Below are 117,186 nucleotides of genomic sequence, written 5' to 3' on the forward strand. Positions count from 1 at the left end.
TCTCACCACAAGAGCGAGATCTTTTATCTCATTATTTTCCGCTCTAAAATCTTTTATCACGCTACAAAAGTGAGATCTTTTCTCTTTTTTATCACGCCACAAGGATGAGGTCTTTTTTCTTTTATCTCGCCACAAGAGCGAGATTTTTTATCTCATTTTTTTCCGCCTTAAAATCTTTTATCACGCCGCAAAGGTGAGGTTGTTTTTCTTTTATCTCGCCGCAAGAGCGAGGTCTTTTATTTCGCGCTAAAACTCACTTTTTATCTCAGCTTTAGACTTAAATTGAGATAAAAAAATTTAAACACTACTTTTTATCACGCTTTCATTGAAAACCGTGATCTTTGTGAATCTTCTTAGTGTGACGCATATCTATTATTGTAGTAGTGACGGAAAATTGTCGCTGCTCTGGTCTCGTTCCGATGATCGGAAACATTAACTTTGTAGAGCTCGTTGAGTAGAACAAGTATATCAAAAATCAACTTGATCGGATATTATTAAGTTCTTCGTCCGCACATTATTATCTTGAAACAAATGAATCCGAAACACTAGATAAAATCCATTGTTATTTGGTACACTTAATAATTTCAAGATAATAATTTTCGGATGAGACACTTAATAATATCCGATCAAGCTGAGTTTTGGTACACTTGTTCTGCTCGACGAGCTTTACGAAGTGAACGATTCTAATCATCAAAGCAAGACCAGAATTGTGGCGATTTCCCGTGCACAGCACGCTGCGCAGCACCGCCCCCCAATCAAAATTATTTAACCTAGTTGTTAATCAAGGTTTCACCAATTGAAAGCGCCCATGGATGAATTGAAGATGAAGACAGGTATTGTGGTTTATCGGATGAGGGTGAGAGAGAGCCTGAGAGAGAGGATGGGGATAAGGAAATGAGGGGGTAATGGGTCATGTTTGTACACGGAGACCCCTTCAACTATTACTTTTTCTCATAGAGATCCCCTAATATTTAAAATTGCCCGTACAAACTCCTTCAATTATAACCATTAACCAATCAGTACCCTTCCGTCAAAAAGACTGTTAAGATGAAGGAGTCAGCATGGACATTTTCAATTTTTTATTTCATATAGTTGAGAAGGCCTGTACTGACAGTTTTAAATGTGTGGGGGTCACCGTGAAAAAAAAGTTACAATTGAGGGGATTTCCATATACTTTCACCTACAAATGATAACATTTGCCTAGATATCCAATATTAACTAACGGACATTTAACATATGGGGTCCATTTGGGTAACGTTTATAGATGAGGTTAGTATGAATGATGTTAAATGTTAGGGGTGTATCCGTGTATATGAAAAACAGGTATAGATCGATGAGAGGGTCTCCTTATAATTTCACCTTTAAAAATATGAGCTCTTCTCCAAACTAGTCCCGAAAACAAGTTTTCAAGACCGTCAGCCAAACAAACTATTCGAAATCTAATGAGAAATCAATTTCTGCAAGATGCAACCAGATATGGGTGTGCTTTGTTTTATACATATGATGATAGGCCCACAACTCGTTCACATCTTTTGCTATGATTTTGTTTTCTCTGTCCTGCTATTATCAATCACCTTGTACTAATAAAAAACCTTTGTCTGTCTATAGAATAGTTGCCCTGTTTCTTTCTTTCGGAGGAATTCTAGCTGGGTATGGGGATAAATAAATCTGGGCTGTTGGCATATACCCTTTATACTTGTTTTTTATATGGATTATTCTAACCTCAACCCAAAAGGTGTAGGATAATAGGTAAAAAGTGTGTTGGAATCCGAGAAAAGTGTATCGATATTTGTGAAAGTGTATTAATATTCGTGAGATATGCATTGATCTCCAAACTTGTTTGAAATTATTAGCATATTATCCTCCGCCTAATGGACTGAGTTTAGCAAAACCATTTTTATATAATGAATACTTAATTGTTTTGGCTTTCCTTTAACCAATTTGAATGCTTGAATTCATATCTTGTTAATTTGCCTATCTAATATGGGAAATGATTTTGTCACTCTTTTTTTTTTTTTTAACACCATTCGCACTAAAAATACATATGCAGAGGAGTGTCATAAACAAAAAAGAGAGTAGCAAAATCAATAGCCTCTGATATATATCCAAACTTACAGATTTATATATTTCATGTTTGTAAATCTATCTCTATCTATTTTGTAGTAAACATGTGTTGAATATGAGATCTAACCTTATGTTAGATTTCCCAGAGAATTATATCCTAAAATCAATTCTCCGTAAGTGGAGTAATGGCCAGATTATATTAGCTAAGTTTGGGTGGTTTCGATGAGTGATGTGAAATAAATTCTTACATTCTCTCTCTCTCTCATGCAACCCGGATGACACGTGGAAAGCGCGAATTTAAAGGTGTCGAATGGGGCGCCTACGTGGAAGGCGCGAATTTAAAGGTGTCGAATGGGACACCTTATTGTGCTGACCCAACAGGCCAACCCCAGTAAAATAACAAAGCTCCCAAATTCCAGAACATTAGTATTTCGTGCACATGGATGTATGGAGGCAAATGCTTCCCTGTTTGTTGGGAGTTTCTAAAGTCCCATACTGTATGGAGGCATATGCTTCCCTTGTAATATCATGCAAATTAATTAATATTCACCACAAAATATATGATACAGCTTTCGTCATGAAAATTCATTACATTTTAGGGTTCACATATACAATAAGAGAATGACGCTAGCTTCACCAGGAAAATATATTACACAAACATAAGCAACTCATATTGCCATAACTATCAGAAAAAAAAAAAAAAAGATTGCACACCCCACTCATATATATTAGCAACATACACACTAATTCCAATCTTAAGTGGTTACTTCGACCACAGAAGCACAGCGCACAAAGCAAGCTAAAGATATCCTCATGATCTGTTTACTTATTTAACTTTTTTCTTTTTACGAGATTGTCGTCAGAGGTCTTTGCACACATCCCGACTAATCCCTAAACGAGATCATGAACTTAGTATGTATATATGGCATACAAACATATACCCGATCTGGTAGCATTACTTGAGATGGTGAGCCTCAATGTCTTTGGTGAGCACAATGCAAAAGTCCATGAGAGAGTTGGGATCTTCAACATCCCCTCTCAGCTTCTCGTACTCAAAGGTCCATGTCACCAAGTTGTTGCCCCCTAATTTTGTGTCCACATGAACAGTGATTATGAACGTCTTGTAAAGCTGCATGAGATCTCCTTCAACTATCTTGAACCTCACCAACTTCTTTTTCTCTTCTATTGCTTCAATAATATCCTTAGCAGTCTTCTCCTTCCCATCTGCCATGTAAGTTTTTGGTAATTATTTAGTACTCCAAAAGTATACTCTCTCCCCTCACATATCATGTGAGGCCTGCATGTGGGCCCCACATATTATGTGAGGATAGCATCGTTTCCATTTTAAGTATAAGAAAAAACATAAAAGAAATACATCTTTTTTCGTTATTTTTGTTTAATATGTGTTTTTTTTCTTTTTCTGCTAGGCTTTAATATGTGTTGTTAGATATGCAACAAGGAAACTTTAATGTCTTCCGGGAGAGCCCAACTTGATTGATACTCTATCGTCTCATATTATTATTATTATTTAAAAGTTTGTTATTTTTGATAAAAATAATGTTTTCTATTTTTGCATAATTGAATTAAAATAACTAATTGAGATATTTAATATATTTGAAAAATGTTCCAAAAATATGCACAATAGTTCGTTATTTGTATTCACAAATAGTATGATTTTCAAAGAAAGACAAATAACAGTATGGAACAGTAATACAATAAAGAAAGTTTCAAAACAATGAGATCGATTATCAATGAAATGTTCAAAAAATTAATACTTTTCGTCGATCTTACCATTCCCTATGTCTAATTAACGGTCTAAAAGGTACTTAAAAGTAGTATATGGCAATTCACATATAAAAGTTACTTTCATACCATGAGTATAATTCCATAAGATGACAGAACCAACAGTCCCCCAATCACCTTCATGCAAATCGACACTTTGAATGTTACCAGGTGACATAGTTGATATGTGATGTGGTTTGTATCGAAAGATCTCGTGGAACACATCTCCATCCGACTTGATCTCTACTTCCCTTACCATCTTCCCACTTAGATCCATCCCTTTAAAGTATTTGGAGCGACACCCTAGAAATCCCAAAAAAGTATTTTATAAACTAGGGAAAATTATTGGAAAGGCTGTAAGAGGTGAAGGAAAAACTTTGGCCTTGATGCCTTTATATGGTGGAGAGTACTTCTGACTTGGTGAGATTTAAGATGACTGTGCACTGGTGCATATTTAGCGGTATGATGGTAAAAAAAAATCGTGTTCACCTAACACACAATGACGTGCTGGGGATAGGGTACAAGAATCACCTTCGACGGACCGGTCCAATAGAGCGTAAAATTATAAGTACTCCACAATAAGAAAGTTGCGAGCACTTTGCATGTAGCAAAGTTCGAACTCAATACCTCCTAAAAGAAAAGCCTGAGCTCTCGGACCACTTAGGCTAGCACCAAGTGACTAACTCATATCTCCTCAATTAAGAGAAAGCCCATTTCCCACCACTTGGTAACCCAAGTGGCTATACTCCGAGTCATATTCAGAGTAGAGTTGGGCAACGGATACGAAACACGATAATACGATACGAACCGGACACAAAGTTAGCGGGTTATGGTTGAATATTTCTGACACGAAACACGAAAATGACACGACTTGAGAACACAAATTCTAAATGGGTTGGGTTCGGATTGAACACGTAAGACATGAAATTGACACGACCAACACGGTTACTAATCCGTGTCATCCATTAACACGACACTACACGACCCGAACACGGGCACTAATCCGTGTCACCCACTAACGGGTTAGGGTTGAACATTTCTGACTCGAAACACGAAAATGACATGACTCGAGAAACACGAATTCTAAATGGGTTGGGTTTGGGTTGGACGGTTTGTGACACGAACCCGACTGACACAACACAAATACGACCCGATAAGACCTGTTACCCAGGTCTAATTCAGAGTAGTAATTGTTACAGTTTTGATCAATTACAGAGCATGCACTATTCTTTTTTTTTCCTTTGAACGGCAAAAAAGAGATTTTATTAATCGACGGCAACGGTTACAAAGAACTCAAAAGCAAGAGCGAGAGCATCACAACGCAGGACAAGCATCCCAACGAGGTTGTCACCCATGCCCCCACGACAATGATTTGCCGCTCAAGCCTAATGAGGTTGAAGAGTTGCATGGGTGATCAAAATTAGAATATAAATCATAGAGGTTCACCTCTTGATTGAAAGAAATCTGCACTCGACTAGATGTTTTCTATTAATCTTCTTGTATCTCATTATGAAGCTCTTCAATTCCCAAATGAGTCCTTTTATGCCACAAGGTTCACTAGCTATAGCCAGGCCAGAAACTGATTGATTTGCTTTAAACTGAGGGAAAAATCCATGTTCAGAAACTTTTTTTCGTTATTTAGATGGGTGTAACGATAAATTCTTGAGGTAATTACAAGATAAATTATTGGTTTCGGTTTTGTCCTTTCGGTTTGCTCTCTTGAGTTTCGTTTTATTTCTTTTGGTTTTAGGTTGTTCTAGCTCGTTGTTGCGGATGTTTCGGTATTCTTTTTCTCTATGGTGTTTTGGAATTGATTCATTGCCTTCCTTTGGGTCTTGTTCTCAGGTGTCATTTTGTAAGTGTGCCCTTGATCCGTTAAATCTTTCTAATTTTTTTCAAAGCTTTATAAAAAAAAATTTGCTCACAAAAAAAAACAAAAGAGGTTTCTCTTTCTTTGAGTTCTACAAAACTAACAATAAATTCATGATAAGTCAATCCTGAGCAGTGAACCAGATTATCACATGATCCACACCATATAATATTTTTATTGTGTTAGGTGCTACGATCAAATCACGACTTCCGGACATGGATAAGTTTCGATTAAAGAACTTTTAGATTACTGTTTTGGGTAAATAAAAACACTGAATTATTGATATCTGGTAGAAGTATAGTAGTATTAAATTTGTTGGGAAATGTGTTATCCGATTAACATGAACTCTGACGTGTCTAAAGTTTTCGACGAAGTCTAAAATATCAATACTCTCAATTATTTAGGGCAAATTTTGAAAGCGGTCGAATTACACATTGATTTGATGGAGCACTAGATGGTTCCTTTAAAGGACATGAGAAGGGCAAATTTTGAAAGCGGTCGAATTACACATTGATTTGATGGAGCACTAGATGGTTCCTTTAAAGGACATGAGAAGAACCAATCGCTAAAAAATTTGAATCAAGTTTGATGTGATTTTTTTTTTCCTATGAATTACACATTGTTAGCGATCCATTTAAAAACGGTTCGAATTCTTTCAAAAACATGGTTTCTATATAGAATCACATGAACATAATCGTATGAGACATTTGTCTTCTTTTTCTTTTTTTTATAATGCAGGGTGTGACAGACTAGCTTGCACGCACTTTAGACTAATCTTTACAACCCCTCTTACAACCGTTTCACATGCTTATGCGTAGAGGTGAGGTGACCCCAATAGTTATAGACAATGAAAATCAAACTTGGGACCTTAGAATAGAGCAAATATCTACGTCCCAGACCAAAACCACTTGGCCAAAACCTTGGAATTATTAGACATTTGTTCTCACAATCAAGGACGCTATTTTTGTACACAAAACATTATGAATCAAATCTTGGCAAACAAGAATAATTGATCCTTCCTCTCTTGGCTAACAAGAATAACAATTATTTTAACTGCTCAATTTATTTTTTAATATGTCACGGATTATAAAATTATAGATAGTTCACAAGAAATGCGAGTGGAAAATGAACTGTAATCAAAATTGACCCGAGATGCAGTGGGCCTTGGAAGTTTTACAATTCTCAATTTTAAAGATACAAAATTATTGAGTGCTGCTAGGTGTATAGATAGAAAATTGATTGATTAATTACTAGTTGATTATTAATTTATTATATCACTTGCCCAAAAGAAAAGTTGATTAGTATACCCGGGGAGTTATTATCATAACACTATGCTCGTACTGCTTGGGATATATGACGGGTGAGCCAACGGTATTTTTTTTCAACAGAAGAAATATATTCATTTAAAGAAGTCACACGGTATTTACAGATTAACACCAAATACAGACATTTATATCAAGAAATTTATAGACATTTACTCTCTTTTTTTATAGACAAAAAATTTAGGCTTGCGATAATGCCACGAAGACCTTTTTTAGTGCCACGATGATGTCATGTTGTATTACATTTCTACCCCTAATCCTTCTCTCTCATCTCTCTCTCTCTCTCTCTCTCTCTCTCTCTCTCCCCGATGCCACCCCTGCACTTTTTCCCTCTCCCTCTCTCATTGCTACTTTTTCTACTCTCCCATTCCAATTGCTACTAGTCGATTTTTGATGAAATCTTCAATGAATTTGTGATTAATCCCGATATCATGAAATGGGGAATAAGGGATCTGACCCACCATCAAATATGGAGAGAGAGAGAGAGAGAGAGAGAGAGAGCTAATTGGGTTTTAATTTGTTTTATGCAGGCAAATGCGTTGCTGCTCTCAGAAAATTCTCTGCACGCATGCATCGTTGTGGTTCGGTGAGGGACGAATTGAATAATTTTAGGAGATTTAATAGAGCATGGATTTTGCTTTTTCCTCAACCAACATAAAGAGAGAGAAACGAATCGGACGGTGGTGGAAACTCATCCTTTGGCGGCTGTGCAAAGGTGGATCTCTTGTGTCAACGCTGATGGTGATTGACGACAAGGGAAGTAGGGATAAGATGACTGGGATGCTCTATAGACTCGGGAAAAGAAATAAGGAGACACAGAGAGAAGGAATGTGAGCAGATAAGACGAGAAAATGTTTGCTTTGCTGCCAAGGGCATAACAGTCTGTGAACAAAACATGTGGTGGCACTAACAATAAGTGTCGTCGGCACCCAAAATTTATTTAAAAAGTTGACAAATGATATATCAAGTCGGAGGAGAAGAGGGGAATCCAACCAAAGATTGAATGCAAAAACAAAACAAAACAAAACAAAAACAAATATAAAGCTCAAACCACCCAAAATCACATCTGACAGCAAGTGGGGTCAACACCCAAAACACATATTTTGACCATACCATAGAGCGGTCAAAAGCAGAGAGATCCTCGTCTGCATGTGGGCAAGGGCGGAATCAAAAATTTATTCTGCCCTAGGCTAACTCAAACTGTATATGCATGAACCAAAAAGAGGCAAACTCGTACTACTTGCGCGGCTCCACATTGACCTTTGGATGGTCACATGAACACCTTCAAAAAAATATTTTTTTTGTTCATAATACATGTAGAAATTTTACGCCAGCTTTTCTTTTGAACACCCGATACAGAAATATTTGAATACCAGCCCAAAAAATCAATCCACAAATCAATCAAATTTAAATACCCTAATTACGTTATTTTGTATTTGAACACTCACCTCAATATACTATGAACATCAATCAATCTAGATATTTTTATTTTTTTTTCATAAACTAAAAAAATTCATTGTTATCTACACTTGCCAAAAAATGTGTATTTTTTTTTTTATTATCTTAAATAACTTTTTTGAGTTCTTGTGTGGCATAGTGGACAATTTTTGTGAAATTTCTTGATTGCATTATTCATACTCGCACAAGAAACCGAGTTATTTGTGAATATATTCGTGGGTTTATATAAAGAAAATTTCTGAACACCCAATACAAAATCCTGGAGCCGCCACTGATCGTACATATATATATAAATGTTCAAAATAAATAAAAGTACAAAAAGGCATACAATATCTAATGTACCCTACGATGTTTTACAGAGTAAACATCATCTATAAAAATCATCTATAAACGTATATTATTTAAGTTGTACCCTACGATTTTTGACTGGTGGGTTGGGCTTAATCAGTGGCGTAGCCAGGAATCTATACAAGTGGGGGCACCTTTTGAACACATTTCAACCAAAAAAATTCATACCAAACAATGTTAGAATAATAAATAATTAACGTTTGTGCTGAGAATTGAAAAACCTAACCTATTTATTAAGAAAGTAACATACATAAAATTTAAAACAAACAAATTTGAATTGTCTTAGCGGATCAAGTCTAAGAGTGATTTACTACACAATATTTAGCAATCTTGCTTCCATTGTTAATAATTCTAAAGTATAAAACCCATAGCCCACGGTTTAGGCACTTTTGAACTGTGGACATTATGCATTAGAGAGTTCCAAAGAGTAAGTGGCCGCTATTATTTGCATTAGATATCTCATTTCGCAAGTGTAATGACATTATTCTAATATGTGAAATAAGATTGAGAATGAATGATATTCGAAATGTCTTAGAGTGATTAAAAGTAAATTTATGAACAGAAATCCTATTGGTACCGACGGGTACCATAGGGAAAATGTACCGACGGCCGCCGGACGGCCGTCTCCGGCCACCGGACGGCCGATCCGAGCCGTCCAAAAATTTTAAAAAATAAAATCGAGTGGGCCTACGCGAGAATCAATGGCATCCGAGGTGTGTAGGGTACTTGATCCGAGCACCCATTTTTCGTGTATATTTGTATATACGTGTATATACACGAAAAAGGGGTGCTCGGATCAAGTACTCTACACACCTCGGATGCCATTGATTCCCGCGTGAGCCCACTCGGTTTTATTTTTTAAAATTTTTGGACGGCTCGGATCGGCCGTCCGGTGGCCGGAGACGGCCGTCCGGTGGCCGTCGGTACATTTTCCCTATGGTACCGTCGGTACCAATAGCACTACTCAATATAAAATTTTAAATTTTGAATTAAAAAATAAATAAAATCAGCGGGGGCGCGTGCCCCCGCTCGTCCCTTACTCCCTCTGCCACTGGGCTAAATGGGATGGTGGGTTGGGTTGAGAACAAAAATGAGTTGGGCTAATAATATTTAGACTGAAATATTACATATAATTTTTTTTTGGGGGTCTTTTGAAGGTACACCTGGGCTACAGCCCAAGGAAGCCCTCCCATGGTTCCGCCATTGCAGGTGGGGCCAACACCCAAAATACGGTCATTCAACCATTACACATGCTGATTGCCACAAACTCCGGCGGCGACCACAACAACCGCCTTTGTCAAAACGATCCCACCGGAGCCTCCAACCAGGGCCAGCTAGGGGGTAAGCCCCGCGAGCCGGCCGGCTCGGGCAACCGCCGGCAAGGGGCAACAAAAAAAAAATGTATGTATACAAAAAAATTAGAAATCCAGCAAAAAATATATTTAGGGGTATCATCCAAAAAATTTTGTACAAATTTTTTAAAAAAAGTAAATATGTATGGTTTCCACTTACTTTAAAAAATTATGATACTTAAAAAAATTAGGAGGGCAAAGAGAGGTTTTCTATACCCGGGGTAAATAACAGATAAAAAAAATTAGGAGGGCTATTAGATAAGAAGAAAAAAAAGAAAGAAAAGGGACGCTATAGCCAAAACGGGAAGGGACAGGATTGTGCGAAACTCTTAAGAAAGAAGCAATTTGATGAGGATGTGGGACATGATGCCAATAAAAGTCTATCATCGGGAGATCGTTTAAAATTTTCTTATTTCTTCCGCACATATAGATCAAGCTCTTGCATCACTTAAGGACCGGTTTGAGCAATTTGAACTTTATGAAGCAATCATTTGGATTTTTGTTTAACGTGAAATTCAAGAGTGTTGCTGAAGAGCAATTGATGGAGCATTGCACGAAACTATAAAGTTTCTTGGAATACATCAACATGTTGATATTCACGGGAAGGAGTTATTTCAAGAACTTAGACATTTGAAAACAATATTGCCGAGAGAAGTAACAAAATCGATCAACATCCTTGATTTCATAAGGTCTTATTTTGGAAAGATAACGGTTTCCAAATGGTTTGGGTTGCTTATCGGATTTTGTTGACTATTCCGATCATAGTTGCTTCGGCTGAGAGGAGTTTTTCAAAGTTGAAGTTGATAAAAATTTATCTTCAAACTATCATGTAACAGAAGAGATTAAGTGAATTAGCTATGATATTAATTGAAAATAAGTACTTGGATAAGTTAAAGTATGATTATCTAATAATTGAAAATTTTGCTTCAAAAAATACAAGGAGAAGTTATTTTCTTTGAATAGGATCGTGTTAATCATAAAGCACTATACCCCGGGTGATGTAATTCAAGCTAAATGGACAATATAATCTTGTTTTTGTTTTTGTTCTTTTTTTTTGCTTGTATGTCATTTTTTTTTTAAATACTTAACACTAGTGGGCAACCAAGCAAAAGGCCAGGCTTGGGCAACCCAAATGTCTGGGCCGACACTGCTTCCGACAACCTTGCTGTGCTCCGAAACGGTGAGCTTCGATCTCAGATGAAGTTGAGTTTCTCTCACCCCAAACAAACAAAAACATACGTAAGGGGTAATGGGCTCTGAACTTTTGTTTATTCTGGTTGTGTTCATGTATAATGGGTAATGGGCTCTGATTTCGTGGTTTATTTACCTCATTTCAATCCCGAGCTTCTGAAATTTGTACCGTTCAAAAGCTTGACCATTGAGCGATCCTGCTTTGGCTTGACGATTGAGCTTCTTGTTTCCAGTACAAAATTGTACACAATGTACCTTTGCATCGTTCTACTTAAGTTAGTGTGAGAGCAGTAAAGACCCATAAACTTTTGCAATAAACTGTACACAATGTATCTTTGCATCGTTCTACTTAAGTTAGCGTCACTACATTTTGGACACATTCTGTAAAATATTTACTAAGTCTATGCCCCAGAATCATAAGATTCATAAATATTCTAATTTAGTAAGGTCTAACGTAGACTCGCACCCAATGCTGATGTCTGAGTCTATGTAACATATGCACTAACATAGAAACCATAAACCTACTAGTAAATTCTAATAGCCAAGACAATTTCAAAAGCGAAGGCAAAAAAGTCAGCCAAGCTACATTAAGGGCAAAGTCCACTTTGACCCACTGTAGTTATCGTCATGTGCGGATACTTCGCTCATGGTTCAAAACTGAGTACATAACGTACCTATGGTTTTGAAAATGTGCAGATAGACCCCCTGCCGTCATGTTTTCCATCCATATTAACGGACACAACATTAAAAGATCGATATACTCTCATCATGTCCCTTGAAGCAAAGTTGGATAATTAGTAAACACCCATCCCGATATCGGATTGAGGTGATTTTTTATAGGGACCATGAATGAAGTATTTGGAAAAAAATGAGCGGCTCCAATCATTTTTGCGGGACCTGAGACGGACGCAAAAGTGATCTGTACACGGCTGCTGTACAGCAAATGCTGTACCTGTAGCAGCGTTCGATCATTTGTTTGTCCGTCATTCCAAAAGAATGTTAGATCAGTAAACTTCTACTTCGCAATTAACGTGAGACTAAGCTTACCTTGCTGCAGGTATTGAGTATTTTAAGACAACGGAGCCAGCATGATGCAAGTCAAGATGAAGATGCAGTTAAAGAACAGCAAAAGAACAGCTATTTAACATTGTCCACCGACTTGTAGTTTTAAATCAAATTGGTGTTCAAAACCAAAGCCCAAATTGGAATGAAATTATTGGTAACGAAACACCAGATACTTTGAAGCCTTGGTCAGTTCGAGCCTGGCAAGAGTTTCCACATTTTGTCTTGGTGGACGTAACTAACTAGAGCATACAAGCCCCAGAGCTAGGGCTGGCTCAGTTAAGCAGAGAAGACCCAAAATGATTGCAGTAGCCTTGCTCATGATCATCCTTGGTTTGGAGCATCGTCTAGAAGAACAATAACTAAATAAGAAACAAATCCACAATACAACACCACATACCAGAGAAGCATTTGCCATGGGCACCTCGAAGGAAGTACACTGGTGAACTTGCAGCTGACAGTCATATGGATAACACAGAGGTGGCATCGATGGACCAGATTGATTGTAGTACCTAGGATTATTGGCCTGAGAAGACAGATTTGTATCGGCAATGGTGTATATGAATTGGTTGACGATATTTACAATATCATTGACGACTTGTTTACTCTGAGTGAGGGTCTGGTTTGTGGTTCTTTGGTCAACACAAGGAAGGATACTGCTTAGAGTGGTCTCTGCCTGAGAAGTATCTACCTACTCTCCCATAGCCATACAAGTGTTGGAAATGACACTGAAACACATTAAAATAACCTTCTGTCAACAAATGGAGTTAGCTTAGCTTACCCATTATCATTAAACATCTTGTTTCTTTTCGAAAGTTCAAAAAGCTAAAACAAGAAGGAAACCAAATGAAAGTTGTATTGCAAGGTATAAGTCATGAATGTGGGAGGTCAAAAATTACATGCACGTCAAAGAAATTTGATCAAGAAGAAGGCAAGTCTAGATTGGTAAACCCAAACGGTTCTGTTGGCATAATGATAGGTACCAGACCCGAAAAGGACCACTTAGTAGAAGAACCAGTATACGTTTGGAACAAAGCATATCTTCACCCCCCTTGCAATAAAATCATGGAGATAATTGCAGGAGTTGGAAGTCGGGGAAAATTGTCCCTATTCTCTTTCCAGTTTTTGCACTTCAACTAAAATTGCTATCAGAGAAGGTATATGTGAAAGCACAGTGCATGTACAATATCTTACTTCTCGAGTACTAGCAAATCCTCCAAAAGAATGAATGTTACTGCCACAAGTAACCATCCACTAACGACGAATCTGCATCAGTATGAGGTTGAATCGGACATAAAAATACGAAGAAATATCCCATTATATTATTTCTGAGAACATCAACAATATGATGGGAATGTAATAGAATTTAGAACCAAGAGAAATCTTACATAGTTGCATGTTTGTGCCCAAGAATGGATAGAACTGCGACAAAACAGAGTAAAACATATAAGAAGGAAAGAGCTAAAAAGAGTCAAAAGCAAAATTGGCACCCATGAAATGGTCAATGGATCTTCAAATGATACTTACAAAGACCAACAAGAAAGAGAAAAAGCATAAATGCATGTCATTGTCTGCAATAAAAGTTCTTTTAGTGTCATAGTTGTGAGGTCAAGCAAAGATAAATTTCATGACAATGTGAAGTATATGAACTTATACATTGCATTGAAGACTCTCTGTATTTTTCCAGAACTTCGCCTTGTTTTCTGGCTCAGCATATCTGCTGCAGCCTGCAGTATTTAAGTCTTCATTTAACTTGTCAATTTCATCTTTGACATCTGAAGGCAGGAAAACCTGAACCACATTGAGAGTTTTTGCCTGCAACAAAGACTCCGACATTTCTTAGTGTTTGCAAGTCTGACTGATTCACCATGAAATCCATCTTGTCCGAAAGACAGAAGTATACATCCAATCCTGAGTTATGAACAACAAAAGATTTGTTAGCTAGAGACCAAGAAAGAAAAGATGGGACAAAAGTTTAGAAATTTGAGTGCAATTGAAATTCCAATCGAAAGGGTAGGTTACTATTTTCTAACTCCATGTTAAGAAGAACTTGATGAGGGAAATCCGCTGACGGAAAAAAAGAGAGCGTTTTTTTTCAATTCCGAAGCCTAGCGTCTCATGAGGACACTCTATCACCTTAATCCATTATTTTGTTGAGGGCTTGGCACATATTCCGGCCCTATACTTACATATAGCAAAGAAAGGCATCCCAATTACCAGTAAAAATCAGCCTTCTTTTTAACAGGAAATAAGATCATATATTTTTTTTTAATCATGAAATAAGATCTAATTTTAGTTAACTTTTTGACACCACGGATGGGTTTGAGAGTTTTGGCCGGTTGGTGCACCGCGACGGGCTGATCATGGTTAGGCACTATTTGGATGCTTTGAGGTATGCATCGAGAATGCGAGCATCTTTGGCAATGACCCATCCAAACCTGCTTATGTCCTTTCACTGCCATGAAAATCCTACCAATCTTAAGAAGCGATGGAATTTTATTTGGCGTCATATGGTTCCATTCGTTAATTTTCAGCACACCAAAATCCAACTTTACATATGTATCAATCTTTTGATAAAGAACCACATCTATAAATTTTGGCCGGCTCATCTCCCAACAATACAATGTTTTCCAAGACATTTAATCCTCTGAGACGTCAGAAGTTTGAATAATGCACATGCTTTAGAAAATTCAACACACCGCTATTTTTTAAGCTATTGTTAAATATAAGGCAACTAAACCGTTAGAACAAAGCTTTTGCGCAAAAGGAATGACTTACGTAACTATATTTTTGACACTAACATGGACATAGGCATGCTGAAAATTAACTAATGAAACCATCTGGCGCTAAATAAAATCCCCACTACCTCTTAAGATTTGTATGTATGGTAGGATTTTCATTGTGTACGACTCATACACAATGGCATTTGGTCGAAATATATAGTGCACATGATCATTTTCAAGGCCATGAATGGACCTAAGCAGGTTTGGATGGGTCATTGTCAAAGATGCTCGCATGCATAGTTCAAAGCATCCAAATAGTGCCTAACCATGATCGGCCCATCGCGGTGCACCAACCGGCCAAAACTCTCGAAGCCATATGCTGTGTCAACAGAGTAAACTAAAATTAGATACGATGCTGAGTACCTTGATATAAACAGAAACAAAGAAAAGGTCAACCAATAATACTGAGATAATGCAATGCCACTGTTAAACCGAAACTGAAATTTCATCTGCCAAACTTTTGAATGGTAGAAAACTAATTAAAAAAAAAAAAAAGGACATTCATACATACGCAATTATATAAATTAGAAGAAAAATGTTGTAGAAACAAGTCTATAAATTATAGAGGGTAGAAACGCAATTAAACCCTGTGATCAGAACAATAATAAACGGTGAAAACACCTCAACAATTGTTGCAGGTATTGTGCAATTATATATATAAAAGTTTCAGAAAGTCTAGGGTCACCCCACGAAATGCGGTGACCGGTCCACCGCACGCCTTTTGGGGCCCACTCCGGGCTCCAAAAAAATACAGAAAAATATTTATAAATTTTAAAATAATATTTACAGGACTCTGTAAAAAATCAACTCCAGCAAATATCGGTAGGTATGTTTTTCGGAATTCGTAAGAACGAAACTGTTTAGTTTTGCAGTTTCGTCCCTACAAATTCACAAAAACATATTTACCGATATCCGTTGGAGCTGATTTTTTACAGGGTTTCGTAAAATATTATTTTAAAATTTATGAATATTTTTCTGTATTTTTTTGAGACCCGAAGTGAATCCCAAAAGATGTGCGATGGACGGTCACCGCGAATTCCATGCAGTGACCGTAGTCCTGCTCTAAAAGTTTCGGGACTTTTGAAGACTTGGAGCAGGCCATGGCCCCACTTGGCCCATTATAGGTCTTGTAGATTAGCATTTTCATCAACATGTCAAGTGTTGAATCTATAGAACTGCCAAGTTAGCACAGTTGCAAAAAGTTCAAGTCCCCCCTTCTTGGAGCCCCGCGAGGGAAGAGTTTGGGATTTCAAAGCTATGAATAGTCTCTGAGCCCTTTATTGATTAACATACTACTTACACCCGCTAATTATACAATATTGGCTCAAAAAAAATGTGTTGAATCTATAGACTACTAAAATTATCAACTAGGCCATCTAATTTATAAAAACTACACACTGTGAATTTAACCTTAAAATCATACTCCTATAAAACTTCATAATGTGGTCATGCAACATAACATTACTCTAAAATTGTCTTACCAAAGACTAAGCAGCCTTTTCTCTGCTGATCAAAATAAAATAAAATAAAAGACTAAGCAGCGAAACGACTTTATCAACATATTCATTAGAGTATAATGCAAAATCAAATTTCATAGACATACAGAAAAGCAAACGAGCAATTTAAGCATAATGCATTATGAGACTATATGCCAAGCATAACACAACCACCATGTTGTAATTAGTACTCCCTCCGTCCATTTTTTAGAGTCCAGTATTCTATTTTGGGCTGTCACTTAATAAGTGTCCATTTTGTAAAGTTCGTGGGTAAAAGTTGGTGAATTTTCTATTTTGCCCCTAAAAAGTATATTCCATTTTAAAAAATTAGTGAGTAAAAATGTAATTATGATATTTTCATAGAAGGCAAGGAAAGAAAGTGGAGGTAAAAATTGATGTGAAAGGTATAATGATTATATTTTTTTAATAAGTTGAAATTACGAAGCAGAACACTTAAAAATGGACAGAGGGAGTAACATTTTAACTCCCATATTGGTGTTAGAAATATGTAAACCCAATTTGGGTATTTTCTTGTTTTATTTTTTGGGGGGCTTTCATGTAATATCTTTATACTTTTGTACTTAGTTTGTAATAAGTTAAAAGTTGGTTCTAGAAGTACTAAAAATATCTAGTGGTTGTCTTTGTAAGGAAAAAGAAAGAAAAAAACGTGAGACAGAGAGAAAAGAGAAAAGAAGGGTTTTGTGTGCTGTGGTGTGTGCTCTGCTTTGGAGGTGAAAAGAAAGCTTTGTAAAGCTTAGATTTGTGAACGAAAGATCAGTTTTTAAGTGCCCAGATAAGTCTACTTCTTGCCCTGTTTTATTGCTAGAAAAACTGCATGTTTGTAGCTTGATAGTGTAGAAAATTTGATCTGTTACTGCTGCGTTTCTGCTGTGATTCTGCTCAGTTTGTAACTGTTTTATTGGTGATATTTGTGTGCATTTGGGCCCGTATTCCCCCAACAAATCTGGTATCGGAGCTTAAGGCTTGTTGCTTGAAATTAGGGGTTTTATTGGTGTATTTGTGCTTTGATCTGAGATGGCTGCCATGAACAACTTTCTCCAGCCCCAAATTCCTAGATTGGGGAAAGATAATTATGAGAATTGGAGTATACAAATGAAAGTGTTGTTGGGTTATCAAGATTTGTGGGATCTTGTTGAAAATGGGTTTGAACAACCCGCTTTGAAGGAGGATGAAGAGAGATTGACGGAAGGTCAAAAGGTTTTACTCAAGCAAATGAGAAATAAAGATAAGAAAGCCTTGTTTCAAATCTATCAAGCTATTGATGAGTCTAGCTTTGAGAAAATTTCCTCCGCCACCACGTCCAAAGAAGCTTGGGATATCCTCCGAAATGCAAATAGAGGTATTGACAAAACCATAAAGATGAGACTTCAAGTTTTGAGGGGTGAATTTGAATCTTTGGAAATGAAGGATAATGAGACCATTACGGAGTATTTTACTAGAACCATGGTGATTGTGAATCAAATTAGAAGATATGGTGGCAACCTTGATAATGTATGTGTGGTGGAGAAAATCTTACGATCTCTAAATGGTAAATTTGAGTATGTGGTTTCCGCCGTTGAAGAGTCAAAAGATACTTCCACCATGACGATTGATCAATTGATGGCAACACTTAAAGTTCATGAGCAAAGGTTGAACAAGAAGGCTTCAAGCTCTCTTGAGCAAACACTCCAATCGAAACTTTCTTTCAAGGATGCAAAGGAGGATAAGGGGGGACCTCTTATAGTGCAAGAGGAAGAGGAAGAGGCTATGACGGTCATGGTAGAGGCTATAATGGCCGTGGTAGAGGCTATGGAAATCGTGGAAGAGGCTTTGAAAGCCATGGAAGAGGTTATGTGAATAGAGGTAGAGGTGGAAGGAACACTAGTGGAGGTGGAAGAGGCCAAAGTTCATATGCTTCAAGAGGAAGAGGAAGAGCTAGAGGAGGTGGCGACTACAACCGTTCTTATAATCGGAATGGTTATGACAAGAGGAATGTTGAATGCTATAATTGTCACAAATTTGGGCACTATAACTATGAGTGTAGAGCAACGTCAAGCAATGAAGTTGGTGAGCAAGATAACTATGTGGAGAAAGAGTATAAAGAAGTTGGGCCTACTTTGTTGCTAGCTTACAATGGGTCCAATGGAGATCAAAGCGATGTATGGTTTCTTGATACCGGGGCAAGCAATCATGTGTGTGGCAAGAAGAGCATGTTTATTGAACTCGATGAGGCGGTGCAAGGCCATGTGACATTTGGTGACCACTCCAAAGTTTCGGTGAAAGGCAAAGGTAAGATTCTAATCAAACTCAAGAATGGTAATCATGATTTTATTTCCGATGTTTATTATGTTCCGTATATGAAAAATAATATCTTGAGTTTGGGCCAACTTTTGGAGAAAGGATATGATATTTGGATGAAGAATCTTTATCTTACTATCAAAGATGCTTGAAGAAATTTGATTGCTCATGTGAAAATGTCAAAGAATAGAACGTTTTCTTTATATATTCAACATGATGCTATGAAATGCTTTAATGCTATTGTCAAGGATAAGGCTTGGTTGTGGCACTTGAGGTTTGGACATCTTAATTTTGGTGGTTTGAAGCTTTTATCAACTAAAGATATGGTGAGAGGCTTGCCTTTTATTGATCATCCTAATGAAGTTTGTGAAGGGTGCATTCTTGGCAAACACCATCGATTGAGCTTTCCTAAAGAAGCAAGATGGCGAGCATCAAAGCCTTTGGAGCTTGTGCACACCGATGTATGTGGTCCTTTGAAACCCATGACAAATGGCAAGAATAGATACTTCCTCACTTTCATTGATGACTATAGTCGGAAGACTTGGATGTATTTTCGAAAGAGGAAGTCGGAGGTGTTTGATAAATTCAAAGAGTTTAAGACTTTTGTTGAGAAGCAAAGTGGCAACTATATCAAGATGTTAGATCCGATCATGGTGGTGAATATACTTCCGATGCCTACGGGAATTTTTGCAAAGAGCATGGTATTGTGCACCAAGTGACTCCATCCTATATGCCACAATTGAATGGAGTTGCCGAAAGGAAGAATAGAACAATCTTAGATATGGCTAGAAGCATGTTGAAAAGAAAGCGATTGCCTAGAGAATTTTGGGCCGAAGCCGTTGCATGTGCCGTTTATCTCTTGAACCATTGTCCAACTAAAAGTGTTCGCTTCAAGACACCGGAAAACGCATGGAGCTCATTCAAGCCAAGTGTTTCTCATCTTAGAGTGTTTGGGTGCATTGCATATGCAAAGATTCCGGAAGCTAGAAGAACAAAGCTTGATGACAAAGGTGAAAAATGCATTTTTCTTGGCTATGGTGATAAAACAATGAGTTATAAATTATACAATCCTCTTACCAAGAATGTGATTATGAGTAGAGATGTGATATTTGAAGAAGAAGAAATGTGGGATTGGAAGGAAAAAGAAGCCACCAATGATGTTGAACTTGTTCTTGAAGAAGAAGAGATGAAAATGCCAAATGAAGTTGAAAGAGAGCCACAATCTCCTCCCCATGGATCCCCTTCATCTTATAGAAGTGATTCTTCCTCACCATCATCATCATCATCATCGGAGGCTAGTTCAAGTGAAAGGCAGAGGAAAACTAGAAACTTGCAAGAAATTTATGAAGAAATCGAAATGGAGGAAGACAACTTGAATTTGTTTTGTTTCTTTATGGATATGGATTGTGATCCTATTAGCTTTGAAGAAGCCATTCAAGAGAAGAAATGGAAGAAAGCTATGGATGAAGAAATCAATGCAATTGAGAAGAATGGTACATGGGTGCTCACTAGTCTACCACAAGGCCACAAAGCAATTGGTGTGAAATGGGTGTATAAGACAAAGAGAAATGCAAGTGGTGACATTCAAAGATTCAAGGCAAGATTGGTTGCTAAAGGCCACAAGCCAAGAGCCGGAATTGACTATGGTGAAGTGTTTGCTCCCGTTGCTCGAATGGAGACTATTAGATTGATGATTTCTTTGGCCGCCCAACATAAATGGAAGATTTATCAACTTGATGTGAAATCAGCGTTTTTAAATGGCTTCCTTGAAGAAGAGATTTATGTGGAACAACCCTTGGGGTATGTCAAAGTTGGGCAAGAAGGCAAAGTGTATAAGTTGAAAAAAGCTCTTTATGGGCTAAAACAAGCGCCACGTGCTTGGAATGCTAGAATTGATAAATACTTTGTGGAGAATGGCTTTGAAAAATGTCCTTATGAGCATGTGTTGTACACTAAGGTGGATGCCAATGGAAATTTTTTGCTTGTGTGCCTATATGTTGATGATTTGATCTTTACCGGGAATGCTCCTAACATGTTCAAAGAGTTCAAGAATAGTATGATTCGGGAGTTTGAGATGACCGACATTGGCTTGATGTTTCACTTTCTTGGCTTTGAAGTTGAGCAAATGGAAGATGGAATTTTTATTTCGCAAAGTGGCTATGCAAAGGAAGTGCTTAAAAGATTTGGAATGGAATCTTGTAATCCGGTGAACACTCCCGTGGAAAGTGGAATAGAGCTTCGAAAGAGCACTAATGGTGGCAATGTTGATCCAACTTACTTTAAAAGTCTAGTTGGAAGTCTCCGGTATCTGACTTGCACTAGGCCGGACATACTATACGGTGTTGGGTTGATTAGTAGATACATGGAAGCACCGGACCTATCACATCTCCATGCGGCAAAGAGAATCCTTCGTTACATCAAAGGTACTCTCAATGATGGCTTGTTTTATTCTTGTGTTGATGATTTTAAGCTTGTTGGATATTCCGATAGTGATTGGGGAAGAGATTTAGATGAAAGGAAAAGTACTTCGGTATTTGCTTTCTTTATGGCAAATGCAGCTTTTACTTGGTCTTCTAAGAAACAACCCATTGTTACTTTGTCTACTTGTGAAGCGGAGTATGTGGCCGCTAACTCCGCCATTTGCCATGCTATTTGGTTGAGAAATTTGTTGGAGAACTTGGGATTTCCACAAGAAAGTCCCACGGAGGTGCATGTTGATAATAGATCGGCAATCGCGTTGGCAAAGAATCCGGTATTTCACGAAAGGAGCAAGCATATTGATACTCGTTTTCACTTCATCCGGGAGCATGTGAAGCAAAAGGAAGTGGAGCTAGTTTATTGCAAGTCCTATGATCAATTTGCCGATATTTTCACGAAGCCTTTGAAGCATGACGTGTTTGGAAGATTGAAGTTGATGCTTGGCATGAAGACTTTTGGAAATTGGGTTTAAAGGGGGATGTTAGAAATATGTAAACCCAATTTGGGTATTTTCTTGTTTTATTTTTTGGGGGGCTTTCATGTAATATCTTTATACTTTTGTACTTAGTTTGTAATAAGTTAAAAGTTGGTTCTAGAAGTACTAGAAATATCTAGTGGTGTCTTTATCTTTGTAAGGAAAAAGAGAGAAAAAAACGTGAGACAGAGAGAAAAGAGAAAAGAAGGGTTTTGTGTGCAGTGGTGTGTGCTCTGCTTTGGAGGTGAAAAGAAAGCTTTGTAAAGCTTAGATTTGTGAACGAAAGATCAGTTTTTAAGTGCCCAGATAAGTCTACTTCTTGCCCTGTTTTATTGCTAGAAAAACTGCATGTTTGTAGCTTGATAGTGTGCAGAAAATTTGATCTGTTACTGCTGCGTTTCTGCTGTGATTCTGCTCAGTTTGTAACTATTTTATTGGTGATATTTGTGTGCATTTGGGCCCTTATTCCCCCAACAATTGGTACTACTATATATAGCAGGTTGGTTTCTAAGTAAAATGTAATTATTATTATTTTTGATCGGCTACAAAGATTTTATTAGATTAAACTCGACAAAGGGTATATTGAGAAAGACCAAATACAACCTAAAATTGTGATGTAGATGGCCAAAGTAAAATCCAGTGAAGAAGTGAATGATAAGCGAAAAAAGAAGTAAAGAAAGAAATAGATACTGCAAGTACAACAATAGAGCAGCATAACAAAAGGAAGATGGGAAGAAGAGGGCCATCACTTAAGTGGAAATAGGCCTCTTCATCCAAGACAGATAACAGCTACATCAGAAATTAGGTAGCAGCATCCCATCATGATATTTCACTTCCATATCAGCAAAACAGGAACAATCCCAAGAGTTGTATAGTCCCAAGAATCAGCAAGTAAAATGTTGGCAAGCGAAAATTACTGAGCATATAAACAAATGAGACTATCATACGTACTGCATGCATGCCAATTCTAAGTTTAACATATATGTCACGAAAAATGCGGATAGGTTTAAAAAGCTCTGGGTTTCCACCTCGGACACACATAAAGGCACGGGGGATGGGTTTAAAGAGCATCTCCAACCCATTGCAAAAACTTAGAATAGATGTGACATAGTTATGGGAGATTTTTTAATTTCTCCCATTTTTTGTTCAACTTTGGTAATTTTTGGGAGAATCTTGGAAAGTCTCATCATTATTTTTAGAGATTTGGCTTATAAAATGAAAGTGTGGTCGTCAAATTTGGAGATCCAAAAGTAAATTTGAAGACCAAATTTTGTAAAAGGACGATAGATTCCTCCAAGATTCTCTCTCTCAATATGTCACATCCGTTCTTCATTTTGGAGTTCCGGAAAATACATACTAAATCTGGGTTTCACTCGCCTTCACCCCATTGGCTGTTTTAGTGGAGTAGGGGACTGATTTGAGGGGTTGTTTGGCTAAAAAAGAGTTTCTGGAAAAAACATAAATCTGGGTTTCAATCGCCTTCCCCCGTTGGCTGTTTCAGTGGCGTAGGTGTGGCGTAGGGGGATTGATTTAAATTTTTTTTGTCCGTATTCAAATTTTTCGCATTTGTTAGTTTTTCGTCAATTTTTTTTGAAATTATTGCTTCGTCATGACGAGAGAGATTAAAAAGTAAAAAATTACGATTGAAACCTAATTTTTTTGAATAAAGATAAAAAAAAAAGCCAATAAGCCAATTTTTTTGTTTTTATTCAAAACAAATTGGATTTCGATCGTAATTTTTTATTTTTAGATTCCTCTCGTTATGATGAAACAATAATCCCCAAAAAATTGACGAAAACCTAACAAATGCGAATTTTTTTTGAATAAAGACAAAAAAATAAGCCACTAGACTTATTTAGCCGAACAATCTGTAGTTTTGGGAAAGGGTTTTCACTCTCCACAAAGCATAAGACAAATAATATTAAAAATGATGAACAAAATAAAATAAGTATTTTTTTAATGAGTAAAACTACAGATTATTTAGTACTAAATATGAGAGAAATAGAGCTCACTTTTGTTTTCAGAAGGAGATTAAATTTCTTACACTACCGGTGTAAACATTTGTTTCCTCTAAATCAATAATATTGCGCTACGTTGCTATGTTTTATTGATTAGGACCACTGTTTTGCAACGTGGAGCAATGTAATTGATTTGGAGGAAACAAATCTTTACACCGACGGGATAAATAATTTATTCTCTTTGGGAAGACAATGGATGAGATGAAGGCACTACAACAAATTTTGCTTTCAATAGCGTTCGAAAAACGCTATAGAAACATATAGACAGCATTTTTAAGAACACTGTATTAGGCAATGTTATTAAAAGTCCAAGACTTTTCACAGCGTTTTTGGCATGCTGTCTATAAGTTACCTATCATAGCGTTTTTAACACGCTGTCTATAATTGACCTTTCATAGCATTTTATGCATGCTATCTTCGACCTACCTTTAATAGCATTCTTTGCCTGTTGTGTTTTATTTGCCTTCAATGGCATGTTTGGAACGCTATGTTAGGCTAGTTTTTTTGAATGTTTTAAATACCATTACACTACCATTCCATTCAACACACCAACTACATCCAAACACTCAATGATGTCAATTAAAACAAACAAGTCATCCATTGCACAATGATTCATTACATCATATTGGGAAATAGTTTCCACCCAAAATCACACAAAATAGTCAAAGTAATTATACGGTTTTCATAAAATATATACACAAATGCATCTCACTTTAAGAAAATGTGATGATGTACAAGGCAACCATCTTGTTCAAATATCCCCTATTCTTCATCTGCAAATTTTTCATACTCAAAGCATGCTTCTTTGCCGATTCATCACCTTTTTGCTCCCAATGACAAATACAGAACTGCAAGCATAAAACTGTCAAAGGAACACAATAAACATAATAATAAGAACACATAAAACCAATTTTAAAGTAATGCAATGCACAAAACACTATTCCATTACTTGAATTCAGCCCAGGTGGCAAAGAGAGTAGAAGCAAAACTAACCAAAGAAACTAATGCTAGCTCAAGTGAAACTTGTACTTTATACTCAATCTCCCGAAGGATCCTAGAGTCAAATTTCTAAACCTGAAAACAGAAGGGGTGGCTGACTCAACTAAACTGCAAGTAAAGGTTTGGCATTTACCGAAGTGTTCAACAGGACAGTCTCTGTGTAATATATAACTAAACATAAGCATTCCTCCCTCTACTCACTGGCAAGGTAATTAAACCACACCGTCCGAACGAGCAAAGAACGAGCTCATTCCGTTTTCAGCTTAGATTGGAGAAAGTTAACTTTATCATAATTCTAAATCCCCAGAACAGAGGGAGATAACTATGCACTGAGCTAAAATGAATGCCCGATAATTAGTTAACCACAGACATGACTGTACGAACTGTGTACATTGGTCAACTTTTCGTTGATAATCTTATCCTATGTCAATCCTTTCCATTTTGTCTCATACTAATTCCAGAATTGTACGGAACATGAAATGGAGTCCCTCCTTCGTAATGCCTTTTGAGAAATCGTGAAAGAAAAAGAAGTTACAACAATGGACAGAAAGTTGGGCATCTCTCAGTACATAAAAACTGACCTCAGAAGTAGCAACTTGACAGAAGAGGACGATAGAATGACAGGGTTCAAAATCTTAAATGGTACCTCTCATTTCTTGATTTCTTCCTAGAGAAGAAGCCACGCTTGAATTTCTTGACTGGAAGCATGGAGATAAGGTCTTAGGAAAGACCTCGGCTTTGAGTTCCAACTGCCTCACCCAACTCAAGTAACTCCTGCAATTGAAATACTATCTTGTCAGTATCTTTGTAACAAAATGTTTGTTACCATTAATCAACTACTATAACAGCTTTTAGTTTTAAAAGAAGTTGACTTTGTTTTAGCAAGCATTAGATTTTACCCTAACAAGGAATTTTCTGCTACTTTCCTGAATGTAACGTACTATATAATATATGATAACCCATTGAAACATGATAAGTACAAGGTTTTCATTAACCCAGTAGTAAAACACTTCAGGATAGCAAAAACATGTAAGATTTTATAAAAAATACTCAATCAAACATCCAAAATTGAACTGAATATAAAATCAAACTGTAGATAAAAAATGAGGGCTCCAAAACCCTAAACATAAGAACATATTGCTTCTAGCAACAAACCTCATAAGTCATGTTGTTAGGATCAACATTGTCTTGCCAAACAACCTGCTGCACCTACATCAAGACACAGAAAGGAAACTGCATTGATTATTTACCTTGTTATTTCTTGATACGCACCTAAGATTGCTTGATCGTGGTGCTTAAGTCCGTTAGTTAGAAGTGTTTTTAGCCTTTAATTGTCGTTTTTATTCAATATTGCTCGTAAGGTAGTTTGTTAAGTGTTTCAGGCAAAACGCCCTTAAAAGGCGTATTTTGAGTGCAAAGCCAACCCCTAAGTTAATTCAAGGATCATCGCCCGGTGGAACTGGTGCCAAAGGGACAAAAGAACGAAGGCGAGAAGCATCGGGCAAGCCAACGGCCGTCGGGTGCCAAGTTCTGGGAGGCTGGCTTGAAGAACCAGAGATAAGCTCCCCGTATCGATACGGATTTTTGACCGTATCGATACGCGTTGGTTATCTTGCCAAGCAGAGAGTCCCGTATCGATACGGGAATAATCTATATCGATACGGGATTGTTATGGGAGATTGGCCTTTTCAGCTTAACGATGTGGTATCGATACTTTGCTTAATCTGTATCGATACGGAGAGCTTTCGGCTAGATATTTTGCTACTTTTTGGGCTTTCCATTTATGGAATACTTGCCTTTAATAGCATGTTTTTAGATATTTGAGGAGAGAGAAACCCATTGTGTATAAATAGGGGTCTCCTCTCTCCCCTTTGGTATCTAGTTAATTATTAGCTTTAATTTTTCCTCCATTAATGTCTTTCAAGCTTTTCTAGTGTAATCTCTTAGAACTCAAGTAAGTAATTCTCGTTTGTTAATTTCTCATTTATTAAAGTTGTTCCTACGGACTAGATCTTTTATAATATCAAGTTTGTTTTCGTTTTTATCGGTTAAAAGTCGTGTCTCGTTTTTATGCTTTCTTTTATGCTTTAGCTATGTGTGAGTAGTCGATAGGCCAAGTCTCGGGGTAATCTTTCCCGAGTACTTAGGTGGTTATTTGGTTCTCAAATTTTCGGGCTTAAAATCTTGGTTTTCGGAATTTCATTAACCTAGCCTTTTTGGTCTAAGCGAGGCGTGTTAACTCCTTGGTATGAAGTTTAGTCAAGCGGTCTTGGCAAGCGACATATTGAGGGCTCGTGGCCCCCTACGTGTTAGATACATTAGCAAAAATAGGTTGATTTAATTCCGGTTAATCACATCTTCCGATAATGTAGTCTTTTACAGCTAAATCTTCCGGGCGTGAGCACGCGGTCGTGACTCTCGCCTGAGTTATAATTGAGAACCGGTAACGGCTTAAGTCAAGGGTTAGACGATCCCTAGACTTGCCTCCTTTAAGTTAATCGAGCGTTTTCCAGTCTTTTGCCTTGGTAATTTTCCACCGTTAGAAGCAAAACCAAGTTGGCCGTCTTAAACGCCACAATCCACCTTACAAAACCTACAATCCAATTAAGCTACATTCGAATTCTCTGTGGGTACGATCCCGGACTTCCGGATATTATGCTACTGACGACCTAGCCCTACGCTTGGGGTTTTTCTCAACCTTATTCGAAGGCGAGGTTTGAAGGCGAAGCATTTTTGGCGCCGTTGCCGGGGACTTCTTTTATAGCTTATTTGGAGGATCGACAAACCATTGTAAGTACTCCGTTTATTTTTCCTTTGTGTACTTTGAGCTCGGCTTAGCGGATACCTCTAACTGAGCCACCAATTCGACTTGAGGTTTAACGCAGCTAGTCGAGCATCAACTGCCTTTCTGCTTACTATTTATTACTGCATCTATAGCCGTGGTGGTGGCATAACCCCACGAGACTGTTTGTGAACGAGGCGGTGGCATAGCCCCTCTAGTCTGCTTAATTGGACTGTGCAGGTTGTATGCTCAATATCTATCGTAGCCCTTTATCGAATCAGCTACATCGATCTGCATCTCGCGAGCTATCACCTCCATTAAGCCCAATGGCAGATCAACCAGCAGCTCACACCTTGCGCGATTATTTAACGCCAGAAAGAGGTCCACATGTCTCCCCCATAGCCATTCCCACTTGCACTGCCGCCAATGCGTTTGCTTTCAAGCCAGAGTACCATCGGGTTATCCCAGAGTTTCGAGGGCGTGAATTGGAGGACCCCTATGCTCATATTCGAGAATTCGAGACTATCGTTAGCACTTTTGTAACTGGGCCGGGTTAGCTAGATCAAGCTCGCCTGAAGTTATTCCCCTTCTCACTCAAAGACAAGGCTAAGCAGTGGTTCCATTCTTTGAAGCCCCGCTCCTTGCCCACATGCGGGGAAGTGCAAGATGTGTTCACCATCAAGTTCTTCCCGGTCAGCCGAATCAAGCTTCTCATGGATCAAATCCAAAATTTCAAGCAAAAAGATGGGGAGGTCTTCTACAAGTATTGGGAGCGTTACAAGGATTTACTTGCAGCTGTCCCACACCACAATTTTTCCATGTATCTTGTGATTAATTACTTCTATTTGGGTTGTGACCGGGAGTCTAAGCAGCTTCTAGATACTATGGGGAGCGGTGATTTCATGGGGTAGGACCCCGACGCCGCTTGGGAATTCTTAGATGCTTTGGCCGAAAGAGCTCAAACTTGGCAATACATTGACCCAGGTGACCAAGCTATGAGAAATCAAGGACCGGGAGGCTCCGGTAAGTTTTTAGTGAATGAGCAGAACGGTCTTGAGACGCGGTTGGATGAGCTATCGTTAAAATTGGACAGAATGAAGCTAGATTCGGTCCAAGTGAAAGAAGCGAAAGAAGTGAAAGAGGTGAAAGAGGTTCGCCAAGTGGAAGAAGTTTGTGTCATACCATCCCCACCCTTCGACAGCACTATAATCAACTCCCTGAAGAAGTATGTGCACTGAATCAACGTTGGGATCCATATTCCAATGTAGGTGGACAAATTCAAGTGGTGCTCTGAACAGCACTGGAATGCAGCGGCTTCACGTGCCTCTTGAACGTAACCCTAATCTGTTAATGTAACCCTTGTCCTGCAAAACAGACAAGGAGTGAGTGCACCTTTGCCTCTCGTGGCAAAGGCCCTCCGATGCCTTTGTTAGTATTTCGTACTAGCGATCAAACCCTAATTATCAGTAGGAAAGCAATAAGAATGCAGTGTATTGCGTACCTCTTTCCTCTAGGTTTACTTCATATTTATAGATTTATGGATGCTTGCTGCCCAAGTATCCATATTGCCCTAGGTTCCCTACCTCGTATAGGAAAACTAGGATCTCTTGGATTCTCGTTCCCTTATCAGTTTATTTCCTTAATCCTTGTAGGACTCTTTCCATAACAAGCCGAACATCCCATACTTGTTGGGTATCTTTCTTAGATCCTATATTCTTGGGATCTCATCCCGTAACGGAATACCAGTGATTCTGGACACTTCTAGAATGTTCCCTCTAATAGGACTTCTCCCTTTGTTCGGCCATCTCATGGCCGAACAGGCGGCCTGGACCAGTTACTTCACATGTAACTGGTCCTAAGGAAACAATTTGGACCATATCCTTTCTAAGGAGCTCTCCTCCTGTTCGGCTCTCTCTTGCCGAACAAGTTTCTTGAACAGAGGCATCTTGTGTAATTTTCCTTGTATTCGGTCCAATAACGCCTCGTGTTATTGCACCGAGAATCGTACAACCTCTCTGGACCATCGACTTCTCATATCACTGGTCCATAATGCGTTTGACCTTTTCTTTGGCCGTGCTCGGGCTTGTTTTGTACCTGCTCGGGAATACCTCCCTACAATTGCTCCCCAGCTTTGCTCGTTTATATTTTACTCAGATGACGAGTAAAGCTCTTTTACCGAGCAAATTCATTTTGTTTCTGCACCCTATTTCATATATTGGTGCAATGTTTCATCACGTTGCTAAGAAAAAATCATCTTTTCTTGTGGCCGTCACAGGCTTTTTAGCCCTAACCTTTACACGTGTCGATCATCGTATTGCTTTACATTAAATACGAACAGACATGTTTATTGGAAAACGGAACGCTCAAACGGCGTCTGGGGTGACGTTTCACGTACGCCTCCAACTTTTAGGGTATTTTTGGGTTTTCGTCCCATTTTCAAAAACCCCAATCTCTCTCTTGGACTCCTTCTACAGGAAAAAAAACGGTTCAAGCTCTTCCCTGCCATTGAAGCTCTGTTCATCGTCTCAAGGCCTCTTCTTTTCTGCTCTTTAGGGATTCCATCGACTATTCTCGTAAGTCATCACTTCTTCTTCTTACAACTCCATTTCTCTAGTGGATTGTTTACAATCACGTTTTAGGGTTTTATCGTCCCCTTTTCTTTTTACTTCAAAGAACCTCAAAAGCTTTTCTGGTAATGGGGAGATTTCGTAGACACTGTAATACTCCTCAAACCATGGCTAGTTTCAGATCTCGATATGGGATTCCTGACAACGTAGCTACTGTTTTGGCTCCTGAGGATGCCATTCGTGAAAGCTTCAATTTCGACACCCTTCACATTCCAGTAGTGGCCGTCGTTGAAGGCGGAGTTAGGTTTCCTTTAGCCCCTTTGCTCCGCCAAGTCTTAGCGTATTACAGGCTTTCGCCAATGCAGGTTTCTGCTAATTTCTTCCGAGTAGTCATGGGCATAAATACCCTAAACCAAATGCTAGGGACTTCTCTAGGCTTGTACGATATTCACCACCTATACAGTATTTCCAGAACTGGGGACGCCCTCACTTATTATTTAAAAAGTTGGGATTCTAGGAAGAAGCTAGTCCTTGAACTCCCTGACTCTGCTCGAGGGGATGACGACGACTTTCTGATCATTACGGGCAACTTCGAACCCAGAGATGAGGACGACCAAGTGATTGGTTTCCATGCCCCTCACATTTTCGGGAGCCCACGTTAGTGCTTTCCCCTAATTTCATATGTTTTGTCCTTTTTCATAGGAAAAGCTTTTTCGTGCTTCTAATTGCTTATGCTTTGCTTTGTTTCATCATCAAATATTAACCGTGGTTATAACATCATAACCCCACAAGTTCACGTAGCTGATATCAGACGAGCACTTGCATTCAACGGCGAAGGGACATACCTTGCAGGCCGAGCAAGAGCAGCTCAAGTACTTCTCAGCTACAAAGCTTCATACGGTGGGTTTATTGATCGGCGAACCCGAGCAGCCAATAATCCTGCAGTAGCTGGTCCTTCAAGACCAGTCCCCGAACAAGAAGAGAGGCGTTCTCGGACACCTCTGATCTCTAACGAACCAATCCCTCTTGCTGAGGAAGCTTCCAGTTCCACATCCAACTCGTCTTCCAGCGGCCATACCCTCTCACCTTCAGAGATGAACCGGCCAATTGACTTGGGCAGCCTTCTCACGATTCCTGGTCGAGGTCGTGGTCGGGGCCAAAGTATTCAAGGTCGTGGTCGTTGCCAGACTCAAACGGATGCTCCTCCTGGATTTTCTCTAGAAGAGATTGAAGCCCTCCACAGAGAAAAACGTCAACGGGTGGAGGAATCCCAAGAAAGACCCCCACCATCCTCCTCATCTCCTGCTCCAGCATGGGCTCCCTCTTTCTCTCATGGGAACCGAGCTATCACTGCTCGGGACACTGTTGAAACTGAAGGGACTGCACTTGCATTGTCCCAGGCCTTTCTGTTGCCTGGGGATATGCAAAAAGAAGTTGCAATGTCTCCTGACAACCTCCTTAGCTCTTTCATGTCCCATAACGCCAAGGTAAAGTTTCTTTTGTAACCATAGCGTATATAGCGTTTGATATGTACGTTTATCACAGCTGTTGCTTGATCGTTCCAGGTGATGCAAAAAATGGTGGCCATGGCTCAAAAACTCAGCCAATCCGAGCCCCAACGTGCCAAACTGGTCAGCGAGAACAACAAGCTTCAACGCACCATCATCAGGCTTGAGAGAGAAAGAAACCTAGCCCTGGGAGAAGCTGATGGACTGAAAGGACAACTGAAGGGAGCTGAGGATAGCTTACATCAAACTCTGAAAGAATTGGAAGCGAGCCAGACGGAAGCCAAAGCTGCTTTTGAGAAGGGGTATAACGAAGGAATCAAGGTGGCCACTGAAAGCTACACAAGCCAAATGCCTGGAATTCAGGACCAAGTTTGGGTGGCCTCTTGGATAGCTTGCCTTGCCAAAGCTGAGATTCCTGAATCATCTCCTCTCTGGACCAACATTGAACTGCCCAGTGCTGCTAGTCAAGAGGAAGATATTGCAGAGGAGAGAGATGAAGAGCAGGTGGTGAATGTGTCTGAGCAACATTCATCTGAGCAACATGTTCCTGATGTTGAACCAGGTGAAGTCATGACCAATCCTGGCCAGAAGGATGTCAGTGGTGGTCAACCTGAACATACTTCGGAAGGCTCGACTGTTCCAGCAGCTCCTACGACTGCTCCTACAACTGTTCAAGATCTCACAGAAGACGAATAAATACAATCGTCATGTTTTTGACAATCTGTTTTACCACCTGTTTGAATATGTGGTTTTGTGATGTGAGAATACTGTGTTAAAAATTCGTTTAGTATTTCGTACTTGTCTTTGATTTATAAGTTTCCCGTACTTAATCGTTTGAAGTTTCACGTACTTATGCATATATTCGTATGCTTCCAAGTTTGTGCATATTCTCGTATGCTCTATGCATGTATTCGTATGCATCGCAAGGGTTTAAGTTTCTCGTACTTGAATATTTCATGGCTTAAATTCCAAACAAGTGTTCTCACACTTTAAGTTTCACGTACTTAGAACATCACACAAGTGTTTCGTACTTGCGTTCAAGTGTCACGTACTTAAAAGTTTTCGAAATCTCACAAGTTGATAAGCAGTGATTAAAGTTCCACGTACTTAAACTTGAGTTTAAGTTTCACGTACTTAAATGTTTGAAATTTACACAAGTGTTTCGAACTTGTGTTCAAGTGTCACGTACTTAAATGGATATCCTATACCCTGCTCCCCAATACGAATGAGGAAAATTATTTTCGTAATTTGTATTTAAAACAAATACCAAAAAAAAAGCAGTTTATACTAAAAAAGTAACTTTCATTCATAAACTGTAAAACTCAAGAGGGCGTTACTCGTACCCCTTGTAGCTAAAATAACAAAACTAGAACACAAGAGAGTTTTATTCGTAACTCTCACACAATAACGATGTGCAAAAAGAAAAATTTATTCATATAAAAAACTTTCTCAGATTATGGACATTCCAAGGTCTTGGCACTGGGTTCCCGTTCAAGTCCGCCAATCGATAAGCCCCAATGCCCGCGATTTCTGTAACTCGATGTGGGCCTTCCCAATTCGTCCCTAGCTTTCCCTCATTAGCCACTTTAGTATTGCCGAGCACTTTTCGTAGCACAAGGTCTCCAACACCAAACTCTCGTGGGTGTACATTCTTGTTATAACTTTTGATGAGCTGCTCTTGGTATGAGGCCAAGTGCACCAGGGCCCGCTCTCGTCGTTCCTCGGCAAAGTCTAACTCAATCTCCAAGGTTCTGTCATTTCCTCCACTTTCAACCAAAGTGGTCCTGTTGGTCGGCAGACCTATTTCCAATGGAATAACAGCCTCTGTTCCATATGCTAATGAATAGGGGGTCTCTCCCGTAGACCTCCTAGGCGTTGTTCGGTATGCCCATAGAACCAATGGCAATTCATCGGGCCATTTTCCCTTTGCCTTATCCAAACGTTTCTTAATCCCATCAAGGATTGTTTTGTTTGAAGCCTCTGCTTGTCCGTTGCTTTGAGGGTAGGCTGGAGTTGAGTAATAATTTCTTATCCCATACTGGGCACAGAAAGTTTTGAATTTCTTCTGAAATTGTGATCCATTGTCTGTAATCAACGAATAAGGTACCCCAAAGCGAGTTATGATGCTTTTCCACACGAACCTTTCTATCATAGGTTCAGTGATCTTGGCCAATGGCTCAGCCTCAATCCACTTAGTGAAGTAATCTGTTGCAACTAATAGGAATTTTCGATTTCCAGTTGCTTTGTGTAGTGGACCTACTATGTCCATTCCCCATTGAGCAAACGGCCAGGGACTTGTCAGCGGCACCAGGTCCTCGGCTGGTGTTCGAATCATTGGTGAAAATTTTTGACACTTCTCACAAATTTTTACGTACACCTTAGCATCTTTTTGCATGTACGGCCACCAATACCATTGGGTGATTGCTCGGTGGGCTATGGACCGACCACCAGCATGGCTTCCACAAGTTCCCTCATGAATTTCGTGGAGGAACTTTTGCACCATCTCAGGATGCACACAAAGCAAGTAGGGTCCTGTAAAAGACTTCCTATATAGTTTTCCTTCTGGGGATAACCAGAACCGAGCAGATTTGGTCCTAATTTTATGAGCCTCCTTTTTGTCTAAAGGGAGTGTTTCATCTCGTAAAAACTTCACTATTGGGTCCATCCAACTTGGTCCTTGGTTCACGTCCAAGACCATCTCCATACCTCTCCCAATGCTCGGCTCAGTCAGGTACTCCACGGCTATTTTTCTTTTAAACTCAGATGGTACTGCTGCGGCTAACCATGCCAATGAATCTGCATGAGCATTCTTTCCAGAACTTATCTGCTCAATATACACCTTTTCGAAGGTATCAAGCAGATCTCTGGTCACCTGTACATATGCCGCCATCTTCTCGCTCCGTGTTTCATATTGCCCGGACAGCTGATGAACTACAAGCTGCGAATCACAATATACCCTAACATGTTCGGCTCTTAGGGTTTTTGCACTTCTCAAACCAGCTAAAAGTGCCTCGTACTCCGCCACGTTATTGGATGCATTGAACCCAAGCCGAACTGATAGCTCCAACATTGATCCTTCAGGGGGAAAAGAACTACCCCTATACCTGATCCGGTATTGCAAGCTGACCCATCAACGAACAGCTTCCATTCCAAGGGATCTTGTTCGGCTAATGCTTGTTTCTTCGTTACAGGAGACTTTGCTTCACACTCCTTTCTCGTAGGAGGCAAAGGTGCAACCGCAGGTGAGAATTCTGCCACAAAATCTGCCAACACTTGGCCTTTGATTGCTGTGCGCGGCTGATAGTTGATGTCATATTGGCTCAACTCAATGGACCAAGTCGAGATCCTTCCCGAGAAGTCTGCCTTTCGGAGCAGTGATTTTAATGGAAACTCAGTGTAAACTGTAGGGGGATGAAAACAATTGATGCTTCGGATCAGCTGGATTGCAACGGCTTATTCGTGCCTCTTCACCGGAACCCTAGCTCGACGTCTGAACCCTAATCTGCAAAATAGATAGGGGGTGAGTGCACCTTTGCCTCTCGTGGCAAAGGCCCTCCGATGCCTTTGTTAGTATCCCGTACTAGCAGTTAAACCCTAATTATCAGTAGGAAAGCAATAAGAATGCAATGTATTGCGTACCTTTTACCTCTAGGTTTACCTCATATTTATAGATTTATGGATGCTTGCTGTCCAAGCATCCTTGTTGCCATAGGATTCCTAACTCGTATAGGAAACCCAGGATATCAAGGAGTCTCGTTTCCTTTATCAATTTATGGAAAAGAGTCCTTTTAGGATTCTTTTCCATTAAGAGCCGAACATCCCATACTCGTTGGGTATTTTTATCAGATCCTATATTCTTGGGATCTTTATCCCTTTATGGGACATGACTACTCTGGAACCTTCTAGAGTATTCCCTCTGCTCCTACTTCTGATTGGAGCTCCTTCTTTGTTCGACTGTCTCATGGCCGAACAGACTACCTGAACCAGGGACTTCACATGTAACTTGGTCCAAACGTAATCAAAATGTCTCCTATCTGCCGAACAGATAGTTTACACCAGTGACTTGTCATGTCATTGGCCTTTATTCAGCCGAACAGATTACATGGACCAAGGACTTCACATGTCATTGTTCCATATCGCTGTTCTTTATACTGCCCGGCGATAAGTCCAGTCGTATTTACTGCGTGTTCCCAAACATCACGTGTTCGGTAACTAAATGTGTCTGCTCGGGAATACCTCCTTACAATTGCTCCCCAGCTTCATGTATTTACCACTGTTCGGGGGCAATATATGATGCTTAGAAACAGAATTCTATCTAGACCAAACTCTTTTGATCCCGTGCAGTCATAATCTCAATATCTTATTGATGCCTTTTGGCGCCTCTGTCATTATACCATCTCGAGGTAATGACTCCACGTGGCACGTTTCATATGCCTAGCATTAACTTCGAACTGACGTTCTATGAAACGGCATCAGAATGGTTTCTGCTTTCCGTTACTTTTACCTGTAACGGCGTGAGAGGAGACGTTTCGTCTCCGTCTCTCACCTTTAAACCGCTGAAAGGGCTCTTTTTGGTTTTTTATCCAAAACATTCGAACTTTCAGTCCTAAGCTTTCCGCCATCGCTGCCACCTGCAAATTCGATTGCATTCCAAGAAATCGTCACGGTATCGTTGTAAGACTCTCGTTCTAACTCCATTTCTTCTGCTTAGGTTCTTTATCTGAGATCTCTATTCTCGATTTCGTGAGTCATTTTCTAGGGTTTCAGTTGCACCCTTTTTCAGTCTTTCTTCTTTCCTGAGTATACCCATGGCTGACGATGGTGAGAATCCCTTGAGACCCAGTAAATTTAGGAAATTATGTGAAACCCCTACTGCCATGGCGGCATTTAGGAAGGAATATAACGTTCCAGAGAACGTTGGTCTCGAACTCGCCCCCCTGGGCGCAGATAGAGACGGAGGTTCCTGGGATCGAATGTGTATCCCCATTGTTGCTATCGTCGAAGGCGGAGTTCGATTTCCCCTTCACCCATTACTCCGCCAAATCCTAAACTGGTATCGTCTTACCCCCATGCAAATATCAACAAATGTTTTTAGGTTGATAATGGGTGTAATAGCTTTGAATAGGATTCTGGGGACCCAGTTAGGAATTTGGGATATTCAGTGGTGGTACAGCATTGTACTAAACCCTGAATACAACACCTATTACTTCAAAGTTAGAAGGGCAGACAAGCGTCTCGTGCTAAACCTGCCAGACTCTGCTCGGGATCATGAAATCGATTTCCTTTACGTCACTGGAGCCTTTGAGCCACTAGGAGAGGACGGACAGGTGGTGGGTCTCCACTGCCCCCATATATGGGGATACCCACGTATGCTCCTTATTTTTCATCTTTGCTATTTGTTTATTTGCTGCTTTCTCGTAGCTTTTCATTGTGTCTAATGTTTGATTTAATAACTCTGATTGTGCAGCTGAAAACGTCAACAAACGTCCAAGACGAGAGCCTAGTTACGTCCGAACAGAGGACATCAACAAAATCCTTAAATATAAAGGCGAACCTGGTACCCGAACAGCTGGTCGGGGTCGAGACGCTGATATACTGCTTGGATACGACCCTTCATACAGAGGGGTCATTGACAGAAGACTTGCCTACCCCAGCACTAGTGCCGCGTCTACATCCACTGCTCCCCAACCACACAGTTCAAGGCTTCAAGCTGGTGTAACTCTTGCCGGTCAGTCAGACGATATTGTTATCCCTGACGGTATTCCTCAAACGCGTGTGGTACTTAGGAGATCAGGTCGCAGGCAACTCATTGCCGAACAACAACCCGTTCCTCACCAAATTACCAGTCAGTCGTCCTCATCCGGTTATTCTCGATCACCCCCAACCTCAGGTACGATGACGCACCAACCTATTAACCTCAGTTCTTTACTCACTGTCTCCTCTCGGGGACGTGGTGCTACCAATAGGGTAGCATCAACTGGCGCCCCTCCTCCACGATCTCGTCGTAATAGGGGGGGATCTGCACGGTCATCATCTTCTCCTCGGGATGTTGATACCGCTACAGAGGCCATTGACCTTCATCGGGACAAACGCCCAAGAGTGGATAATCAAGATGGTTCTGCCACACAAGCAGATACCGAAACTCAACTCCCTGTGTCACCAACTGCTCAAGTGCTGCCCCAAACATGGACTCATTCATTCCCTAGGGGTGACCGTCCTGTTCACGTTGGGGACAGTGCTGGTTCATCAGAAACAGCACTTGCCCTAGCTCAAGGGTTGCTGCTCCCTGTGGATATGCAGAAGGAATCTGGATCTACACCTGACCGGCTAGTATCCACTGGTCTCGTCAGTGGAATTAAGGTAATGTGACTCAATCTTTTCATATAAGTCTTAATGTATATTTCGTATACCACATATCAAATACTGCTACACTTGTCACTTACCACTCGGTGTTGTTGCTAGTTCATTCAAAAAATGGTAACCCTGGGGCAAAAGTACCAAGAAGCTGAGGCCGAACAAATCAGATTGCTAAATGACAACACTCGACTTCTTCGGACAGTTGCTCGTCTTGAAAGAGAAAGAGACAAAGCCAAGGCGGATTTTAATGGTGCTAAGGGCAAGCTGCAAATTGCCGAAGAGAGCCTAAACCAGGCCTTATCTGAGATTGACAGCACCAAGAAAGCATCATATGAAGACGGCTACCAGAAGGGCTATAACGCCACAACTGCTAGTTATGTGGAACAGATGCCAGCTATACAGGACCAGGTTTGGATTGCCTGCTGGGAAACCTGTCTGACAAAACTAGGAGTTGCTGAGGATTCACCCTTTTGGGTTGACAACGAGCTGCCTAGCACCCGTATTCAGAACATCGAAGACATTCCAGAGCCAGAAGGACATCCAGAGGAAGACTTTGAACGGCAAATTGAAGAATTTGCCAATGCTGAGGAAGATAACCCCACGGATGTGGACCCCACTGAAGCTCCTGCTCGGGATGTACCTATTGAGCCCATTAACTTGGAAGAGAATGTAGTCGAGGGTGGTGCTGACACTGAGATCAACACTGATACTTCAGAGGTCCAGAATGTGGATTGATTTGGTAAGTACATGAACTGTTTTGATTGCTGGTCCTGCGTGACCATAAGCATATTTTGGCCCTGTGAGGCACCAGTACAGTTAAATACTTTGTTAACACAGGTATTCGGCCCTTCGTGGCATAACTTTAATGTTTTGCTCGGCTTCCCTGTTTGCTGCATCTGTTCGGATGCAATTAAGTATTTCGTACTGTTAACCATCATTCGTTTTGCATAAGTATTTCGTACTTACACATGATTTCCTGTTCTGAAGTTTAAGTTTCACGTACTTTAAAAACATTTGTTTCCCAGTATCTCGTACTGTCTTTTTAGTACATACAAGTGTATTCATACTTGTATTCGTTATGTTTCACGTACTCATACAAAAACCTTTAAGTATCACGTACTTAGAACTACTTGTGTGTTGGATAACGTTTAAGTTTTCTCGTACTTTAAAAATCCATACAAGTGTTTCATACTTGTTAAGTATCACGTACTCACATAAAAACGCCTAAGTATCACGTACTTAGAACATCACACAAGTGTTTGTGTTTAAGTTTCACATACTTGAAATTCTATACAAGTGTTTCGTACTTGTATTCGTTAAGTATCACGTACTTAAAAATGTATAAAACTTTTAAGTTTCACATACTCAAAAGGTATACCCTGCTCCCCAATACGAATGAGGGAAATTAAATTCGCAGTTCGTATTAAAAACAAATACCACAACAGTTATACTAAGAAGCGATTGTATTCATAATCTGCAAAACTCAAGAGGGCGTTTATTCGTACCCCTTGCAACTAAAATAGTCAAAACTAGAACAAGGGAATTATATTCGTAATTCCCACACAATCACGTAATGCAAATTTAAAACAGATTTTAATACTTCTAAACAAAGAACTTTCGTAGATTATGAATATTCCAAGGCCTTGGAATTGGATCACTATCCAAATCTGCCAATCGATAGGCTCCTATGCCTACAATCTCAGTTACTCTATATGGGCCCTCCCAGTTGGCCCCCAGCTTGCCTTCGTTGGCCACCTTGGTGTTGCCGAGCACTTTTCGTAGCACGAGGTCCCCAACACCAAATTCTCGAGGATGAACATGCTTGTTGTAGCTTTTCATCAGCTGTTCTTGGTAGGAAGCAAGATGAACCAAGGCTTTTTCCCTCCTCTCCTCGGCGAGGTCAAGCTCGATTTCAAGAGCCCTATCATTGCCTCCACTTTCAACCAAAACTGTCCTGTTGGTCGGCAGGCCTACCTCCAGAGGTATGACAACCTCTGTTCCATAAGCCAATGAATAGGGGGTCTCTCCCGTAGACCTCCTAGGCATTGTTCGATGAGCCCACAAGACCAATGACAACTCGTCTGGCCATTTTCCTTTAGCTTTGTCAAGTCTTTTCTTGATTCCATCAAGGATAGTTTTATTAGACGCCTCTGCTTGCCCATTACTCTGAGGGTAGGCTGGGGTGGAATAAAAATTTCTTATTCCGTATTGGGCACAAAAAGCCTTGAATTTCTTCTGGAATTGGGATCCATTGTCTGTAATCAATGAATAAGGGACCCCAAAACGAGTGATGATGCTTTTCCACACGAACCTTTCTATCATAGGTTCAGTGATTTTGGCCAATGGTTCTGCCTCAATCCACTTTGTAAAATAATCAGTTGCTACAAGCAGGAATTTTTGATTCCCAGTTGCTTTGTGCAATGGACCCACGATATCCATCCCCCATTGAGCAAAAGGCCAGGGACTTGTTAAAGGTACCAGATCTTCGGCGGGTGTTAGAATCATTGGTGAGAATTTTTGACACTTCTCACAAATCTTTACATACACTTTTGCATCTTCTTGCATGTGTGGCCACCAGTAGCCTTGAGTAATTGCTCGGTGGGCAATGGATCTCCCTCCAGCATGGCTCCCACATGTTCCCTCGTGGATCTCATGAAGGAACTTCTGTACCATCTCAGGATGTACGCATAGCAAATAGGGACCTGTAAAAGATTTTTTATACAACTTACCCTCTGGGGACAGCCAAAACCTAGCAGATTTGACTCTTATTTTGTGGGCCTCCTTTTTATCAGAAGGGAGTATCTCGTCTCGTAAGAACTCCATTATTGGGTCCATCCAACTTGGTCCTTGGTTCACGTCCAAGACCAGGTCTACATTCCTCCCAATGCTCGGCTCATTTAGGTATTCTACTGCCACCCTTCTTTTGAACTCTGTTGGTACTGCTGCAGCTAACCATGCTAAAGAATCTGCATGAGCATTCTGTCCAGAACTTATTTGCTCAATATATACCCTCTCGAAGGTATCAAGCAAGTCTTTTGCTGCCTGCACGTAGGCTACCATCTTTTCATTCCGAGTCTCGTACTCGACGGACAGTTGATTCACAACAAGCTGGGAATCACAATACACCCTGACCCGTTCTGCTTTAAGGGTCTTCGCACTTCTTAACCCAGCCAAGAGTGCTTCATATTCAGCCACATTATTCGATGCACTGAATCCAAGCCGAACAGAGAGTTCAATTAGAACTCCTTGAGGAGGAAAGAGGACAACTCCAATTCCGGAACCAGTATTACATGCTGATCCATCAACGAATAACTTCCATTCTTTGGGATCCTGTTCGGCTACGGGTTGATCCTTCAAGGATGATGTTTTAGCTGCCTGTTCCTTTCTCGTAGGAGGCAAGGGAGCAACAGTGGGGGAAAACTCTGCCACAAAATCAGCCAACACTTGGCCTTTAATTGCTGTGCATGGCTGATACTCGAGATCATATTGACTTAACTCTACGGACCATGTCGAGATCCGTCCCGAGAAATCTGCCTTTCGAAGCAGTGATTTTAATGGATACTCAGTATAAACCACAACCTTATGGCTTTGGAAGTAGTGTGGCAATTTCCTGGTTGCTGTCCTAAGTGCCAGGACAAGTTTTTCTAAAGGCAGATATCTCGTCTCTGCATCCAACAATGTCTTGCTAACATAATAGATGGGGATTTGTTCGATCCCCAAGTCCCTCAACAAGACTGCACTTACTGCATGCTCGGAAACAGCTAAGTACAGAATTAAAGACTCACCAGGCTGTGGAGTTGACAACAGTGGGGGCTCGGCCAGGTACTTCTTCAGGTCCTGGAAAGCTTGTTCACATTCTGCTCCCCATTCAAATCCCTCCCTTTTTTTCAATAACTGAAAAAAGGGTCTGCATTTGTCGCTTGACCTGCTGATGAATCTGTTAAGTGCTGCTGCCATCCCATTCAGCCTCTGGACTTCCTTGGTAGTTTTGGGACTCTGTAGTCTTTGTAAGGCATCAATCTGATCGGGATTTGCTTCTATCCCTCTCAAAGTTACCAAATGGCCCAGGAATTTTCCTGAGCCAACTCCAAACGCACACTTCGAGGCGTTGAGTTTTAATTTATACTTCCTCAGGATTTCGAACACTTCCTTCAGATCAGAAATATGCCCTCCCTTTTCTCGACTCTTTACCACCATATCATCTATGTAAACTTCCAAAGTCTTCCCGATGAGCTTCTTGAACATAATGGTTGCAAGTCTTTGGTATGTAGCCCCAGCATTCCTCAGTCCAAAGGGCATAACACTGTAACAGTATAACCCTCGTGGTGTGATGAACGAAGTCTTCTCCTGATCAGGTTCAAACATAGCAATCTGATGATATCCTCGATATGCATCGAGAAAACTCATTCGCTCGTAACCAGAGGTTGCATCAACCAATTGGTCGATCCTAGGCAAAGGAAAACTGTCCTTAGGACATGCTTTGTTCAGGTCTGTGAAGTCCACACAGACACGCCACTTCCCATTCTTCTTCTTTACCACAACAGTGTTGGATAACCACTCTGGGTAATAGACTTCATGTATTGCCTTGGCCTCCAATAAACGATCGACCTCTTCGATCACAGCATCTACATGCTGTACGGCTGCCCTTCGTTTCTTCTGAATGATCGGCTTATGCAGAGGATCAATGTTTAAATGGTGACAGATCACATCTGCATCCACCCCAGGCATTTCCTCAGGTACCCATGCAAAAACATCAATATATTCTTTCAGAAATCTTATCGACTCAGCCTTTTCGTTTGCTGGTAATGATTCCCCAATCAAAAAATATCTTTCAGGATCAATCTCGTTGATCTGAATCTTCTCCAGGCCCTCAACCACTTTTTCAGCCGGGCTTCTTCCAACATCCTCGATGGTTGGTTGGTCTGGTACTTCTAATGTGTGAACATGGTGGACCTTTGGGGCTTTTTTGATGATGGAGATCAAACACTGTTGAGCCACTTTCTGATTGCCTTTAAGGACTTCAATCCCATTTGAACCTGGGAATTTTACCATCTGGTGATAAGTCGAGGAGACTGCTCTCATTTTGTGTAACCACGTCCTCCCTATAATCGCGTTATAGGAAGATGGGACATCGACTACCAAAAAGTCCGTTCTCAACACTACTGATCCGGTCCGAACAGGTAACGTCACCTTTCCAAGGGGCCAGGCTGCTCCTGCACCGAACCCAATAAGAGGTGTTGTAGACTGTTCTAAGTCTGATTGGGCCAGCCCCATCTTTTTGAATGCATCATAGTACAATACCTCTGTACAACTGCCCGAGTCCACTAGAATTCTTTCGATGTCGTATTCCCCAACTCGTAGGGTTACGACCAATGCATCATTGTGGGGTATTTGGACCTCCCCCAAATCATCATCACTGAATGCCATGCTCTCTTTGCATACATCAGTCTCTCTCCCCCTCTTGTTTCCTAATCGCATCACGTGCTGATCGTGTTTGACCTGTCTTTGCAACAGCCTCACCTCACTCCTCGTATAAGGTGCAGCCAACTCATGTATCATATGGATCACGCCTTTAGGGTGCTGCTCGTAACCCAGCTCCATAGCCTTCCCTTTCTCTTTAGGGTCCTCCTGGATAAACTCCTTGAGATAGCCCCGAGAGACCAAATCATCAAGGTGCCTCTTGTATACCTCACAATCCTCGGTCATATGGCCCCAATCTTTGTGATAACTGCAGTGCTGATTCATAGCACGTTTTGCATCTTTGTCTCCGCCTAGACTTGGGGGCCATTTAAAATATGGCTGATTCTTTATTCGATAAAGAATCCTGTATATTGGCTCCTTCCAAACCGTAGTGATAGAAAAGAAGGACTTGGGGTCAGGAGCTTGCTTGTCCTTGTATGGCTCTTTCTTAGCCTGCCCATACTCCCTTCTGTCTTTGTAAGACTTGGGTTCTGGCTTATCCACTTTTTTGGCAGGTGCCTTCGGCTGTTCGGCAACCGCCCTGCCATCCTCACGGAGTATGTCATCCTCCATTCTGGCGTGTTGCTCTATCCGTTCCATCAATTTAGCCAAGGTGGCTACTGGATGTTTATTCAATGAACGGCGCAGCTCTCCCCGAACAGGCAAACCAGTTTTGAACGTAGCAATTGCGTACTCCTCACTGCAACTTTCAATCTCGTTGAAAGTTTCCCAGTACTTCTTTGCATAATCTCTAATTTGCTCGTTCTCCTCCTGCTTCATGGTGGAAAGACTCTCAAAAGTCTTTGGGGCCTTTCTGCTCGTTAAGAACCGAGCAGTAAATTCCTCTGCTAGCTGCCTCCATCCTCGTATGGATCATGGGGCCAACTTATGAAACCAGGATAAAGCTACCTTGCCAAGACTGGAGGAAAACATCTTGCACAAGATGGAATCATCCCCCTCATGCATAAACATGGCCTGTTGATAATGTTGTATGTGAGCTACGGGATCCGTATTTGTCTCGTAAAGTACGAATGCACCGTGCTTCACTCTGCTCGGCAACCTTGCTTCTTGTAGCCTCTTTGTAAAGGGGGAGGCTGCAATATTACTTAGGGCCTTGCGTGCTGCTTCTCGTGCAGTCACTGTCCCATCCTCTTGCTCCTTTGACTTGTGGGCCGAAGCCTTGACCCAGTTAGCATCAGGCCTCTCGTACCTGTCTCGATGATGCTTTCTCGTATCCTCTTCCTCGGGGGTAAAACTTCGGTCTCTGCTCCTCCTTTTTCGTGAAGAAGTCCTCCTCTCTGGTGTTCGGCTTCTACTTTTTCTTCCCCTTTTTCGTAGAGAAGCCTCATGATGCCATATAACAGGACTTCTGCTCTTGCTTCTGCTCCTTCTTCCTCGTGAAGGAGCTTTTCTGTATTGTACCATAGCATACCTACTGCCTCTAGAATTTCTTCGAGACAGTCCAGAATCCTCCGGATGCTCCTTAATTCTTTCCAATTCTCTGATCTCATGCTCTCGTTTTTTAATCAGACGAGCATACTCCTCGACTTCTTGCTTCTTCCTATCAAGAACGTCGTCACTATGGTGCACACTTCTGGAGTGCGCGATCGATTCATCCCTATGATGGGATTTACTCCTTCTCGTGGATCTCGAAGCCGTCTCTCCATCCCCTCTATTTTTGGAGTTATGATGCACGGTAAGGGGGCGGTCCTTACTCGTGTTCCTCCTGTGCCCCCCAGGTGGAGATTTGTCCCTCCCCTCATCTAACACATCTTTTGGTTCATGCGGTGTTGCTGGGGTTACTTCCACCATGGTCGTATTTCAAAAGGGAATTCTTTCGTTTCCCACAGACGGCGCCAATTGTAGGGGGATGAAAACAATTGATGCTTCGGATCAGCTGGATTACAACGGCTTATTCGTGCCTCTTCACCGGAACCCTAGCTCGACGTCTGAACCCTAATCTGCAAAATAGATAGGGGGTGAGTGCACCTTTGCCTCTCGTGGCAAAGGCCCTCCGATGCCTTTGTTAGTATCCCGTACTAGCAGTTAAACCCTAATTATCAGTAGGAAAGCAATAAGAATGCAATGTATTGCGTACCTTTTACCTCTAGGTTTACCTCATATTTATAGATTTATGGATGCTTGCTGTCCAAGCATCCTTGTTGCCATAGGATTCCTAACTCGTATAGGAAACCCAGGATATCAAGGAGTCTCGTTTCCTTTATCAGTTTATGGAAAAGAGTCCTTTTAGGATTCTTTTCCATTAAGAGCCGAACATCCCATACTCGTTGGGTATTTTTATCAGATCCTATATTCTTGGGATCTTTATCCCTTTATGGGACATGACTACTCTGGAACCTTCTAGAGTATTCCCTCTGCTCCTACTTCTGATTGGAGCTCCTTCTTTGTTCGACTGTCTCATGGCCGAACAGACTACCTGAACCAGGGACTTCACATGTAACTTGGTCCAAACGTAATCAAAATGTCTCCTATCTGCCGAACAGATAGTTTACACCAGTGACTTGTCATGTCATTGGCCTTTATTCAGCCGAACAGATTACATGGACCAAGGACTTCACATGTCATTGTTCCATATCGCTGTTCTTTATACTGCCCGGCGATAAGTCCAGTCGTATTTACTACGTGTTCCCAAACATCACGTGTTCGGTAACTAAATGTGTCTGCTCGAGAATACCTCCCTACATAAACCACAACTTTATGGCTCTGGAAATAATGTGGCAATTTTCTAGTTGCTGTCCTTAATGCTAGGACCAATTTTTCGAGGGGCAAATACCTTGTTTCGGCATCTAACAAAGTTTTGCTCACATAATAAATTGGGATTTGCTCGGATCCCTTATCTCTTAAAAGTACTGCACTCACAGCATGCTCAGAAACAGCTAAGTATAAAACTAGAGACTCACATGTTTCTGGAGTCGAAAGAAGGGGAGGAGAGGCCAAATATCCCTTTAGATTCTGGAAGGCTTGTTCACATTCGGCTCCCCATTCGAACCCTTCCCTTTTCTTTAACAACTGAAAGAAAGGTCTGCACTTGTCACTTGATCGGCTAATAAATCGATTAAGAGCTGCTGCCATCCCAGTCAATCGTTGGACTTCTTTCGTTGTCCGAGGACTTTCCAGATTTTGTAAGGCCTTTATTTGGTCGGGATTCGCCTCTATTCCCCTTAGAGTTACAAGATGGCCCAAAAACTTTCCAGAACCGACTCCAAACGCACACTTCGAGGCGTTGAGTTTTAACTTGTATTTCCTCAAAATCTCAAAAGCTTCTCTCAAATCTGCAATATGGCCTTGCCCAGCTTTACTTTTTACCACCATGTCATCTATGTAAACCTCCATAGTTTTGCCGAGCAATTTTTTGAACATGATGGTTACCAGTCTCTGATACGTTGCCCCTGCATTCTTCAACCCAAAAGGCATGACATTATAACAGTACAACCCTCGTGGTGTAATAAAAGACGTCTTCTCCTGATCTGGCCCGAACATTGCAATTTGATGGTATCCTCGATATGCATCGAGAAAACTCATCCGCCCATATCCCGCTGTTGCATCAACCAACTGGTCAATCCTTGGAAGAGGAAAACTATCCTTTGGGCACGCCTTGTTTAAATCTGTGAAGTCAACACACACACGCCATTTTTCGTTCTTTTTCTTGACGACAACAGTATTTGATAGCCATTCTGGATAATAAACTTCCCTTATTGCCTTGGCTTCCAACAAATGATCCACTTCCTCGATTACAGCGTCAACGTGCTGTACGGCTGCCCTTCGTTTCTTTTGAATGACCGGTTTATGCTGTGGATCTATATTCAAGTGATGGCAAATAACATCTGCACTTACCCCAGGCATCTCCTCTGGTGTCCAAGCAAATACATCGACATAAGTTTTCAAGAAACTTATCAGTTCATTCTCTTCCTCTTCTGGCAGTGATTCCCCAATTAGAAAATACCTATCTGGATCAATCTCGTTGATCAGTGTTTTCTTCAAATCCTCAACTACCCTCTCGGTTGGGTCTTTTCCAATATCCTCAATGGTCGGCAGATCCGGAATTTCCACAGTATTAACATGGTGGGCATTATGGACTCTTTTTATGATGGATACCAAACATTGTTGAGCTATCTTTTGGTTACCTTTGATGTGCTCAATCCCATTAGACCATGGGAACTTTACCATCTGATGGAGAGTTGAAGAGACTGCCCTCATCTTGTGCAACCATGTTCTTCCTATAATCACGTTATAGGAAGACGGTACATCCACCACTAAGAAGTCGGTTCGTAGCACCACTGTCCCAGCCCGAACAGGCAGAGTTATCTTGCCTAACGGCCAAACTGCTCCTGCTCCAAATCCGACCAATGGAGTTACTGATTGTACCAAATCTTCTTGTGTGAGCCCCAGTTTCTTGAATGCATCATAATATAGCACTTCGGTGCAACTCCCTGAATCCACCAAGATTCTTTCCATATCATATTCCCCAACTCGTAGGGTTATGACCAAAGCATCATTGTGAGGTACCTAGACTCCTCCCAGATCTTCATCCGTAAAAACTATGCCCTCGTTGCTTGCCTCTTCGTTGCGCCCTCTTTTCTTCCCCAACTGCATTACATGTTGGTCATGTTTCACTTGTCTCTGAAGCAATCTCACCTCATTTCTCGTATAAGGTTCGGCTAATCCATGTATCATATGGATTATCCCTTTTGGATTCTGCTCGTAATCCAACTCCATTGCCTTGTCTTTATCCTTGGAATCTTCTTGGATAAATTCTTTGAGATAACCTCGTGAGACTAAATCATCAAGATGCCGTTTAAACATCTCACAGTCCTCAGTCATGTGACTCCAATCCTTATGGTAACTGCAGTGCTGATTCGTAGCACGTTTTGCATCTTTATTCCCACCAAGAGTTGGGGGCCATTTGAAATAAGGTTGATTCTTTATTCGATAAAGAATCCTGTAAATAGGCTCTTTCCAAACCGTGTTTATGGAAAAGAATGACTTGGGATCCGGGGCTTGTTTATCTTTGCACTGCTCTTTCTTCGCCTGCCCATAATCTTTTCTTTCACGATAAGTTTTGGGCTCTGGCTTGTCAGCTTTCTTTATAGGTCCCTTTACTTGCTCGGCGGCCAACTTACCATCCTCTCGTAGGATGTCATCCTCGTTCCTGGCGTGCTGCTCAATTCTCTCCATCAATTTTGCCAATGTCTGCACGGGACTCATGTTTAGAGACTTACGCAGTTCCCCCCGAACAGGTAAGCCTGTTTTGAACGTGGCTATTGCGTATTCTTCACTACATCCTTCAATCTCGTTGAAGGTTTCCCAGTACTTCTTTGCATAAGTCCTGATCGGCTCATCCTCTTCTTGCTTCATAAAAGAAAGACTCTCAAAGGTTTTGGGAGCTTTCCAGCTCGTCAAGAACCGTGCAGTGAATTCCTCGGCCAACTGCACCCATGTTCGGATAGAGCGTGAGCCCAATTTGTGGAACCAAGACAAAGCAACCTTCCCTAAACTCGACGGGAACATCTTGCACATGATTGCATCATCTCCTTCATGCATAAACATTGCTTGCTGGTAATGCTGTATATGGGCCACAGGATCAGCATCTGTCTCATAGAGGATGAACGTTCCATGCTTTACCTTGGTCGGCAATCTAGCCTCCTGTAACTTTTTTGCAAATGGGGAGGATGCTATATTCTGGAGTGCTTTCCGTGCTGCTTCCCGTGCAGTCATGGCTTCATCCTCTGGTCCTTTCTTGGATCTAATTCGTTCCCAATCGGAATCAGGTCTCTCGTACCTGTCTCTATGATGTTTCCTACTCCCTTCCTACTCGGGGGTAGAGCTTCGACCTCTGCTTCTCCTCTTTCTTGGAGATACCCTCCTTCGCTCGGGTGTTCGGATCTTGCTCCTCCCTTTTCGTGGAGAAGCTTTATGTCGCCTCGGGGTCAGACTTCTGCTTCTGCTCCTCCTTCCTCGTGAAGGAGCCTTTTGGTACTGTACCAAAGCGTATTCACTACCTCTAGAATTTCTTCGAGATAGTCCAGAGTCCTCCGGATGTTCTCTGATTCTCTCTAATTCTCTGATTTCATGTTCTCGTTTTTTGATCAAACGAGCATACTCCTCAATTTCTTGTCTCTTCTTATCAAGAACGTCTTCGCTACGGTATACACTTCTGGAGTGTGCAATCGATTCATCCCCTCGATGGGATTTAGTCCTTCTCGTGGACTTTGATGTTGTCTCTCCATCTCTATTTCTGGAGTTGCCGTGGATAGTAGGGGGGTGGCCCTTACTCGTGGTCCTCTTGTGTCCTCCTTCGGGCTTTCTCGGAGCGCCGGGTGGAGACTTATCCCCTCTTCCAATCAACACATCCTTTGGGTCGTGTGGCGTTGCTGGATCTACTTCCACCATGGTCGTATTTCAAAGGGAACTCTTTCGTTTCCCACAGACGGCGCCAATTGTAGGTGGACAAATTCAAGTAGTGCTCTGAACAGCACTGGAATGCAGCGGCTTCACGTGCCTCTTGAACGTAACCCTAATCTGTTAATGTAACCCTTGTCCTGCAAAACAGACAAGGAGTGAATGCACCTTTGCTTCTCGTGGCAAAAGCCCTCCGATACCTTTGTTAGTATTTCGTACTAGCGATCAAACCCTAATTATCAGTAGGAAAGCAATAAGAATGCAGTGTATTGCGTACCTCTTTCCTCTAGGTTTACTTCATATTTATAGATTTATGGATGCTTGCTGCCCAAGTATCCATATTGCCCTAGGTTCCCTACCTCGTATAGGAAAACTAGGATCTCTTGGATTCTCGTTCCCTTATCAATTTATTTCCTTAATCCTTGTAGGACTCTTTCCATAACAAGCCGAACATCCCATACTTGTTGGGTATCTTTCTTAGATCCTATATTCTTGGGATCTCATCCCGTAACGGAATACCAGTGATTCTGGACACTTCTAGAATGTTCCCTCTAATAGGACTTCTCCCTTTGTTCGGCCATCTCATGGCCGAACAGGCGGCCTGGACCAGTTACTTCACATGTAACTGGTCCTAAGGAAACAATTTGGACCATATCCTTTCTAAGGAGCTCTCCTCCTGTTCGGCTCTCTCTTGCCGGACAAGTTTCTTGAACAGAGGCATCTTGTGTAATTTTCCTTGTATTCGGTCCAATAACGCCTCGTGTTATTGCACCGAGAATCGTACAACCTCTCTGGACCATTGACTTCTCATATCACTGGTCCATAATGCGTTTGACCTTTTCTTTGGCCGTGCTCGGGCTTGTTTTGTACCTGTTCGGGAATACCTCCCTACATCCAACACTTATAATCCGGGGTTGTGGTCTAATCCGGCTTTCTGATGGAGTAACCAAAATGAGGTCGGCTCGTCAACTTCTCAAGCTCCTCCTCAGAATCAAACTTGGCGCCAATCCCAGTTTCAAAGTCAGCCCCGGTTTCCTCCGGCACAAGCTCAAGGCCCACCCGGATTCATACCACCAGGCCAATTCCAAGGGCAAAACCAATTTCAGCAGCAACCAGCACCGCCGCCACGACGTTCTTTGGAGGATACTCTGAATGCATTCTATCAAATGCAAACGACCACCAATGAGCAAACTACTCAAGCGATGAACGATATAAGGAATCAAGTGGGTAAATTAACAACGGCTATCGGTGTATTGCAACAAGAAAAAGGCAAACTACCTACCCAACCTCAATCAAACCCTCAAGGCCAACATTTTGCACAAGGCTCTTCGGTGACTTTCCCCGAGCAAGCAAATGCCATAATATCGTTGAGAAGTGGGAAGACGGTTGATAATGCTCAAGTGGAGCCGCCGGTTGCGCAAATCTTGTTACCTTTTTCGGCACCATTGAAGCCCACAATGCCAAATGGGGAATCTCCCAAACCGGTTTCTACGGAAGAAGAAAAGGGAAAAGCCAAAGAAGTTGAGGTTCCACAAACTTTCACCGTTCCCGCTCCATATCCTAACCAACTTAAGTCGCCTGCCAAGCCGAATTTGAACAGTGATATCTATGAAGTTCTTCAGAAAGTGACAGTTAACCTTCCTTTGCTCAATGCTATTAAACAAATTTCGTCGTATGCCAAATTTTTGAAGGAGTTGTGCACTCACAAACGGCAACTCCAAGTGCAGAAGAAGGTGTTCTTGACCGAACAAGTAAGCTCACTCTTCCAGTCAACCCTTCCGCCCAAGTATAATGATCCGGGGTGTCCTACGATATCCATCACTATTGGGGGTAAAGTTGTTGAAAAGGCTCTTCTCGATTTGGGGGCAAGTGTAAACCTCCTACCGTTCTCGGTCTATGAACAACTTGGTTTGGGAGAGATGAAGCCTACTCGGGTGACTTTACAATTGGCGGATCGGAGTATCCGAGTTCCTAAAGGGATGGTCGAAGATGTTCTTGTTCAAGTTGACCAGTTCGTATACCCAGTCGACTTCATGGTTCTTGATACATGCCCGGTGCCGGCGGCTCAATCGTCCGTTCCAATCATTCTTGGCCGGCCGTTTTTAGCAACATCCGACGCCGTCATTCATTGCCGGGATGGCCGCCTTAACATGAGTTTTGGCAACATGCAGATGCAAGTCAACATGTTCCATATCGGTAGCCAATTGGGCGATGACGAGGATGTGTGCGGAGTAAGCATGATCGATTCACTTGTTCAAGACCACGTCACTACGTTTATTTGCAAAGATGAGTTGGAGTTGGCACTGACTTCCGCCGAGGCCGATTTTCTTGAAGCCCCTGAGGTTGCGTACTTGTGCTCTTTGTTAGATGAGGAGGAGATGTGTGGTATAACCCCGTGGGTCCCAAAATTTGAGGAGCTACCTCCTATTGAGAAGTGAGCCGTTCCGTCTAGTGTGGAACCCCCAGTGCTTGAGTTGAAACCACTACCGGATACCTTCAAGTACGCCTATCTTGGCGACGGCCAAACATACCCGGTGGTAATCTCCTCCGCCCTCACCGACCTTCAGGAATTTCAATTACTCTCTAAGTTGAGGAAGCATTCAAAGGCTATTGGATGGTCCATAGCCGATATCAAAGGAATAGATGGATCTCTTTGCTCTCATCACATTTACATGGAGGAGGATGTTAAGCCCTCTCGCCAGCCTCAACGACGATTAAACCCGATTATGAAGGATGTGGTGCGAGCGGAAGTTCTTAAATTGTTGGATGTTGGCATTATTTACCCGATAGCGGATTCCAAGTGGGTGAGCCCGATACAAGTGGTACCTAAGAAGTCTGGGGTGACTGTGGTGAAAAATGACAAAGATGAGCTTATTCCAATGCGTGTTCAGACTGGCTGGAGGGTGTGCATTGATTATCGGAAGCTGAACGCTAGTACCAGAAAGGACCACTTTCCCCTTCCGTTCATCGATCAAATTTTGGAGAGAGTGGCCGGGCACAAGTTCTACTGCTTCTTGGACGGGTACTCTGGTTATAATCAGATTGAGGTGTCCTTGGAAGATCAAGAGAAGACTACGTCCCCATTCGGGACCTTTGCGTATCGTCGTATGCCGTTCGGGCTTTGCAACGCCCCCGGTACCTTCTCGCGGTGTATTTTGGGTTTATTCGGTGACATGGTGGAGAAAATTATGGAAGTATTCATGGACGACTTCTCAGTTTTTGGTGACTCTTTTGAGGCTTGTCTTACCAACTTGGGGTTAGTATTAGCCAGGTGCGAGGAAAAGAACCTAGTGCTGAATTGGAAGAAATGTCACTTTATGGTGACCGAAGGCATTGTACTCGGCCATACTGTTTCTTCGAAAGGCATCGAAGTGGATCAGGCAAAAATCGATTTGATTGGGAATCTTCCGACTCCAAAGTGTTTGAAGGATATCCGATCTTTCTTGGGGCATGCCGGTTTCTATCGGCGTTTTTTCAAAGATTTTAGTGCAATTGCCCGGCCTTTATGTCATTTGCTCGCCAAAGATGTGCCATTCGAGTGGACGCCGAGTTGCGAGGCCGCCTTTGCCAAGTTAAAGTCTAGTCTCACCTCTCTACCTATAGTGCGATCTCCGGACTGGGAATTGCCCTTCGAGCTCATGTGTGACGCCAGTGATTACGCCGTTGGAGCTGTTTTGGGCCAAAGAAAAGGGAAAGAGCCGTACGTCGTCTACTATGCAAGTAAGACGCTCAATGAGGCTCAAATGAACTATTCGACCACGGAGAAGGAGCTGTTTGCCATAGTCTTTGCGTTGGACAAGTTTCGGTCTTATCTAGTGGGGGCTCCGATTACCGTGTACACCGATCATTCGGCTCTCAAGTACCTTTTTACGAAGCAGGATGCCAAGGTGCGTTTGATTCGGTGGATTTTACTCCTACAAGAATTTGACCTCACTATTAAGGACAAGAAGGGTGTCGAGAATGTGGTGGCCGATCACTTGTCTCGATTAGAATTCGAAGATCATACATCGCACATTCCTATCGGTGACTCCTTTCCCGATGAGCAGCTGTTCTCCATCACTATGGCTCCATGGTACGCGGATATAGTGAACTACTTAGTCACCGGTCTTATGCTTGGACATTGGAATTTGCAGGAGCAGCGTCGGTTTTTGGCCGAGGTGAAACGGTTCTCTTTTAACGACCCGTATTTGTTTAAGTATTGCGCTGACCAACTTGTTCGCCGCTGTGTGCCCGAGTCTGAGCAACATAGTGTTATCCAGTTTTGCCACACGGAGGCTTGTGGCTGCCATTTCTCGTTCAAAAAGACCGCCGCTAAGATTTTACAGTGCGGTTTCTATTGGCCACAATTGCACAAGGATACGTTTGCTTTCTGCCGGGCATGTGCACGCTGTCAACTTCTGGGGTGCGTGATGCGACGTAATGAGATGCCGCTTACCCCCATTTTGATTATTGAGGTGTTTGACTGTTGGGGTATCGACTTCATGGGGCCATTTCCTACATCTTTTGGGTACCTCTACATCTTGTTAGCCGTTGACTATGTCTCCAAATGGGTGGAGGCTATCCCAACTCGTACCAATGATGCCCAAGTGGTCGTTGAATTTCTCCGTGAGTACATTTTGGCGCGATTTGGCATGCCTAGGGCTATCATCAGTGACCAAGGGTCCCACTTTTGCAACCGATCCATTGCGGCCCTCATGCGGAAGTATTCCATCATTCACAAAGTCTCAACGGCTTATCACCCGCAAACAAATGGCCAAGCGGAGCTTGCGAATCGAGAGATTAAACATATCTTGGAGAAGACGGTTAATCCTACCCGCAAAGATTGGTCAACTCGATTGATCGATGCTTTGTGGGCTTACCGTACTGCGTACAAGACTATCTTGGGAATGTCACCTTATCGGTTGGTTTACGGGAAAGCATGCCACTTGCCAGTCGAGCTTGAGCATAAAGCGTATTGGGCCATTAAGAAGCTGAATTTCAATATGGTACAAGCCGGTGCCCGCCGCAAGCTCCAATTGACGGAACTCGAGGAGTTGAGGTACAATGCTTACAACCATTCTAGCACTTACAAATCTAAACTCAAAGCCAAGCATGATAATAAGATTTTGATTAAAAACTTTGTGCCCGGTCAGAAAGTCTTGTTGTATAATTCTCGATTGCATTTGCATCCCGGGAAGTTGCGCTCACGTTGGGCCGAACCTTATGTTGTCAAAAATGTGTCCCCTCACGGGGCGATAGAAGTAGAAAGCATGCGTAACGGTTCCTCTTTTACAGTTAACGGTCAGCGGCTTAAGCCTTTCCTTGGTGGCTTTGAAGCTGGCGAGCCCGATGAGGTCTTGGCCGATCCCGTTTATACGGATGGCCCATCGTTTTAGCTTGTGTTACTCTAATTTGCACGGGGAGCGAAAGCGTAACCGCTGAACTTAACTGTTTGTCGGACTCGGCCCCCGGGTAGGGGGTACCCTCCATTGACTTGGGTATATGTAGCTCCGCACGCCGCTACTCAAAAAAGGATCGTGTTCCCAGCTCCGATTAGTAAGGGCAATTTTAATATCAGCGACATAGGGCTTTCATTAGCTTTTCTGATAGGAGTAATTCACAGTGAACCACTCACGTCTTCCAGATTAGCCCCAACGGTGGCGGCATAGATCTTAGGTTAGGCCTTGATATTCCCGTGCTCCATTACCGCACTTGGCTCTACCTTGTGCCTGCCTGGTCACGATCTTAGGGGACGCTGGATTTCATTGTTTGGCGGAGTCCAGCTGTGACTTGGACTCTCCGAGCTCTGATATTAAATTCTGTATGTTTGTACATTTGTAAATATTGTTTTATCTTTTTGTTCTTATTTCTCATGTTTCGGGCGTTTCTCACTAAGAGATTTCACCAACGCATCATTGTATCGGGCTTTAATTAGTCCTTCTTTTGTCGTAGTTTGTCGTTAACGACCCTTGCTCACCAGATATGTCCCTATCGGGGGCAATTTAGGTCTTTGGGTGCGGCTTGATATTCCTGGGCTTTGGCACTAGGCTGTGTCTTGCATCACTTTGTTTTGATCATAGGGAACGCTGGGCTTAATTGCTTGGCGAGGTCAAGCGGTGAATTTTACTTCGGGCATGATGTAACAACTTTGATGGTCTAGTATAGCCACCTGCATTTTGCCTACTTGGTGAGACACGGGACGAAAAGTATGACTCGTAAGATTGCGTGAAAATCGGGTGGTGTCCTTTGTTTTTCTTTGTATATATGTTTGTTGGTGCCCGGATAACACGCGCCGGGCGGTTCTAATGTCATTTGGCTCTTAGTAGGTAGTTCGAGCTTAAGTTTTTTCCAGGGTGTACGTGCTACCACACCAGCCTTGGTGGTTTGGATCTAACGTCGGAATGATTGAGGCATTCAGGAGCTCTAAGCATGGGTGCAATTACGCGTCGCGATTGTTAGTCCAATAAAGTTTTGGCCATGATCCTGTGTGACTAGCTGTGGTTCCGTTGCAAGAGCCGAAGGAGTCGACCTTGAAAGCCGTTCGGATGACAAACGGAGCCGGTGACGCAAAAACCTCCAACTTGGTCGAGGTATAAGGGGGTTGACATTCCCCCGTAGGTACGATCTTTTGTTCCTTTTTTCCCTACTGTTGTTCTCCATGCTATGAGGGCATTGCATATTTCAAGTTGGGGGGAGGGACATAAATCGGATATTTATGTTTTATGCGTTTTGTTTAAATTTTTCGCTTTTGGTAGACCAATCCTTCCGTTATTACAAGTTAGTGGAATGGAGCAACTTAGCCCTTGGTCATCAGTCCATTAATTGGCAAGAGTTCGTGTAAATATTTTTGGTTAAACTTGTTCTGTCCAACTCGTATGCAAGCTGAAAGGGCGAGAAAATTAAGTGTTGAGTGTGTTGTGAGCAGGTTTGACCCATATCCCGTTGATTGTTCTCAGTATATTCTTAGTTAGATTTTAATCTCATGTCATGCCTAAACATGTTCGTTATCTACTTTAAATCGCTTCGGAATCTATGGCATATGTAAGAAATGATACAAGGCCATCTTTGCTTGATTAAAACCACAAGAGAGTCTCATTGTCCTTTAAAAATAAAGCCTAGTCCGCGTCTCACTCTTATCCATAGGAAACCGGATGTTTGGGTGGATGGTTGGAAGTTGGTTTTAAGCTTTGCTGGGCTGGCCTTAGGTTTACAGGCTCCGGGTGTATCTTAAAAGTGGCTCTGGGCGTCGGCATTGGCTATCGGGTGGCAAAGTTGAACTTCTGGAGATAAGCTACCCGTATCGATACGGCCCGTAAGGCGTATCGATACGCGTTTGTTCGTGGGTAATCAGAGAGCCCCGTATCGATACGGATTTTGGCCCGTATCGATACGCGTGGGTTAAAATCAAAATCTGCAGTTATTAAGGTCGGCCTCCTCATCTTTCCAAACTCCATTCTCTCTCACTAACCCTCCATAACCACCCAAGCTCTTCGAAACCCGAAACCCAACCCCAAAAACACCAAAATCAACCCGAAAACCCCATAATCTTTCATCAAACCTTCAAGCTTTCAAGGATTTCAAGTCAAATCCTACTCGTACGAAGGTAAATCCTCTCTCTCTCTCTCTCTCTCTCTATGCGCATCATCTCCCATTGTTCTTCCTCTATATTAACTCCAAACCTTGATTACCAACTATATTGCCATGCATTGCTATTTTGAACCATCCTACCATGTATTCTTGAACCCCCAACTTCCGAAATCACCCATGAACCCCTGTTTCCTAGATTTTTGAAATTTTGTTTGGATTTGGGACTGGAATTGCATGGCGAATTTACCATTTGTGTACTACAATTTAGAGGCAGAATCTGTGTAGTACAACTCAGAAGTGTTGTGGATTTTGTCTGGCCGCCTGTTTTTGTTGGAACTTGCGCGTTCCTGGCTGCAATCTGGGTTGTTTTCTGTAGTATTTTGTTTCAAGATTTGGGATATTGTTCTGTTTGGTAGGTCTTGCATGCAATGGTGAGAACAAAGACTGTGGCTTCTAAGGGCAAGGCTCCGGCTTCTTCTTCGCAACAAGCGGAGGAGATAGTGCAGGAAATGGAGGAGGAGGAGGAAATGATTGCGAACCCGCAAAAGCGAGGCCGGGCTAAGAGGAGGACGGCGGCTGAAATTCGTGCCGCAACTTAAAAGAAATGGGAAGAAGGGATTCGGAACCGGGGGTTCAAGAATGAGCGACATGTTGACGTCGACAACCTGGGCATTGATAATTCGTTTGTTCGTCGCATCCGTGACCAAGGTTTGTCTTACTACCTTGCCCCTAACCCTAGTTACAACAAAGAGCTTGTCGTAGAATTTTACAAAAACATGAAAATTCCGCCTAAGGAGGATGAGAAGAAGGATGATGCTAAGGTAACATCGAAAATTGGGAAGATTCCTATTGAGGTGACTTCAGGGTTTATTGCACGGGTTTTGAATTACCGCCAACCACCCGTGGATGATGTGAATTATCCCGATAAGGAGTATGTGGCAGACGAGACCGTTGTTCAGGAATTGTACAAAAATCCTAGGGAGGCGAGTCTCCCCAATGTGCTAGGAAAGTTTAAGGAGGTGTATCGACTAGTCAATCAACTAGTGCACCACAATTTCAATCCGAGGGGGACTGAGAACAAGCCGGATAGTTACGAGGGGGGAATGATTCACGCGTTCATGAATCCAAATGTGGTGTGTGACTGGGCAAAGGTTATATTTCAGGAGATGATTGATTTCAAGGCCAAGGCCCCAACCAACTCTAGGTTGCCTTTTCCATGCTTGGTGACCGTTATGTGTTTGGCTCAGAAGGTTCCCGCTTCCAAGTTTCCGGAGCGTGAAAAGCTCAATCCGGGGGATATTAATAGTTCCATACTCACCCGGAGTATCTCTCAGTCCCGACCTGCTACTGCTGCTGCCCCCACGTGGGGCGTACGTGACCACTTTGCCACCAAATGGTGCAAAGTCGGCTGCTTGGAATAAATTGTTGTTTTGCCAAGGGGTGGCCACTATGGGATGCCTGAAGAAACTGAAAAATGAGACCCGAGCCAATGCAAGGAGGCAGCGGAAGATCGATCATAAGTTAGATTGGGTTCTGAGTCAAGGAGTGGGGCAAGCCAGTGAGCAGTATGTACCACCGCCCGAGGAGCCTGATGAGGATAGCGATGATTTTGCTGGGGAGGAGCCTGTGTTCGTGGATGATGAGTAGGGTCGGTGGAGTAGTTAGAAATCCCTCAACTTGGTCGGGGTGCTTGGTGGTTGACAGCCCACCTCTTATCTTTTATTTCGTTGTTTTTAGTTTAGTTTAGTTTAATTCTGACTTTTTAGTTTAGTAAGTTTTTGTTGAGGCCGGCATGTGGCCTATGACTTGGTAGTTGGAGTTGGAGGCGGCCAAGGGTAGTTGAACCAAGCTAGTATATGGCCGCCATCCTATTTTGCTAACCGTTCTTTGATTTAAAACCAAGGTCAATTTATGCTATGAAGCCCTTAGTAGATCTTTAATATGCCTTGATTCCATTTCGATTTATTGCCTGATAGTTAGTATATTTAGTTTGTGGCATGTTTTCTTTCGGCAATTTAGTTTTCAATCGTTTAGTCGTAAGTTCTGTTTAATGGTGCTCTCCACTTATAAGGCATGGTATTTTTGTTCCCCGTGCCTAATTCGAGCACCTTTCTTGTGGGATATGGTTACACTGGTTGGAATTGGTTAAATTATAGCTTCGTATCCGTCTTTTGTCTTTTGGCGCTCGTTTTGGATACTTGATTATAACTTGCTCAATATTTAGTTGATCGCTCAATTGTTGGCTGCGAGTTGTTTTGGAATAATTAAGTTATTTTAACTCTTGCCAATTAGTTGCAGTTTGAGTAGGTGCTAAGTAGCTCTATTGGAAGGATGGTCAGGCATTCTTTATTTCCTTTAGTTTCTATTTTGTTGCTAGGGGCTAGCAACGCTCAAGTTGGGGGGTGTGATACGCCCTAAAGATTGCTTGATCGTGGTGCTTAAGTCCGTTAGTTAGAAGTGTTTTTAGCCTTTAATTGTCGTTTTTATTCAATATTGCTCGTAAGGTAGTTTGTTAAGTGTTTCAGGCAAAACGCCCTTAAAAGGCGTATTTTGAGTGCAAAGCCAACACCCAAGTTAATTCAAGAATCATCGCCCGGTGGAACTGGTGCCAAAGTAACCAAAGAACGAAGGCGAGAAGCATCGGGCAAGCCAACGGCCGTCGGGTGCCAAGTTCTGGGAGGCTGGCTTGAAGAACCAGAGATAAGCTCCCCGTATCGATACGGATTTTTGACCGTATCGATACGCGTTGGTTATCTTGCCAAGTAGAGAGTCCCGTATCGATACGGGAATAATCTGTATCGATACGGAATTGTTACGGGAGATTGGCCTTTTCAGCTTAACGATGTGGTATCGATACTTTGCTTAATCTGTATCGATACGGAGAGCTTTCGGCCAGATATTTTGCTACTTTTTGGGCTTTCCATTTATGGAATACTTGCCTTTAATAGCATATTTTTAGATATTTGAGGAGAGAGAAACCCATTGTGTATAAATAGGGGTCTCCTCTCTCCCCTTTGGTATCTAGTTAATTATTAGCTTTAATTTTTCTTCCATTAATGTCTTTCAAGCTTTTTTAGTGTAATCTCTTAGAACTCAAGTAAATAATTCTCGTTTGTTAATTTCTCGTTTATTAAAGTTGTTCCTACGGACTAGATCTTTTATAATATCAAGTTTGTTTTCGTTTTTATCGGTTAAAAGTCGTGTCTCGTTTTTATGCTTTCTTTTATGCTTTAGCTATGTGTGAGTAGTCGATAGGCCAAGCCTCGGGGTAATCTTCCCCGAGTACTTAGGTGGTTATTTGGTTCTCAAACCTTCGGGCTTAAAATCTTGGTTTTCGGAATTTCATTAACCTAGCCTTTTTGGTCTAAGCGAGGCGTGTTAACTCCTTGGTATGAAGTTTAGTCAAGCGGTCTTGGCAAGCGACATATTAAGGGCTCGTGGCCCCCTACGTGTTAGATACATTAGCAAAAATAGGTTGATTTAATTCCGGTTAATCACATCTTCCGATAAATGTAGTCTTTTACAGCTAAATCTTCCGGGCGTGAGCACGCGGTCGTGACTCTTGCCTGAGTTATAATTGAGAACCGGTAACGGCTTAAGTCAAGGGTTAGACGATCCCTAGACTTGCCTCCTTTAAGTTAATCGAGCGTTTTCCAGTCTTTTGCCTTGGTAATTTTCCACCGTTAGAAGCAAAACCAAGTTGGCCGTCTTAAACGCCACAATCCACCTTACAAAAGCTACAATCCAATTAAGCTACATTCGAATTCTCTGTGGGTACGATCCCGGACTTCCGGATATTATGCTACCGACGACCTAGCCCTACGCTTGGGGTTTTTCTCAACCTTATTCGAAGGCGAGGTTTGAAGGCGAAGCAATAGAAACACTAGATTTTTTCAAATCACTGCTAACAATCGTTTTAAGAGGAATTTGGTGGGTTGGATAAAGGTGAATGGATGTATGCTAGTGGAACCAGGACAGATTAAAGAAGCAGCTACAGAATTCTTTCGGAATAATTTCAAGGAAGAAAGAAAAATCAGACCAATGTTGGGGGGATCTTTCCCTAGAAAACTTGAACTGGAGATAGTGTTGCAACTTGAGAAAGCATTTGAGGAGAAGGAAATTGTAGCAGCTCTTCAAGGATGTTGTAGTCTTAAAGCTCCTGGGCTCGACGGTTTTAACTTCTCCTTTGTTAAGAAAGGTTGGGATTTTATGAAAGAATCGGTCATCCAATTCTTCACCGAATTTCATGCCAACGGAAAGCTCACTAAAGGTATCAATTCCACCTTTGTTGCTTTAATTCCTAAGGTAGCTTGTCCGTCGTCTTTCAAAGAGTATAGACCCATTAGTGTGGTGGGTTGGGTCTATAAGGTTCTTTCTAAAAGTATTGTCGAATAGACTCAAAGATCATATGCAATCATTAATTGGAGAGTCCCAAGCTGCTTTTGTTAGTGGGAAACAAATGTTAGATGGTGTTCTTATAGCCAACGAGGTTATTCATAGTTGGAAGAACAGAGCGAATGGGGGACTTATTCTAAAGCTTGACTTTGAAAGAGCGTACGATTGTGTTAATTGGTGTTTTTTGAACAATATGCTTTCGAGGTTGGGTTTTGGGGACAGGTGGAGAGGGTGGATATTGGAATGTTGTTCCTCGGTTTCTATGTCAATATTGATCAATGGGTCAGCTTCTCAGGAATTTTGCATACAGAAGGGTCTGAGACAGGGTGACCCCTTATCACCTTTCCTCTTTAATATTATCGTGGAAGCCCTCAACATTATGCTAGAAAGAGCAAAGGAAAGGAATATTATCAAAGGAACTAAATTGGGGAGTAATGGGGTTGTATTATCTCATCTACAATTTGCGGATGATACCATTCTTTTTTGCAACAATGACCTGAAGGAGATGGCAAACATTAAACGAATATTAAGGTGTTTCCAATTGATGTCAGGGTTGAGAATCAACTTCTCAAAGAGTTCTCTATGTGGAGTGAATGTTCCATCCGAAGCAATAACCTCTCTGGCTTGTACTATGGGCTGTAAAGTGGAAAACTTACCAATCAAATACCTTGGGTTACCTCTAGGTGCAAACCCAGGTAGAATCAAGACTTGGGATCCGGTTATTGAGAGGACCGAGAAAGTGTTGAGTGTTTGGAGAACTCATTGCATTTCGACTGGGGGAAGGATTACTCTTATCAACTCCAACACTGCTAACGTGCCCATCTACTTTATGTCCTTGTTCAAAATGCCACTAGCTGTAGCGAGGAATCTGGAGAAGTTGCAGAGACAGTTTTTTTGGGGTGACACCCGTGACAAAAAGAAGATCCACCTGGTTAAATGGGACGAGATTACTAAGAAGAAATCTGATGGAGGTTTGGGGGTGAAAAAGATGTTGCAATAGAACATAGCACTTTTGGCTAAATGGTGGTGGAGATTTGGTAAAGATAAAGAGTCTCTTTGGGTGAAAGTCATTAGAGGAAAATACGGGTTGGATGCTAATTGCTGGTTGCCCTACGTTCATGGCTCAGGTCCAACCTCAAGAATATGGGCAGATATTTGTTCATTGGAGAATCCTTCATCTCATTTGGGCTACTCCATCCGAGAGGGCTTTAAAGTCCAAGTAAACTCAGGCAATGCAACTGTGTTTTAGGAACATGTCTGGTTGGGTGAGTTACCGTTGAAAGAAGAATATCCTAGTCTATTCTCCTTATCTACTCAAAAGGAGATGTTGATCAGCAACATGAGGGATGACGAGGCTGGGGGATCTTGGGACCTATCGTTCAGGAGAGAATTGTTTGGGCGAGAGAATCAAGAGATGGTCAACCTGAGACTTCGACTTCAACGTGTGTCGTTAAATCCAACAAAGCCTGACATGTTATTATGGCGGTGGACGGGGGATGGTAATTTCACAGTTAAATCCGCTTATGGGCAATGGGAATTGCTACATCATTCAAGTAGCGATTTACTGGGATCATTGTGGAAGAACTTAAGTCCTCCAAAGGTGGAAATTTTTGCTTGGTTGGCCGTCAAAGAAAAAGCAGTTACCAGGTCAGAACTTCTTTGTAGAAATGTGATAGATGAGTTTCACTTAGCATTGTGTCCTCTTTGTTCTTTGCACCTTGAAACTCATCGGCACTTATTTCTTCATTGCCATTTTTCCTGGAGTGTTTGGTCAATAATCCTAGATTGGTGGAGCATCAAATGGGTTTGTCCAGTTTCGGTACCAGTTCTAGCTAGCTGGTGGTTTGCAAATGGATTTACTAGGTTAGAGAACACATTTGGGAGGCTTGTTTCTATGCAACGTTATGGTCCATATGGTTGGTAAGGAATGACTACATTTTCAACAACTCAACAAAACAAGCCTGGGAAGTGGGAGAGGTAGTTAAAACTCGGGTTGCGATGTGGATGAAGGCAAAATTTGATATCAAGGTCTACACCGTGGAGGAGTTCAAGGTTTTTTTAGATGGTATCCGAAAATTGAGATTGTAAGGTTCGTAGTTTTTTGGTGTGCCATTCAACTATCTGTTGGATGCGTGTGTATGTATTAGTGTATCTTTTGGTGTATCAAAGCTCTTGTGAGTTTTGAGTCTTCCCTCGATGTACCCCCTTCGAGTAATATAAAAATGTTTCGTTTGCCGAGTAAAAAAAAAATAGTCCGGATTATCTAGGACGATTTTTTTTTTTTTTTTCATTTGTTAAACTTAATCTTTGTTATTCTAGGAGGACTTGGGGGAGGGGAATGAGACTTAAGGGAATCAAACTCTGTTTGGGGATGTGATTTTTTTGTTCTATGAACACATTGATCAAGGTCCATTTCAAATCGGTTCGAATTGTTTCAAAACAAAAATTCAGGTCTCATCTTGGTTTCTATATAGAATCACAAGAACTTCATCATATGTGACATTTGTTTTTTTTTTTGTTTTTTTCCTTGGGTGATGCAGGGTGTCCCAGGTCAACTTGCGTGCGGTGTATCTCCTCTCACAGCCGTTTCACACACCTACTCGTGTGGATGAAGTGGCCACAAGAGTTGTAGGCATGGATAATCGAACCGAAGATTTCTTTTTTTAATCAGGAAAAAGATTTTATTAATCTCCGAATTCAAAAATTACCAACCAAGACCTTAAAATGGAGCAAATATTAGACATTTGTTCTCACAATGAAGTATGCTAACTTTGTACACAAAACATTATGAATCAAATCTTCGCAAACAAGAATAATTGCTCCTTCCTCTCTTGGCTAACAAGAATAATAGTAATTATTTAACTGCTCAATTTATTTTTTAATATTTTGCTGCGGTAATAATATGTCACGGAATACTTGCAAAATTGTAGATATTAGGAGTAACTTCACAAGAAATGCGAGTGGTCAAGGCAGGGAGATTCTCGTCTGCAAATGGGACCAACGCCTAAAACACCGTCATTTGACCAATACACAAGTGGATTGCCACTGGCTCCCAAAACACCGTCATTTGACCAATACACACGCGAATCGTCACAAACTCCGGCGGTGACCACAACAGTCGCCTTCATCAAAACAACAACCTCACCGGAGCTAGCAACCAAAAGTCAGATCTAGGCCTCCATCCGAAACGAAAAAACCCAACACCTCAAGTAGTTATCATCGATGTCCTCCGGCAACCTTGCTGTGCTCCGAACGGTGGGCTTCGATCTCAAATGAAGTTGAGTTTCTCTCACCCCAAACAAACAAAAACACAACTAATGGGTAATGGGCTCTGAAATCTTTTGTTTATTCTGGTGGTGTTAATTTATAATGGGTAATGGGCTCTGATTTCGTGGTTTATTTACCTCCTTAACCCGAGCTTCTGAAATTTGTACGGATTGTACCGTTCAAAAGCTTGACCATTAAGCTTCTTGTTTCCGGTACAAAATTGTTGACGCAACGGAATTCACGATAGACTAATTAGTGTATTAGTCCAAACGAGAAAAACAATTCGTCGTAACGAGCAATTCTTGCACACAATAAAAAAGGAGAAAATCTCTGCAATATTATTAATTAAAAGTTTTAAAAAGTTGAATAATTGAATATGTTATAGCCCTTTTTATAAGACCATAACCTTAGAAATCCTATTATAAAAGAAATAATAAATCATGCCAAAACAAATGGCATTAAATAAAAGATATTTCATAATTAATTAAAATAAATCCAAATTCTTGTAGACCAAGAATCCTAATAAAAGTAAAAATCAAAATTAAACCGAATACGGAAAGTTAATAATTCTAACTTAAATGAAAATATTCCTCACCAAAATCTTATTCTAAAATAATAAAAATAAAATACAAAAACTCTCTATTTGTGTCCTACATCAATCTCCTTTTCTTCAAAAGAACTCGACCTCAAGTTCTCTTTGGGAATTTGCCATCTTCCATGCTAAAGAAACAGATACTTATAATATTTCAACTCCTTTCTTAACTCGAAATAAAACTTCAAGAAAAAAGTGTATTTGCAAAAATTGTTTCTCAGCATGCTTTAACTTGTTGACAAAATCCACTAAATGAATGTTGGGAACCCAATCAAATTGTTGCACTCCAAGAAAATCGACGACTAGAACCTTATGTTGAAGTTGCTGGTTCTCTAGACTTTGATTTATGATAGAGTTGGCTGGCACTCCTTTGTCAGAAAATCGAATTTCAGCAATAACCATTTTTTTCTTGTAGTGTTGCAGTCAACTCCATATTCTTGTAGACTAAGAATCCTAATAAAAGTAGAAATCAAAATCAAACCGAATACGGAAAGTTAATAATTCTAACCTAAATGAAAATATTCCTAACCAAAACCTTATTCTAAAACAATAAAAATAAAATACAAAAACTCTCCATTTTTGTCCTACATCAACGTAAAATATTTTACTTATTTTCCTTTGTTTGGTTAGACAAAAAGTTGGAAAATATTTTCTATGATAAAATATTTTTCATGATCCAGGTGAAAATGATTTCCTCTCAAAACTTCGGTGAGTTATTTTACTCCCACTGAACAGATGAACTTTTTCCCCAATCCACAACTATCACAGCCCCCAACTGAGGTAATTCACTTGTAACTTCCACTATTTCAAACTGAAATTTTCAGTACCCACGTAACCCACCAGCCACCTCTCTCTCTCTCTCTCTCTCTCTCTCTCTCTCTTTCTATATATATATATATATATATATATATATATATATCGGGGCGGTTCCGGGGACACCCAAAAAAACACCTCATAGTTCCCGATCAAATTTTGATGATCCGAGCTCAATGTGATTAGAACGTGATTTTAAGATTACCTGTGAGAAATCAGCAAAAAAAATGACCGGGAAGGGCTTGATCCGAACAGTTTCGAACAGTTTTCTATTGAACGGTTCAAATAAAAACTGCTCAAATCAAGCATTTCCCGATCATTTTTTTTGTTAATTTCTCGCGGGCACCTTTAAAATCACATTCTGCACACATTGAACGATTCGGATCATAAAAATTTGATCTGGAACTATGAGTTTGAGATTTGGGGTATATATATATACACGGGACGGTTCAAGGGACACCCTAAAAAAACACCTAAAAAAACACCCATAATCTCGATCTCATAGTTACCAATCAAATTTTTATGATCTGAACCGTTCAATGTGTGCAGAATGTGATTTTATGATCTGAACCGTACATATATATATATATATGTATATATATATATATGGAACGGTTCAAGGGACACCCTAAAAAAACACTTTGTTGCCCCATGTGTGTGTGTGTATATATATATATTTGTGTGTGGATTGAACATTTTGTTGTTTTCTGAAAAGTGCTTTCAGATTTATTTGTATTTTTCATATTGTGGCCTTTTATGAGTTCTCAAATGCCAACCAAACTCCAAAAACTAAATTTAGAGAAAATAACTTTTGTGAAAATGTGTTACGGAGAAAATATATTACTATCGTAAATATTTTACATCGAAACAAATGGAGCCGAAGTGTCCACAAGATAGCTTTGCATCGTTCTACTTAAGGTAGCGTCACCGCATTTTGGACGCATTTCTGTAACATAGTTACTATCGAGTCCATGCCCCAGGATCATAAGATTCATAAATATTCTAATTTAGCAAGGTCTAACGTAGACTCGCACCCAATGCTGGTGTCCATGTAACATACACAGTAACATAGAAACCATAAACCTACTAGTAATTAAATTCTAATAGCCAAGACAATTTCAAAAGTGGAGAAGGCAAAAAAGTCAGCCAAGCTACATTAACCTTCCTCCCTTTGGGAGCGGTTTGCATACAGTACCAGAGCGCAAGACAAAGCATGATTCCAACCGAGATGAGGGCGAGAGCGGCATTTACCGTTTGGAGATCATGCTCAAGGGGAGGACAGTAATTCGAACTCGAAGTGATGTTTTGAAGAGTGTCGCGCACAAAATTGCAGTCCTGGAGACTGAGTAATGGTGGAGCATACAGCTGAAGAGCGACACTTACATTGACGGCCGCCACCAATTGGCCATACATTTCTGGGGTCACACTTCCCACCCTGGTGCATAACCCAGATGCTAACATTTTGCAAGTAAAATTCTGCCAAACCTGTCAAATACATGCAGAAGATTATATTTTACAGGTTACACAGATCTGTCGGACAAACTTCAACATAAGATGATCATTGTTTGTCCGTCATTCCAAAAGAAATGTTAAATCAGTAAACTTCTTCACAATTAACGAGAAACTAAGCTTACCTTGCTGCAGGTATTTAATAATTTAAGACAACGGAGCGAGCATGATGCAAGTCAAGATGAAGATGCAGTTAAAGAATAGCAAAAGAACAGCTATTTAACATTGTCCACCGACTTTAGTTTTGAATAAAATTGGTATTCAAAACCAAAGCCCAAATTGGAATCAAATTAATTATGGGAAATTTTTATAAATGGTCCCTCTAGTTTCCATGAATTTTCATTTTCGTCCCTCTAGTATCAATTGTGTTACTTTTAGTCCTATAATTTGCATTCTGTCTCAATTTCGTCCCTCTCACTTACGGCGTTAATGAAACAAACGGAATTGGAGGACAAAATTGTCATTTCTCCTCACAGAGGGACTAAATTGAGATTTCATGCAAACTAGAGGGACTATTTCTATAATTTTGTTTTTTACTTTTGTTTTTGTAAATAAATTTAAAATACATCATATATAATATATTTCTCATCTCATTTTATAGTGAATAATAAAATATATGTTGAAATTTTGTAAAGTTTTTATTATATACATCACAAAAAATATGAGAAAATTCAAAAAACAACCCTTATGTTAATTGTCTTGGGCTTGTATTTTTTTTTCAATTGAATTTTCGCTATCGTTATTTTTTTTTGTCATATGATTAAAAAGAAAAAGTTGTTCAGTAGTATTTAGAAATTTTGTAATTGTGTTTAATTAAGCAATGAAACACTATTAAATATTAAGAGATCAAATACATTAAAATATGGGTATAAGTGTATTTATTTTTGGACTTACTCATAAGATCACTCATATAACAAATAAACACGGATTTTAAACATTTTTTTATTGGGTGAAAAAATAAGAAGATTATAAGAACATGATACAAAGACATTAGCTAAGGGGTTGATTTGTGCATTTTCTAATATTTTTGTAATGTGTAATGAAATATAAATTTTTCAATATAGTTTGATTACCCAATAAAAAATAATTCAGTTGTCAAATACATTTCTTATGGTCTTTTTTATTTTATTTGCAAAAAACAAAAGTAAAATGTAAAATTTTAAAAATAATCCCTCTGGTTTGCATAAAATTTCAATTTGGTCCTTCTGTGAGAGAAAATGACAATTTTGCCCTTCAATTCCGTTTGTTTCATGGACGGCGTCAGGGAGAAGGACGAAATTGAGATGGAATGAAAACTATAGGGTTAAAAATGATACAATTAATAGTAGAGGGACGAAAATGAAAACTCGTGCAAACTAGAGGGACCATTTTTAAAAATTTCCCATTAATTATTGGTAATGAAACACCAAATACTTTGAAGCCTTGGTCAGTTTGAGCCTAGCAAGAGTTTCCACATTTTGTCTTGGTGGACTTAACTAACTAGAACATACAAGCCCCAGAGCTAGGGCTGGCTTAGTTAAGCAGAGAAGACCCAAAATGATTGCAGTAGCCTTGTTCATGATCATCCTTGATTTGGAGCATCGTCAAGAAAAACAATAACTAAATAAGAAACAATCCACAATACAACACCACATACCAGAGAAGCATTTGCCATGGACACCTCGAAGGAAGTACACTGGCGAACTTGCAGCTGATTGTCATCTGGATAACACAGAGGGGGCATCGATGGCCCAGATTGATTGTAGTACCTAGGATTATTGGCCTGAGAAGGATTTGTATCTGCAATGGTATATATGAATTGGTTGACGATATTTACAATATCATTGACGACTTGTTTACTATGAGTGAGGGTCTAGTTTGCGGTTCTTTGGTCAACACATGGAAGGATATTGCTAAGAGTGGTCTCTGCCTGAGAAGTATCTACCCACTCTCCCATAGCCATACAAGGTTGGAAATGGCACTGAAACACATTAAAATAACCTTCTGTCAACAAATGGAGTTAACTTAGCTTACCCATTAAGCATCTCATTTCTTTTCGAAAGTTCAAGAAGCTAAAACAAGATGGAAGCCAAATACAAGTTGTATTGCAAGGTAAGTCATGAATGTGGGAGTTCAAAAATTACATGCGCATCAAAGAAATTGGATCAAGAAGGCAGCAAGCCTAGATTGGTAAACCCAAACGGTTCTGTTAGCATAATGAAAGGTGCTAGACCCGAAAAGGACCCCTTGGTAGAAGAACCAGTATACGTTTGGAACAAAGCATATCTTCACCCCCCCTACAATAAAATCATGGAGATAATTGCAGGAGTTGGAAGTCGGGGAAAATTGTCCCTATTCTCTTTCCAGTTTTTGCACTTCTACTAAAATTGCTATCAAAGAAGGTATATGTGAAAGCACAGTGCATGTACAATATCTTACTTGAGTACTAGCAAATCCTCCACAAAGAATGAATGTTACTGCCACAAGTAACCATCCACTACGACGAATCTGCATCAGTATGAGGTTGAATCAGGCATACAAATATTGAGAAATATCCCATCATATTATTTCGGAGAACATCAACATGATGGGAATGTAATAGAATTTAGAACCAAGTGAAATCTTACATGTTAGTTGCATGTTTGTGCCCAAGAATGGATAGAACTGCGACAAAACAGAGTAAAACATGCAAGTAGGAAAGAGCTAAAAAGAGTCAAAAGCAAAATTGGCACCCATGAAATGGTCAATGGATCTTCAAATGATACTTAGAAAGACCAACAAGAGAGAGAAAAAGCATAAATGCATGTCATTGACTGCAATAAAAGTTCTTTTAGTGTCATAATTGTGAGGTCAAGCAAAGCTAAATTTCATGACAATATGAAGTATATGAACTTATACATTGCATTGAAGACTCTCTGTATTTTTCCAGAACTTCAACTTGTTTTCTGGCTCAGCATACCTGCTGCAGCCTGCAGTATTTAAGTCTTCATTTAACTTGTCAATTTCTTCTTTGACATCTGAAGGCAGGAAAACCTGAGCCACATTGAGAGTTTTTGCCTGCAACAGAGACTCTGTGACATTTCTTAGTGTTTGCAAGTCTGACTGATTCACCTCATACTTCAGAATATGCATCGCTTCACCATGGAATGCATCTTGTCCGAAAGACAGAAGTATACATCCAATCCTGAGTTATGAACAAAGAAAGATTTGTTAGCTAGAGACCAAGAAAGATAAGATGGGACAAAAGTTTAGAAATTTGAGTGCAATTGAAATTCCAACCGAAAGGGTAGGTTACTATTTTCTAACTCCATGAGTCCATGTTAACAAGAACTTGATGAGTGAAATCCGCTGAAGAGAAGAAAAAAAAAAAAGAAGACCGTTTTTTTCAATTCCGAAGCCTAGCGTCTCCTGAGAACACTCTATCACCTTAATCCATTATTTTGGTGAGGGTTTGGCACATATTCCGGCCCTATACTTACATATAGCAAAGAAAGGCATACCAATTACCAGCAAAAATCAGCCTTACTTCTTTTTAACAGGAAACAAGATCTTTTTTTTTTTATTATCATGAAATACGATCTAATTTTAGTTACTTTTTTTACACCACGGATGGCTTCAAGTGTTTTGGCCGGTTGGTGCACCGCGACGGGCCGATCATGGTTAGGCACTATTTGGATGCTTCGAACTATGCATCGAGCATCTTTGACAATGACCCATCCGAACCTGCTTAGGTTCTCTCACTGCCATGAAAATGATCATATGCATAATATGTTTCAACCGCATGTCATTGTGTATGAGTCATACACAATGAAAATCCTACCATACATACAAATCTTAAGAAGTGACGGAATTTTATTTGGCGCCATATGGTTCCATTCGTTAATTTTCAGCACACCTTTGTAAGTCATTCCTTTTACGTAAAAGCTTTGTTCTAACGGTTTAGTTGCCTTATATTTAACAATAGCTTACAAAACAGTGGTGTATTGAATTTTCTAAAGCATGTGCACAATTCAAACTTCTGCCTCAGATGATTTGTCTTGGAAAGCATTGTATTGTTGGGAGATGAGCCAGCCAAAATTTATAGATGTGGTTCTTTATCAAAAGATTGATACATATGTAAAATTGGATTTTGGCCAAAATTTATAAACATTGTTTTGTTCAATTCTGATAGTCCAAGTTTACATATGTATCGATCTTTTGATAAAGAACCAGATCTATAAATTTTGGCTCATCTCTCAACATTACAACGTTATCCAAGACCAATCCTCCGAGACAGAAGTTTGCATCGTGCACATGCTTTAGAAAATTCAACACACCGCTATTTTATAAACTATTATTAAATATAAAGCAACTAAAACGTTAGCAAATTGAACAAAAATTTTATGGAAAATGAATGACTTCCATAATTATTATTTTTCACACCAACATGGACAAAGGCGTGCTGAAAATTAACGAATGAACCATCTGGCGCTAGATAAAATCCCTGCTAACTTTTAAGATATGTAGGTATGGTAGGATTTTCATTGTGTACAACTCATACACAATGGCATTCGGTCGATATATATTGTGCACATGATCATTTTCACAGCCATGAATGGACCTAAGCAGGTTTGGATGGGTCATTGTCAAAGATGCTTGATGCATATCTCAAAGCATCCAAATAGTGCCTAACCATGATCGGCCCATCGCGGTGCACCAACTGGCCAAAACTCTCGAAGCCTTATGCAGTGTCAACAAAGTAAACTAAAATTAGATACAATGCTGGGTACCTTGATATAAACAGAAACAAAGAAAAGGTCAACCAATAATACTGTGATAATGCAAATGCCACTGTTAAAACAAAACTGAAATTTCATCTGCCAAACTTTTGAATGGTAGAAAACTAAAAAAGAAAACGGACATTCATACATACGCAATTATATAAATTAGAAGAAAAATGTTGTAGAAACGAGTCTATAAATGATAGAGGGTAGAGATGCAATTAAAGCCTATGATCAGAACAATAATAAATGGTGAAAACACCTCAACAATTGTTGCAGGTATGGTGTAATTATATATATAAAAGTTTCGGGAATTTTGAAGCCTTGGAGCAGGCCATGGGCCCCACTTGGCCCATTATAGGTCTTGTAGATGAGCATTTTCATCAACATGTCTAGTGTTGAATCTATAGAATTGCCAAGTTAGCATAGTCGGAAAAGTTCATTCCGCCACCCCCCTTTCCTCCCACCCCCAGGGAGTTTGGAGTTTTAATGCTATGGATATCCTTTGAGCTTCCGTTGACTAACATCCCACTAACTCCCCACTAATTATATAATATTGGCAACAAAAAAAAAGGGTGTTGAATCTATAGACTACTAAAATTATCAACTAGGCCATCTAGTTTATAAAAACTACACACTGTGAATTTAACCTTAAAATCAGACTCCTATAAAACTTCATAATGTGGTCATAAACACTGTGAATTTCTGGAAAAACATAAATCTGGGTTTCACTCGCCTTCCTCCCGTTGGTTGTTTCAGTGGCTTCGGAATGGCGTAGGGGACTGACTTAAGTAGTTTTGGGAAAGGGTTTCACTCTCTACAAAGCATAAGACAATTAATATTAAAAATGATGAACAAAATAAAATAAGTACTCCTTCCGTCCCAATTTACTTGTTCCAATTCTATTCTAACTGGATAAAAAAACTAGTTATATCTTTAAATTGGTAATGAATTTTATATTCAATATGGATCTTGTTTGATAGATCTCGATTTGTTCTATAATACAATATTTTCAAAATCACCTAAAACATTATAAATTACAAGCTGATATAATCAATTAAAAAGTGGCACGAACTCCTAAAAGTGACAATTAAATTGGGACGGAGGTAGTATCTTTTAATGAGTAAAACTACAGATTATTAGTACAAAATGAGAGAGAAATAGAGCTCACTTTTGTTTTGGGAAGAGATGATGGATGAGATGAAGGGTTTGATCTTTCAACGGAAAAAGAGTGAGAGAGAGAGGGAGAGAGCAATAGACAATGATTCTCTCTCTCTCAACACACAAACACTCCCTCTCCCTCCTCTCCCTCTTCGAGTCTCTCTCCGTGAAAGATGGTGATAGTTAAGGGTCATCATTTAGCCCGAAAACACATGACCCGCTCGAAGCCCGTTCGGCCCGAGTCCGTCAAACAGGCGGGCTAGTCCAGCCTGAAGTTTTTATGGACCGGGCTTGGGCCTATGAATTTTTACTCAGTCCGCCCGTCGACCCGGCCCATGAGCCCGCCCGCTGCAAGCCCAAAAATTTCCTTGTTTTTTGGAAAAATTAATTTATTGTTTCAAATTGTTTATCCATTTGGGGACTAAGAAACCAACTTTGGGAAATTTTTAAAACTGTCCATACACAAATAGTGTGTACATGTAAAAAAAAAACCCCAATTTTGAGACAATTTTTGAATTCTGACCGTTGTGAACTACTCCGCCCAAATGCTGGCCCGCCGGCTCGCCGGCCCGTTGATTGGGCTAAGCCGTGGGTGGGCTTGGGCTTTACATTTTCAGAGATAGCCCGGCCTACCCGGCCCTCGAAAAAATAAAAGCCCGCTATGTCCAGCCTGCAGGAGGACTTGGGTAGTGACTTGGTGGGCTGGGCCGGCCCGATAACCCTTAGTGATAGTACAATTACGTAAAGGGGTGTTTGTCACTGTTTGGCTCCGGACAAATAAAGGGGTGTTTGGGTGTTTGGGAGGGTTAGAGAGGGATAAAGGGGTGTTTGACTTGTCCATTTTCCTTTGGTTACAGTTTTTTTGTCAGAGTATTGTTCCGTCCGTCATTTTTTAAGTGTTTAGTTTTATAATTCTAATTTATTAAATAGACGTCATCATTACATTTTTTATATCATCTTTTACCTTCATTTTCTAAAACTATCTTGCACGTTTACTCATTAAGTGTGTACACATTAACTATTTTAAATGACAAAATGATGATAGTACAAATTTTTGCCTGTTAAGTTTGCAAAATAAACTTTTATTAAGGAACAACCTAAAATAAAATACTGAATTTATTAAGGAACAGTTTAAAATAAAATACTGAATTTTGATTTAGGAACAGAGAAAGTATGACAATACGTTTATTAACAACAAATTCCTTCCCCGAGGAGAGAGGATAAAGCTTTCAAAAGATTGAGAGATCACCTCTAGAGAATGAGACCACCACTTCATCTTCATCAGTCTGCTTGTCCCTCCCTTAAATGGCGAGATACATGGCCGATTCTCTTTAGCAAGAAAGCGTGAGATCATCTTTGAATCAGTTTTGGTTTTTGCACTTTGGCTCTTAAAATTTCTTTTAATTATCAAATGCCTAACTAGATTTTTCTCAGCGAAAGCCAGTATTATCATTACAAGAAAATCGTTCTATAGCAACGGTCGAAAGCGTTGCCAAAAAACCCAAAAACCGTTGGTAGAGACCCGTTTAGGCTATACCAACGGTTTGGCCAAACCATTGCAATATATCCGTTGCTATAGAGGTATAGCAACGGTTTTGACGAGCGTTGGTACAGATTTTTTTTTACCAACGGTTTCATTAGCAACGGTTATAACCGTTGCTAAAGGCAATTTTCATTTTTTTAAAAACCAACCACTGTGTGACGTAAGCCTCCACGTGGCGCTGACGTGGCAGCCTTCATGGCGCCCGAGCCCACGTGGCGGGCGAAATATTCTTGCTCCTCCTGAGAATCGAACCTCCGACCTCGTGCGTGCGCGTGCGTGCGCGAACCAACTGTGCTAGCCAATAAATTGTGAAAAATTATACACCTTTTAATATTTATACTATACTAACCGGTTTTTTTTAATTCTTTTTTTTTTATATCCGGTTTCTAGTAACGGTTAATGAAAACCGATGCTATAGACCAGTTTATAGTAACGGTTATTGAAAACCGTTGCTAAAGGTCATTTTTTAGCAACGGTTAATGAAAACCGTTGCTATAGTCTAGTTTTTAACAACGGTTAATGAAAACCGTTGCTATAGTGTTGTAATCTACTAACGGTCACACGAAAACCGTTGCTATAGTCCTGTTTCTAGTAACATTTTGTAAACCGTTACTATACACCATCTATACCAACGGTTTTTTTAACCGTTTCTAAAAAACCATTGGGAGATCCTAAATTTCTTGTAGTGTATTAGTTGTAGTTAATGAGATCAGAACTCCAATCAAATATTTGAAAGCGTATGGTGCCGACTACATCTGAGTTACCAGTTCACTTGCAAATACTTAACTTTATTCACATTAATAATTTGTCTTAATTATCTCACTTTTTGGTCCACATATTGTTTCAAAATCAACTGTACGTAATTAGCAATTTATTTCTGCAACCTTTTAAGAATTGACAAGAGTTTTATCTCAAGCCCCAAAATAGAAGAAATAGCAATTTTCAAATTAAATTTTGGCAATATTACTATCATACATTGAAGTTGCTTTTATGCTCCATCGGGGAAGACAACAATGGAAGCATAAAGCAACTTCAATTAATCAACTTTTTCAACAAAAAAAATGTTGATTTGTTATCTTTGTAATGAAATTGTTTTCAATATTTTAAGTTTTTTAAGCATGTAATTTTTTTTTGGTTCCAGTGTATTTAAACCTGCCCCCTACTACTTATAAATCTTGACTTCGCCACTGCTCATCTTCAACCGTTATTATATCAATAAGACCACACACTTATTATATCCACGAGACCACAAAACAAAGTTACTCGTTACAAAATAAAGCAGACATGATAACACAAAACACACATACACTCACTACAAGAAAATTTGCATTGGGTGACGAATGAAAATCGTCGCAAATTGTATGTTTTTCATCACAAATAATATAGGTGACGAAAAAAAATTTGTCGACTAAAGGTTGTCGAGGATTCCTACCTGGAGACGAAAGTTATTTTTCGTCACCTATAGTGCCTTTTGGTGACGAAAAATTTCGTCACGGAAAAATGACTTGGTGACGAAATTTTCTTCGTCACCTATTGTGCTTTTTTGATGACAAAAAATTTCATCATAAATTATTCCCTTTGGCTCGTCAAAGGTGACCCATCCATTGGTGACGAAATTTTTCGTCACGAAAAACATTCTTATAAGTGAAAAAAATCTCACTTTCTTGCTCCTGCGGGGTTTCGAACCTGAGTCTCCTACGTTTTGCACGCATGCTTTAACCAACTACACCACACAAACTTTTCAGCATATGTTTGAAATATCTAATATATAACACATACATTGAACATTAAAATATATTTTGAATGCCATTTTGAACTATTAAACATTAAAAGTTAGCAATTTTAATAAACATGAAAGTCGTAGCTCTTTTTGTTATTGTTCAAACCCAATTTAGATTATCTCAATCGGAGTTCTGAGCAAAGAGTTATGCCTGAAATATACTTGGTGACAAAGCGTAATTCATAAATTTCGTCGCCAAAGGATAAATTTTTCGTCACTGAAAACGTAAAAAGAAGACGAAAATATTTTTCGTCACCAAATTGGTTCATTTGGCAACAAAATATTTTTTCCGTCACTGAATAGTTATCTTTGGTGACAAAAAATAATTTCGTCTCCTTTTTTACTCTTTTGGTGACGAAAATTTTATTTCGTCGCCAAATAGGAGCCTTTGGTGACAAAAATATCTTTTTCGTCACTAAATAGTTATAATTGGTGACAAAATAATTTCGTCAAGGAAGTTATCAAAAAGGAAGTTATCAAAACAGTGACGAATTTATTTTTTTGTCTCCAAATATACTCATTTAGTGACGAAATTAAATTTTGTCGCCGCTTTTTCGTCACTAAACATTCTTTTTCTTGTAGTGACTTGTCTTCATCAAAGTCATCTGCGACGATAATAAGCCATGCATTGGCTATTATTGATCATCTCAAAACACAACCAAACGATTCAATATTTTGACTACGCCTGAACGAGCTTTGCATCCACGTCTTTAACCAGCCGATTGACTACGTTCATGTATTTATGTGGCGGAGGCACATCCTTGTTTTTCTTCTCGTACTCTATTATGATCTGAAGCACATTGGCCTCTCCCTTCGGAATCAATTGAAAGATGATAGAGCTCCAAGCAATCTGATCCTTCTAATGCTGTCAAGTGGATTGCTTTGTTCTACTCATCTATTTTTTTTTTTTTTGATAATCCTCCTCGTTTATTGTTATCTTCTCCTTGTAAGTCTCCACCTTCCCCTCTAAAATTGGCAAAAAAATGATTTATCAAGACAAGAGTCATATGAAAAATTCACCAGTAATAGTTAAGCTTGTCGATGGTTTTGTTCAGGGACCAAATTGGGCAAATGATGTGAATTCTTACCCCCAAGAAAGTTCAAGATTTCAGGGCCATCGGATTTGATCTCTACTTCTGCCTCCATCTTACCAGCTAGAGCCCTATTAATTTTCACAAAAGCAAAGTATTGATGTTCAAATTACACAGTACAGTACTCCAAGAAAAAGCAAAATGGGAGAGGTCTGTGTTTGAAGAAATCCCTGGCCACTTATTATGGCCCTTATATAGAGGCACTATGGTGAAGTATTTGAAAAGACCATACAGAGGCCTCCCCAAAATAAGCAAATTAACCAGCCAAACTCGAGTGCTATTATTATCTTGTGGTCCTGAAATGCAATCTTATCTATATTGAAAATTCATAATAACATCATGGATGCTAGATTAGGAGTCCGGTGGCATTTCGGATTTGAGGTGTTTTAGGGTTTTGTTGGTCTTTGACCAGGACTTGGGTCTTGGGTATGTAGATTAATGTTGTATTTGGATGAGTTTTTGAGATTTTTTGAGTTTGGTTTATGGGGTAATGAGTGGAGAAAGAAATAAGGTAATGATTGAAAATAGGAGTAATGAGTAGAGAGATAGAGAGAAAAATAAGAATAATGATTGGAGAGTGGAGAGAAATGAGAGTAATAATTGAAAATATGGATAATTAGTGTTTTTTGAGTTGGAAATTTTTTTTCAAAAGCAAACCAAACAAAGCAAGTAATTTTAATTTTCTTGTGACCTTGTCTTTTTAATTTCTGTAATTTTTGAATTCGATGATTAATAAAACTTTTTGCTGATAAAAAAAAACATTATGGATGCTGATTTTGACATTCCATTTTTGTATGCAGGCGCTTCACTTTTAACGTGAAGTACGCAGGTGCTGCACTTTTAACGTACGTGAAGTTACTGGTACGTTAAAAATAGAGGCGTCTGCGTACAAAAGTGAAGCTTGAAAATCAATTTCCTAACATTATTTGTGAATATAAGCCGAATACAAACTTTACATATATACTGGATAGGCACACAACGTCATTGTAGTTGCTCGCCTAATCTACCTTCTAGATAAGTAAATTCAGCTGATCAATAACAATACAGATGGATGTTGATGATAGGTAATACGAACGTAAATATGAATAATTTGATTTAGGACATGTACAATAGCCTCTTTTAGGCTCCGTTCATATCGATGTAAAATATTTTACAATAGTAAATTATTTTTCATGTAAAATATTTTTTCAAAAAACAAATTTTAAACTTTTATTTTTTGTGTTTGATTGGCACATAAAAAATATTTTCCAAAAAAAATGACAAATTGCTGGTTTAGAAATATTTTTTTAATAAAGGGAAGGGTTTGTCTTCCTCGAAGATTACTATCAAAACTATGGAAGACACCTTTGTAGATGGAAATGATTGGTTTCCGTGAATGATTGGTTTCCTAGGTTACCCGCCTCTCTCAGATCAGTTGGATCTACCTATTGATATTGGTATATACTTTCTTCGCCTTCATTCTTTTGTCCCTCGTTCTATTTTAATGTACTGAATAAAAAATTGATTATGAAATTTAATTGGTAATACTTTTTATATGCAATATGAATCTTATTTGATAAATCTTAATGAGCTCTTTTAAACAAAGTTTTCAAAATTACCTAAAACATTATAAATTGCAAAATATAATCAATTAAAAAATGATACAAATTCCCAAAAAGGACAAAAGAATAGAGATAGAGGGAGTATGAAAATTAGGAATTTGGGGCGGGGCTGGTAAGGGGCAGGGATAGACACATATCCCCCTATTTGTTCCCCAAATTTTTCAAAAAACCATCCCCGAATCCTACCCGATTCCAAAAAATCCCTAAATTCCCTATCCAAACGGACAGGGGATTAGAGCAGGCTGGGTAGAATAGGCCGAAATGGCCATCCCCGAGACGGTGGAGGGCAAAGGGATGAGCAAACGGACAGGGGATTAGAGCAGGCTGGGTAGAATAGGCCGAAATGGCCATCCCCGAGACGGTGGAGGGCAAAGGGATGAGCGACAAGCATTTTTCTTCGGAAGGGTCTTTTTGGTTCTTACTTTTTTGAGCAGTCCTGATGAGTTTTTTGCCATGCTTGTCAGGGTGGTTTTGTCGCTAGGATTGATGATGGCTTTGGTACGTATTACATATGAGAAAACTTTTTTACGGAACTTTCGTGAAAACGTGTATACGGAGCCAATTGTGACTGTCCAAAAGTAACTCTTCCCCGGAAAGATTTATTAAAATTCAGACCGTCCAATGTCGAAATGAACGACTGAGATCGTTCAGCTCTGCAAATAGCTTATTCACGGCTCCTCCGTGAATAAGCCAATCTCATTGTGTGTATGTGTGTGTGTGTGTGTGTATATATATATATATATATATATATGCAAAGATTGGAACCTTCAAAATTTGGAGCCTAAGAGAATCAATTGAACCAAGGACTGTTAATTCCGTTTCTGCAGAATAACGGAATAACAGTATAGAAAACAACGAGACAGAGAAGCAGGAGAGATTCTGGATATTTCTTTTTTTTGGTGTATCGAATGACTTAACCATTGGCCTATTTATAGACTTATAAGCACCTTTACGTGAAAGATTGTGTCTTTTGTAAACACACATTAAAAAGAGTATGTCTTTTGAAGACAATTAATTATGAGAAAGGATCATGCCTTTTAGTAGGCACCCTTTCATGTAAATAATTAATTAGGAAGAGTCATGCCTATATATATATATATGTGTGTGTGTCTATATATATATATATATATATATATATATATATATATATATATATAGACACACACACTAGTTTTTAGCCTTTTAGGTTGGGGTTTCGCTTTTTCGTAAAAACCGAACATCTTTCTTGATGTTTTAGGTAAAAATAGTTAAATTTTGTGTTGACTTCTTACAATCCGGTAGCGACCTACTTGAAATGACAGTGGCATGCCAAAAACATGTAATAACACTATGTGCTAAGTGCACATTACATAGAATTAATTTGAGTCCCTATTTTGCCGTTTTTCTCATGTGTTGGCTTTAGTCTATAATGAACTAACCTTTATGCGGATCAAAAAAAAAAAAAAACTAACCTTTATTAATGAAGGTTATGCATTTCCTTTTCTTTTTTATTACAGGCTGTTACGTATTTCCTTTTCCATAGTAACAGATCTTTTTTATTTTTTTTTATTTTTTTTTAAGGTTTGGTCCATTTGGATTCCTGATTTCCCGCACTACAAGAAAAAGTATATTTACTGACGAAAAAAATGGTGACAAAATTTAATTTTTACTATAGGTAACGAAATAACAAAATTTCCGTCACCGAAAATTATTATAAGTGATGGAAAAAAAAAATTCCTTCACCAAAAGTGACTTTCGGCGACAACCTACTTTTCATCACCTATGGTTGTCGCTGAAAGTCACTTTTTTGTCACTTATAATATGTTTTTGTCACTCTATAGTAACTTTTGGTGACGAAATATTTTTTTTTCCCCAAATATACTTTTTCTTGTAGTGCCGCAGGGATCCCTGCTCCCCGTTTTGGGTGAGATAGAGGTTAAAAAGAATCTCCGGTGGAGATCAGGCAGGGTAGAAAATTGGGTACGGGTGGGTGATTGGGGACGGGAATAGTCAAGGTGTACTTCATTTTTTATGGTTTGCCAACCGTAAGAATACGCCCCACAGAATTAGTCGACATACGCTTAAATTGGCTCAAAAACTTGAATTATAAAAAAGATTTTGATTTTGGCGCTCCAAAAATTACTATTCGGCGCTCCAATAAGTGGAGTGCCAAATTGCATATAGAGATCGATTTTGATACTTCACTTTTGGAGTGCGGACAGTAAATTTTGGAGCTTCTATATCCTTGGAGTAGTTATATAATATGGGGACAACCAAGGAGACAGGCATCCCCCTTCGAGGAAAAATAGAAGCATTTAAGTCAAAAACAGTTGGGGGTTTACTTCTAGGAATAATAATAATCAATCAAACAGGCTACAGCCCCAGTAAACTAATACGCCAGAAAGATCTTTATACCTCCAAGCTAGTGTCACTTCTAATTGGCGTTGATTAGTTGCTGTCTTAAGGATACTTTACTGATCAGACGTTCTTGAACGGAATCTGTTGACTAAATAGACAGTTTTTTACTGAGAGCTGGTTTGCCGGCAGTGGCGCTAAACGGGCTGCAAATGAGCCGTATCAAGCTAAGTTTTGAAAGTGTTCGGATTAAATTCTTTTAAAATTAGGTGAGATGAAGCTCACTACATTTATGAGCTCGAGTATGACTCAAACAAACATAAAAAAGTTGAGCTCAAGTTTGAGCTAGCTCTCTCACAAAAATTCTGAACAAACAGAGTAAACTATTAATACCCGTATTACTAAAATAGAGTTTTTTGTTTGCTGAGTGTTCGATCAAAGTTCCAGCTAATTGAAATTTAACTAAACGTGCCTAAAGAGTCTTGAACTGCTGATCGATCAATTCCTTTGCATATGGCCAAATGAACAGGGAGAAGAAATCTAAAAAGTGGTGTATGAACAAGCAGTTACTACTGTACCAAATCCGAAATGCTACTGGTACATACAATATGTGCACAGATTTTGTGGTGGGGCCCACCACAGGTCTCACACAAATTATCCAAATCGTTCATTAAATGTAAAACATTTTTTCAAGGGTTGCTGGAAAAAAAATCAACTCAATCCAATATCTATAGGTACTTGATCTAATCATTTAACTTTTCATTACCTGAAAATCTGAATAAAAATTTAGATGATTGGATCGAGCACTTATAGGTATTAGATTGAGCTGATTTTTTACGGGGACTCTTGAAAAAATATTTTACATTTAATGAACGACTCGAATCATTTGTATAGAACCCGTGGTAGGCCCCACCATAAAATCTGTGCACAGATTGTCTGTACCAGTAGCATGGTTCATACCAAATTGGAGTACCAAAGGATAATACAGGCTCACAGATTTCAACAGAAGCTAGGGTACGTACAGGCTAACAGCAGAAAGTCACTGCAAAAAAATGACAACAGCATTAATCTCAAAGAGTCCTTCTACTACCACACCCATTCACACACCCAATCACACACCCACACTCACAACAAGGGTGGAGCCCGCACACACTACACATTCAGTGTGTGTGGGCCCCACCATTATTGTGAGTGTGGGTGTGTGATTGGGTGTGTGAATGGGTGTGGTGTTAGAATTATTGAATCTCAAAAATGTCTCCCTCTCCACTGCTACACTTTTACCCTATGTAAAAAGCCTAAAGAGAAGCTACAAATTGATTCTAAATTCAGACCTAAATACTCACTAGCTCCCTCCGTCCTTACAATGATGTCAATTTTTTATATTCATCCAATTGGAATTGCTCACATTTTTTAATTTGTATCTTGAAAGATATACCGTATGAATTAATAGTTCTCAGTTAGTTCTATATATATAATAAATTCAAAGTTTTCAAGTTCATAAAAACTTTATAGAATATTGAAATTAAGATATAAGAAATAAAAAGTGACCTGAATATAAAATTTTTATATCTGCTTGAGATGGAGGAAGTAATAAACTGGAATGAACAGAAAGGATTTGCACACTCTCGTAGTCTTCTATCTACCCATTAATAGAATCGACCAAGTACTCCATCTTAGTAGGTACCATGTACTCCTATGTTTTCAATGAAATACAACCGATCATACTGCGCAAAAAAAAAAAAAAAAAAAACTCGGATCTCTACATAGTACATACTACAACTTTGATTCACTAGCTAGTTGTGAAGAGGGTTTGGCCCTGATTCAACTGTTCTCTTGTCTTCTTGATATAGCTTCCCACTGTCTGAATCTTGGACCCGATTCCCACCCGCCACGACCTGAGCTGAATTTGAAGCTGAATGAAACGAACTAGCCGCGTCGGAAGACCGGGCTTTTCTCGGGGCAGATTGTCTGGGCCGGCCCATTCCGCCGTGCTCCGCGGAAGACAGACACAACCGATCAGACAAAAGTAAGAGGAAAAAAACTGCGATTGTAGCTCTAATGTGTCTGCTGCTTCTTATTACTACTTTCATTGCACCAAAGTGTTATGAGCAGAACCACGTAAGTAAGAATAACCATGGAGGCAAACAGAGCTATTTGACTCAAACAAAACAACCGACACTATGTGAATGAGAGAGAGAGAGAGCTCCTTATCTTGCGGGACTAACATGGTCTAGACCCTTGATTCATGAAACCTTCTTATATAGAGTATATCTTATTTAACCTCGATCTGAGTCTTCGAACTCTGGACCTTTTACTTACTCCTATTTAAGAGTATTAGAAACCGGCACAGAAGTTTTTTGGCCTTTTGCATCTGTCTGTATATATGCATGGAGAAGGGAGGGGCGTGGGAGTGTCCAGTAGTAAAAGCCGTTGTCTACGGAATGTTCAAATTATTATATACGAAGATGGAAGGCAATTTTGAACTTTCATATTGTTGTACAAGGTGATATCCAAGGGCAGAACTAAGAATGTAATCTGCAATGGATCAGGAACGGAGCCAGAATTTTATAGACGTGGAGACCGAATTATGAACAATCAGGTTTTGAAATTTCAAGATTAGGAAATCTAATAGTTTGTTTGGTTTAGATTTTGAGGGAGATTTTTTGGATAATCAATGGAGAGAGATAAAAAGAGAAATAAGATTAATAATTGAAGAAAAAACTTACGAAAGACCATGAGGCAGAGAGAGAAAATTGGGTTTTGAGACTCAAAATGAACACATTCTTAAGCATTTAAATGTCTAAATAACATTCAATACAAAATATAATTCTTAACAAATAAAAAATAACTATTTTTAATTTTTAATTTTTTTTTAAAAAAAAACCACGAAACAACGCGGGGGCCGTGGCCCCTATATGCCCACATGTAGCTACGTCTCTACCCTTGGTTAAAATGAGTTGGTAGGTGAAATTGGTTGGGCTAAAATAATTTGGGCTAAATTTAACATCTAAAATATTTATTTTTTTTCAAAGTCAACATGTGCTGTAGCCCGCCCTTCTATACACATATAATAGTTCCGCCCTTGATGATATTTTTCTTTTGTAACTCTATCGGTCGAGTTAACGTATGCGCACCACAACAATATTTGAGTTCTTGAGAAACGATCTAACGATGAAAAAGAATGGGTGCAATCAAAATTCGGAGCATAGTCTAGTAGGAACCAGTCCAATCCACAAGAGTTAATAACATGTATGAGGTTTCAAATAGACCTAAAAGCTTAGAGGAAACAAACCCTTCGACTTTATTTGAATTGAGATTGACGGTCTCTAGATTCAAATCGAACACAGTCTTAGGCTCGTAAGCCTCAAGGCCTTGAACCAAAAGCCAACATCTTGTTTGGTTAAACGTGACATTACTTGTACTTGATATCGCCTTGCCACCAATTAATCTGAAATCTTACCTTTGTTTAACGAAATTCGCTTGTAATTTTAATGGTCAATATAGTACCGCATCAAATGAAATCAATATTTGTAATTTTAATATATGGTCTATATATATATATATATAGTACCTCGTAAAATGAAATCAACATTACACTGATCAATATGGTTTTTGTAATTCTAAGGCGTGAGTACGGACATCGCACCAAGTAATTTTTTTTTTAAGCTCGTTTTGCATGTTTTCTTACTGTAGCCAAATTTTATGGGAAATGATTTTGTCATTTCTTTTTTTGTTAACGTCACTCTTCTGCAAGTGTATTTTTGCACCAAAAGTACACTTACAGAGAAGAGGCGCTAACAAAAAAGGAAGTGGCAAAATCAGCAGTCAATTTTATTTTGAAATTTCGAGATTTGTTCTATCTTATAATTTCAGGACTCCAAAGTCAATTGAGGTATCCGAAACCAGACTAAGACTGTGTTCCAAAAACACAATAAGAATTTATTTTTTGTTTAATAAGAAGGCTTGTTCCGAAAAATAAGAAGATTGGTACTTATTTTGGAAGAATTTATATAGGTACCGACCGGCCAGGGAGGGAAATCGTACCGGCGGTCGTGCCGGGTCGTCTCCGGCCACCGAACAGTCGATCCAAGCAGTCCAAAAATTCTATAAAAAAAAAACGAGGGGCTTAGCGTGGGAATCAACTTCATCCGAGGTGTGTAGGGTGCTTGATCGGAGCACCCATTTTCCGTGTAGGGTGCTTGATCATATGTACACGGAAAAGGGGTACTCGGATCAAGCACCCTACACACCTCGGATGCCATTGATTCTCACGTAAGCTCCCTTGGTTTTTTTTTTTAGAATTTTTGGATGGCTCGGATCGGCCGTCAGGTGGCCTGAGACGGCCCGGCACGGCCACAGGTACGATTTCCCTCCGTCGGTGCCCATTATCATAGCAACAGTCTTATTTTTTGTACAAGGCAATTTCAAGCTCAAAAATCATATGTTTACGCAAATAATTTTCCTACCACTATGTATCTTGTTTGATAGATCTCATTGAGATCTTTAATACGGTGCAAAAAAAAATTAAATTTTGTTTTTATTTACATTATTTTTGAGTTTAAAAATGCAAAATGAACTTTTTATTTAGATTTTGTGAAGTAATCTTTCTTATTTTGAAATGAAAAGTGACAAAATAAATATTTATTTTTTAAAAAGATTTTGGGAATGGAGCCTGAGACCCCTGCCCGTTATTAGGGAAAAACACATTTATTGCGTGCAGACTTGCAGCGGCAGTACTCTCTTTTGGTTCTTCTGTTTGGTCGATGGACAAAAGTTGCTTGGTGGAGTAATGTTTACTTCATTCACATGCACTTGTAAGGTTGTAAAATCTGGCTTTAAAGTTCCGAATCCAACTCCGATTTTTCTTACGTATATTTCTTCGTTTTTTGTCTTTTTGTACTAGTACTTTTTGCATTTTCTCTCACTTTTTGTGTCAGTATTGAGCAAGAGTTTGGCTCATATATATATATATATATATATAAAATTATTTTCAAATGAGGATGTCATTATTTTAATTAAAATAAAGACCTCCCCATTTCTTCCATTTTCTAATCGAATTTCGATGATCCGAGCCGCTCAATGTATTCAGAACGTGATTTTAAGGGTACTCGCAAGAAATCGGCAAAAAAAATGATCGGAAAGGGCTTGATTTGAGCAGTTTTTATTTGAACCGTTTGATAAAAACATAACAAAAACTGCTCGGATGAAGCCCTTTCTGGTTTTTTTTTTTTGCTGATTTCTAGCGAGTACCCTTAAAATCACGTTTTAAATACATTGAGTGGCTCGGATCATCAAAATTTGATCGGAAAAGAGAGGTCCTTATTTTATTAAAATAAAGTAGTCCTTAGAAGAAGGGGACTAATATATCTTACTGTCGACACTGATAAACAGCAGATTTTAGAAATTTTTAGAGCACAAAATCTGAGTAACACTAGTAATGAAGATGACAGTATCAAGTCTTCCGAGTACCATTCTCTAAGTAATAGTCCCAGTGACGACCAAATTGAGATAGGATGTACTGCTAACTGCTGTAAAACAATAAATGTACTTACCAAAGAATTACCTGAAGAAGAATTACTTATTGACTTAATAAGTAAATTAGATGATTCTGAGTTGAAACAACAATATATTAAAAAACTCAAACAACTCTTAATCCAACAAAGTAAAAAACCTCAATACAATAAGCCAATTATTAACCTCAACACCACTATTGAACGATTCAGTAAAATTCAGAAAGATATAACCCTGCAAAGTCTCCAAGAAGAAATAAATTTGATTAAAAAAGAAATTGAAACAATTAAAAATCAACTTCCAAGAAAAAGATTCGTCCAGTTTAAGGATGACCAATTATCTTCTGAATCTTCTTCCAATGAAGAAGAGCCCATTAATAAAACTCAACATCCTAGTCAAGAACAATCTTTTGATCCCAATCACCCAATTGATGATCCAGTAAATTACAGATTAAATTTACTAAATAAAATAAAATTACAAAAATGGCATGCACGTATCAAATTAATTGTAGGAGATTATAGAATTGAGATTACTGCTCTTATAGACACAGGAGCTGATTTAAACTGCATTCAAGAAGGAATAATACCAAAAAGGTATTATCAAGAAACAACTGAACGGTTGAGTTCTGCAAATGGTAGTAAAATGCAGATCAAGTATAAATTACCTGAAGTAAATATTTGCCAAAATAACATTTGTTTCAAAACATCATTTGTTTTAGTGAAAAATTTAACTGATAAAGTAATTTTAGGAATACCCTTTATTTACTTACTTTATCCATTCACAGTCACTAGTAACAACATTATTACCACTTCTCTTGATCAACAAGTCAATTTTGAATTTTCATCAATACCAAACAAAGGTGACTTATGTCAACTTCAAAATTGCTCTATTTATCCTACTAATGATTTATTTGATTGTTTTACAGATGGATCAAAGTCACCCGAAAACCATTCCTTTTGGGAAAATCCTACTACCAGTATTTCCTGAAGGAGCCAGCACAAAATTTAGGAAGCTTAAAAACGTAGGCAGCATAAATGAGACCCAACAATGTCTTCTGGATAATCTCTGGAATACGCGTGGGGATCATCGTAAATTCCTAGACAGCTTAAATTCCTTGAGTATTTATTTTAGTCAGCAAAATCAACAGACTAGTGGAGTTGTTTTCCCTAGTTCTTCAGGTGGAGTTTTGATAAACCCATCTTTAGTCAGTAATAATTATACTAACCCTTCACATTGTGAACGATGTGAAGCCATGAATTGCCAATTTCTGAATTTAAATTACAGGTACCACCAGTCAATGATTGAACTTGCTCAACTCCGAGACAAGAAGGCCTCCTTTACCCCACTGGTAAAGGTAGAGAAAAGTCAATCATCCCCACTGGATGATGGTGAAAGCGTGTGTGTGTTGGAACCATTCCAAAAAATGGCATCCAAAGCCCTAGCTTTACCACAGTCATTATCTCTCATACCCACATCTCTGCCTACTGAAATAGTAAACCACATTCAACACCTAGCCAGACAAGATGCCCATCATTTTCAAGAATTCCTATTTGAAACCCTTACTAAACTAGCCAGTCAACCAACCCCAGGTTTATCAATCACTTGGGAAACTCACTATACTGAAAATCCAGTCACCTGCCCCAAAACTAACCCATTGTGCCAAGAAATACCATTAGAACGATACAGTTGCCCTTGTGATTTAGTGTTCAGTGTCCCGAAAGCCTGTATCAATATGCAGTACTTTCAGGACATTATTATTCCCTATAAAGATCAAGTCATCCAAATTAGCCCAATGACCCTACTAGATTATGGATTTCTTAGACAATTAATTTTCACTAGTTCAAACCAAACTGACCGAGTCACCCGTAAATTAGCTGTTTGTGTCCAAAACCTCTTTGCTAAGTATGGCGCATTAATATGCCAAGTCCTCATTACTAGTAAAATGCCGGAATGGACAAACACAGGGAATGTGATACTGGCCCAGCATGTCATGTATCTCTCTGCAAATTGGCCATTCAGCAGACTGCATGCACCAATTCTACTAATTGAAGATGAATGCCCCTGGCCGTGTTCCAAACCACCCAGAGCGCAAATCAGGCATCACAGAGCCAAGTCAATTGCTCAACTCCTTGAAATTGATAATCAATTCATTGATCACCTGCATCATTTAGTGTGTGAAGACCCTATTCAAAAAATCAGAGCCACAGAACCTATTCAAGAAGTCCCATTCATTTTCTACACCAAATTTCAAAACCTAGTCAAGGAATATCAGAGTCAGCAAAGTCACCTACTTGAAGACAGTCAAGCAGATGAATCTACCTCACAAGTCAACAGTGATGACAATGGACGGGATTATTGGGAGAATCTCACATGTGAAGAATTGCAGAATATGGACAACATGATGGAGTGGTAGTCATTTCTACCTTTTGGCCCCACCAGCACCAAAAGGAGAAACAGTCACAGTCAAAAGAAGTAATCATTTCTACTTTTGGCCCCACCTGCACCGAAAGTAGAAACAGTAACTTACTTTATTTACTGTAGTCACGTGATTCTACTATTCAATGTTTGTAATTTCTCTGATCCTTATTCTATAAAAGGATTGGAGAAGTCAGTTAGAAGCAGGACCAGTAAGACCAGTTAGGACTAGAGACCCACAAGTAAAAAGAGAGGAGAGAATACGAGAGAGGTTTTAGAGAGAGAAATTCTCCTACCACTTCCCCTTGTTCCTCATCCTCTGTAGTAAACCCAGTCATTGCTTTTCATTGCTGAGTATCAATATACTCCAGCAACCCTTGTAAACCAGTAAACTGCCATGTACTGTTTCTGATTCAGCAATTGAATTCAGATTGTTTTAGTAAGTAATTTATTTCAGTAATTCTGTTGTTCAAATTACTAGTAAAGCTATTCTATAAAATTATAGAGCTATTATATAATTGATTATTGTTGTTCAAATTACTAGTAAAGCTATTATATAGTTGATTTATTCATTGTTCTTTCATTTTTTTTATTCACTATTCACTATTCACCGACACTATTCACCCGTCACTATTCATCCGATTTACTATTCACGTCACTATTCATCATAGGCTTTCCTTTATGCTTTGTTTGGTAACTTTCCTTTATACTTTGTTAGATTCCTCTGGTAACATTTGTTCCCCAGTAGTACCTAGTACCTAGTACCTAGTACCTAGTTTGTTTGATAGTTTGATTCCCCAGTAAACATTAGTCCAATTCCCACTCTCCCACTCTGACCCACATGTTCTTCCCCCTTGTCCGTGCTTCCGCCCCCCTCATGGTATCAATGTTACATGCTACAATTATATAATAGCTTTAATCTGTAATTTACTGGATCATCAATTGGGTGATTGGGATCAAAAGATTGTTCTTGACTAGGATATGTTGAGTTGATTAATTTTTGTTTTGACTTTACATTCAGTTTTATAATGACCTTTTTTGCCACAATTGTAGCATGTAACATTATTCTTATCATTTGACTTGTCATTTGGTTTTCTGTTTTTATGCTTTTGTGTTTTGGATTTTTCATAATATTTATCCTTGGATGGTGTGGAGGATTTATTACGCCTATAGTATTTGTGACTTTTATGACTGGTAGTTGGTTTAGTATGAGATTTGGTTTTCCTTCGTGATGGTGCTACAGGGGGTAGACCATATTGTTCACAGAAGTTACCCAATTCATATTTGGCTTTATTCTTGTCTTTTTGGGCTTGTTTACTAATTTTCATATCAATGCACATTCTTAGACCTTCTTTTTGAATGGTACTAATAATGTCACCGTATGTTAACCTATCATATTCAATTACTCCTGTTGGTTGACTAAGAACATCTCTAATTTTATGAGCAAATAAATTAGGGAGTCCATTAATGAATTTTTCTTTCCAAAATGATTTTGTACAATCATCTCGGAGCATGACTCTAGATGTAAAAACATCTTTGTACCATCTAAAATCACTTAATGTTGGGCAACGCAAGTTAGTCAGTTGATCATGTATCCTAGAGGTAATGTTACTAGGTTGACCAATGAAATGTTTAATTATGGTGTAAATTAGGGTATTAACTCCGTCGGGTATTCCCATTCCAATTTCATTATCAAAAATTGGGAGACCATTTTCATCAAGTTGAACAGCATGTTTTACTTCTTCTCTTGACTCACTGGTGAGGTATTTATCCCACCAAGATTTTAGCATTCCAGTAAAACCGGAGGTTAATAAATCAACAATTTGTGGTTGACTAAGTTCAGTATTACTTAGGTAACTATTGGCAGCCATTGACATGTGATTTAATTTTTCTAATATTTGGTGTTCACTTAGACCATCTATATTCCATTCATATAATTTATTAGACGAGACAGAAAACTGGTTAATTAAATTATTTTCTTCATACTGTAAATCAGGAGGGGTTGGCCTAGAGTACCAATTTTTGGTAAGGCTAGTAGGGTTTGCTGGGGGGTTATAAAGGCGATTTATTTCTTGACCAGAGAATTGTTTTTGTAGGTTTGTGATTTCTTCATCAGAAGATGTTTGACTAGAGGTATGGGAGTCGTGGTTTTGTGTAATTGTAGCAAGCTGAGGTGACTGTGGTTCTAACTTAATTGCTATGTTTGTGAGCAAATTTTCAATTTTTTGAATATTTTGATTCTGGTTTAGACTGATTTTTTCTCTCTTCTCAGGGAGGTGGATGAGAGGTTTTTCAATATTTTTACTGGATGAGGGGATGCTACAAGAGGATCCTTCATCTATTTTAGTTTCTATTTTATCCAATTGTTTACTAATTGTTGTGAGACATTGATTAGTGTAATTAATTTGTTCAGCTATTTGCTTACATTCAGTTCTATCAGTTGGTAATTTGAATGGAGATGCTGATATAGCAGATCCTTTGTAATTAATAATGATTGAATCTAAAGGAGGGTGACTAGCAGTTGTAACAGTATTGTCTGATTTTGTCCATTTTACTTTTGTAATAGTATTGACTTTTTTGTAATAATTTTCTAAGTAGTCGAAAAAATAAATTTCAGTTCTGGATTCTTCCATAAATGTTTCCCAATGAGCTAAAATTTTATCCTGTTTACTAGATGTATATTTAGCAAAATAATTTTTTCTTTTTTGTTTATTTTCTTTTGACTTAAATTCAAAATATAATTTGTCAAAATTTATTTCAAAAGGTTTATTTAAAACTAATAAAGTTGAATCAATGGGTTCTTCAAAATCTGTTTGAGTTGGAGACCCTTGAAAGGTGTCTTCATCCTCAAATTTTGACTGTGTAGAATAACAAGGTTTACTAATTTGTGAACTTGATTCAACACCTTTTAATCTAATACTGGGATCAATTAAATTTTTGTCCTTCCTAGGCAAAGTAGTTGAACTATTTGACCTATCCATAGCTATTGAGCTATTGGATCGACTTAATTCTCTGATTCTCAGAGGAGGGTTTACTCTTTGTTGATCAAAACTTATCCTAACTGTACCATCTAAGTATTGTTGAATATAATCTAGATCAATTGTGTCATTTTGGAGTTTCTGTGGGAAACTCTCATTTTCACTAAGCCAACTGGTTGGTAACTGGATATCACTCCAAGAAATGGTTTTGGGTACTTGTACATTAGCATTTGTGCTACTCTGTATAAGTACAGTTTTATCCTTGGGACTTTTGACTAATGCATGAATATTTAAATTAGTTTTCATACATTTATAGTAAATACGGTAAATTAATGCAATTGACTGACTACCTTCAAGCATTTGAGTGATTGCTCCGGCAGTTTGAATATTTAAAGTTAATGCTTTCAAAATATTTTTATCTTTTAAACTAAGGGGTAAATCGGGGTAACAGTTAAAATAAACTGGACCATTATGTAGACTTGACTCCATTAATCCTAGGAGACTATCACTATAGACTGTGAATCTACTATCTCTTAAAGATAATAAAACTGAGGAATTTAATCCTCTTCTTGTTAATGGTTTAATTGCAACTTGTATTAATCCTACATGAATATAATTATACCCTCGTTCAAGGTGACGTTTGACTGATTGTTGACTAAGGAGAGAACATCTCTCTTCTTGTTTAGTAATGGCATAAACATGTTCAGCAGTTTTAGCAACTTGATCAGTACGAAAAGCATCATCTAAAAAACTTGACTTATAAATTTCTTTTACTGGGATTTTAGGTATATTCCAATTTCCTAATCCTGTATCTAAATCTTGATACTCATGTTCTTCTTGGTTGACTATGTCCGCTAACTCAGATAGAGAAGCCATTGAAGAACTGGCTGAAGAAGTACACCTAAATAATCTATTCATTGTTTTTAATCCTACAGACTTTTCTTTTAGTATCTTAACCCTAAAGATTTCTTAATTAATATTTTAATCCTAAATTGTCATGATAAACACATACCCCAATTGACACATACCCCAGGTTTTTTCCCAACCCCTTCACTGCCCTACCGCGGGACTTACTCACGAGGACTTTTACGGATTACCTAAGGTGGTCTTTTGCAAGGTGGTCGACCGATGACAACCGGACTAAAATACTAACTAAAATTTCAGCAGGATTAAAAGACTAAATGAAAATTAAGTAGGAGTAAATACAACTTACAGATTACTTGAGTTTAATTCTTCAATTATATCCTACTTGGCTCTGATACCATGAGGGGGGCGGAAGCACGGACAAGGGGGAAGAACATGTGGGTCAGAGTGGGAGAGTGGGAATTGGACTAATGTTTACTGGGGAATCAAACTATCAAACAAACTAGGTACTAGGTACTAGGTACTACTGGGGAACAAATGTTACCAGAGGAATCTAACAAAGTATAAAGGAAAGTTACCAAACAAAGCATAAAGGAAAGCCTATGATGAATAGTGACGTGAATAGTAAATCGGATGAATAGTGACGGGTGAATAGTGTCGGTGAATAGTGAATAGTGAATAAAAGAAATGAAAGAACAATGAATAAATCAACTATATAATAGCTTTACTAGTAATTTGAACAACAATAATCAATTATATAATAGCTCTATAATTTTATAGAATAGCTTTACTAGTAATTTGAACAACAGAATTACTGAAATAAATTACTTACTAAAACAATCTGAATTCAATTGCTGAATCAGAAACAGTACATGGCAGTTTACTGGTTTACAAGGGTTGCTGGAGTATATTGATACTCAGCAATGAAAAGCAATGACTGGGTTTACTACAGAGGATGAGGAACAAGGGGAAGTGGTAGGAGAATTTCTCTCTCTAAAACCTCTCTCGTATTCTCTCCTCTCTTTTTACTTGTGGGTCTCTAGTCCTAACTGGTCTTACTGGTCCTGCTTCTAACTGACTTCTCCAATCCTTTTATAGAATAAGGATCAGAGAAATTACAAACATTGAATAGTAGAATCACGTGACTACAGTAAATAAAGTAAGTTACTGTTTCTACTTTCGGTGCAGGTGGGGCCAAAAGTAGAAATGATTACTTCTTTTGACTGTGACTGTTTCTCCTTTTGGTGCTGGTGGGGCCAAAAGGTAGAAATGACTACCACTCCATCATGTTGTCCATATTCTGCAATTCTTCACATGTGAGATTCTCCCAATAATCCCGTCCATTGTCATCACTGTTGACTTGTGAGGTAGATTCATCTGCTTGACTGTCTTCAAGTAGGTGACTTTGCTGACTCTGATATTCCTTGACTAGGTTTTGAAATTTGGTGTAGAAAATGAATGGGACTTCTTGAATAGGTTCTGTGGCTCTGATTTTTTGAATAGGGTCTTCACACACTAAATGATGCAGGTGATCAATGAATTGATTATCAATTTCAAGGAGTTGAGCAATTGACTTGGCTCTGTGATGCCTGATTTGCGCTCTGGGTGGTTTGGAACACGGCCAGGGGCATTCATCTTCAATTAGTAGAATTGGTGCATGCAGTCTGCTGAATGGCCAATTTGCAGAGAGATACATGACATGCTGGGCCAGTATCACATTCCCTGTGTTTGTCCATTCCGGCATTTTACTAGTAATGAGGACTTGGCATATTAATGCGCCATACTTAGCAAAGAGGTTTTGGACACAAACAGCTAATTTACGGGTGACTCGGTCAGTTTGGTTTGAACTAGTGAAAATTAATTGTCTAAGAAATCCATAATCTAGTAGGGTCATTGGGCTAATTTGGATGACTTGATCTTTATAGGGAATAATAATGTCCTGAAAGTACTGCATATTGATACAGGCTTTCGGGACACTGAACACTAAATCACAAGGGCAACTGTATCGTTCTAATGGTATTTCTTGGCACAATGGGTTAGTTTTGGGGCAGGTGACTGGATTTTCAGTATAGTGAGTTTCCCAAGTGATTGATAAACCTGGGGTTGGTTGACTGGCTAGTTTAGTAAGGGTTTCAAATAGGAATTCTTGAAAATGATGGGCATCTTGTCTGGCTAGGTGTTGAATGTGGTTTACTATTTCAGTAGGCAGAGATGTGGGTATGAGAGATAATGACTGTGGTAAAGCTAGGGCTTTGGATGCCATTTTTTGGAATGGTTCCAACACACACACGCTTTCACCATCATCCAGTGGGGATGATTGACTTTTCTCTACCTTTACCAGTGGGGTAAAGGAGGCCTTCTTGTCTCGGAGTTGAGCAAGTTCAATCATTGACTGGTGGTACCTGTAATTTAAATTCAGAAATTGGCAATTCATGGCTTCACATCGTTCACAATGTGAAGGGTTAGTATAATTATTACTGACTAAAGATGGGTTTATCAAAACTCCACCTGAAGAACTAGGGAAAACAACTCCACTAGTCTGTTGATTTTGCTGACTAAAATAAATACTCAAGGAATTTAAGCTGTCTAGGAATTTACGATGATCCCCACGCGTATTCCAGAGATTATCCAGAAGACATTGTTGGGTCTCATTTATGCTGCCTACGTTTTTAAGCTTCCTAAATTTTGTGCTGGCTCCTTCAGGAAATACTGGTAGTAGGATTTTCCCAAAAGGAATGGTTTTCGGGTGACTTTGATCCATCTGTAAAACAATCAAATAAATCATTAGTAGGATAAATAGAGCAATTTTGAAGTTGACATAAGTCACCTTTGTTTGGTATTGATGAAAATTCAAAATTGACTTGTTGATCAAGAGAAGTGGTAATAATGTTGTTACTAGTGACTGTGAATGGATAAAGTAAGTAAATAAAGGGTATTCCTAAAATTACTTTATCAGTTAAATTTTTCACTAAAACAAATGATGTTTTGAAACAAATGTTATTTTGGCAAATATTTACTTCAGGTAATTTATACTTGATCTGCATTTTACTACCATTTGCAGAACTCAACCGTTCAGTTGTTTCTTGATAATACCTTTTTGGTATTATTCCTTCTTGAATGCAGTTTAAATCAGCTCCTGTGTCTATAAGAGCAGTAATCTCAATTCTATAATCTCCTACAATTAATTTGATACGTGCATGCCATTTTTGTAATTTTATTTTATTTAGTAAATTTAATCTGTAATTTACTGGATCATCAATTGGGTGATTGGGATCAAAAGATTGTTCTTGACTAGGATGTTGAGTTTTATTAATGGGCTCTTCTTCATTGGAAGAAGATTCAGAAGATAATTGGTCATCCTTAAACTGGACGAATCTTTTTCTTGGAAGTTGATTTTTAATTGTTTCAATTTCTTTTTTAATCAAATTTATTTCTTCTTGGAGACTTTGCAGGGTTATATCTTTCTGAATTTTACTGAATCGTTCAATAGTGGTGTTGAGGTTAATAATTGGCTTATTGTATTGAGGTTTTTTACTTTGTTGGATTAAGAGTTGTTTGAGTTTTTTAATATATTGTTGTTTCAACTCAGAATCATCTAATTTACTTATTAAGTCAATAAGTAATTCTTCTTCAGGTAATTCTTTGGTAAGTACATTTATTGTTTTACAGCAGTTAGCAGTACATCCTATCTCAATTTGGTCGTCACTGGGACTATTACTTAGAGAATGGTACTCGGAAGACTTGATACTGTCATCTTCATTACTAGTGTTACTCAGATTTTGTGCTCTAAAAATTTCTAAAATCTGCTGTTTATCAGTGTCGGATATGTTGAGTTGATTAATTTTTGTTTTGACTTTACATTCAGTTTTATAATGACCTTTTTTGCCATAATTGTAGCATGTAACATTATTCTTATCATTTGACTTGTCATTTGGTTTTCTGTTTTTATGCTTTTGTGTTTTGGATTTTTCATAATATTTATCCTTGGATGGTGTGGAGGATTTATTATACGAGGTACTAGGTACTACTGGGGAACAAATGTTACCAGAGGAATCTAACAAAGTATAAAGGAAAGTTACCAAACAAAGCATAAAGGAAAGCCTATGATGAATAGTGACGTGAATAGTAAATCGGATGAATAGTGACGGGTGAATAGTGTCGGTGAATAGTGAATAGTGAATAAAAGAAATGAAAGAACAATGAATAAATCAACTATATAATAGCTTTACTAGTAATTTGAACAACAATAATCAATTATATAATAGCTCTATAATTTTATAGAATAGCTTTACTAGTAATTTGAACAACAGAATTACTGAAATAAATTACTTACTAAAACAATCTGAATTCAATTGCTGAATTAGAAACAGTACATGGCAGTTTACTGGTTTACAAGGGTTGCTGGAGTATATTGATACTCAGCAATGAAAAGCAATGACTGGGTTTACTACAGAGGATGAGGAACAAGGGGAAGTGGTAGGAGAATTTCTCTCTCTAAAACCTCTCTCGTATTCTCTCCTCTCTTTTTACTTGTGGGTCTCTAGTCCTAACTGGTCTTACTGGTCCTGCTTCTAACTGACTTCTCCAATCCTTTTATAGAATAAGGATCAGAGAAATTACAAACATTGAATAGTAGAATCACGTGACTACAGTAAATAAAGTAAGTTACTGTTTCTACTTTCGGTGCAGGTGGGACCAAAAGTAGAAATGATTACTTCTTTTGACTGTGACTGTTCCTACTTTTGGTGCTGGTGGGGCCAAAAGTAGAAATAATGACTTCAGGCAAATGGGTCCTGGGCATCTTGGAAAGCTGACCCACATGGATTCCTATGAGATGTTGCTGTAGCTGACTCTTCGGATGATGTATCATCTTCTTCTTGACTGGCTTGAGCAATTAACTGTTGTGCTAACATTAATAACTGGGAGCACTTGGTTTTTGACTTGGATTTCGAAGGCTTGGAAGAGCTTGGTGTTGGACTTCCAAGTCTAATAGTGGAAAATGTAGGTGAACTTGGTTGAATCTGAGGAACTTGAACCTGTATAGCTGGAATTTTGACTGGTGTTGGAACTTTGACTGGGAATTCTTCTTTGACTTGATCAATGACGCGTTGATGCTTGTATGCATCCCACCATTTTACCAAATACTGGCGATTGACTATCGTGTTATTGATACCATATTTCCATTTGAAGATCCATGGAACTTTGTATTTTGCCATAAATAACAGTAGCATTGGAAATTGACTTGTGTGACTATTGACTGGATACAGAGTGGAAAAGTAATTGACTTGGTCCATGAGTTCACTGGGTAAGATGTCTGGAATGGCTCCATTTTGGTGCCACCACCGGGAGAACCAAGATGGAATGACTGATTTGAATTTATGATCAAACGAAAAGAACCAAGAGTGAGTAAAAGACTCATTCTCATGGAGGATGACTTTGAACCATGCATCAATATAATCGTAATAATTATATTGAATGGGATGATTCGGAAGATCTCTGAGTAGTGATGGGTGGCCCCATTCTTCTAGGCTGACTATGTTGTGAATATAGAGGGAATGGTAAATGACTTTAGTTGGATTGACTCTGTCATTAATGGGTTTTATCTGGATTGACTTGTGGTGAAGAAGGATGTCTTTGTAAAAAGAAAGGGTTTTAGCTGGGTGAGCAGGGATGAAATGCCATCCTGGGGGGAAAAAGGCTTTGACTAATTCAACTGGATTTTGAATATTTTTGTGGGCTGGTTCAATGGAGAAGAGGTTAGTGGTGACTGGTTTGAGAATATATTCTGTAGTTCTTGCTGGGTACGGGAATCTTTGTTGACTAGGTTGAATAGTTTGAGTCGAGGAAAAGGGATCAACATGAAGGTTTGAATTGGGTGGTGTAATATTGTGACTCGGTGAGGGAGCATGTATTAGTGCAGAACTGTAACTAGTTTTGGGTACTTGTCCAAGAACTTGGTACCTGTTTCTGCAATCAGTTGGAGGAAGTGCAAGTTGGTTTTTTGTAGTGGAGGTAGGTTTCTTGCTTTTTTCTGCCATGACTGAACTGCAAATGATTTCAATGTTAAATACAATGAATGCTGCTGAGAAAACAATTTTTAATAGCTGGAAAGTAATTTTATGTTGTGCTAAATAAAAATTCTCTAGTAAGAAAATCTGGAATGGAATTTTGATCTCCTTTAATATATTCAATATCAAAATCAAAAATACTTAAAATTGACTGCCATCTAGCAAAGATTTGTTTACTAGCAATATTTTTAACATCTTTTTCTAAAATATACTTTGCACTTTTGCAATCAATTTTGACTAGGAATTTTTGGTTTAATATATCATCTTGAAATTTTGAAATACATAAAACTAATGATAAAATTTCTTTTTTAATAGTACTGTAATTGCTCTGTGTTTTATTCCATAGACCAGAATGGAATCGGACAATTTGCTCAGGGGAAGTAGGATTGACTTTCTGCAAGAGGATACCACCATATCCTATATCAGAGGCATCAGTTTGAATAATCTTAAAAGAATTGACAGTAGGAATACCTAGACATGGTAATGTTTTTACATATGTTTTGACTTGCTTGACTATGGAGGTGTGTACTGGTGACCAAGGAGGGGGATTGTCCCTTAGACGTTCAAATAAAGGCTGACAAGTTTTCCTAAGATCCTTATAAAATTCAGCTATGTAATTTAGGGATCCTAAAAATCTTTGTAATTGATTTTTGTCAATAATTTCATCTGGAAATTTATCAGCAAATTGAATGGCTCTACTGATTGGTACTATAGTTGATTGGTGAATGTCATAACCTAGAAATCTTACTTTTGTTTGGAATAATTTGATCTTGGGAGCAGAAATGACTAATCCATTATGTTTAATAGTTTTAATAAATGATTCTAAATGTTTCCAATGCTCTTCAATTGAGTTAGAAAAGATGAGGACATCATCTATATATACTATAATAAAATGACTGAATTGGTTAAATATTTCATTCATTATATTTTGAAATTCACTGGGAGCATTTTTTAATCCAAAAGGCATTACATTCCATTCATAATGACCAAAGGGGGTAGTAAAAGCTGTCTTATATCTATCATCGGGGTGTAACTGGATTTGCCAAAATCCGCTTTTTAAATCAAATTTTGAAAAGATTACTGCTTTACTTAATCTATTAATTAAATCCTTTTTATTTGGAATTGGATACCTGATCCATTCTAACACATTGTTTAATGGTTTATAATTTATGACTAACCTAGGTACTCCTCTTTCTTTTTCAGTATTTTTGTTAACATAGAAAGCAGGACATGACCATGGTGATTTACTTTTCCTAATAATATTGTTATTAAGTAAATCATTTATTTCTTTTTTGCAGGTTTCCATAACTTCAGGGTTCATTTGAATAGGCCTTGACTTTGTTGGGATTTGGGCTTCATTAAAGTCCTTTATGTATGGCAGTGTTACTATATGTTTCTTTCTATGCCAAAAAGCACTGGGAAGATTAGAACAAACTTCCTCTTTTAATCTTTTATTAAAATCTTCAATTTGTTGACTAAGTAGTGTATTGGTGAGTTGTTCTTCAATTTTTTTGTATCTAATTTCTTCCTGTAAAAATTTTAATTGGTTCATTTTTTGACTTACTTTATAAGTAGATGGTAATGTTAATTGTTTCAATTTTCTTTGTTCTGGTGGTGTTAAGAATTTGAACATTACTTGTTGACCAAAAGGTTTAGTAGAAATTCCTTCTTCAGTAGTTGTAAAAGGATAAAGTAAATAGATAAAAGGGGTGCCTAGAATTACTTTGTCAGATAAATCTTGAACTAGGACAAAAGAAGTCCTAAAACAAATTTTGTCTTGACAAACATGGACTTTAGGCAACTTGTAATTAATTACCATTTTACTACCGTTAGCAGAAGTCAATTGTTCTGTTGTTTTGTGATAGTACATGGTAGGTATTATACCTTCTTGAATACAATTTAAGTCTGCTCCTGAATCAATGAGGGCAGGGATTTCAATTTGATAATCATGGATTACTAATTTTACTTTGGCATACCATTGGTGGTAGTATTCTTGTTGATCAGATGTTTGGTAATTTTTAGGAATTGTATCAATTTCTTTACCAAATTGAGATTTATTTAGTTTGGTAATATCTTTTTTAATAAGATTAGCTTCCTGCTTTAGATCTTGCAAAGTGACTTCAGTGTGGACTTTGTTTAATCTTTTACCAGAATTTTCTAATGATGTAATTGAATGAGATTTTTGAAGTAAAATTTGCTTAAGGCGAATAATATAATTTTGCTTTAACTCTGAATCATCTATTTTACTGATTAGGTCAATTAATAATTCTTCTTCCGGTAAGGTTTTGGTGATTACGTTTAATTTTTTAAATTCCTCAATTTCCAATTTACTATTGTTAGATGGTGGGGTATCACTAATGGTGATTGGATCTAGAGGAGGGTGTCCTGTGGTTATAACAGGCTGGTCTGACTTATTCCTTTTCACTTTTTTAATAGTATTGACTTTTTTGTAATAATTTTCTAAGTAGTTGAAAAAATAAATTTCAGTTCTGGATTCTTCCATAAATGCTTCCCAATGAGCTAAAATTTTATCCTGTTTACTAGATGTATATTTAGCAAAATAATTTTTTCTTTTTTGTTTATTTTCTTTTGACTTAAATTCAAAATATAATTTGTCAAAATTTATTTCAAAAGGTTTATTTAAAACTAATAAAGTTGAATCAATGGGTTCTTCAAAATCTGTTTGAGTTGGAGACCCTTGAAAGGTGTCTTCATCCTCAAATTTTGACTGTGTAGAATAACAAGGTTTACTAATTTGTGAACTTGATTCAACACCTTTTAATCTAATACTGGGATCAATTAAATTTTTGTCCTTCCTAGGCAAAGTAGTTGAACTATTTGACCTATCCATAGCTATTGAGCTATTGGATCGACTTAATTCTCTGATTCTCAGAGGAGGGTTTACTCTTTGTTGATCAAAACTTATCCTAACTGTACCATCTAAGTATTGTTGAATATAATCTAGATCAATTGTGTCATTTTGGAGTTTCTGTGGGAAACTCTCATTTTCACTAAGCCAACTGGTTGGTAACTGGATATCACTCCAAGAAATGGTTTTGGGTACTTGTACATTAGCATTTGTGCTACTCTGTATAAGTACAGTTTTATCCTTGGGACTTTTGACTAATGCATGAATATTTAAATTAGTTTTCATACATTTATAGTAAATACGGTAAATTAATGCAATTGACTGACTACCTTCAAGCATTTGAGTGATTGCTCCGGCAGTTTGAATATTTAAAGTTAATGCTTTCAAAATATTTTTATCTTTTAAACTAAGGGGTAAATCGGGGTAACAGTTAAAATAAACTGGACCATTATGTAGACTTGACTCCATTAATCCTAGGAGACTATCACTATAGACTGTGAATCTACTATCTCTTAAAGATAATAAAACTGAGGAATTTAATCCTCTTCTTGTTAATGGTTTAATTGCAACTTGTATTAATCCTACATGAATATAATTATACCCTCGTTCAAGGTGACGTTTGACTGATTGTTGACTAAGGAGAGAACATCTCTCTTCTTGTTTAGTAATGGCATAAACATGTTCAGCAGTTTTAGCAACTTGATCAGTACGAAAAGCATCATCTAAAAAACTTGACTTATAAATTTCTTTTACTGGGATTTTAGGTATATTCCAATTTCCTAATCCTGTATCTAAATCTTGATACTCATGTTCTTCTTGGTTGACTATGTCCGCTAACTCAGATAGAGAAGCCATTGAAGAACTGGCTGAAGAACTACACCTAAATAATCTATTCATTGTTTTTAATCCTACAGACTCTTCTTTTAGTATTTTAACCCTAAAGATTTCTTAATTAATATTTTAATCCTAAATTGTCATGATAAACACATACCCCAATTGACACATACCCCAGGTTTTTTCCCAACCCCTTCACTGCCCTACCGCGGGACTTACTCACGAGGACTTTTACGGATTACCTAAGGTGGTCTTTTGCAAGGTGGTCGACCGATGACAACCGGACTAAAATACTAACTAAAATTTCAGCAGGATTAAAAGACTAAATGAAAATTAAGTAGGAGTAAATACAACTTACAGATTACTTGAGTTTAATTCTTCAATTATATCCTACTTGGAGAATGTTACCAGAGAGGTTTTAGAGAGAGAAATTCTCCTACCACTTCCCCTTGTTCCTCATCCTCTGTAGTAAACCCAGTCATTGCTTTTCATTGCTGAGTATCAATATACTCCAGCAACCCTTGTAAACCAGTAAACTGCCATGTACTGTTTCTGATTCAGCAATTGAATTCAGATTGTTTTAGTAAGTAATTTATTTCAGTAATTCTGTTGTTCAAATTACTAGTAAAGCTATTCTATAAAATTATAGAGCTATTATATAATTGATTATTGTTGTTCAAATTACTAGTAAAGCTATTATATAGTTGATTTATTCATTGTTCTTTCATTTCTTTTATTCACTATTCACTATTCACCGACACTATTCACCCGTCACTATTCATCCGATTTACTATTCACGTCACTATTCATTATAGGCTTTCCTTTATGCTTTGTTTGGTAACTTTCCTTTATACTTTGTTAGATTCCTCTGGTAACATTTGTTCCCCAGTAGTACCTAGTACCTAGTACCTAGTACCTAGTTTGTTTGATAGTTTGATTCCCCAGTAAACATTAGTCCAATTCCCACTCTCCCACTCTGACCCACATGTTCTTCCCCCTTGTCCGTGCTTCCGCCCCCCTCATGGTATATATATATATATATATATATATATATATATATATATATATTCAAATATTGTATACATCTACGGAGTTAGCGGGAAATTAAGAGGTTAGTCCACAGTGAATTTCAGTGACTATTCATAGACCTGAATTTCACAGATCTACAATGGGGCTCGAACACTGGCTTCTCACATAGGGAAAACCAGGAAATGTCAATTGGACTAGAGCCCATTGGCGTGTTTGACTGTTCGTACAGGGCCCTTTTTGTACTTCTCTCCCCCTCTTGTTTTTTCTGTCAAAGGGTGGGGTTTTGGAGGGAAAAAAGAAGAAGTAAACTTGACTTTTTTGTTTGTCTTTATTCTAATTTTTATTGCATTTTACGTCAAAAATTTGTGAATTATTGATTTATCTCGATGAAAGAAATTGAAAAAGTTTTTTACTTTTTCGATTTTTCTCATCGAGACGAATTAACAATAATTCACAAAAGTCTGACGCAAAACTAAGACTAACAAATGCCAAAAAAAAAAAAAATTTTCAATAAAGTCAAACAAACATATCAATTTTACCTTTTTTTCCTTTCCAAAACCAGCCTTATATCAGCCAAAATCATACAAATAAGTTACTACACCTTGTTTTTTTTTTTTTTACCCCTTTTTCCTTAACAAGTACTTAATTAATAACATCAATTTTTAGTTGGGTAATGGAAGGGGAAGAGATGGGGGGTTATGAGATGGTTGAGTACTGGTACTACTTCCATACGGGTATGTAAATATCATAATGTAGAGTTTCAAACAGCGGTAGTGGACTGCGTAACGGTAGTAAGAGTATCGAATGACACGTAGTGCGAATCGAATGTAATGGTCACAAATTTTTTTAAATTCGTGCCGTAATAGGCAAGGGAAACAAAGAAACAAGTTTTGATTGCTCGTGAAATTATAAAATGAGTTTGTTTGCTTATGAAGATATGCACATCGCGATTTACCGGCAAAATTAAGGAAACGAAACCCAGAATGTTACTGACAAAGGTTGTCTGGTTCTTCTTCATGTGGCCCAACTAGCCTGCATGATGTGCAGACTGCAGCCTTGATTTCCGATCAAAAAAACACACAAAAAAAGACGTGCAGCATTGTTTCACAAGTTCAAGCCTACTTTGAGAACAGGATCCCCGAGTTCCTACTTTGATCCCATTTGAAGTATTTGTGCAATATCGACCTGAGGATCCGTTCAGTGGTTGAAAATGTTGTGCGGAATATATGCATTCTCACAAAAAATTTGAGAAGTAAAGAAAAATGGAATTTATTTTTTACGAAATTTAAGAACCGTTTTTTCAATGGCAAGAGACGACAAATACGTCATAAGCACGCTCCTTTTAGCAAAACGCACACTCCTTTTTCCCCTTTCTCTCTGCCAAATCGGCTATCTAGGGGGGTGGCGCCGCCTCTCCCCCCGGGCATCTAATCCTCCTCCTCCTCCTCCTCCTCCTCCTCCTCTCTCTCTCTCTCTCTCTCTCTCTCTCTCTCTCTCTCTCTCTCTCTCTCTCTCTCTCTCTCTCTCTCTCTCTCTCTCGTTCTCCTCCCTTCCCTTTTGCTCTTTTCTTCTCTCTCTCTTTCTCTCTTTTTCTGAATAGGTTTGATATGTCCTCTTTTCACCCTTTTTGGGTTTTGGGTGAACTGGGGTGTGGATCAAACATTAGGAGTAATTTTTGGGCTTTGAGTTTTGTTGGTGTCTTGCTAATAGGAGTTATCTTAAAATTGAGGGATGAAATAGTTGATTAAGATCTTGCGAGAAGAAGTTGCTTGATGCATTTCTTTTCTTACTGTATTATACTAATTTCATGTTGTATCTTTCAAGATGAATGAAATTAATTTTGCCTATAAAAAAAATACGTCCTAAGCACAACATAGTTAGAGAGTTGCTTATTACTGAGCTGTTAGAGTGGATTATGTACGGATGGATGAAAACCATGCTGATCCTTTAACCAAAGGACTAGCACAGGAGAAGGTGTACTAGAACACCTCAAAAGGGATGGGACTAAAGCCCATTAAAAAATGAGTCACTTATAATGGATACCCAACCAATAGACTGGAGAATCCAAGAAATAGGTTCAAAGGAAAAAATGAGTCACATGACAATATGGTAAGAATCATGCTATAAGGACTCACACTCCAAGCCCATCCCTAAAAAGCATGACATAGAGGTTGAGTCGTTTTATGACTTAGGGGTGTTTTGGGAAAAATAAGTCAGGTGGATTATGTTTTTTGTCTTTATTCAAAAAAAAATCATTTGTTAATTTTGTGTCAAATTTTGTTTCAATCATTGATTCGTCTAGACGTCAGAAATTGAAAAAGTAAAAAATGATGATCCAAACTCATATTTTTGAATAAAGACAAAAATAAATCCAAAAAATCTATCTTTTGGCCTTATTTTGTCTTCATTCAAAAAAATTATGAATTTCGATCATAATTTTTTACTTTTTCGATCTCTCTTGAAGAGACGAATTAATAATCCATATAAATTTGATGCAAAACTAACAAATGGGAATTTTTTTTGAATAAAGATTAAAAAAAGCCATTTGGTTAATTTTTGCCAAAGTACCTCTTTAATGAGTTCTCTAACTCTATGTGGGGTGGAGTACCTAGACTACATGAGTACTATTGATATGAATATTAAAGTGTGACCACTTCACAGGAGAATTCGGGCAAACTCTTTGAGTACTCATTCATGAAACTAGGACACAAGCACATGGCCATAAAGTGCAGGCTTTCGAGCATTACACAAAGTGGAGGTTTGTATGTGGTGCATTCAACCTTAGAGTTCAAGACCACAAATCACTCTAGTTTCCTCTAAAGCACTATCAGTATGTAAAGGTTCAAGTCAAAAGACACCTTGACTTGCGCACTTCTCTATACATTCTTGCTCATTAAAAACGTTTTGAAAATACAAGTGGGGGATTGTTGGGGATGTGTATTAGCTTTTTCAAATCTTACAATCTTTGTGACTTTGTCCCACATTGCTAATATTAAAAAAACTTCAAACCCTTTTATAGAACAAAACTCTTTAATGGGTTGTGAATGTGGCTAGACTCAAGGAGAGGTCTCGCACGCTCTGATAAAAGGGCCAAGGCGGCAATTTGGAAAATCAATCCGGAAACTAGTTAGTCGTGCACAGGAAGGTGCAAATTTGCCAATTTGGGCTTTGCGTGCTTATAAGTTCAGGCCCACGTTTTACTAAAATTATAAAATGTACGTGTTTTTTTTTACAGTCAATCAAATCTTTTTCAAATCGTGTGCTTAATTACCAAGCTAATTGATTTGATTTCGGTATCCAAAAGAACAGATTTTCCACCCTAAGTTTTACAAAGAGCAAGTAGGTCGATTCTGTTTTGTATTCTCGATGTCAGTCTTCTTCCGTGCAAAGAAGATCGAGACAAAGACTGTTTTATTTTGGGGATGGCATGGCTATACGCTATTTGCACAAGAGAGGGTGGAGCTGCAAAACGTCTTAAAGATAGCAACATAGCTAGTCCACAACTCATTCATGAATAGCAACGTATTCAAACCAAGCTCGAACAAGTTTCTACTTAACTCGTTTTGCTTATGATGTACAAAAAAAATTGAGTTACTTTGAGATCAGCTCGTGTTCGGCTCTATTACAGTTCGCTGGAAATCGATTCGTCTAACAATCAAGCTAAGATTGAACATATTTTTTAAGCTCGTTAAGTTCTCCAACCAATCTAAGAACCACCACCAGCCCGCTACATGCAATTCTAGATGGAGAAAATCCCACCATTACAATATACTTGTTTAAGAAATGGAAAGAGAATTGTTGCCATACTTATGACAACATATCATGATGAGATTGCTCCGATTATAATTGGACTCATTAGTAACAATTAACAATATTTAAGCTTCTGAAGGGATACGGCTCTAGATCGTTTGTATTGATGCCCAGGTGCCATGGACGTGGACAATATTGTTCACTCACGAATGAGGTACGTACACGTGGACGAATCAATATAGTACAAACTCCCAAGAAGCTGTATCAAAACTGAGATTGATCAGGATCTACAGGCAACTCTCTTGGAGCAACAATATTAACAATATTAACAGATTTTCCACCCTAAGTGCCACGTCAGTATTTGATTATCCATTTAGTTCATAATCAAACTTAACAACCTCTACCTCCACATTGGTTATTTTTGCATCCCTAACCAAAAAAACCCCCACAATACAAAATGCACATTTGTTCAATCACAAATGAATTTCAATTACGCACCCGACCACACCAAATTATTCGTCTCGATGAGACGATTCCAATGTGGGGTGTTTTTGAGTTTTTGAGTTTGGTTATTGATAAAAGTTGTTAAGTTTGGTTATGGAATGGGTGAAATTTGATTATTTACTAAAAGACTTGTAACTTTGCTTATTACAATGTGAGGTGTTTTTTGAACATTATTGTTAAGTTTGATTATCCAAACTCATTTGCTTATTACAATGTGGATGCTCTAAGAGCATCCATAATGTAATAATCAAAATTAAAAGGTTGCTAAAGTTAGTAATGTTTGCTCATAAAAGTGTTCGCATTATAATAACCAAACTTAGCAACCTCTTAGCAACTCATCAAATCTTGGTCTTTGAATAATCAAAACTAGCAACTTTTTGCTAATAATCAAATCTAATGGTCACTATATTTTTCCACTCAAGTACACCCATTATTACATAAGAACCTTCTCTATCTTCCATCTTCTTTCTCTCCCTCAACAATGTTTCCAGAAAATTATTTTTAAAAACTATTTTTTTTAGAAACTTAAAAAAAAGTATTTACAAAAAACTTTTTTTGTTTTTACACAAAAACTTTTTTTAAAAGAAAAAACGGTTTCTAACAGTTTTTCAAAAAAATAAAACTATTTAAAAATAAAATTCACTAAACTATTTTCTTAAAAAAAAACCTTTTTTTTTGTTCAAAAAGAGTATTCAAATTATTGTAAAAAAATTTAGTTTTTAGAATTTTATAGTTTAAAAAAGTGATGTGGCAAGTTTTGGTTATCCAATTTTGATTATTACATTATGGACTTCTACATTGCTAACCTTAGCAATGTCTTGAATGGATAACCAAAGGGGTTATCCAATTTTGATTATTACATTGCGGATGCTCTAAGAATCTCAGTGGAGCAAGGAATGGAGACTGATTCTTAAGGAACTTCCTGGCCGGTCCTCTTTGGGTGAAGAATAACCCATTAGATCCTGCTCAAAGAACCCATAGCCCAGTAGGTCCTCTTCATTATTTTGTTGACAAAAATATCCCTTACAAAAAAAAAGACAATTACAAAGAGACGATTGAGACGAATCCATCGCCGCCACCACACTGCCGCCGCCACCACCACCACGCCAGCTGCACTACCCCCACCACCACGCCGCCGCCACCTCGGCCACCACTACCACCACGTCGCCATCACCGCCACTGCCACCACTCCATCACCACCACAATTAACAGTGTTAATTTTTCTATGTAAATTCACACCCCAATTAACATTAACATACCCTTTGGTCCATACATATGCCGCCGCCACCACCATGACCACCGCCACCACAATGACCAGCACCACGGCGCCACCACTACCACCACGGCCACAACCACTACCACCACGCCACCACCACCACCACCACCGCCACAACCACCACTGTCACGCCCCGCCCCGCAAACGGCACCCAATGTGGGCCCGAGTCAGCGCGGCCACGAGGCATTCCACACAAAAGACCACACCACACTCTACAACCAATCAGAATACAACTTAGCGGAAGACTTCTCACTTAAAATACAACCAAGTCAACGCCAAAACCTCAACTCACAAGTTATAAAAAATATCCCTCTCTCCAATTAATTACATAACATGTAGGTTAACTTCTAGACGAATCAGCTACACAACAATCTAACCAAAGACATCACCCAACACGAGTCTCAGCACTCTCCAAGGCGTTGACCAGTAGTGGACCCACACTAAGCCACCTGCTATCTGGCAATCCAAAAAGGACAACCAGAGTGTGTGAGACATAGAAGTGCTCGATAAGATATCACAATACCCAAAGGAATATCAATAAGAATATTCACCACCAACATAACTGCAATACCCATATGAGTATATTAGTTATAACCACTACATCCGCCAAACATAGCAATATTATCAAATAAACAACCACATAACAATAACTGAATTAATGACAGCATGAATGTAAATCACACAAGCATGCAGTGACACGTCTGCCACATTCTCATGTACCCAAGGCATTGTGTCCCGCAAACCATGCTCCCAACCTCCGTTAATTAGACGGAATGGCATACGACATGGCGTGACTCACTTCACAATCCTTTTGCGGGTACAATCAACATACAACAAGCATGCATACCATTAGCTAAAACAATATATAGCATGATATACAATTTCGACCACATATATCCATATCAATAGCTAAACCTCGATTGGCATGATATCATTGATATATAATCACCTCCACCGCATTATTTTCATATCGATAATCATATTGAAAGCTAAAATACCATTAGCAAGATATATACATACCACCATAGCAATATCTTATTGAGAAGAACCATATCAGACACACTCACCTTTATTCGACTGGAGTATGCCAAACTTACGGTTTCGGCACCTCCTAAAAGACCGGCTCGTTACCAAGCCACAAGTTAACCCATATTAGCATATGAACATCTAGGAATGTTAAACCAAATGCTAGACTAACAAATCATAACATGCCTTCTACACTAGCTAATGGGGCAACCATTACACAAAGTCACCAAAATCTCTAGAGGTGTCCGGGAGTACCCACATACCCGGGAGACCTCACACATCTCTTCCATACTCCAAGGTACTCCAACACACCCAAAAATATCAAATATAAAGACCCACAAGTGTACAATCTCAACCAAACAGACCAACTCAACAAAACAGTAAAAACTGGTGCAAGGCAGAATTTAGGTCAACTTTAGATACAAATCTGTTATCGCTCGGACATACCCATGATGCATGGGATGTGTCGTTGGAAAGCTCTATGTGTCTAGTTTCTAACAAAACAAACGGTGTGTCATTTCGAGTCCCGAGCTAGGAGTTATGGCCATTATACCAAAGTCCGTCGGTGCTGTCAGATTCTACGCGGGAATAAGTAAAATTGATTGAAAAATCATAACTCTTTCGTCTTAAACCCAAAAATATTGAAACCAACACCAAAAGTTGCACCACTACAAGCCCTACACTCAGTTAAAATCCCAGGTTCAGAAACGAGAGGAGGTTAACCCAACAATCAAAAGAAAAACTGATTCGCAACCATTTTCGCCCCAGTCAACCAACCCTGCTTTAGAAATTCGCCAAAAATTGTATACTTAACCAAATTACTTGATTCCAACGCCAATCTCTTCTTAACTTAAATATGCAGCTCCTGTAAAAGACCCAAAGCCACCCAAAATGTTCATCATGCCCAGAAAGTTGAAAGAAGACAGCCACGCACAGAATCGCACATCCAGCAAACAGCCAGTATTCAAAAATTCATAACTAATTGTGTGATTATCGGTTTTGCATGATCTTGGTACTGAAATCTTCGTATTGAAACGTACTTTTACAGTTATGAAGACATCAAAAATTGATTCCTAGCAGAAGGGCCCCCAAAAGACAGATTACCAAAACCCACGAATTTGACCCAAAACATGAACTAAACATAATAAACATGAAATCAAATACAAGAAAGCATGAATTACCATGTTAGGACTTCAATTCCAGGACAAAATGATCATCCCCAAGCAATTCCCTTTCCTTCATCTTCTTCCCCTCTTCCTGCCGTCTCTCTCTCTCTCTCTCTCTCTCTTTCTCTCTACGTGAAATGATAAGGGCAAGGGGGAGATATTTCTCCCAGGATATTTTGTTAACACAGGGAAAATCATTCCACGCAAGCGAAACCATATGCAACTTATACTCCAACCCACAAATCACATACAAGGCCCTCGAGGTTCTACTACATGCAGGTTAACTCCAGAAACATATAATTCAATTAAAACATGAATTTAAAATATTAAATATCCGGGACGGGTATTACAACCACCCACACCGCCACCGTCGCCACCACCACCGCTGCCACAACCACCACCCACACCACCATCACCACCACCACCACAGTCGCCACCACCACCGTCACAACCACCACCGCCATAACCACCACCCACACCACCAGTCTACCACCACCGCCTTGTTGTCGCCTCCACCACCAACGCCACCACAATGACCACCACCACTCCACCATCGCCGACAACACCGCCACCATAATGACCACCACCACGCCGCCGCCACAACTACCACCACAATTAACAGTGTTAATTAATAGTCGATCCATACAACCTCCTACACCACCACCACCACCACAACGCCACATCACAACCACCACTCCACCATCACCACCATGCCGCTGCCGCCACCACTACAACAATTAATAGTTTTAATTTTTGTCTAAATTAATAGTGTTAATTAACAGTGGGCCCATACAACCTCCACCACCACCACAGCCACTACACTGCCACAACCGCCGCCACCACCACTCCACCATCACCAACATCGCCACCACAATGATATCCACCACATCGGCGCCGCCACCACCACCACCACCACAATTAACAGTGTTAGTGTTTATCTAAATTAACAACGTTGATTTCTATATAAATTCACATCATAATTAACAGTGTTAATTAACAGTTGGCCCATATAACCTCCTACACCACCACCACGCCACGACCACCACCACCCTGCCGCCACCACCATCACAATGACCACCACCACGCCGCCGCTGCCACCACCACTCCACAACCACCACAATTAACAGTGTTAAATTTTATCTAAATTAACAGTATTAATTTTTATCTAAATTCACACCACAATTAACAATAGGGTAAATTTTACAAATGGTCCTTCTAGTTTGCATGAATTCTCATTTTCGTCCCTTTAGTATCAATTGTGTTACTTTTACTCCTATAATTTGCATTCTGTCTCAATTTCATCCCTCTTACTTACGGCGTTAATGAAACAAACGGAATTGGAGGACGAAATTGTCATTTTCCCTCACAAAGGGACTAAATTGAGATTTCATGCAACTAGAGGGACTATTTCTATAATTTTATTTTTTGTTTTTGTTTTTTAAATAAATTAAAAATACATCGTATGTAATATATTTCTCATCTCATTTTATATTGAATAATCAAAATATGTTGAATTTTCAAAAGTTTTTATTATATATATCACAAAAAATATGAAATATAAGAACATGATACAAAAACATTAGCTAAGGGGTTGATTTGTGCATTTTCTAATAGTTTTGTAATGTGTAATGAAATATAAATTTTTTCAATATTGTTTGATTATCCAATAAAAAATAATTCAGTTGTCAAATACATTACTTATGGTCTTTTTTATTTTATTTGCAAAAAACAAAAGTAAAATTTTTAAAATAGTCCTTCTGGTTTACATAAAATCTCAATTTAGTCCCTCTATGAGAGAAAATGACAATTTTGCCCTTCAATTCCGTTTGTTTTGTTTCATTGACGGCGTCAGGGAGAGGGACGAAATTGAGATGGAATGAAAACTATAGGGTTAAAATTGATGTAATTAATATTAGAGGGACGAAAATGAAAACTCGTGTAAACTGGAGGGATCATTTATAAATTTTCCCTCAACAATATTAATTTCTATCACATTCACATAACAATCAACATTGTTAATTTTTATCTAAAAACGCAATTAACAATTAACAGTGTCTAAATTTACGATTAACAGTGTTAACTTCTATATAAATTTACGATTAACAATGTTAACTTCTGTCTAAATTTATCCAAGCCGCCACCACCAACACTGCCACCTCTCCACCACATCCACCACCACCACCACAATGCCGCCGCCACCACCACAACTAGCACCACCACCACGCCTCTACCATCACCACCATGCCACGATTAATAGCGTTAAAATCTGTCTAAATTTACGATTAACAGCGTTAACTTCAGTTTAAATTTACGATTAACAGCGTTAACTTCTGTCTAAATTTACGATTAACAGTGTTAAAATTCTGGCTAAATTTACGATTAACAGTTTTAGCTTCTGTCTAAATTTACCACCAACAGTGTTAAATTATGTCTAAATTTATGATTAACAATGTTAACTTCTGTCTAAATTATATGTTGCAACAATCGATGTATTGCAGCAAATGATGTGTGCTGTCAGAGTATGAATCACCCACACACATGGCCAAGGGGTACGTTGAAATATTAAAAAAATAAGCAAAAATTATGTATAAAGTGAAATTATAAAGTAAAAATATTAAACAAAGTAAATTATGTATAAAGTGAGATTAATCTGATCTCCTTCGATCCTAATCTGATCACCTCGAGGGACCTGACCGATGTCGTGACGGAGATCGACAAGGACGGTGACGACGCGATCGGCCTCAATCGAGGAGTTCGATCGGAGGCAAGAGCAACAGCACGAAATGGGCTGATATCGGAGCAGGACGGCGATGGTGCGATCGGCCTCAAGGAGTTCACCGACTTCGCGGCCCGCGACGGCGGAGGCGAGAGCAACAACAACAGCAAGGAGATCGACGACGAGTTCGAGATGTACAACCAGGACAAGAACAGGACGATCTCAGTCGACCGGGTTGGACTAGGCTAGTAGCTCGAGCCAACGACGGCGGAGAGGAGAGAGGAGCGACGATTGCAGCTCGCCGAACCGCCCTCGCAACCAAGGAAGAAGCCATGGCTCGGAATTCGTCGACGGTCGACTAAGATCAAAACCAAATTGACGGGCTCTTGGGCAGTGGTTGAAACTAGCGGCGGCGGTGGAGGGATGGGCGGTAGTGAGGATGGTGGCATCGTTGGTGACAGGCGGGAGAAAAGTGCACAGTTGGTGTGTTGCAAAAAGAGAGAAGTGGACGGACAATCAATAGTTGGTGTGTTGTGCGCGTCTACCGTCTGGCTTCATCAGGGCAATATTGTAAAAATAAATGCACAGGACCTTATCAGCAATTGGACTTACAGGAGAAGGATCTTCCCAGCTGTGAATTACAAAAATAGGACCGGCCCAGCATTTTGTCAAGATTCTTTGGAGTTTGTGGCATGAGTGGCATGCAACAAGATGCTATAGATTTTATTTTATTTTATTTTTTCCAAATAAGATCAAACCAGTTATATTAATACGAAAATAAAATATAGCTAAAACAAGCTAACAAAATACAACAAAAACAAAACAAAATATAAAGAAAAGCCGCTTGAAAGCGGATGCCGGACCTAGACCTATCAGTCACACTCGTGAAGGTGGGTGGAGTGGCCAAGATCCGCAACCACCTTGAGCTCTTTCACACCGCGAGCTGAAGGACCATCACTAAATTTGCTGCAGATGCCGCCACTACCGCCGTCGAACTACTCAAAATCTTTCGACAAAGTGGAATGGATTCAAAGTCCAAGATACCATGGATTTGGGCAGCGTTTGTTCTTTTCCGTCGATTGGGCCTTGTGCATGTGGGCTGGATCAGTATAGATTACAAACTCTCAATAGTTAGTCCTTATTTAGTAACTAAACCAAACTAGATGGACAATATTCAAAAAGTAAACCAACAAATACGTAAGCCATTTATATTTAAAAAACAGTCCTGCTACATACACAGGAAACTATGCACAGATTTTGTTGTGGGGCCCACCACGGGGCCCACATGTTGTGCCGAACACAAAATTGAGAATATAACAAATCAACAAGCGATAAACAAGAACACAAGGATATACATTGTTCCGTTCAAGCACAAAGCAATAACGTACTCCACGGGGAAAAGAGCAAGAGGATTCACTATAAACGGGGAGAGAAACAAAGAGTCGGCTATACCCGTAACTCTACTTGAAGCACCAAACAGATATCTAAGGACAAATCTCTGGTGGAACCCAAAAGGGAGACACAAACCCTTGGTGGAACCCTAAGAGCATAAACAAAACCCTAATATCTAAGCTCTTGAACAAAAGACCATAACTCTAGGAACCCCCAAGGTCCCTATTTATAGGAAAAAACTAAATAAACCTAAACCGAATAGGAAAAGGAATTCTAGTCAATTTCCAACAAATCTCCACATTGACTT

General features: G+C 39.1%; 5 protein-coding genes across 6 annotated transcripts; 2 read left to right on the forward strand and 3 right to left on the reverse strand.

The window, feature by feature from the left end:
• Positions 1–2,625: 2,625 nt before the first annotated feature.
• LOC131301878 (kirola-like) lies at positions 2,626–4,328 on the reverse strand. The gene is made up of 2 exons (XM_058328371.1): positions 3,937–4,328; positions 2,626–3,288 (listed from the first exon to the last, which is right to left on the reverse strand). The coding sequence occupies exons 1-2, from the start codon at positions 4,121–4,123 to the stop codon at positions 3,020–3,022; spliced, it is 456 nt and encodes a 151-aa protein (XP_058184354.1). The 5' UTR covers positions 4,124–4,328; the 3' UTR covers positions 2,626–3,019.
• Positions 4,329–12,365: 8,037 nt separating this feature from the next.
• Positions 12,366–74,265, reverse strand: LOC131301879 (uncharacterized). Of its 2 annotated transcripts, XR_009191451.1 has the most exons (5): positions 15,316–15,890; positions 14,106–14,360; positions 13,977–14,020; positions 13,644–13,871; positions 12,366–13,177 (listed from the first exon to the last, which is right to left on the reverse strand). XR_009191451.1 is itself a non-coding variant. In XM_058328372.1 (4 exons), the coding sequence occupies exons 2-4, from the start codon at positions 14,283–14,285 to the stop codon at positions 13,787–13,789; spliced, it is 309 nt and encodes a 102-aa protein (XP_058184355.1). In that variant the 5' UTR covers positions 14,286–14,360; positions 74,143–74,265; the 3' UTR covers positions 13,244–13,786. The 2 variants fall into 2 exon arrangements, 1 of the variants encoding a protein (XP_058184355.1); XM_058328372.1 differs by lacking the exons at positions 12,366–13,177; positions 15,316–15,890 and adding an exon at positions 74,143–74,265 and having other exon boundaries at positions 13,244–13,871.
• LOC131299741 (uncharacterized) lies at positions 17,764–19,178 on the forward strand. Its single transcript, XM_058325322.1, has 2 exons — positions 17,764–18,581; positions 18,773–19,178. Exons 1-2 carry the CDS (start codon positions 17,764–17,766, stop codon positions 19,176–19,178), a joined length of 1,224 nt encoding a protein of 407 aa, XP_058181305.1.
• On the forward strand, positions 51,548–53,136 carry LOC131299742 (uncharacterized). Its single transcript, XM_058325323.1, has 3 exons — positions 51,548–52,475; positions 52,557–53,024; positions 53,132–53,136. The coding sequence occupies exons 1-3, from the start codon at positions 51,548–51,550 to the stop codon at positions 53,134–53,136; spliced, it is 1,401 nt and encodes a 466-aa protein (XP_058181306.1).
• On the reverse strand, positions 65,056–71,343 carry LOC131299743 (uncharacterized). The gene is made up of 6 exons (XM_058325324.1): positions 71,110–71,343; positions 70,651–70,719; positions 70,111–70,192; positions 69,869–70,011; positions 67,919–68,208; positions 65,056–65,173 (listed from the first exon to the last, which is right to left on the reverse strand). The coding sequence occupies exons 1-6, from the start codon at positions 71,341–71,343 to the stop codon at positions 65,056–65,058; spliced, it is 936 nt and encodes a 311-aa protein (XP_058181307.1).
• Positions 74,266–117,186: the final 42,921 nt, after the last annotated feature.

Source organism: Rhododendron vialii, chromosome 9a (assembly GCF_030253575.1).
Source record: "Rhododendron vialii isolate Sample 1 chromosome 9a, ASM3025357v1".
In the NCBI taxonomy this organism is placed as follows: domain Eukaryota; kingdom Viridiplantae; phylum Streptophyta; class Magnoliopsida; order Ericales; family Ericaceae; genus Rhododendron; species Rhododendron vialii.

Excerpts from the sequence above, each read along its gene's own strand:
- LOC131301878 (XM_058328371.1), bottom strand. The coding sequence starts at position 4,123 with ATGGATCTAAGTGGGAAGATGGTAAGGGAAGTAGAGATCAAGTCGGAT. Across the intron at positions 3,289-3,936 it reads CTTATGGAATTATACTCATG|ATGGGAAGGAGAAGACTGCT; the intron begins GTATGAAAGTAA and ends CTTACATGGCAG.
- LOC131301879 (XM_058328372.1), bottom strand. The coding sequence starts at position 14,285 with ATGTCGGAGTCTTTGTTGCAGGCAAAAACTCTCAATGTGGTTCAGGTT. Across the intron at positions 14,021-14,105 it reads CAGAGAGTCTTCAATGCAAT|ACAATGACATGCATTTATGC; the intron begins GTATAAGTTCAT and ends CTTTTATTGCAG. Across the intron at positions 13,872-13,976 it reads TCTCTTTCTTGTTGGTCTTT|TTCTATCCATTCTTGGGCAC; the intron begins GTAAGTATCATT and ends GTTTTGTCGCAG.
- LOC131299741 (XM_058325322.1), top strand. The coding sequence starts at position 17,764 with ATGGCTGCCATGAACAACTTTCTCCAGCCCCAAATTCCTAGATTGGGG. Across the intron at positions 18,582-18,772 it reads AAAGCCATGGAAGAGGTTAT|AGCAACGTCAAGCAATGAAG; the intron begins GTGAATAGAGGT and ends CTATGAGTGTAG.
- LOC131299742 (XM_058325323.1), top strand. The coding sequence starts at position 51,548 with ATGCCAAATGGGGAATCTCCCAAACCGGTTTCTACGGAAGAAGAAAAG. Across the intron at positions 52,476-52,556 it reads AGATGAGGAGGAGATGTGTG|TGCTTGAGTTGAAACCACTA; the intron begins GTATAACCCCGT and ends TGGAACCCCCAG.
- LOC131299743 (XM_058325324.1), bottom strand. The coding sequence starts at position 71,343 with ATGCATATTCTGAAGTATGAGGTGAATCAGTCAGACTTGCAAACACTA. Across the intron at positions 70,193-70,650 it reads GAGGATTTGCTAGTACTCAA|TGCCATTTCCAACCTTGTAT; the intron begins GTAAGATATTGT and ends AATGTGTTTCAG. Across the intron at positions 65,174-67,918 it reads ATGCTTTGTCTTGCGCTCTG|GCGACTGTTGTGGTCACCGC; the intron begins GTACTGTATGCA and ends GTTTTGATGAAG.